Genomic DNA, 144,179 nt, shown 5'->3' on the forward strand with positions numbered 1-144,179 from the left:
AAAGCATCTTCTTGACAGGGAAAAAGTGAAAACAGTGGGATAGAATAATATATTAATGGGCCTGAGAATAATAACTGCTCACCTAGAATTTAATATCCAACAAAGAACTGTTTGAGAATGAAGGAAAAGTAAATATTTTTCAGACAGAAATTGAGAGAGCTCCTCTCCTGAGGACCTGTACTGACTGACAGTCATCAGGCAGAAGGAAAGTAAATTCAGATGAAAGTGTGGGCTGCAGGAAGGAAGAGAAAGCTATAGAAAGGGCAGAATATGTGGGTAAACCTCAATGAATATTGACCACATAAAACAATGATAATGTGTAATTAAAATAATGAGTTGTTGGTACAAGTATACATTAGAGCAATGAATCAGAATGGGAATCACATAAACAGACCTATGCATATATAGACTATTGATTTATTAAAAAGTTAGCTCTGTAGAGCAGTGGGGAGTAAAACATACTGGCATAATTGGTTATCAATATTTTTTAAATGGAAGTTATCCTTTACTTCATACTACAAAAAAGTAAATTTGAAGTAGATGTTTTTAGTTTATTTATTTACTTTGAGAGAGAGAGAGAGAGCGCGTGCACGCGAGCAAGTGGGGGAGGGGCAGAGAGAGAAGGAGAGTGAGAATTCCAAGCAGGCCCCGTGCTGTCAGCACAGAGCTCTATGTGGGGTTTCATCTCATGAAAGGTGAGACCATGACCTTAGCCAACATCAAGAGTCAGATGCTTAACCAGCTGAGCTGCCCAGTTACCTTCAAGTAGATTTTAGAGCACTGGGTGCTGTGTGTAAGCAAAAACCAAGAGCACACTTTACACACTAAAGGTTAGCCAATTTGACAATAAATTATATTTTTAAAATAATAATAAATTAAAAAATAAAAGTTCCATACATGAAAAATAAAAATAAAAAATAAATAAATGTGAAAAGTAAATAGCAATACTCTAGAAGATACTTTAAGAGAATATCTTCATGACTTTAGAGTAAGGGAAAACTTTGCAAAACTCAGAAAATGCACTAACTGTAAAGGAAAAGGTTGATAAAATGGACTACACTAAAACCAACAATCTCCATTTTTCAAAAGACAGTACTAAATAAAAAATTTTTAAAAAGACACTATTAAGAGAGTAAAGAAGTGAGTCACATACTGAACAATAATATGTGCAATACACATACTGAATCTATAAGAAGTTACCTAAGATCAATAAGAAAAAGATGTCCCAATAGAAAAATGGGCAAGAGATTTGCATAGGTACTTCAAAGAAGAGAAAATCCAAAGAGGTAAATGAGCAGCACCCCCCCCTTCCCCACACACACACCTAAACCGTTAAACAGAAAATGACTGGCCATCACAAGTGTTGGTGAGGAGGTGGGGCAGATGAGACCCTCATATCTGATGGGAATGTAAATTGGTATAACCTCTTGAAAATTTTATTGGCCTTGTGGCACCTGGGTGGCTCAGTCGGTTACGTGTCCGACTTTAGCTCAGGTCATGACCTCGCAGTTTGTGAGTTGGAGTCCGGCATCATGCTCCGTGCTGGCAGCTCAGAGCCTGGAGCCGGTTTCAGATTCTGTGTCTCCCTCTCTCTCTGCCCCTCCCCCACTCATGCTCTGTCTCTCTCTGTCTCAAAAATAAATTTTAAGAAAAACTATAAAAAAAGAAAAGAAAATTTTATTGGCCTTAATTACTAAAGATCAATTGGCACATAATCCATTGACTCAAGAATTCTACTCCTATGTAGATATCCAGTGGAAATGAGCATGTGTGCACCAAGAAACATGCTCCAGAATGTTATAGTGGCAGTGTTTCTAATAATAACTCTAAACTGGTAGCAATCCAAATGTCCATCAAAAGTAGAATAGATCGATTAATTCTGGTACACCCATTCAATTCTTATGAATTGCATGTGTACATAACTGCAAACAACACTGCGGATAAATCTTGCATATATAAAAAGATGAAAGACTGCTTACTAAAAGAGTGCACATTATATGAATTCCATTCTTGTAAATTTAAAAAAAAACTTGACACTAAACTATAACATTAAATGACACATTATATATATGGGGATAACTACAAAGATATGCATGAAGGTGATTATCATAAAAATTATGGAAGTGGAAAAAAATTATGATAGTGGAAATTTGGGAAAGGAGGAAGTCAGGGACACTGACTGGGGATACACAAGGAGTACTTTTGGGTCTTGGCAATTTTCTATTTATTCCTAGATCATGATGACAGGATGAACACTTCTTAATAGATCATAGAACCTAGCATTTCTGTCCTGTATTTCTTTTCTGTACACCTGTTTATATTTCACAATAAAAAAGTTAAAAACTAAGCCAACATAAAGTATACAAAATAAATTTTAGCTTGAGAGTCTAATTTTTGTAAGGATCACCTTTTGCTATTCTTCTTTTCAGACCCTAAATAGCAGAGAATGATGCACCAAGTGTAGAATATCTCATCCTGAAAGGAAAAGGGCTGATACCTCGTGGATAAACCAGAAGTTTGCATGCTTGTTGTTTTGCTTTGTTTTCAGCAGTTCAAAAAGAGATTGAGTGGCAGTATGTTGTGACGAGAAATGTTTTCTTACAGGAAACTATTCTTTCTTCTCTTCCTTTTCTATTCATACATAAAGAATACGTACTGAAGGAAAAAACAACTACTACAAAGGACACATTACTGTACAAAAGCAACTGAAATTCAGTATAAGAATATGTTGACCTCTTCCTTTTCCTTTGTTGATTCTTAGTTCATTTTAGCAAACTGCTTTTCAGTTTGTACCTTCTGTCTCTAGTTTACCGTCTCCCTTAACAGTTCTTCAAATTACAAGTACCCCCAAACAACCTTAATTAAATGCCTTTAATTACAAGTTGAGATGTATGTTTTCCAATTTTCTACTACTTCAAAATTTCCTAACAGTGATGACCTTACTGCTATTCTGAAGTTCAAAACCACATGCATAGCTACTAATCCATTATGGATCTGTGCCAAGTGTCACCCCTCTCCTTGGTGCTCAACAGCACTGGTGCGATTGCCATCATTAGACCCCCCTGAGGATGAGACTCTTACATGTTCATGCATGTCCTCTGCCCAAACTGCTTTTGCTCAAACACAAGTCTGTTTTTGCAATTACTCTAAAGATGGACTCAGCTTATTGTATTGGGATGATGGGCAGCTCTTTGTGGACCCCCTTTCCTGGAGTGTAGACATCTTGATGACTTTATGAATAAAACTTCTGTTTGAGTCAAAAGTAATTCCAGTGAAGAAAGTCTGTAGGCTCTGACACCTATTCAATAATGTGTTAACACCTCAACCTTTCACAACACCCAACCAATCCCTAAATCCTGCCCATTGTTTTCCCTGAAGAAACTCAAGACCCAATCATTCCTTGCTCAGAGTACTACAAACATTTTCTTACTGGCCTCCCTGACTCTAATTTTGATCCCTTTTTAGTGATCATGCTAAAAGGCAAGGATATCTTCTTACCACACTGTTTAAAGTTTCTTCCTTCCAAAGTATCCAGTGTTCTCAGAATAAACTTCAAATTCATTTAGCAGGGCCCCCAAGCCCTTCATAATCAGGCCTCTGATGACGTGAAGAGGCTCTATCCCCCAGGATTTTGAATTGGTTGCACAAGATGTTTGGTGTACTCTCCTCTCTCTGTGTCTGTGTACCGTTCCTCTGCCCAGAACCCCAGTTCTCCACCTTCCTTCTTCCTCTGAGAATTTCACACGGTTAATGACTATTTCCTATTTGGCCTTTTCAGTCTCGGGTTAGATATCATTTTTCCTGAGTTTCCTTCTCTAAAGGCCCCAGGCTGGATTATATGCCACCCAGCGTGTGTTTTTATAGGACTCTGTACTGCCCCCCCCAACTTTCTTATCACTTTGAATTAATTGCTCATCTCATTTTCTGCCTAAACCACAAATCATAAGTCTTAGAGGGCAGGGGCTGTGTCTGCAATGTGGCTAACACTGACGGACAATACAGACTGGGTACATTCCTGAAAAATAATAATAATTGAATGCTATACTCTTGTTTACTATTAAATAGTAGACACTGAAACTCTGAGTGGAAGAATGGCAAGAACAGGGTACATATGTAACTATATCATGATGGACTAAAGCAATGAAACCATATTCCATTTACAGATGGGAAACTGTTTCAATGATTGGCTGAAAACATGTTTGAAGTATCTTGCCGAAATTTAAGAATATCATACCAGTAAGATTCGCTTCAAAATTGAAAGCCATACTTTTTAAATCCCAAGCCAGAACAGATGATGACAAATGATTCCAATGATTGCTAAACCTATCTACATAAACAATTTCTTTCTTTATTTATTTTTTAAGGTTTTTATTTATTTCTAGGAGAGAGAGAGAGAGACAGCGTGAGCAGGGGAGGGTCAGAGAGAGAAGGAGTCATAGACTGAAACAGGCTCCAGGCTCTGAGCTGGCAGTCAGCACAGAGCCCGACGCGGGGCCCAAACTCACGAACCGTGAGATCATGACCTAAGCGAAAGTCGGACGCTTAACCGACTAAGCCACCCAGGCGCCCCACTACATAAACAATTTAAAATGTTTGAAAATAAACTGTATTGAACAATTAATGAATTGCCTTCCCTAAAAATAATTACATTTCTTGGGAATAGCCTATATGCATATATAATAACATATATATATGATGAATATCTGAACTCTATGATTTCTGCATCTATAAATATCTAAATTTAGAGTGTTTATGATGAGAAAATGCAAACTGACTTAAGCCATGAAGAAATTTACATCATGAGCTTCAGAAGTGGAGCAAGTGATAGAACTGACTAATCCTGAGATCCTGTCTCCTTTTTTTCCCCTTGCCTTTCGCTGTGCATCCTCCCAGGTTGGCTGAATCCTCCAACTGGAGACAAAATAGCTATACAGAAGTTCCAGACCTTCCATTTGTACACCACAACATAGAAGAGACTTCTTTCCCAGAAAAGCTCAACAATATCTCTTCAGGTCTTAAGGACCCATATTGTGTAACGGGTCACACGTGAAATAATTGCTGTGGCCTCATTGGTTTAGCTCTGGGTTCTGAAACCTAGTCCTGTAGACCAGACATGAGCTTTCCTCTAGCTTCCTGGACTTCCCAGAGGAAAGATGGACACATGGCTGAAAATCAGGGCATTGTAAGGAAGGAGAAATGGGACAATGGCCTGAGAAAACAGCCAACAATTCTCACTAGAATAAAGATAGCATGATTCAGTTTCAATTTTCTAATAATTATTTTTCAATTATATCAAGTAAGAAGATATATAGAGTATACATTTATATTGTATAGGTTTTTAGTGGAATTCAAACTGAACATATGCCTAGCTTCAAAACATAAAGGATCACATTTTATTTTTTTTTAATGTTTTTTATTTATTTCTAGGAGAGAGAGAGAAAGACAGCGCGAGCAGGGGAGGGTCAGAGAGGGAGTCACAGACTGAAACAGGCTCCAGGCTCTGAGCTGGCAGTCAGCACAGAGCCCGACGCGGGGCTCGAACCCACGAACCGCGAGATCATGACCTAAGCCAAAGTTGGACGCTTAACCGACTAAGCCACCCAGGCACCCCAAGGATCACATTTTAGCACATAGTGTATAATAATCTGACTTAAACACATTCAAAGGCTCATCATTAGAAGCAAAAACAAAAATGCAAAGAATTGTTTAAAGCCAAACACTATAGGGCGCCTGAGTGACTCAGTCCATTGAGCGTCTGACTTCAGGCCAGGTCATGATCTCACGGTTTGTGAGTTTGAGCCCCACATCGGGTTCTGTGCTGACACCTCAGAGCCTGGAGCCTGCTTCAGATTCTATGTCTCCTGCTTTCTCTACCCCTCCCCTGCTCAGGCTCTCTCTCTCTCTCTCAAAAATATTAAAAAAAAAAAAGAAGGAAATCTCGAAGCCAAACACTATAGCCATTTAAAAATATTTTCTGACTTCTGACTGGTTAAAAATGGTTTGCTTGGAAGTATTGTTAATAAAATATGTGGACGTAGAAAATATGTGTGCAATTTCATAGTTGTGGACTTTATAGTCAAAGAATTGAAATTGACAACTATATTGTTAAGTGGATTCAGCCCTGTGTTTCTTAGGTAAAGTAAGGAATACATACAATATGCAAAATTCTGTTTATACGTCTTGTTTAGAGAAAGCACTTAAACTGTGTATTTCACTTTTCTGGCTTCCTCAAAGAGATCATAACCCGAATTTGACAATATGAGCAACATGAAGACAAAGTAAACAATATATACAGCTCCTTTCTAAGTTGAAACTGCCTTCAAGCACAAAGCAAAAGATTTGTTTCATTGTGTGCCGGAATTGTCTAGGCTAACAGAGGCTTGCACCCAGACCCCTAAGGCCGTAACGTCACGCCTTTTCCCACGCAGGAAATTTCATACTATTACGGGTAACATACAAATTAGAAACACAGAAGTAATTTTAAAGCCATTGTTATTTTGGCCATCAGTTCATTATTTATATTTAGGGTATCCTCATTTTGTTTAATTAAAGTGTACTTTAAAAAAAAAAAAATTAAAGTGTACTTTAAATTTTTATCAACAAATAGTTTAATATAGTTTGTGCCGCAAGATTGGTTTAAAAAGTCCAGACTGTCTCTTTCAATAAGGTTAGGGTTAGATTTTCCTATCTAGATTGAACCAGAGTAGACATTAACTATATATATTTTTTATGTTCAGCCTAGGATCCTATGTAGAGATTACTATCAAATGGGTAATAATAAACATAGCACACAATAGGCACTTATGAATTTTTTATATAGTAAGTTATATTTAAAAAGAAATGTCATATGTCAGTATACATATATGTATTTCTTTTAGATTCTGAACCTGGAGAAATTTCTGTGTGTGTGTGTGTGTGTGTGTGTGTTTAGGAAATAGAAAGAGGCCATTGTTAGAAGAACTTCAGTAAAAGCAAAACTTACTGTCATTTTCCTATTTTTACATGTATGTAGTTGACCAAAGCCATCCATTATAAAGAGACATGACTCACAAATCATTTAAAAGCTGTGGAACCTCACACCTTCTTTTAGTGGCTCTAAATTGCACTTATTGCCAAGGTCACTGTGGTTACTGGAGCCTTGCTTTTCTAGGATTGAAAATATTTTGTTACTGAAAAACACATCATATTTACATACATATAAATAAATTATATTTATCATGTAATTTAGATAAAGAGAGCTTAGGTCAAAATCAAAATAAAAGACAGGATATTTGTCCTTAAAGCAGTGTCTCTTTGAAAAGCCCCAAAGTATTTATAGAACAACCCTCAAGACACTGTCCTGGTTTTGACTTCATCACTGCCCTCTTGTGAGACTTTAACATTGTTTTTCCAATTCCCAATTTTACACAATTTATGCCTCCTGCATAAAAAAGTAGATTCTATAAAGTTCTTCAAATTGCTAAGAAACAAAGGATAAATGCAATCAACACACAATGTTAAGAAAGGTAGTGTGTCACAATAAAAAGCCACATTTTAAAAATTCCATTACCGCTAAACTATCCCAGACCACAGAAAAAGATGCAAATATCCCCAATTCGCTTTACACAGACAGCATAAATTTATTGTCACACCTTCTAACGCTTTGTGGCCAAATATTTTCCAAAATATTAAATTTGAATATGCAATTGCATTGCATATCTCAAAATGATATTCACCACTCATCATATATTTATATGGAAAAGATATCACATCTTAAACTTCGCCTTGCCTGAATCAGATTCTTCCTTCTCTCCCCTTCCCTGTATCTCCATCCTGCATGCTGAGACCACATCAGCTCTCTAATGGCAGTTCTGGCCTTGAGCATTTAGCCAGAAAGATACCATTTTTCAGGGACTCAACATCATGTCTCTAGTTCAGTCTAATGCATTTGTCCTGGTTCTGAGATTTGAGCTTGGCTGTTTCTTGTGCCTCCTTTGAAAAGGAGATCTGACCCTGTGCCCCTTTTCATAACTAAAGTCCCATAACTACTGACACTAATTCTGAGGCTGACTGCCTCTGATTCACCTTCCAGGTGGGACACCTGGGTGCTGACTTGTCTGAACTGGCGATGTCAGAACTACTTGTCTACACTCTGCTAGACTGGACAACCTCTCAGAATATAGGATTGATTCTGTCTCTCCACCATCTGACTAATGCCCATGGCATTTTTCATTCTGGGTATTGCTCCTTCCACATGTGACTCTTTTTGATGACCTTTAACCAAGCAGTGCCTGACAATGACAGATCTCCCCACCCTTAAGCGCTAATGGTTGTACATGTTCCCAATATCAACATCCTAACAGAAGAACACTAATGTGACACTGCTATATGTAAGCAATTTTTCCATAGACACACACACACACACACACACACACATATGCACACACAGATGAACACATATAGACACACACAAAGCACTAGATGACAATCTATAATTTCCTCAACAGGTAGAATTTCATGGTTTTATTTTTTTCTATTTTTTTTAATGTTTTATTTATTTCTGAGAGAGAGAGAGAGAGCGTGAGCAGGGGAAGGTCAGAGAGAGAGGGAGACACAGAATCTGAAACAGGATCCAGGCTCTGAGCTAGCTGTCAGCACAGAGCCTGATGCGGGGCTTGAACCCACAAACCGTGAGATCATGACCTGAGTCAGACGCTTAACCAACTGAGCCACCCGGGCACCCCAGAACTGCATGGTTTTAATAGTATCTAAACAGATTTTTGCACCCAGTAGTACTTGGTAAATGTTGACATTGAGAAACTAAATGCCCAATTTCAGTCGTGACACCGCTTACTGTTTCCCACTTTTACCTTCTGAAGATACATCTTATCAAGTGATATTCACTACAAAGTCTTTCTATTCCTGTTACACATTTTCTCCTCAGTTCTCAAAACGAAGTCTCTGGATAAAGTTCTGTTCCAAATCTTGACACCCTTCTTGGCTTACTCATTAAAATCAAAATGCCTTAACAGTAATGTGGTTAATAGAAAGCATGTTTTCTCCAGTGTGCATATTCCCAGAGACAGCTGAGTACATACCAATTAATACCAGTAGCATCCGTCTTCAGACGTTGTTCAGGCACGTTGTTTTTCAATATCAATATCAACACAAAGAAAGGTCTTACTACATTATTCAGAGAACAAAACAGAAATGTTTTAGGGTAGTTGGAAGAGATCAGTGTTGGGACATACAAGGCAATGTTTCTGTTTGAAATAGTGTGGTATGATTTGGAGGGAAGGCATGTGAAATTCTCTATGTCACTTGATTAATATAGACAGTGATACAGTTTTTCAAACTGTAGTTTTGTCTGACTTTCACCATCATTTAGCAGTAAATTCGAGACATGTTACATTACAATTTAACTTACAACCTCTCTGAATCAAATGCTACCAACCATTACCCAGTCACCTACATGTATACTTTCACCCATCAGCACTTGCTTATTGACACCAACCTGTCATATCTTAGCAACACTTGCCTCTTGAGCAGCCCCTGATTCCCCATTTCTCACAGTCTTCTTCCTATGTTGCCCCTTTTCAGCTGGTTTCTTTTTGCCCAGCCTTCAATTCTCTTTCTCTTAGGCCTGTAGGCTACCCTCTTCCACTGAAAACTCCATTTCTCATGGTTGGAAGAGGAAGGACAAAGGCAATTTGGCTTTGAAGCATTTAAGTGGATTCCTTGCTTTAAAGATATAACCAAATGAAGATCTACTGCCTTTACCCAAAGCAAAAAAACCATTCCAGATTTATATGAATTAAAGTTACACTGTATACAAAGAGATGTTTGATTTCCTCTCTATCTTAATTTGATTGTTAAGCAATCATGAAGAATAGAAGAACTAAAAAGGTCATTATGGGAATTAAATGAAATCTTACTTGTTAGTGTGCTTATGCTCTAATCAAGGTAATGTGTTAGTTTGATTTAACTAGGCTTTAGCAAAACAACCTCTTGTCTCAGGACAGAATGGTATAAGTTAAAAATCATTTACATAATTCTGGTCCAAACTTATAAATACTTACATTTAATCAGAATGTAGTTTCCACATAGAACAATCATTCACGGGCCTAGTAACTGGCTTCATGGCACATTCAGAAAAAAATTAATCATAATTATAAATAAACACTATTGTTTTAATATAATATGTTTTAGTAAAATAAACCAATTAATGGATCAAATTAGTAACTTTCAGAAATATGTAAATTAAGTATGTGGGGGTAGTACCCTTCTCATTCATGGGTTTCTTACCATAAGATTAACACTGTGGCAGAGTTCATTATCTTCTTCATGTGAATTGGATATCTTTTCCCAAATAGAAAATCCAAGAGTAATGATAGCAAAAATTAGAACTAATAAAATAGCTTGCAGTAATGTAGTCAGCTGAATTATTGATATTAAATAAATAGCTTTTGTAAATACTTCATAGCAACAGTCAATTAAAAAAAACCATTTACAAACCATTCTGTTCAAAGTGCCGGCCACAATATTTAAAAATATAGCAAGCAACCCAACGAAAACTTAGAGGCAAAATTTAACAACAAAAATGAAGGAGAAGGAAGAAGAGATGGGTAATGAGGAGAAGTAGGAAGATGGAGGAAGAGAAAGCAAGGGAAAGATCTTTTCAAAGAATGAATACTTAAATTTATCTTGCACATTAAAAACAAAGAAATTTTATAAAAGAAGAGATAATGAGGAAAGCATCTTACCAGGTATCAAAATATACTGTAAGACCATATTAATTAAAGCTAGGGATACAGAAATAGACAAATAATAGAATTAAATGATGACTGTAGTTAACTCCATGCTTATATGAGAGGCTAGTCTATTTAAAAGGTAGCATTTCAAATTCCAGAAGGAAATGGACCATTTAATAAATGATGTTATTAAAACAACTCTCCATTTAGGAGAAAAAGAAATTATAAAGAATACTTTCCAGATGGATTAAATATCCAAACCTAAATATTTAAAATGATAATGGAAAAGAAGATAGCAGAATTATTTCTATGATCTCCCAAATCAAGACACAAAATAGTGCAAAGAAATGAGAGATTTTTAAATTTTTTTTAAATTATTCTTTTAAACAACAGACTAATGTGGCAGATGTTTTCTTATAACCAATACTACTTTATTTATCCTATTACTCAAATGGTCCCTGTTTTGGTCATTGGGAGTTCTTTCAGTAGGTCCTGTACACCTTGGACATACACCCCCATCCGCTGTGTTTTGTTTTGTTTTTGTGTAGTTCCTTTCTGTTTGTCACTACAAGATGCCCCAGGCTATATATTTCCTTCCTATATATTTCCTTCCCCAGCCCCAGGGTCAGACATTTCTCCAAGGAGCCCTGGTTCCTTCTACTGGAGAATGGTATTAGAAACCAACATCTGGGCACTAAGTCTACTCTTCACTACTGAGATTTTGCTTCTAGGCTTCCTCAGGTGACAAAGCAAATAAATATGAATATATACAACAACCCAAGTATATGCAAATATCTATAACTATTTCTATGTGTAACCATCCATGTCTATATGAAGCTAAATATGAATTTATAATGACTGTCTCCAGTTCTCAGCCATTAACATATGAATCATTCTAGCCTCTTCCCTTACTTGTCTGTGGATTTCAGTACAACAGGGACAAATTCAACTCCTACCACCTGCCACTTATTTACTTAATTTTTCAATTCCAGTATTCATACGTCAGTATCAGAATTATTTACCTGCACCTCCATGAGAAGCAGCTTTATCAACTAGAGTGTAGCACTTGGGGCAGATTCTGCTCATTTGCAGAGTTGTTTAGGTCATCATTTTTACCCCCATCCTCTTCAAGGCTGCTGCTTCATATATATTTGTAATACATGTATATTCTCTTGTTACAGCCTTTATTCCTTTCTGGGATCCCCCAACCTCCTAAATAATTTTTGTAATTTGCATACATTAAAGTTCACTCTTTGTGCTGTAAAGCTCTATGGGTCTTGTCAGATAATAGAAAGGTGTGCATCAATGATTACAGTATCATGCCGAATCGTTTTACTGCCCCTAAATCCCCTTTGCTCTACCTTTTCACCCCTCCCCCCTGAATGCCTAGCAACCATTGATCATTCTACGTCTATAGTTTGGCCTTTCCCAGAATGTCATATAGTGGAATCATGCAATCTAGAGACTTTTCAAGCTAGTTTATTTCATTGAGGGGAAAAAAAAAAAACCTATCTCAATCAAGAAATGAGAATATAAATGATTTAAAGTACAAAAGAAAAAAAAGGAATATAAAAATCTAATACGGATTACAATTTATAAACACCGAATTCAAAATACATCGGCTTTGTGGCACTCGGGGGCTTTGGATAAACACTCGGCATGCATCCTTTGTGTAAAAAATCCTTAATTCCAAACCTTGTAAATCAACGCAGGAGCTGTCAGCAGGACTGCGTGAGTCCATCTAATTACTGCAGATGGTCGGTCTAAGGGGGAGACGTAACCTCGAAAGGAACTGAGATTTATCCACAGCTAGAATTCAAACCATTTCAGGGATATGGTTAAGAGAGTAATTTTATTCTAAATTTGTTTTTGCAATAGCAGACCATGTAAGAGACCATATAATGTTTAAAAACCAAATACCCATAGGTATGATGCAGTCAAAAATATCCTCCACATGGCTTAATAGTGTACTATTTAAAGTGCAAAAATTATACCACACAGAAGCATGAAAAAGAAATGTAATGATCAAGCGGTTAAGGGGTATGTATTCTACTTAAGGACACGCGATTGTTTCTTGAAAAACGGCATTTCGACAAACTGCAAGAGAAAGTGCATGTAAGCCATTGAATAGTTTTTGTTACTATTAAGTTAAAATCATCAGCTAACAAAACGTTATTTCAATCTGATATCATATAGAGATGGATAAAGATAGACACCGTGAGTTACTCAAAAGATGCAAATAGTATTTCAAGTTCAGACTTCTAGGTGCTGCTTACGTTCCAATCTGAGTCAACTGCTTGCTGCATTGTGGTGTTTTTGTTTCATGCCAAAGCCAGGAAGTCCTGAACCAGAAATCTTCCAAGAAAACCTATTCTTATGCGATATTTAATCTGATTTCATGGCAACTAAAACAGAATAATTTTGGATTCCGCTTCTGAATGTTTTGGCTGCTTATCTAAACTGAATAGAACCAAACTACTGGATCCTTTTGTACTTTTTAAAAAAAGAGTGCTATATTGTTTCTTTAAAAACCTGGTTGATGAGTGGGCAAAAAATAAAATAAAATAAGAACCAAATCAAAGTTTACAGATTTGAGTTATGCCTTCTAGAAAATTCAACTTTTCTTCATTACCTAACATGAGAAATAAGTATGTATTGGCTCCCATATGAACAGTCATACTGTTTCCCAAATCCTCAAGATGTCTTGGATAAATGACATCACCTCTGTGCAGGCAGCTCAGAGCCTGGAACCTGCTTCAGATTCTGTGCGTCTTTCTTTCTCTGTCTCTGTCTCTCTCTTTCTCAAAACTAAATAAACATTTTAAAAAATGTTTTTAAGTGGCACCCTTAGGAATTATTTAAATTCAAAAGGAAACTGAGAATGCACAAATCTAGAAAGAGTTTTCAAATTATCTAAGATTTTGTTTATGTGAAACCTTTAGAAATTAACCAATGGAGTGGACAGTGAGTTTTTTACATGGATGCACACTTTCCATACAAATTGGTGAATTTTTAAAAATTATAACTGGGTAAAAGTGAGAATACAAGGAAATGAACATCTATACGTTGTTAGTGAGAGAGTAAATTCTTATGAGAATCTTTTAGTAATGCAAATTAAAAACCTTTAAACCATGCATATCTTTAACTGGATAATTCTACTTCTATCCATGAGTCCAAGGATTTTGAGACAGGATAGTCATCATATCCCCATAACAGTGAATATCAGAAACATTGAAATGTCCAGTGATATGCATTATTTGATTTTAACAAATAAAAATACCTAATACATAAACTATTCTTCTAAATCTTTTAACCTTCTGAACAACCCCATAAGGTAGGTGCTTGTTATCTCTGCTGAAGAAACTCACATGCAAAGATTAAGTAACTTCCATGAGTTCATTCCCTTAGTAAGCATTAGAGCTGGGGTTTCATCCAGTGCTATCTAGTTATAATCCCCACTCCTAGTCACCAGTAACTGTGGTTGTGGCTAATAACTGAGTTCCCACTATATTCATCAAGATGAGCACTTTACATGCCTTAACCTATCTAACCCTTACTACTATTAGGTGGGCACTGTCATGGACATTCTCATTATCTCTATCCTGTAGGTAAACGAATTGAGGGGATTCTGAGTAACAGGAATTTATTTCTTCCAACTTGTTTTCTGCATCCTCTCTTCTAGTTCCAATTAAAGAATAACCCATTCATCCTGCATCACTCAGGCTTTCCTGGAAACCCATCCCCGAAGCCTGATGAGATCTGGGTAAAAGACTTTGGACATCTTTCTTTGATTCATTTCAGAACCATTGTTTTGAGCAGATATTTCTTGTAGACGGAACCTTAAGGAAATGGCTCTCTTCTGGTTTCTTTGAAGATGGAAAAGGGAAGAGTTTAATTGTTATTCATATCAGTATGTTTCAGAACTGTGGTTCTGGTTAGGGAACACACTTTAAAACCGGAGGTATAGAGCACTTGTCTTTTATTTCCTGGGTATAACTTGAATATTGCCTGTTTGCTTCTCTANTGAAGCCTGGTGAGATCTGGGTAAAAAAAGACTTTGGACATCTTTCTTTGATTCATTTCAGAACCATTGTTTTGAGCAGATATTTCTTGTAGACGGAACCTTAAGGAAATGGCTCTCTTCTGGTTTCTTTGAAGATGGAAAAGGGAAGAGTTTAATTGTTATTCATATCAGTATGTTTCAGAACTGTGGTTCTGGTTAGGGAACACACTTTAAAACCGGAGGTATAGAGCACTTGTCTTTTATTTCCTGGGTATAACTTGAATATTGCCTGTTTGCTTCTCTAGATCTATTTTCTGCCCTTCTCCACCTGAGCCTGTTCCAGGAGGCTATCTCAAAGCAGAATGGATCGAATCCATGTATCTCCTTCCCTTTGGCTCCTAATGGGTTTAAACTTATGAAGGAACTAACAGAAGGGAAAAAAGCGAGTCACATGGGGTACTTATTCCACAGGCTCCTTCTCTTCCCTGTCATTGTGGATTGACTGCCTTCCATATGAGACACACAGATGCAATGCTTCTCATGAGGCCTTCTCCAGGTTCCTATAATTGTTCTCTCTATCTCTCAGGTCTAGCTCAGCAATAGCTTTCACTGCCACTGTTCTTAGCCTTGGGTTCCTACATATTCTTTGTAGCTTTACCCAAACCTGCCCACAACTTTATAAATACTGATTGTATCAGTCTCTTCAAATTAGTATTTTTAGTGTACCAGCTGTTTCCTGCCAGTACCTTGACTAATACAGTAGGATATGTGTTCAGCCTCATATTGTTTCCCCTGCATCCAACATATCTAGGATGAAAGAGACCTGCTGAGTTTTTTACATCCTTGAACTTGAAAGACTTCTGTGTCTTTCTTAAAAATGAGGAAGCAGCTCACATACAGCAGAAGAATTTAAAGAAGTCCTGAGCCAAAATAAGTAGAACTCAGCAGTACTACAACAAAGACCATCATCTGATGGGTCCAGGAATCATTTGATTGAGGAATCACAGTAATTAAGGATAAGAGACATATATTTGTCAGTAGATGGTAACAGTTGGTAACCAGATCATGCTCTCCCAACAAGGGAAACTTTATAAACACGACTTTATGGATGTGACAAGTCAGGAATTGATATGGATAGTTGGCCAAAAATGTTCAAATGCCAGCAATTTCACAAAGAGAAAGGAAAAGAAAAACCTTGAGTTGACAAAGACTAGAAAAATAGGGAGACGCAATGAGTTTAAATTATTGTAGTAGCCTCCAAGGTAGACCCCAATGATTCCCACTACAAATATTTGTGTTCTTGTATAGTGCTTCTCCACACTGATCAGGGCAGACTGTGTAACAAGAAGAATATCGTGGAGATGGCAGAAGATGACTTTCAAAGTGAGGTCATCAAAGACATTACAACTTCTACTTTACTCTCTTGGATCACTCATTCTAGTAAAGTCAGGTGCTATGATGTCAGAACACTGAAGTCCTACGGAGAAGTCTATGTGACCACAGTTAGCATCAACTTGCCAGTGATGCAAGTCAGCCATCTTGGAATCAAATCCTTTAATCTCCTTCCATCATTCAGTTGACTTACAGCCCTGGCTGAGATCTTGATTCATAACAGACCCAGGGTAAAGACCACCCAGCAAAGCTGCTGCCAATTTCTTGACATACAGAAATGCTGTCAATAATAAACATTTATTGTTTTAAATTGCCAAATTTGGGGTAACTTATTTCATAGCAGGTGAATACTACTACAGATTTCAGTAACTGGGCATGAGGTGCTGACATAAGAAAAACCTAAAACATAGAGAAAACTTGATAATCGGCAGTGGGCAGAAGCTGGAAGAACTCTAAGAAGAGTATTAGGGAAAATCTAATGGGCTTTGAAGATACTGTTAGCAGAATCCTAATGGCCTTTGAGAACACTGCCAGAGAAGGCTTAAAGAAAAGTAGGGAGAATGTTATTGGAAACTGGAGGAAAGGAGATACTTACGTACTGGCAGACAGTTTAGCAACACTGCCACCTGTGGTAACGTGGAAAGTAGAGAATATACCAATTAATGAGGTACATCACTTGGAACCTCAGATAGAAGCATGTCGTTTTGAGTGCAAATGACAACTGGCCATTCTGGGCCACTAAAAGAATGCAAATGCCTCTGGTCAACTATCCTCTCAAGTAACTAAGGAGATTTCCAGGCAGTGCGCTGCCTTATTTCTTTCCGATGCTTATATTACAATGATAGAAGAGACAGAAAAGCTAAAGGAAGGACTGTTAACAAAAAGGAGCCAAGAACTGTTAAAGTTGAATATTCCAAAGGGCCAACCCTAAGAAGTGGCTTCTGGGCAAAGATCAAAGCCAGGAAACTATCGGAAATACATGAGATTGAGCTGAAGATGTGACCATAAAATCTCCTGAGACTTCATAAAGCGCTGAGGCATTAGCTCAGAACACTGCTCAATCAATACAATTTGGCTTTTGTCTAATGGAACGAACCTCAATAAGCTCAGTTTGGGGGTAATTTGTTACTCTGCAATAGATAACTAATACAATATGTTGTAGAAAATTGGGTTATTTTTGTTGTTGTTACACACAACAAAGTTTGAGGTCTTAGAATCCACATCTACATTTTAATATCCCAAAGGAAAACACAAATTCAATTAAATCAAAGCTGAATTTTCATTCTCTGTCTCATTGTATGGAATCGCTATCTACGCTTCTCAGTCACGGCTTAGTTTCTTTCCCCAGCTCGCAACAATGTGCGCGTGTGCACGCACACATACGCACACACACAACTGATTACGTGATATCTTGGATTCTACTGAGTGAAATGCTTATCCTAGATTTTTGCAACCCTGGCTGGTTTCTTGGCTTCCCATCTATCCCTGACAGTCCTATCCACCATGTTAGCACAAGACTGATCTCCCTAAACTGAAAATCAAGTTATAGCCCTTCTCTTTATAGGGAGCTTTGTTGCTTTTTAAGAAAAAATTCAGCTCAGCACATGACTCTTGACATACATTGATTCCTGACTAAGTGTCTTCCTTACCTTCTGTAACTTTCCTAAGAGATCCTTTTCTCTAGCCATATCAGTTTTCAAACACAATATTTTTTTTACTCTGTGCTTTCATACATATGGTATACATAAGGTGGATTACTCTTCCTTTACTTCTCTGACTAGCTAATTCCCTTTCATATTTTGAAACAGCACAAATGTAATGTCCCCAACTTACGGGTACAATATTAGCCAAATTACATAAAGTGTCTTAGTCTCAATTTTCTCACAGGTACATAGTGGTAGTACTCTCTATATTCTGGGTTTGAAGTGAAGATTAAATGAGATATCGCGTGAAAAGTGCTTACCAGAAACCCCCGCATTGTATCATCATTTTTATGTGTTTTTATAGCTCCATGTGAGGAATTTTCTTTTCAAAACACTATGGCCTTGTTTTAACAGAAAAGATCTCATGCTAACATCTTTAGACACTACTTGAGACTTTGGATGTAAATATCACTTCAAGGGCAAACAGCATTCATTCTCTCAACTGGCTGTTCTGAACCATCAGACAAAATACAAATCTCTCTAGCTAATTAAATACTTTCCAGTGCTATTATTTGCGTATGACTCTGCGCTTACATTCCAAGCTATTTTTCCTTCTATTAACATTTGCCTTAATTCTTTTCAATATGCCTTTTGAAACATTTCCCCATTAAAATAAGTTCTTCATTGCATTCTTCAAAATACACTCACATGACCATCTTGTCTTACACTAAAGCTTGCTCTTGCCTTCAGGCTTTTAAAGTGAGGGCTGTTCATTTTCCTGCACTGTGACTATAAAATGAAACAAAAGCATTGTCTGCATTTTCCTCTTTCCCCTTTTTTATAGCTACTTCTAGACCATTGCTTAACAACAAGACCTTTTCAAAATCCTGACATTTCTATACAATATGCTTAGGCTTTTTGGAGAAAGTCCGATTCTGACCTCAAGTTTCATATCCTCTCTTATATTTTGGTATTTATTTAAAAACACATAGAGTCTTTGCTTAAAAATTTTATTATCCAAATTTCTTATGGGCCTAATCTTGACGTTTATTGCAATCTGCCCATTCCCTTTACAGCAGATTGTTTCTTCAAATACGTGTATAATGCAGATTATAATCTTCAGAAAATATTAAAAATGTGTCTTCCTCTGGAGTTGTGTTATGTTTACACTATTATAGGCTATAATAATTTATCAATTTAAATGCCTAACTGAGCTTTCAAGCATACATCCATGCATATAAATATCTACACACATACACATGCATATATATATGCATATCTATATCCATCTATATATATGTTTATGAAAAACAATTTCTCTAAGCTAGAACCCAAGAGGAAAATGAACACCAGAGCAGTAAACAGAGAGGTCATGTAGGAGCTTGGGGTATTTGCCAAGCTTATGGCCAAAGATTTTGCTTTTATATATCCTTAGAAATAGAATATTAAGGGGCACCTGGGTGGCTTAGTCGGTTAAGCATCCGACTTTCGCTTAGGTTATGATCTCGCGGTTCGTGGGTTCAGGCCTCACGTTGGGCTCTGGGCTGACTGCCAGCTCAGAGCCTGGAGCCTGTTTCGGAGTCTGTCACTCCCTCTCTCTCTGACCCTCCCCTGTTCACACTGTCTCTCTCTCTCTCCTAGAAATAAATAAAAAACATTTTAAAAAAAAGAAATAGAATATTAAGCTTTGAGTTATCTTGAGACAGAAATCCTGAGTATTTTGCCTAAAGTCAGGACTGCAGTTTTAATGAAATGGTAGACCAGGAACACACCGCTTGCCAGTACAGGGAGTTTGCCTGTCTTGTCCTGGGGTCACCAGGTTAAAAGTCTCCTTGATTATTTGCATCCATGAGCCTTCTGGTCTGTGATTTTGAGATTTGAATGTATCCTTTCTGTAGGGTCTAGTAGCCAAAATCTATGCAACTAATTTTTTTTAAGTAGTAATATCCACTTTCTATAGTCATTTAAGACAATTTAATAAATTGATATTTATTGTACCATATGCAGTATTTCCAGGTGGTACAAAAGATTTTTCAGGTCGTCTAACCTATCGTGTTGCCAGAAATAGAAGTCTTTTGGTTAATTCCACCTATTTTTTTTTAACTTCATGGTTTCTACTCATTTCTAATTACAGCTTATTCAGAACTTTAACTTTTCACAACCCTGCTAACAAATGCATTCTCTTTGCCATTCTCTTTAACGCTCTTCATAATTTTCTCTATTTATAACCTCAAGGGAAAGGAAGACTTGTCCTTGCTAATGACCATTATTCCTTGTTTAAACAGACATAGCAGACCATCTCTATAGGCCACTGGATTGGTTGCCCCAGTGTTAGCTGCCCATCACTTGGTCCAATCAGCAGTGAGCATGACAGTGTAGCCATTGGTATACAGATTGGGCTCCATCAGTGAGGTAGTTCTCTTATATAGGGGCTATAATTTTGAAAGTAATTGTGAATAACCTTTATATATAGTATATTGCCACTGTTGGAAAACCCAGAAGTGTGACTTAGGGCAGAAGTCACAAAGTTGCACGAGAAAGCTGTTTATTCTGTTTCTACCTCTTCCAATCATATCCTTCCTCTTGCATTTCCCACACACACACCCTCCATTCCCACTTCAGCTTAGACAAAGAATCTCTCCAGTAGAATTTCCCACAAGTCCAGCAGGTTCCTATCAATGGTATCATTATGTTGTCATCAAATTCCTGGAGCCCCAGACCTATAAAGCATCCCAGAGACCATCTCTACTCAAAGCTAACAAGAGATGGGTTGCCATCACACAATAGCTTTTAAGGCTAAATATCGGCCTTTTTCAAAACCAGTGTTCTTACACCTGTTTGTTTCAATAATTGTGAGATAATTACACTCTGTTATTAACAATAAATGTAAAATATTTATGAATGATTTGTTTTTTATTCACAATGTCATTTGCATTATGATTATCTGCATCCTGCAACTAATCTGCATGGAACTGTAAAAATGAAATTATGAGAATATATCAGTGAAATCTCTTCCATTGGAAGCTACAGGCATAGAATTTATTGGAAGGATATCAAGAAGGAGATTAGGGTCCACAGTTTATCAGAGAATAAAGAGTAAGGCTTCAGCATACAAAGGAAGCAAGTCAGCTCCCAAAGCTAAGAAGCAAGAACCACCACTGTAGTCTCATAGCCAAGCAAGGATAGAGAGGACCTCACCAACAGGAAGGAAGAAACCTAACCATTTTGATCTGTCTGTTCTTCTACTCAAGATTAAAATCCTAAAACAGAGCATCTGATTGGCCTGGATTTGTCTTTGGCCACAAGCCATCAGGCCTCGGATAATGACAGTAAGGATGTTATTTTAAAGAAGGAAAGGAAAGGAAGGGAAATAGGTACAAATGGTCAAAAGATACAAAATTCCAAAAATAAGATAAAGAAGTCACAGAGACGTGGTGCTCAACATGGTGACTACAGTGAATAATACAGTATTGTATATTTAAAAGTTGCTGAAAGACTAGATCTTAAGTGCTCACCATAAGAAAAAATTATGCCTCTGCGTGATGATGCATGTTAACTAACTTTATTGTGGTGATCATTTTGCAATATATACACATCAAATCATTATGCTGTACAAGTAAAAGTAATGCAACGTTATATACCAATTACAACCCAATTAAAAACATGTAGTTAAAAAAAACAGAAATGATGGCTTCAAGGAAAATGAGTGCTGGGCAGTGAAATAAAATAAAGCAAAACAAAACCGACAGTCACTGCAGCCTGCATCCTGGAATGACATAGTCTCTATAACCTCTACATTTCTGTAAATGTGCTCTAAGCATATGGATCTCAGCTCAGAAATACTACCACATATATAGCAGTCTCAGTAAGCAAAGCTTGTCTGTTCTATGTTTTCTTCCTTTTTAAAAATTTTTTAATGTTTATTTATTTTAGGATTTTGGGGGGGGTTGTTTTTGTTTTGTTTGTTTGTTTGTTTTAATATCTGTGAGAGAGAAAGACAGCATGAGCAGAGGAGGGTCAGAAAGAGAGGGAGACACAGAATCTGAAGCAGGCTCCAGGCCCCGAGCTAGCTGTCAGCACAGAGCGCGACCTGGGACTCGAACACACGAACTGTGAGATCATGACCTGAGCCGAAGTCAGACGCTTAACTGACTGAGCCACCCAGGCGCCCCTAATGTTCATTTATTTTTGAGAGAGAGAGAGAGAGAGAGAGAGTGAGAAGAAAGAGAGGGGAGGAGACACAGAATCCGAAGCAGGCTCCAGCTCTGAGCTGTCAGCACAGAGACCAATGCGGGGCTTGAACCCACGGACTGTGAGATCATGATCTGAGCTGAAGTAGGTTGTTTAACCAGTTGAGCCCAGGCACCCCGTATGTTTTCTTTTGTAAAGAGATGAGCTAATGAAACTTACAAAACACTAGAAATCAAAGATTGGTTTAAAACCCTACATACTGAATTTCTTAGAAAATACCAGTGTTTTTTTTTAATGTGTGGGATTCAAGTAACCCCTGATTCAAATTCAAAAGCTTAACCAATGACAATAATGTCTTAGACCAAGAAGTACAAACATCTCATTTATTATAAATCTGTGAGGAAAATATGTTCACTACCCCCAGCTCAACAGCTACCTTTTTTTAACCCTGATTCTAGTGAAGGTTTTGAGTCTCTTCCTTCAGTTTCTTCCTGCTCTGTACAAACTGTGAGTCATGGTAACCCTGAAGAAGCAGGTTTGCCAGCGTGTGGCTGGCTTATGCAGTCATTCTTGAAGTGCCACTGGGCATGATGTACGGACGATTCCAGACTATTACTTGCCTGCACAACTTTTTGTAACAGGTGCAGCAAATGAACTTCTGCCCCTGTCTTCCTTAAATGCACACAAATAAAGCGTTACCATGTCCTGGATGTGAAGTCATGCCTACTTCCATGAATCATATTTTGTGTTCATGACTCTGCAACTGGGAATTAGTCATTTAGACCTAATTAGTTCCTTCAAAATAGGAGATGTTTTACCAACAATTTAATACCCAAGATATAATTTCATATAGTTATAAAACATCTAGAAAAACGCCAGTGAAGATATTCAACTACCAACAACAAATCTATGTATTTTTGCACCCGGCCGTCAGAACCCTAAATGAACCCTGAGTATCATGTGCTAAAACTGGCTACTCTCCTATATTTGTGGAGGGCAGTCACAATCAAGGGCGAACGTTCAGCAATGTGGAACCCAACCAAGTGCTTGACAAGGCCCCATTCAAGGAAACTGCAAACAAATAAATCTTCTGTCATGCACCTTTTAAAAATTGTATTTAAATTTGATAATTTTGTCATTTGACCAAAATGCATTTATTCAAGTACTGTTGATGAAGCCAGTAGGTTACCAGAAATAGAACCAATTCTTTGAATCTGCTGCTTGTTTCTTTCCACAACAAACGCATGTATTCAAACATATAGAAATGTGCACAAGCCTTAGCTTTCTTTCTCGAGGCATTTAATATTCATGGAGACAAAATCAAAGAAACTCTAATGTGCAGACTGTCACTAAGATATTTTTAAACTTATTTACAATCCCCACAAGAGTATAAGAATCTATTTTGCTGAAGATGACCAAAGCACATTTGTATTTCCAAGTAAGTTGACAACACTTTTTGCATTTCTGCTTTGGGGTAAGTACATATAACACCTCCAGAAGTGACTGGAGAATATTTTCTAGACATCAGTGTTTGGTGTTAATTTAATAAACATTTGTTTAACATCCACTAGTACATTTTATAATTTTTAGTCTAGAAATATTACACATCTTTAATTATATTCTTAAACATTTCATTGTTGATGCTAATATTAATGGAATTATTTTATTTCATAGTTTTTCCATTGTTTGTTGCTAGTAGATTAAAATAATTGATTTGGGGGGGGCGCTTGGGTGACTCAGTTGGTTGGGCATCCGACTTTGGCTCAAGCCATGATCTCAAGATTCATGAGTTCAAGCCCTGCTTTGGGCTTTGTGCTGACAGCTGAGTCTGGAGCCTGCTTCAGATTCTGTGTCTCCTTCTCTCTCTGACCCTCCTCTGCTCATGCTCTCTCTCTCTCTCAAAACTAACAAATAAATTTAAAAAATGAAAATAATTGATTTTCGTATATTTACCTGTACCTAATAACTTTGTTAAATTTACTTTTGATTCTATTACATAATTTGCAGATATTCTAACAGAGTCTATTCTCCTGGCCTCTATTGCACAATCATGTGATCTACCTTTTGCTTCTTTTTAAAGACATTTTAACATTTAATCTCTATTTCTTATCTTACTGAACTACCTAGGATCCTGGAAGGAATTTGAAGAGAAAAAAGACCTGCTTGCAACACTATTTTTAAAAGACATTCTGGTACGTTTGTGATATTTATTGAAATGAGAAGTTATGTCTGGAGAAATATAACTAAGGAAGCATATGTGGGAATTCAGAGGAAGACACATATTCAAAATCTTTCAGAAATAAAACTGACTTTATAGAGACTGAGCTCTCTAGCCAGAATGGCTGGATATTACAGGAGATAAAGGACATTTTTAAAAAAGAGAATTAACTAGAAGTATGTTCAAAATAGATAATGCAAATGAATACATTTTGAAAACAGTTGATATCCAATTCTGAACACATTTCCAGATCTTACAAAGCCAATAGCCAATAATTTTAACACCTGTATAGATTAGGTGTCTGCCTCACCCAAGGGAGAGAGGGCAGATAGCCCTGGGTAACCCTGGTTTGAGTTCTGAGCCACAGCTGAGGGATTTTAATGTTGAACCCAAGAAGTTGATTTATAGGGTGACCAGTTGCCTCCTGCAAAGGAAAAAATAAGTGACCCAATAGGAATTAATTTTGAATAGTCTGTTTCAGTAATTAGAGCTATAAAGTATGAAGGGATTCAAGTTGTAGGAAACCAAAGCAAATCTAAATGGAAGCCTAGAGAAAGTTTGTAGAAAGAATAGAATCCATGAACAAACTGCAGTCATGGATTAACCTCAGTTTTAAGGTAACAGAAAGCTGAGAAGGGGAGAAATGATTTAGAGACAAAGAAACACAAGTAACAGGAGTATTTAAATGAAAATTCAACAAATATTTGAGCATTTACTATGTTGAAGGTACTTTTTTGGGTCCTGGAACTATAGCAGTGAACAAAGCATACAAAAATATTTGCCGTCATGGAAGGATTACATTTTAGTGTGAAGATAAATATAATAAATGAGCAAAACATATAGCATATCAGAATGTGGCAAATGCTATGGAGAAAAAGAAAGCAAAGAAAAGAACTAATGTTTACTGAATAAAGGAGAATATGAGTTTAAAGTAGAGTGGTTCAAGGAAAGCATCACAAAAATGATACTATGTGCAAGAACTTACCGTGGGAGCACACTTGGCATGCTCAGGGAACAGCAAAGAAGACAGTGAAGCTGGAATGGATCGAGCCAAAGGGAGTGTAGAAGGAAGAGAAGTCACATATACTGGGAGCCATGAAAATGTATCCTGACAGATGTATGTGAGGGTGCACTATAAATGCATTGATCACTCCCAGATTTACGGTGTCATTGCTTGACTGACTTTAATAAATCACCCATTCCCTTGATCTGCTTCATTCATTAAATTAACTAACCTATAGTACCAGCATCTGTGAGAAAGTAAGATCAAGTTCATTCCTCTTTTGGTACACTACTTGGTTAAGCACTTGCTACTCATTTTCGATATCCAGTTCCTTTAGCCAAGTCACTTTCTCAGCCCCCTTTCTCCATTATCCTTTTTAATCTCAATTCATCTTCCATCGCAACCAGACTCTGTTGCTGGGGTGCTAGCATGCAGCAGAAGTTCACTTCAGTCACGAGGGTATCATTATACACTTTCTTGCTCTGGTGTTCATTAGTAAAAATCCCAATCAGAGCAGTAAGATTTTCCTTTTAAAATAATATTCCCAGAAGCAAATCTCACTTTCACTGGAAACACTCACAAGAGATGGATGGCCTTTGAAATCCCTCATGGCCTGTGAGCTTGCTTTGGGAAGTTATTCAGCTCACCTTCCGTCAGGATTGCAGAGGATTGGCAGAATTATAATGATGTTGTGGGCCTGGGTGAATAGTTAATAAGTAAATTACTTAATTCCATTTCTTGCAATTTATGTCTTTCTTTCCATGTGCTCAAGCCACACGTGGGACATCAACTCTGTTCCCCCAATCAAGCTGCTCCACTCAACTGGACAATGAAATAGACAAAAGCAGTTTTCTGACAAGTATGGTGTCCTGGCGTGATTTTGTGCCTTTGCATTTTCTTTTCTTGCTCCTTTGCACACATGGAAAAAAATGCTAGCTGTTACATTCATGAAATCTCAGAAGTCTCAGTCCAAGGAAGTGGTTTGGAGTAAAATATGCTAATGTATAAGTTAAACCAACTCTTTTTTTCCCCTACTGTAATTGACATCTCCCAAAGAAATGATAGCAGCTATAGCCTGAAAACAGACTTTCCAATGTAAACTAAGCTTAGAAGACTATGAGAGGTGGGAATACTCAAGGCCTCTTTGCCTTCAGTAAACAGCAAACTGTAATTTTAAAGAGGTAAAAATATCTCACAGATATACCATTTTAAAATTGGGAATGGCCCTTTCTCCCCCAGAAACAGATTCACAATTATCTAGGGGTAGCAAAATTCAAAGCGTATGAACACATTGCTCCCGGGTTTGATGACATTGTTAAAGTTGAAAAGTAAATTATTAGACCATGTAAAACTGGCCAGAATCAGTATATGTTTAAAGTCCTGGAGAGAATTAGGAATCTGAAACAATGATAGTTTCACCAGCCTCTATTATTAAAGCCCAGCTCTGCCGCCTTCTTCAGTTATGGACATATTACATAGGCAGTGGGGTAGAGAAACACAGACTGCAGGGAGGAAGAGCAATTAAACTTGTTCTGGGAGTCCTCAATTTGCATAACTGACATCAAATATTGGATGCTACAACGAAATGGATTTTCCACAGATAAGCGCAAGATTTTGAGATGTTCAAAGATTTGCAATAACAGAGTAAACTTTCTAATCTGGCTGTGAGTTTTCCATTTCTGGATTTATCAAGCGGAGGCCAATTGACCACTATTCTTCACAGATGGTTGAAGAAAAGTATTCCCCAAGCATTAGTCATTTAAAAATTTATATCATTAATTCACCGCATTTATATTCTATGTCTTAATTTTTTTTCACATTAAAAGGGTAACTTTTTCACCTGGATAATTTGTTGAAAGAAAAAGCAATGATATCTGTCATAGAAAAGGCTTAATGTCTTGGCGTTTTGTTCCCCCTAAAACACTTTAAATTAAGCAGTTTAAATAAGTGTTTTAAATAACTAAAAACGTTCATTCATGTACCATCTAAAGTCACCTCAAGTTCCACTTCAGTGGTATACATTTCAACTTTAGGAAATACGCTGCAAAAGACATTTTAGCATAGAGAGAGACTCTAAATGTCCTTTTCTGTCTGGGATCTGTGATTCTAAATAAGGGAGAAGCATGACTGTTTTTTCTGCTGCTAAGCACAGAGAAGTCTATGTGGTCACATAGAGCCTTCCATATCAATAGACTTTTATCATTTTAAAAGTGCGTTTACTAGCCATTCTGGAAAATAGTATCAGGGTTCCTCAAAAAGTTGAACTTTTTAGAACTATCCTATGACTCAGCAATTGCCATACTAGGTATTTACCCAAAGGATACAAAAATACTGATTCAAAGGGGTACATGCACCCCAACGTTTGTAGCAGGATTATCAACAATAACAAAACTATAAGAAGAGCCCAAATGCCCATCAATGAATGGATAAAGGAGATGTGGTATATATACACAATGGAATATTACTCAGCCATTAAAAAAAAGAATGAAATCTTGCCAGTTGCAATGATGTGGATGGAACTAGAGTATATTATGCTAGGGGAAATATGTCAGAGAAAGACAAATACTATGTAATTTCACTCATACTTGGAATTGAGGAAACAAAACGAACATAGGGGGAAGAAAGACAGAGAGAGAGGGAGGCAAACCATAAAATATATTCTTAAACTATAGAGAACAAACTGAGGGTTGCTGGAGGGGAGATGGGTCAGGAAATGGGCCAAATGGGTCCTGGTTTTGATGTGCCCTATGAAGGGCACTTGTGATAAGCACTGGGTGTAAGTGATATAAGTGATGAATCACTAAATTCTGCTCTTGAAACCAATATTACACTCTATGTTAACTAACTAGAATTTAAATAAAAACATGAAACTTTTTTTTAAGTGCTTTTACTTTTATTGTATTTTACTCACTGAGCTCTGTATAGAAATAGTAGGGGTGAGAAAATAAAAGCACATAAAGTTGCATTAAGCCCAACATCATGTAGCTAGTTCCTGATAGTCTAGGTCTAAAGTCAAGTCTGTGCCATGTGTCCTTTTCACTACATCTGTAGTGAAGAGAATCACTTAGACCTTTTGCTGTTTATGTACATTTTAGTAAAAATATTTTTCCCAATTTGCTTTTTTATTTCCTTTATTTCCCCTTACTTCTTAAAATGGGAAACACTTGGCTAAAACACCAAACAAAACTCTGGGTTAATTGTTTTTTTTTTTTAACACTTTGTCTTTACACACTTATGTTAAGTCAGTTCTGAGTATAAAATGCTATTACCCTTAAAATAATTATCATTGTATAATACTTAAATGCCAAAAGATGGGCCTTGAATAAATCACATTTTTTGTAATGTAATTTTTCTGGATATTATTTTGAGGGACATTCTGATACTCCAATAGCTCAATTAAGTAACTTGTATTTTTTGAAGACTGCATATGTGTCCAGCACTAGGATACAAGCTGTGGAGATATACGTAGAAGCATAAATTAGTGCAGCAACAGCACTCTTAAAATCTAATTAATAGAACAAAATTTTTAAAAATCTTTTTAAGTTTGTTTATTTATTTACTTATTTATTTATTTTGAGAGAGGGAGAGACAGATCGAGCAGAGGGAGGGGGGCAGAGAGAGAGAGAGGGAGAGAATCCCAAGCACTGTCAGCACAGAGCCCGATGTGGGGCTGAACTCACAAACCGTGAGATCATGGCCTGAGCTGAAACCAAGAGTCAGAGCTTAACCAACTGAGCAACCCAGGTGCCCCTAATTAATAGAGCAAATTTAACATAATTGGAGGAAATAGCAAATAACTCATTTGATGAAAAAACCATTTTCTAATGGATTTTTCTATTTCTTTAAATAAGATACTTACCCTCTCTGAGTATTTCAGTTGTAAAATAAGAGGATTGATTTAGTTCTTTACAATTTCTGAAATTCTAAAATTTAGGTCTTAGAGTAGATAAGATTAGTATATGTGCTGCCGAAGCAAACACATAGATAAGATTAAATAAAAGAAAATTTTGCTTAAGAAACTTGATATCCTTTTCTTCCAAAGAATACAAAACAGATCAATTTAATAGTTTGTTATGTAAATTTTGCAAAACACCACTGAAGTGATATCAGTATTTAAAATTTAATTCAGACATAAAGAGAGGTTATAGTAAGCTAGTTAACAAATATTTCCTGAGCAACTATTCATGCCAGGCACAATTGTAATAGGGGCTGGTGATATATGTAAGAGTTCCTGCCCATATTGGATATTGTATTCCAGAATCAGGGGAGGGTGGGCCAAAGAATGAACATCAGGTATCAGCATGACTTGGATTGTATTGAAAGCATTTAAGCAATAATTGTGTCTATCTTGTAAATTTAGTCTTTCTTCCAATGTACCCCCATCACAAGACATCAACTTGGCTTCTCCAGTCAAACTGTCCTCTTAGTTGAACAGTGGAATAGACCGAAGGCAGGATCTTGACTCCAACTTCTTGGAAGTTTTATCAGTCCTTGAGAGAACTAAAAACGATAGCACATCAATGGCTTCATATCTCTTCTTCAAGTTCCTTTATCAAGGGCAAATTCATTATATTCTGGCCAATCTCTTGCTCCTTCTTCCCAGAGGCACCAAAGACCTCTTTCTAGTAGACTTCTTGTTGAAATCTAAGCTAGTACCATGCCACTCTTTCACATTTATGACCTCACAAGATGATCTCACACATCCACTAGTCTGACAAACTTCAAGAGTGCAAATTTCAACCCAGTCAGCTCTTCTTGGCTCCACATCAAAGAAGCTACTCCTTCTGTTATTGACCTTTTAGGTTTTTAGGCAGGATCCAAACACTGACTAAATGCAAAGGTCTTATTAAGATCTCAGAGCAGTCTCATTAAGGCCCTTTCCTCTTGATCTGAGGTAAAAAAGACTCATAACAGACTAACTCCTGTCTTCAAACATGTTCCTATTTCCAACCCTTACTCTTTCCACTCTCTTGTGAGTGAAGGGTTAATAGGATCAGTTCCTTACCATTCTCTTTGAAAATATGGTGTTTTTCTAGCCTTTACACTTTATTGTCTGTTTACAAGGAGAACAGATGAACTTTAATTAAACAAGGATGCAATCAACAAAATCCACAATGTGGGAAACTACAAGACAAACATCCCAGTTTTTTCAACAAATAATTATAAGAAGGGGAAATAAAAGACAGGAAAACCCATATAGTAAAAGAGACTGAAGAGATATATCAACCAAATATGACCCATGAACTTTGGTCTCTAATTCAAATATACTACCTATAAAAAATGTGAAAGTCAAAGAAGTATAAACATTGGCTGGATTTTGGTGAAACTAAGAAAATATAGTTAAATTTTTTAGAGGGATAGTGGTACAATATGTTAAACAACGAGTCCTTATCTGTTGAGAATATACACTAAGGTATTCGTAGATGAACTAATACAATGTCTGGGATGTGTTTCAAAATAATGTATTAATAGAGGGAGTGAGGATAGAGATGAAACAAAGCTGGCCACATGCTGAAGCCAAGTGATAGATACTAAGGATTCATTACACTATTCTAGCTACTTCTCTAAATGTTAGGAACTTTCTGTGAAACTAAAGAAGGAGAGCATATTTCATGCTCTCATGGGTCTCTTTGAATTGTGGTATTGATTGTCTTGATGCCTCAACTGAAACATTCATTTAACATTTTTCATATAATGCACTACAGATGTTTATTTGGCCACTTCATGGATTGTCTAATATTCAGTTTACTTTGTACCATACTTTATTTCTCCTTCTTGAAAGTTCACCCTGGAGAACTGGTCTACTCTTTCCCCAACCCCTTCAAAACGATATCATGCAGGAGCAATACGGTATGGGAAGTAACTTTCTGGATTTTGAAGTCTATGAGTCACTAACTGAGCACTTCAAAATTTCTTCTACCATGGTAATTCTGAAGTTAAATAGGTTCTATCATGAAGTTTTAGGTAGGAGACAGCTACGCTTCTTATCAGTATCAAGGGAGTGACTTTCCTTTGAGGTCAAATACTTTATTTTAAAAAATCTTTTATTTATTATTTTCAGGTAAGCTTCATGCCCAGCACAGAGCCCAACACAGGGCTTAAACTCACAACCTTGAGACCAAGACCTGAAATGAGATCAAGAGTCAGATGCTTAGCCAACTGAGCCACCCAGATGCCCTGAGGTCAAATACTTTAAATTACATTCATTAATGCCTCAATTTGTATAACCCTTTGACATAATATTATAGTGTAAATGAATTATGGAATATCAGTTGCACCTCTGGAGTACGCTAGGACTAAATGCCATTTAGAGTTTTTTCCTATGATGACATTATGCCATCCTAGATCCTTTCTCTTAAAATTACTTCTCTTTTTAGTATCTGTTGTAAATTTCATGACTGATTACAGAAATTTGTCTGCTCCGTCCAAATCTCCTACACTTATTTCTTGTATTCAATTCTTTTTTAAGTTACCCAAAATTAACAGTGCCAAAAGCCATTATGAGGACAGACATTTATAGGAATTTTAGGTTAAAGCTCAGGGAAAGCAAATAAAAAGAAGGAGCCACATAATATTCCTTGCTTCGTGTTTCACTTTCTCTCTACTCAAATATTCTTTTCTTTAATAACATAGGTAAAGAAGAAGGCAAATTAAACTTTCTCACCACTATTAAACAGTATAAGTTACAGATATATTTCAACTAGGCATCATTAACATGTCATAAATTATCGAAATTCTCTTTTCTTCCTTAGGAACAGCAAGGAAATCTCAAACACACACACACACACAGCCCTAAGATGACACTGACTTCATATAGCTAAGTTGAAGTCCCCAATTTCCTCATTTCTTTTTCCTGCACAATAAAATAATACATTTTTGAACGTGTAAAATAAAAAAAAAAAGAGCTATAACCTTATCAGGATATGTAGATATTCCCAACTTAGTCTCTTATTAACAATTGGGGAAAACAAAAGTTTGGTCCTGATTCATTCTCCAATTAAAGAACAATGACATGGAACAAGTCATGGCCATCAGAATTATAGACAAAATGCTTAAAATCTATTAAAACTCATCACCCAAATTTATAAGGATAAAATTTGAATGTGAAGAAGGAAACCAATAAACAAATTCGCTTGCTAGTGTTTTTCATAGATTTGCACATCTAACAAATCTGAAGAATGCTGGTATGGTAAGTTGACTCTGAAAACAATTATCTAAGTATGTCATACACATGTATTGAAGTAACTGCAAAAATGTAGTTTTGCAAATTATGAAGAAGTATACACCTGTGAGGGTACCTGGACAAAGAAAACTGATTATGCTAGAATATTATCAACCAGAAGGGGAGAAAAATAGATGCACATATGACAAAAGCAGCTGAACAGAAACCCAGAAACTGTCTTCAGAGAGTTTTGGTTTTTTATCAATTGCTTGGACTTTCCAATAATACTGTTACAACATTAAGTGGATGGTTAGCTCTCGATAATAACTATATGTATAGTGCCTGTTATGTTATTAGAAATTGCCCTAAGCACTGCATCTTGTAATCTTGTAATCTTCGTAACAATTCTATGAGACTCTACTATTATTATACCTGGTTTTAATAAGCATCATGGCAATAAAGCGAGGCATGAGAAGTTATATAACATGTCCCAGGGAATGAGTGAACCAAAGCCACTACTCTCTACTACCTCTTGCCTTTGAATAAACAAGACTAACTTACATTAATGAGAAAACAGTTGTAAATGTATCAGAAAACCTACCAAGAAGATGTGGAGAATGGATATGCGTTTTGGAGAGGGAACATGGCCAAAGAATGAAAAAAATTGTAATCATTGGGGTAAATGCAAAATAAGGTAATTTCAGATCTCTCATCTGATTCAGGGAAGAAATTTTTTTAAAAATCTGCACAAAGATGGAATAAAAGACACATGATACATCATAGTCTCAAACTGAGTTAACAAAATAATTAAAATAAACTCAGAAATCATAATGAGAACCCCAGGAGGTAAGAACCTTGAGAATGTCCCACCGACATACTTGGTCAGATGATTGTTTGCCACCGGACCATCCGTGGATGAAGCTGGGGCTCAAAAATGTAGGTAAAAGCCATCTAAATAGTAAATTTATACTTTCTATTCTCCAGACACTGTGCTTTAGTAGTAGTAGTATTATCATTGTTACAGTTAATGACAAAAAATCAATATTTGCTTGTTGTGATCCAAAACAACTATTGAAATAAATAAGGGTAAACTCAACAAGAATGATAAGGGTAGGCTGGACATATTGAAGACTGTTGAAAAATACAGGTCAGAAATTCTATGGAATTGCAGCATTATTAACAATAGCCAAGTTATTGAAATAACCTGAGTCTATCAATGGATGAGTAGATCAAGAAAAAGTGTATATCTGGTGTATCTATACAATAGATATTATTCGGCTATAAAAGAAAAAAATATTGCCATTTGCAACTACATGGGTAGAATTTGAGGGCATTATGCTAAGTGAAATACTCAGAGAAAGATAAATACTGTATGATCTCATTTATATGTGGAATCTTAAAAAAAAAAATTCACAGAAACAGAAAAGAGATTGGTGGTTGCCACACAAAGGGGACTGGGGAGTCGGTGAAATGGGTGAAGATTTTTCAAAGTACAGACTTCCAGTTATAAAATAAAGAAGTCCTGGGGGTATAACATACAGCATGGTAACAGAATTAATGACACTGTATTGCATATTTGGAAGTTGCTAAGAGAGTAGATCTTAAAAGCTCTCATCACAAGAAAAAAATTGTTAACTATATATAGGGATCGATATTAACCAGACTTATTGTGGTGATCATTTTGCAGTATATACAAATATTGAATCATTATGTTGTACACGTGAAGTTAACATAATTTTACATGCCACTTATACCTCAACTAAAAGGAAGGGAGGGAGGGAGGCTCTCTCTCCTAGCCAGTATCCAAAGGTCAGGGAGGGAGGGAGAGAATGAAAGAGAAAGCCTGCAGAGATAACCATACCCTTGCTCCATAGAGAGGATCTAGACTGGCTATTCTTCCTTTGCATGAAATTTGAGTGAACTTTCCTATCGGGATTCTCTTCAAAGTAGTCCTCATAGTGAAAAGTTGTGAAGGGATATTTTACCGCTGATGGTAAAGATTTTTTTTTTCTAATGAAGGGCAGAATGAAATGCTGCTTTAAAAATGGTAGGATTTAGCTTAGGCAAAGGAGAAATGTCTTGGCTGTAAAACCGTACAGCCTCTGTAGCACTCTGGCGAAGTAAATTATTGACTCACCTTCTAGTATTTTTATGACCAAAGAAGAAAAGGACCTTGCTGGCCTGCCTGGAAACAGGGGGATGGACTAAATGACTTCAAGGATTCCTTCCTGCTAGTTGATTTGGGGATAATTATAGGGAAGAACAAACACCATCTCCTGTTAGGTCTCTGGTATAGCCCCAAGTGATTTTAAAACGTTAAAAAAAAATTAGGGTACACGAACTCATTAGGATATCTTAAATACACTTACATCAAAATCTTTGCGGATGTGAAAATATGTTTCTCCTGCCTTCTTGTATCTGGTATCTGATGTCCTTGGCAAATTTAGCCCTGGTGTATCCCTAGCACTGAGGCAGGGGTTTCGAATTACTGATGAGGTCTTCTGCCTCTTTAAAGGTGGTATTAATAGTACCTAGGAGTTCTGAGCAATATCGTCCTTTTTTAGATCTGTCCATTCATCATGATCCCGTGCCAGAATTTGTTAGGTAAACATGATTGACAGACAGCCATCTTTATCCTTTATATGGCTGGAGGTCAGCCCTGGAGGAAAGTAATGCTTTTTTAATTAGCTGTCAGAGGATTGGGTTTCCTTTGTGTGCAGTGCACGCTGCTCTCTCTCCTAACCAGTATCCAAAGTGGATATCTCTTCTGCGTTTCGTGCTTGGTATAACTCAGATGACCGAAGAACGGTCATAAAAGATTCATATTGAAGCTGTTTTCTAAAAATTTGCACAGCTGGCAGAAAAATAGAAAGAGAAAAAGAACATACTTGAAATAACAGAATCCTCAGAAAGGAAAATGAGCAAACTCTTCAAGGCGATCTTGGCAAATAGTGACTGCAAAGAGAAAATGGCTTTGTCACAATACCCCTGCTGCAAAAATAAAATAAAATAAACATAATTTTTAACTGTAATGTGCAAAATATAATTTCCCTCCAAGGAATTGGTCCTTCCATTGAAAGGTAAAATAAACCCCTGAAACACTTTTGGTTTGGCAGAGTTTGCAAGAAAAACAGAGCAAGCATTCGTGACTAATTCAATGGCACTGTACTTCTTCCGTATCTTTGGTGAGGCAAGATGTTCACTTCAGAAGAAGCTGATGATTTTTACGCCTAAAACAATTAATTCAACAATACATGAAACCACTGTGAAATAAGAATGGGTGTGCACAAAACATTAATACATATTCAAAACACATGATTTTTATTTAAGTGTGAAATTGACCGGCTACAAAAGAAACTCTCAAGCTTATCCTACTATAAACTCCTAAGTAGTTTATAAATGCAGGAACTAGATATGGATTTAGTACAATGGCTAAAATTACATTAAGATCCTTAAAATGAATTTTCTAACTTATGAATCAAAAAATAAAATCAATTATTTGAGTGTGAGGCATAAATAGACCCAAAATCTCTTTTGTCTAACTCTTTTTGTGCCTAAGCTAGTCTGCTGATTTTCTTTATTGTTTTCTGATCTTTTCTTTTTATTTTCTTCTTCTTTGGTTTATTATACTCTTCTTTTTTTAGTTGTTTAAAGTGAAAGCTTAGACAGTTGACTTGAGATGGTTCTTTTTTTTGAGAACTTTCTTCCACCATGAGCTCTCTCTCTCTCTCTCTCTCTCTCTCTCTCTCTCCATTACGTGGTGGTATGGTGTTTCAAAACATGCAGTATGGAACCAAACTGCCTGGGTTTGAATATAAGATCATTTAGTATCTGTTTGATCTTGGGAAAATTACTTAAGCTCTCTGAGTCTCAGTTTTCTAATCTGTAAAATGAGACTAAAAATACTTCTTGCCCATTTAATTGTTATAAGGAATAAGTGAGTAAATATACATAAAGAACTTTAAAGTTATTTGCAATGTGTGCAGTTTGAGTGCTATTATTATTGCAAGTGGCATGAATTTATAAAATGTGTAGAGTATCCATCAGGTATAGTCTACATTTAAAAAAATTAACTTCATTTAAATAACACATCAACAGGGATGCCTGGGTGGCTTAGTCGTTTAAGCGTTTGACTTCAGCTCAGGTCATGATCTCACAGTTCATGGGTTCAAGCCCCGCATTAGGCTCTGTGTTGACAGATCAGAGCCTGAAGCCTGCTTCTGATTCGGTGTCTCCCTTTCTCTGCCCCTCCCCTGCTCATGCTCTGTCTCTGTCTCTCTCTCTCAAAAATAAATAAACATTTAAAAAAATAATAAAATAAATAAATAACACATCAACATTAGTAAATAATTCATTGGGTTTTTTGTTTGTGCTTCATTTTTCAATGTTTTGATATATATATATATATGCAAAATATTGGGTTGTAGTTAGGATGGAGAAAGAAAATGAATTCATCCACTTGTAATGCTGGCTACGCCTATCACCAAGTGGAGGTATCTATGCCAACCTGTGCAATTTCAACACAGAGAAACTTGAAGAAGTCTCTGCTGCATGTTGTGTTTATGACAAGAATTAGTTCATTATGAATCATCCTTATTAGCTAATCAAGCTCCAGAAATGTATTCATTACTAATCTATATCCCTTCTCTTCTGAGTGACCTGGTAGATGTAGTATTTAAACAACAAACAACCTGCAGAAGCAAAGAGTTCACTCAAAGCAATGACTGCAAGGCCAAATTAAGTGCACAATTTTAAAAGATCAAGGTTGAGATGGCTTTAAGTGATTCCCCAAGATGTAGTGTTGCTGGTTTTGTGTTTGATGCTGGGCAAGCAAATCCTTTGTCCCTTCATCTTGCAACTTCAGGCAGAAAAGTTGGTTTATGCAATCAGAACCCTGGACCACATTTGAATTCACTTGAATTTTTAGCTGGCTAAGGTTGAGTTTTCCTCCCCAAAAGGGTCATGATGGTTGTCAAAGAAATCCACATATAAAATTTGTTTACCACAGTTTAAACAAGCCATTCAATCTGCAGCTGGTCTGGCTGCTTGTGCCGCTGCAGAGGGCACTGAGCAAAGTACCAGCGGAGCGTCACACCACACGCTCCGCCAAGATTTGTGCTCTTCACCATTTCACATCAACACATGGTGGCTTTGCGTGAGACAGGAATTAAAACGAGGAGGGGATAATCCACTTTACTGAGCACTTATTATGTGCCTGGTGCTATGCTAGGTAAGCCCACTACGTATTATCTCATTTGATCAATTGAATGAAAGCAATATTAGAAAAGCCTTTCGGAATGAAGGATTATTTGAGAACTGGAGGTCACACAAATCAGCTGTTTTGGCCAGTTGGGATAAAAGTCACTGAATACGATTTTGAAATGCCCGTTTGGAGACGGCTTTTAATGCATCCCTTTTCCTCTAATTTATATGACTGTAGGGCTGTTCCTGACACAGCCAATATTCTTCATTGCTGTAGGGGCCCTTAAATCCAAAAATTCATGAACGTGTAAAGTCTAAAGAAAGTGTGGCAGGAATAGGTTTTAGCTGTACATTTTGTTAAATCTTATCTCCTTTTGCCGAGATCTAGTTTTGAAGGGAAAGTACCACTGCTTTGGTGTTTCATCTCATTAAAGTACTCCATGGAAAAGGCTCTGCTAGAAATTTATAAACAAATGCAGCATTATGGGTCTAATTAGCTGGAAGAATACCTGTATAAATGGAATCTGTCGGACACAATGAGCTGCCCTTCCCCCACTCACTTATATAATAATCCTGGCTTTCAGAAGACTAATCACTACACACCATCTACACAGCATCTAATTTCCTCATCAAATTTCTCTGCTGGGTTTAGCCACGCTTGTCAACTTCCCAGCTCCCTCTTCAATAACTGGGTTTATTCTTAGTGTCCCGCCAAGAAACATTCCTAGGAGCAAACCCATGAAAGAATGAAGTCCAGAATTCTTTATCGCTCCCTCTGTCGAGAAGGGTTTTCGGCTCATACTCCTGGGAAAGGTCACAGGTAATTTTCGGCTGGTCACTTTCGGGTGTCAGGATTGCAACAAGCACATTGGGCCCTTTTGTTTAAACAGCCCCCTGACCACCAACGGGACCATGGGCTGTCAGGAGACCCTTTAGAAAGGCGCATAGACAATAATGGAAGAAGCAAGGCTGCCCAATTCAGTCTCCCTTTCAGCACGAATGAAGTTGCTCATATTCGGCATCAGGACAAATCAGCTTTCTGCGAGCAAACTTACCTCCCTTTTTGCTTGTGTACCTTACAGTACCGAGCATTTGCAACAAATTTTAAGATGACTTCTTGTGGCAGAGAAAAGTACCATGAATGAACTGAAAGCCAAATCCTTTTCATATCAATGTTATTAATGGAAACTTCATTGAAATCTTTCCTACTATCTGCAAAATATCTGCCTCCCAAGAGTCTCAAAAAGGAAAGTGGGAGCACAGTAAATTGTGTAAGTTGGTAACTACTGAACCCACCGTTTCTAAAATGACATTGGCCATGGGGTGCTGTACAGGCAGAATTGTGCTCCCCCTTTCCAAAACAGATATGCCAGAGTCCTAACCCCCAGTGCCTCTGAACGTACTTTATTTGAAGATAAATATGTTACAAAAGTAATCAAATGAAAATGAGGTCATCAGGACGGGCTCTGATCCAACGTGACAAGTGTCCTTATAAATCAGGGAAATTGGACACACACAGGGAGAATGAAAGCAAAACTGGGGATGGTATGGCAGAAGCCAAAGTTTGCCAGCAACACACCAGAAGCTCGGAGAGAGGCATCAGCAGATTCTCCTTCATACCACTTAGAAAGGGAAAATAAAAAAAACCAAAACCCTTCTGGAGCACCTTGGTGAATCTGTCAGTTAAGCATCTGACTTCGGCTCATGACCTCACGGTTCCCAAGTTTGACCCCTGCATTGGGCTCTACACGAAGCAGGCAGAGCCTACTTCAGATGCTTTGTCTCCCTCTCTCTCTGACCCTCTCTACCCCCTCTCAAAAATAAAATAAACATTAGTAAAAAAACAAAAACAAAAACAAAAAACCTCCTTCCACCTGGTCTTGAACATCCAACCTCCAGAACTGGGAGACAATGCATCTGTGTTCAAGGCCCTCGGTCTGCAGTACTTTGTTATGGCAGCGCTGGGAAGCTGGTATGAATGCTAATGACGCAGTCCAGGATGTTAAAACGTAATCATGAGACCTGAAAAATCACTCAATGACCACAAATAAGTCAGTAGTAGTTAGTCAGAAGTACAGGGTACTTAGATGCTGCTGTTATGCAAGCTTCTTCGTAAGCAAATTAGACTTGCTCTCTCCTTCTACCTCTGTAACTACCTAAACTATCGAAGTGCTCTATTACCCTCCAAAACTAATAAAGCCCCTGAGTGAGAATGTCTCAGCCTCTGCCCTATTACCATTTGGGGTCAGATAATTCTTGAGCGGGGATCGTCCTGTGTGTCATGGATGTTTACCAGCTCCCTGACCTCGACTCACTGGATGCCAGCCACCGCATCCCCCAGGGCTGTGACAGTGTCTGCAGACATATTCAACTGTCCACTGAGAGGCAATTCACCCCTGGCTGAGAACTACAGCTCTGAACGTATTTTCAGGGAGCGATTGCAAGCTTTTAATGAAAAAAAAAAAAGAATTATAATTGATGTTCCCTAATCCCCAGTTTTCATGGCCTTTGGAGACTTTTTCCAAACCTTAGTAAATGAAAGCCTTGTTTTATTCATGGATAAACCAATCCTGTTCGATCTTATTTACTAGCATTTACTGAGCGCTTCTCGTTGATGTCTTAGGTCAGGCTGGAGATTCCTTGACACATGAATCTTACTAAAGTAGCCTTGCAAATCTGTCCCTCTTCATATCTGGGAGTTCTCACCTACAGAAATGGGTCAGTTTGGCAAGCATCACCTTCCCCTTGTCTTAAGGGTGAAAAGGAAAGTTTAGGCGAATCAAGATCCCTCCATCTAGAGGAAAGGGTGGTCTTCCATGAGTGCGGGGCAGCTTGCCAAAACAAATACGCAGTAAATGCTTGTTGGAACAATGATGGCTCTGGTTCCTCAAAGATAAGAAATAAAAGTAAAAAGTTCCAGGCAAAACACACTAGAAAATTGTTATATTAGCAAATTCCTCTTTTGTGAGTGAAATAAATCTATTCTTTTTATTCTACACCATTTTTATACTATACATTTTTCAATCCCAAAATATGCCTTTGGCCCAAAAATGAAAGTTTTCTTATATTTTGGTTGACTTGGGTACGAGGCACCAGTATTTATGTACTCTGGTATCTAGATCCCAGGGCGAGATTCAGATAAACATGGATACCCGGGGTTGCATCCCAGGTGCAACAGGGAGCAGTTTGGGGTTTTTTTTGTTTTGTTTTTTGGGTTTTTTTGGCCAGTTCTTGTCTCAACACAGCTTCAGGGCTGTGATTTCTTTTTATCTGTAAAATGGGAATAACAGTACCTGATGGAGTTATTAGGGGGTCAAATAAGGTAATGCAGACAAAACACTTAGCTTGGTGATAAAAGCATAGTTATTGTTGATTATTATTTTCAGAGCTGGACAATTCTTAAATTGTTCCATATAAATGTGTTCTTTCCAAATGACCAAACTTTCCTGCTGCAGAGATACTTTCCATGGCTTTCCATGATAACAATATATAAGGATAGTTTTTCCAAAATGGCTATCAGCACACAAATCCATAAAGTAACAGGTAGAAATATTTTCATTTTTGCCAGACAGTCTTTATTTCAGCCACTCACCTCTGGCATTGTATTGTAGCATTAAGAGAGCCATAACCACTATGTTACCAAACGAACATGGCTGTGATGCAATAAAACTTTATTTACAAAAACAAGGGATTGGCTGGGTCTGACCCAAAGGCTACAGTTTGCCAGTATTTATTCTAAAAACAACAAACAGGAGCGCCTGGGTGGCTTAGGCAGTTGAGCATCCAACTCTTGATTTTGGCTCAGGTCATGCTCCCAGGATGATGGGATTTGGCCCCGTGTCCTGTTCTGTGCTGAGCAGTGAGCATGAAGCCTGCTTGAGATTTGTGCTCTCTCTCCCTCTGCTCCTCTCCCCCATTCATGTTCTCTCAGTCTCTCCAACAAGCAAAGAACAAGCACCTTTCCCTTTTCATATGTCACTAGCCAGGCTTTGTGTGTTGGTGCTTCATTAAAAAAAAAAAAAAAAAAAAAAAAACAAATTCAGACATAAACCATGCATTATCCTTTTTGCTTAAAGCTTTACACTCCTGCATATGATTCAGAATAGTAGCAACTAAACTCAGTTTCTAAATTGTGAGATGAAATCAAGGCCAAAGACATTTTTCATTGTAGTCAAAAGAAAGTTCAGTGGTTCTTGGATTTCACTTCTGCTCAGGAGAACAAGCCGGGCATGCGTGGGCGTCCTGCCCCGGCGCGGCTGGAGGAGCCTTGACCGAAGCCTGCTTGAGTGTCTGACTTGGCTCTCTTCCCGCTGACCTTATCGACAGCAGGGAAGATGGATCCCCCCGCGTGACCTCCCATGACATCAGCAGCCCTGCGGCAGGACCTGCCCCTCATACATCACGGTGGCCATAAGGACTCAGTGCCAGGAATGTCATAAGCACTCAAGATTTTGTGCCCAATTTATGTAGACAAATCTTTGCTCCCCTCTGGTCCAGACTTTGAGTGCTATCATAGTTCAAAGAGCAGAGTCCCGCATACAAAAGTCATTTCCGAAAAAAAAACCTCAGTCATTTATTTCCATTTTTAAAATCGCGGAGGGGATTTGTAGAGCAAAGAATGCCTCTTTAAAACCCCACTTCTGCCTACCATCTATGTCTATGTTTAATGCGGTTTATTTTTACAAGATTTATGAATACCGCCTCCATGCTGATCAAATGCTACTAGCCCCAGGGATATGGGATTCCTGCTTTCATGGTCAGCGTGCTCCCTGTCGTGACAAATTCCCTGAAACACAAGTCGGGACCCCTAGCATTCATGGCTGCTGTCTTCTTTTCCTTTTTCTTTCTCTTTACTTCTGGTTCTTCAGTATAAAGCCAAACCTGATGGCTGACGACAAAGAAGGTCGCACAGAGAAACAGCTAGGAACCCTCATGAATAATTAATAAATCCCATAACAAAAATATGATGCATCTTGATTATGATGCTTGCTTTGAAGCCTTAAATCTCCTATCCCTTTTGAGAAATGAAAGAGTAGCCACTGGCCCAAAGGCAGAGAAGAAAATGAGATGTTTGACAAGAAGAATGTAACAGCCACTGCCGCATTTATAATTTGAAGTTCCTTGTAACAGGTCATTTGTGGCATCCACATTGTGGGTACCCTTTTCTCTTTCTTAACAATGCCAGTTCTGTTGATGTTCTGTCTAGATACAATTTGTACTGAACATGAGTGTATTCGTTTTCTATTGCTGTGTAACAGATTACCACAAACTTGGTAGGGTAAAGTGACACTCTTTTATCATTTCATAGCCTGACTGGGTTCCTTGCGCAAGGTCTCAGCAGATTAAGTCAAGGTGTCAGCCAGGGTTGTGAGCCTGTCTGGGGCTCGAGGTTCCCTTCCAAATTCACATGGTTGTGACCACGTTCAGTTCTTTGCTGCTGTAGGACTGAGTCCCTGCTTTCTGTCTGGATGTCAGCTGGAGGTCTGTCTCAGCCCCAGGAGGTCCCCGTTGTTCTTATTGTGTGGCCTTCTCATGGGCCCTAGTGCAGCATGGCAGCTGATGTCAGAGCTAACAGAGAAGCTCTCTGATCTCAGGGAAGGCTTCAATTTCTCTTTGAAAGGCCTTGCTTAATTGGGTCAGACCACTCCGAATAATCTCTCTTTTATTTTTTTAATGTTTATTTATTTTCAGAGAGAGAGAGAGAGAGAGCATGTACACCACTGCGAGCAGACAAGGGACAGAGAGAGAGGGAGAGAATCCTAAGCAGGTTCCGTACTGTCAGCACAAAGCCCAACACAGGACTCGATCCCACAAACCGTGAGATCGTGACCTGAGCCGGACTCAAGAGCTGGACATTTAACTGACTGAGCCACCCAGGCTCCGCATAATAATCTCTCTTTTAATTAACTCAAGGTCAGCTGATTAGGGACCTTAATTACATCTTCAAAATGCCTCCCCCTCTCCCATATATAACACAAGATAATCTCAGGGACAATATTTCATCACATCCATAGGCCTTACCCACACTTGGGTGCATAAGACATCCACCATAGGAGACCGGCATCCTGGGAGCCATTTCAGAATTCCACCCACCACTATGGGAAGGCTACTGTGTTGGGATTGACAACAATCAATCCCAAACTACCATACGTAAGTGGGTATATGTGTGTGTGTGTGTGTGTGTGTGTGTGTGTGTGTGTCTGTGTCTGTGATACACTCCTATCCTTAGGATCTCACTTCCGAGGACGGGCTCCCCAAAAGTGTAAAATCCCACACTTAAGATCCACAACTATCACACAGAGTATTTCTTGTTTGTTTATTATCAAGACTGCACTATAAATGGGACATATGTTTAATACTTTCATTCCATGAAACAGAGTGAAATCTCGAGATAATTCTGATGATAGGGACAGGAACCCAGATGTGCCTTTCAGGCGATGACTTTCTCTTGCCTGGAAAACTACAAAGTGAATTTGAAACCACAGGCAACACAGTGGCAGTCACATGGATAAGATAAAAAAAAAAAAGAGGAAGAACAGAAACATCAGGAGCCTTTAAGCTGTTTTCTAAATTCAGAACCAGCAGAATATTTATGTTGGCAGCATTCCCCGCCCCCCACCCGTAACTCACAGCAGGAGATCTGACAGAATGCACTCTGTACATAACCCATGCGAGCCCCAGATCGCGAGGAGAGTATTTGCATAAACAGAATCCTAGAGACCATGTCATTGCTGTCTTTCTCTTCCTCCTTCCTCCCTCTCTCCCCTACAAGCCAGTCGTATTGAGTTTCCCCGGGCTACCTTCCATGAACATCAAGGAATGCAACAGAGATGAATGTTACATTGACACCAGCAGCGCCACCACAGAAAACTGTTTGTCCACTCTTTTCATTTCTCAGTACAAGCAAGCATCTAAAGACTTTGCACCTGTTGTAGTTAGCCCTGGCAGATGCAGTCTGTATTTATATTAATAGAATGATGTTTTCATAACAAAATGGATGTGCAGCAATTGTGGCGCTCACTCTGGATGCTCTCACAAGTGCAGTGACTGGGGGAGGGGTAGCTCTTACATAAAGTCCCACGGCAAGGGTCAAAGACGCACGAATCCCAGGCTGAATCCTCGGGACAGTTTGAGAACTTTTTCAGGCATGACCAGAGTCAAGTATTGGAAATTGAATCAGATACTCGTTTCAGAGGAAAATATGCTGGATATAAATGGGCTTTTTCATGGGTAGTTTGGAGCTATGAACTCTTTTGTATTCCATCTCCTGTTTCTGTAATTTGTGTCTTATCTCCCCAGGGTAGAGCTGAGAACTGGTGAGATCATACTTGGCTCAATTCCTGAAAGTTTGTTTTGAGTCGCCAGTGTAAATATTGCCCACCCAATCTGTACATTTGCACAAATTAACTGAAACCAGCTACCCAATTCCTTGTTCGTATTTGGATCTGTTGATTAACCCTGACAGCTGTAACCTCATTAGTCCAAGCTCTGGCCATAGCAAAGCAGCTGTCAAATTAGGAGGAAGTAGACTCACTGAAGTTGCCTCTATGGACCGGACATATTAAAATCGATAGGTGCTCTAAAAGGTTTCAGTTTTGATTCTAATTCTAATTTATATTGTGCAGTGGGCTTCTCCTAGATCCCTAAGATAGGCCCAAACTCAGTTGTTTACGAAGAAGGCAGAAGCTCTCTCACAAAGCAAGAACGTGGATTTTTACCTGAAGACTTTGGATCTGTCTCAGTTGAAAATGGGTTTTGAGCATGCATTATAACAGAGACATTTTAATATATTTTAAAATATTAGTTCCTAATGTATTTTTTGGCGTGAGAGATTTTGTTAGTTTTGACAAGAGGCCAACAGTGTCTTGACTGTAGAAATAAGAAAAATCCTGCAGCTGGTACTCACTGGAAAAGTAGAGATAAAAAGAAAGAATTAGAACACACTCCCGCTAGGAATGTAGTTTCCCTAAATAGAACACAGAATCCTCGGAGTGTTCTCCGAGGCCTGTTCTCTTCCATAAGAATGTCTCAGGAAGGGGGACAGAGGGAAAATGCTCCATGTCCATTCATTAAAACCTGGAGGTTCCGGGATGGAGATGATTTTCCATTCACCAGTGTTGAAAAGGAGAACAGGGCCAGGTCGAATGCAATGTGTGACCTTCCCCTGCAGGATTTTCACGATGTGGAGACAGCATGGCGGAGTGGATGAAGCTGTGAAGGAAAAACCTGGAGACCTCTTTTCTAGTGTCTGTTGGGCCACAGCCCACTGTCGGGGCTTTGGATAAGTCCTTGACTCCCTGTGGATCTCAGTAGACTCAGTTCTAAGTAAGGTTTACCCGATGATTGCGATTGCAACGGCCCTGTCCATTTCTAGTGAAGACAGTGTGCACAAACCCATTGCATAAGAAGTTGCTCCACCATGGCCCAAGTGCAAGTATTCTCATTTTGGGGTAATTTTCTTCTATTCTTTTTACAGCGCGCTTCAGCCGATTATGCCAACTGGTACTGTCCTTTGGCGCCCCCTGCTGGTGTCTACAGCTGTTACATGCACCTTCACCGTGAGGCCCTTGAAGATAAGGCTGAGTGGGAACCTGCCCAGATTGCCATTCACCAGGGAAGAAAGCAAATCAAACACTCATTGTTGTTACATTATAGCTTTTAACACACTACTTTTTAGAGACTTAACTGAGCATGTTGATTTTTTTTTTTTTAAAGCTGCATTAATCAGATGCTTTACCGGCATAAACACTCTAAATGCTTAGCCTGCTTCAAGTCGGAGATTTACAAAATAGCAAGGACTTCTCCCTTCATTATTGTGAGGTAATAAGACTGATGATATAGGAAGTATTCAGCTGCTTAGTAGAGGCATTTCCTTAAGACGTGACTAGTTCAAATTACCAGAGATATTTGATAACCTATCCCCTGATGTTTCCTAAATGTACATTGAGATAATAAGAAAGTACTAAAAGCTTAGTGAGCCTTTCTTTGTGTTTAAAAATCATTTACAGAGAACACTGTGAAAGTCGAAAGTCAGTTAATGTGAAAAAGTAAAGAAAATGATTTTTTTGGTTACTGAATGGCAGATAAATATATTTTAAGAATTGTGAGTCATTAGAAATCAAATTCAGGGCACCTGGGTGGCTCAGTCATGATCTCGTGGTTTGTGAGTTCGAGCCCCGCATCAGGCTCTGTGCTGAGCCTCAGAGTCTGGAGCCTGCTTCAGATTCTTTGGGTCTCCCTCTCTCTCTGACCCTCCCCCACTCATGCTCTGTCTCTCAATAATAAATAAATGTTAAGAAAAAAAAGAAATCAAATTCTACCCTCAATCATCCTAATTTCCGTGAGAGCTAGCAATTACGTTATATTTGCCCTGATCATGTCAGTCCCACTCTTTTCGCTTTAGAATTATATTCTGTTCCTTTCACTTTGAAACTTAGTAAGAAATTGTCTTTGATTTAGTATAAAAGTAAGTACAACATTTTAAATAGAAATGCCAAAAATTATGACTATCCGAAGAAATTCAGCAAATACAGCTTAAAGCAAAAGTGGAAAACCTCACAAAACTTTAATTACTCTAAATGATGTTGCCTATGTTGACTCTACAATGTGTTAATGCTAAGTACTTTTAAGCCTAATTCATCTCCATGTTTTTAGCTTGATATGATTATAGCAACAATAACTGTTTCCAGGTAGGGTAAGGGGAAAAAAAGTCACAGGAAAGAGAAAAGTCAATATTCCCTAAAGGAGAAAAACATTTCTCTGCCATGTTTACTTGACTCCTTCTGGCAAAAGGCTGTTAGCAGTTGTGCCACACAGTTCAACCAGAGCTTGTCTCCAGAATAAAAAAATATATATATATATATTGCATCTCAGAGATTTGGTTTGGAAAATCTGCTTTTGTTTCCAATGCCTCGTCTCTTCTTAACCACATTTATAAGCATTTTCCAAGCACTTTATGAGCGTTTTGTCTGCCTCTCCACACTCCTAAATATCACCCTCTGCTCCATATGGCCAGCCACGTTTTCAGCCGTGGCCAAGGAATAAAACCTTGGTTCACCTCAAAGGCTGCCATTAAATTTACCTCATTTATTGACCAGCAGGAGGTGCACCCACCCTACCGAGGTCAATGTTAACTATAATACTGTGGAGCTCATTGGCGCCCTAGACTGCTACCCTGTTTAATGACTGTTGGGCCCCGTGGGCCAGGTAAATTCTACTGTTGACATATTGGTGGCAATGCCCTTGGAACACCTTTGATCCATTAGCATGCTCTCTCCATTCAGGGATGTATTTTACTGTGTGTTGAATAAAAATAACCAGATATGGAGAAGTGTAGGAAACAAAGTGAGCTCCTACTGGAAGAATAAGCCACTTATATTTCTTTGCGGTAGATACCATGGCTTATTAGGACATCCAGTTTCAGGAAAATCAGGCCTGGAGAATGCCACTGGCTGGACAGTACTATACCATAGGTCTTCTGTTGCCCTTGAGGTGGGTAGTAGTAAACTGGACATGAACCTGCCAGCTCACTGAAAGACATGCTTTCAGTGCTCAGTGACCTGCAGGCATGGACTTCTTTGCTTTTCTTCATCATCGCTTTGCCATTCTGTTAAAAACGTGAACTTTCTAGGGGCACCTGGGTGGCTCAGTTGGTTAAGTGTCCAACTTTGGCTCAGGTCATGATCTCACGGTCCGTGGGTTCGAGCCCCGTGTCGGGCTCTGTGCTGACAGCTAGCTCAGAGCCTGGAGCATCTTTCAGATTCTGTGTCTCCTTCTCTCTCTGACCCTCCCCTGCTCATGCTATCTCTCTCTCTCTCTCAGAAATAATTTTTTTAAAAAATGTGAACTTTCTCAGCACAGTGACTGTGTTTAAAACAACATTGAGGGCTTAGATACACTGTTATACAGTAATAGTAGTGCCTGTAGTATCTGCTTATATTTTTAAATGGGCTAATCAAAGATCATATTCAATATGAGTAGAGAGGGGATTTCCTTTTCTTTATGAAATTAAAGTCATAAAAATGTGCCAGATGGAAAAGCTTAGAGATCAGAAGGCTCATTTTATCCACAGACTGTCAAATGCTATCAGGCAAAGGTCCCTTCGGTGTTCGCATTTTACCCTGCAACACTGTCTGTCTCAGGCCTGGCCTTGAGTGACCAGGTTAGATGGTCAGGGCTCTCCGACCGAATGCTGATTCAGGCCTTCTCTCTTCGCTGCCAATAATAGTTCGCCTCGGTGCCAAATCGAGTGGTGGTTTCTTATGATGTGGATACCTGTCCAGCAGGGATTGGACTGTGACCACAAGCCATTTTCCTTAAGCCACAGAATAACTGTCAGAGGGTAACTGCCGATCATTGCTACTTGCCAGGTTCTGCAGCCTCCAAATGAGACGCCTACCCATCCCACAGTGATTCCCCGAATAGCCCACTCCCCACAAAGAAGCAAATGTTATCAGTATGTAAACTCCCTTGGGGTAGTAACTGAGTGTTTGATCTTCAGTTCTTTGAAAAATTAAAAAACAGAACACCATCAAAAGCAATAAAAAACTTCCTGCTCTTCTCTCCCATATAGAATGGGTCTTCTTATTCTGGTACTAATGATTTTCTGTTTCATTGCACTTAGGTATTTTACTGTCAGCCACAGCAAATTTGTTTAGTCATCAGTCCCTACCAATGACTAAATTTAAATTTTTTTAAAAAAATGTATATTCATGCATTGCCTTCCACTGAGAGCTGAGAATATTTCTTTAATGTTTTATTATTTATTTTTAGGAGAGAGAGACAGAGTGGAAAGCAGGGGAAGGGCAGAGAAAGAGGGAGACCCAGAATCCCAAGCAGCTCCAGGCTCTGAGCTGTCAGCACAGAGCCCAACGCAGGGCTCGAACTCACAAGCTGTAAGATCATGACCTGAGCCAAAGTCAGACACTCAACCGACTGAGCCACCCAGGTGCCCCATGAGAGCTGACAATATTTTTGACATGTTTTTCTTACAGCCTCTTTCTTTTGTGGCCTGGAAGAGGATTCCCATATTCCTTTCATTTTATAGAAGAGGAATTGAGACACACACCCTTAAGTGGTGCAATGCTAAGCAGAATGCCATACCAGTAGTACAGGGCAGAGACAAACAAAATCACAAAGATAACTCATCGTTACTAATCATTTTGTGATATACTAAAGCCTCTGTCCTTGAATTGGGTCTAGCAGACTTGGACAGTATGTTTTAAGTGAAGTGTTAACTCAGACAGACAAAAGTTTACTCTATGTAATGGTGACTTCCTGTAGAAAATTTCCTTGGAACCTCAGATTGTAACAATTTTTCCCTTTCATTTCTTATAAACTAATAACATTGTCCTGCATGGTAGTGCCTGGAAAGCATTATTCTTTAAACCATAAAGTAGATGTAAACTCTTAGTAGTAAAAATGTTTCAAATAAACCAAATATTAATATATAAATATTATACATGTCACATATATATATTTATATATATAGAGAGAGAGAGAGAGAGAGAGTACGTGTGTGTGTGTGTGTGTGAAAGAAAACAGTCAAATATGTTTGTAATTAGAGTTATTCTTGATATTTGGGTTCTGAGATTTAAAGCACATTGGAGAAAGTAAACGAAGTTTATCCCAAAGTGAGAAGTAGGGCAGGTCATCATTTAGCAACTATTACACTTCTTTTACCAGAAATTGACAGTCTTGCCTTGAGTAAATGTGTAAACATTTTTTACTAGAATAAGCTTGAATCTCTATGACATTTTAGCTCAGACCAAAGATGGGCAATTTTAAAAATTTTCATACATAAAGCAACTTGTCTTCCTAAGACTGTAGAAAATGTTAGAATTTTAGAACCGAGAATCCCTGGGTTTCCTATGGTCTTACTCATTCATCATACAGGAGAGGACAATGAGGCCCAAAGAGATTAAGTGAACTCCCCAAGGTCATGCAACGTGAGTCAGGGCCTTGCGGGTGTCACTGGACTTCAGTCTCTCCATCTTGCCTCAGCTTCTCACTATTTCAGCTATATTATAAAAACCAAGATATAGAGATTTGTCTGCCCCTCCCTGGCCTCTACTTTCATATCTCTCATGTAGAAAACCCAGTTCAAAAAACTTGTGCTCAAGCCCACTGTCTTCATATGCTCTCAAGTTTGTTCTCTAAACTGCCACACTACAATGTCTACTAAATACTAAAATGTCTTCCACATAGACAGTCATAAAAGTTCTTCGAAGTTCTAAGCCAAATAATATAAATTTTATCTGCACACACTGGAGGAACAAAGCAGGAAAATAGGTCAAGTTGCCATAGACCAAACTGGACAATAAGAAAAAAATGCCCTGGGGCTCCGGGTGGCTCAGTTGGTTAAGCGTCTGACTTCGGCTCAGGTCATGATCTCACTGTTTGTGAGTTCAAGCCTGGAGTTGGGCTCTGTGCTGACAACTCAGAGCCTGGCACCTGCTTCAGATTCTGTGTCTCCCTCTCTCTCTGCCCCTCCCCTGCTCACGTTCTGACTCCCTTTCTCTCAAAAATAAACAGTGAAAAAAATTTTTTTTAAGAAAAAATATCTTATATGTTTGAGGACCAAGAGTGGGCTCCAAATACCTTCTGCTGATCCTCCTTCAGCACCTTGGAAACAAGTGTGATTTAGAGTGAAACACAATGAGTTTCTGATAATCATTTCAATTGCCATATTTCCTTGGACACATTTTCAAAGTATTTGAATGAAGCCCCACATGCAAATTATGTTCCCTGAAAAGAAAGCCTTCACTGGCAAGTTGGCTATTCCCTTTTTGCGGCCATGGCATAGAGACACAATGTATTTTTAACATTCTTGTTTTGTTCTTGTTTAACTGACACTAGTAATTTGAGAAATGTTGAGGGCGTTACTGAATATAAATTTGAGGAAAACAGCTCTTCGGACTATATTGTTGGGAGTAGGATGAATATTCAATGAAAGATGAATCAAAAAGTTTAGATGATGTATGTGGGCATATGCCTTCCTGAAAACGGCCTCTTCCCATGATTCTTTCCTCATGCTGTGGTATCCACAAGAATCACACTGCAATTTACAACCAATTGTGCTCTGAATGATAGAAATCTGCCCCACACTTATTTGAAAGTTCTTTTTATAGATTTATTGAATTTCAGGGCTAGAGATGCTAGATGAACTATCTCATTTTGCAGAAGGGGAAACAGGTTTTGGGAGCAAAGCTGTTTGCCTGAAGTTATAGAATATGATACAGCTTTATTTAAAATCCCAAATTCTGAATGCTTAGCTAAATAATCACCTCCTAATTCTTCAAAATGGTTAACACCATACTCATACTGAAGTTTTCTTCAATGTTTATATTTAGTCATCCATTCTTAAATTCATTCCTATCCCTCCCTCCTTTCCTTTCTTCCTTCTAATTTTTCCTTTCAAAAATATTCATTTACCACATGCCAATCATTGTGATGAGCTCTGGAATACAAAGGATAGAATATGGTCCATGACTCAAAGAACAGCTCATTTGTAAAGAAGACTGACATAGTAACCAGTGGTCCTAAACTCTTTAATGGCTTACATAGTCCTCTACAAAATCCCTAACTCACCTCTCTAGCTACTCTTCATCTTCCTCTATGCTCCAACCTTACTAGACCTTTCGGACTCACTGAATGGGTTTCTCCCACCTGTGCCATCACATATGCCCACATCCTGGAACATTGCTTCTCCCCTACCCTCTTCATCTGTCTGGCACCATGTCATCCTTCACGTTTGAGTCTAAATGCCTATTCTAAGGGAATTCTCCCTTGAACCATAGACCAGATTAAGTTTTCCTGCCAATTTGCAAACATTTGCATATTGCCTCTCTTCCTTTTTTGACTGGTGAGTTCAATAAGGGTGGTGATAAATAAGTAATATATTTATTCTTATATCCGCATTTACCTAGTTCAGGAATCGGCACCTTGTACAAGGTCAAAAAATCTAAGGAATGAAGGAATTTGTTTAGCATACAATGGAAGCCCAAATGTAGTCCATTCTACTTGCAGAGGCAGTCAGTGGGTGTCATCCACGTGTATGTACTTCATTTGAAGGCTTGGGATGAAACTTATAAAATCAAATGGATACATATCATGCCCAATTTCCCATCTTCTATTCTGGTAAACACAAAAACCAGTAAGTAAATCTAGTTCTGACCTCTACTATCTATGCCCCAATTTATTTCCTAATATAGACCCATACATAATCCTTTATCCACCATTCTGAAATCCAAAAGGAAATCTGAAAAGAGACATTTTTTCATAAGTGTGGCTGGCAACCTGATCTTAACTAACGTGAGGTAATATTCTTTATCCCATTTTATATGGATATTCATGTTCTGTTGCTGAAATAGCAATGATATTAGTCTTTATCTCACATTGTCTGACTGTTCTGCTTCAGAAGTGTTTGGCTTTGAAGCTCCCCAAGGATGTCACATATCTCTAAATTTGAAACACACCTGGTGTCAAAACTTTCTGAAAAAGAAATATGAACATGCATTGATGCAGTATCTTGTGTTTTGTGCAAATTATTACATCAGCGTTCTCTCTCTTTTTCCAGTGCTCTTCCTGATTAAAACGTTTCCCTACTGAGAATAATAAAAGTAAGAAGCACAGAATTTTAGAAACCTGAAGCTCCAGTAATAAAGCAGATCAATATCAGTTGTCCCCGAAACTAATGTGGTCCTAGATCCTAAATCAAGGTCCAGAACCAAGACGTCTTCTTCAGGCTTCATTTTTAAAGTTTATACAATTAATAGGATGAAGTCTTGCTGAACCCCTTTATTCTAAGGAGATTAAAAAAAATTAGGAGCCTCTTGAGGCCAAGCTTTTGCCCTGGGCCGCAGGGCGGGTTTATGGCTGTTTAGTGTCTAGAAAGCAGTCACTTGGCTCCTAGTTTACTGTTCTCTCCCCCCAAACCTATACCAATCGAAGCAAGGTGGAAATGTTAAGAAAAGAAAAAGGAACTACAGTGACCCAAAAAGCAAAGAAAGGGCTACAATAGCTTCATTCTTGGGGTTTCATAGGAGCACACTTCTACACCCCAAGCCTGATCCCCAGGCCTCAAGTGTTAGGAAACAACCAGGAGCATCACTACTATGGACCAACTGTGAACCAAGAGATTGGTGAGCAACATGACAATGACACGAACCTGAGAGAAAAGGGGTGCGGATTTACCCTAGACCCTTGGAGTGTACACAGTGGTTGGGTCTAGAAAGAAGTTAGGAGGAAAGCCTTCAAATATTTCAGAGATAACACTGTCATTATCCCAGCATAAGCCTCCAGAAGGTAAAATTAGGACAAAAAGAAATGTGTTGCTAAAAAAAAATCCAGTTCAGGGAGCTCCCAATAAAGTCAGCTTTAACAATGAATACGTGAAAGATGGAAGAAAGACTTTTAGCAGAGACAAACAATAAATGTGCAAAGCCTTGTTTTGAAAATGTGGGAAGAATAGTACTAAAAGTCTCCATGTTTAAGACGGGATGTTAGTTAGTAACAGCAAATTATAAAAGAAATCCATTTATTTGCTTGAGGTAATGTTGAAATGTGGCAAAAGACTGAGAGGTGAGAACGCTTCCACCTTCTGAAAACAAGAGTGATCTTGGAACTAAAAGAGAGGGAGTGGAAAAAGCAAAAAAAGAACTGAAATCCAACAAAACAGAAACACCATCTAGTGTCTATAAGGGAACCCAAGTCTCTGTTGACACATGAGGGCTATTTCCCAGCCACTGGAAATAGCTAAGAAAGGATGAACACGTGAGTTTCATTCAGGAGCAATGACTAGAAAACAGAATGCATTTAAAGGGAACACCCGTTACATTCACTTTTCACTTAGGGAGGTAAGTCATGGACAAAGGAAATGACTTCATGAACAAGATGGATGGATTGGCCTGAATCCTTTTTAGTTAGGTGGATTATTAATCGGCTGAAACTCAGTGCTAACCAGTCACCATGGAGGAAGGTCCAGGAGCATCTTACAGGGCTCTGTTCTCAGCTCTGTCATTTTCTACATTTTTTATTGGAGGATGATGGAATGAAGGTAGCAAATTTTCATTTGCTACAAAGCCAGTCAAGTGATAGAGAATAAAACATTCTCGGCGAGGGAAAAATATGGCTTACAGCAAAACAAAAATGTCTAGTGGTTTTAATTGGCTTAAGTGGATGGTAAGTTCAGCATTCCCCAAAAGGAGTTCATGGCTCCTTCACAGATTTAGCATCCCTGAGTGGGGGAGACAGAATCCTTCACTGCTCTACTCTAACCAGACATTCCTGGGAGTTGTGCTCATTTCTGGGAGCCATGCTGTACAAGAGACTAAATTGAAAAGACAGACAACTCCAATTAGGAATAGAGACAGGGCTCAAAATCATGTTTCTGGGGAACTTTTAAAGAATTCGAGAATTTTTAACCTCAAGAGTGGACTTCAGTCGGATGTAACCACTGCCTTCAAATAAAGTTTGTCACATGAAAAAAGGATTATTGCTCTATGGGACACAAAGGTCAAAACTTCAAGGAGACAAATCTTGGTTCCATATAAACAAGTTGTCCAAAGAACAGAATCATACTGCCTCCTTCTATCTCAGCTCAAGCAGCCGAACAAACTCCCTGACCAGGCGGAAAGTATTCTCAAACTTTGAGTCAGCCTTTAAGCAAAGATAAAGAACGATGGTCGAGAATCCTATCTCAGCAAAGCTATCAACTGAAAAAGAATGTGGATGGAAGAATAGATTGCGTTCTTTTCTTCTTTCTGTTTGAATATACTCTACTGGGTTGAGTATAAACAAAAACAAAAATGAAAGTGTTATTGAAAGTGGGAAAAGTTAAAAAGCAAGACAAAACAAAACTAGTCTAAAAAGAGGGGTCCCTGGGTGGCTCAGTCGGTTAAGCATCTGACTTCAGCTCGGGTCATGATCTCACAGTTCGTGGGTTTGAGCCCCTCGCCGGCTCTGTGCTGACGGCCAGCTCAGAGCCTGGAGCCTGTTTCAGATTCTGTGTCTCCCTCTCTCTCTGACCTTCCCCTGCTCACTCTCTCTCTCTGTCTCTCAGAAATAAATTAAAAAAAAAGTAAAAAAAAAAATACTAGTCTAAAAAGAGTGTTTATGTCCTTAGGTTCTCAGCTATGTACCTTCAACATGGAAATTAAGAATGTGAATTGTGGCCCATACCGTGCCATTAGGGAAGCACAAGATGGTCACTGACCACGTTGTCTGTCCACTCATTTCTACAATACACAAACCAAAGGTTATAAATCTACAAAAGTGTGAGTCCAATAAACCCTTCGCCCGAACTCCCTCTACACGTTACTCTGAGTCAAGTACGCTAAATCATATTTAGATTTTGGCAGGCAAACATTTTGGAAATAAAATCATTTTTAAAGGTCCTGATTTTTCTATTAATCTCAAGGCATGAATGGAATTTTTTTAATGTCACCCGAATGTCCACAGTGGGAATGTTAAGAGCAGCCCACCTATTTCCTTTTAATGTATATGTTAAAAGGGCCCTATGAATAAATGCATAATCTAAAAGTTTCAAAAGCAACAGAGAGGAATGAAAACAAAAAATACTCTGCTCTTTTGTTCACAATTTCTAAATGAGACAATAACACCGTCATTTATTTAACATGCAACATCTATCAATTCAATTCTGAGATCAATTCAATTCTGAGGCTGAGCACGTACGCCCAGGAGATCATCTCCACATCCAGGTCAATTCTTAAAAGAAAAAGGAAAATTCCTCCATCTTGTCTTATCTTGACATGTTTTCAGATGACAGAGGGAAAAGAGGGCAGCCTTCCCTCTACTTCATGAAGGTCGAGAGTATTTAATAATTCTTGGTGGAAAATGTTATGGAAGATCCATTAGAAAAAAGAATAGATTGCCACATTTCTGCTGCCTCGGGATAGGACCACAATAAACTGGCCATATTTTCCAGGAAGAGAGGGAAATATTCAGGCAGAGACTCCTCTCCTGGCAATGTTTTCAGATGTCCAGAGAAGTCTCGGAGGCTTTCTTGTTGGCTGCGGGGCACTGTGTGTAGCCATGGATCATTACCCATCCACACACACCTACAGAGCAGAACTCCCTTGAATCCCAGATACGCTATGTTCGTTCAAAGACGTGCTCTGTGGTCTCCAGAAGTTAAGGGAGATATAATTTACGGTATGAATATGTGCCTTCGGGAATGGCTAAATTTAGAATTTTCCATAAATATTATCGAAGTTACATGATATGTACTACTGCTCCCCAAATAAGAGTAAGTGGATTTTGTGTTTCTTTGTTTGAATGATACTGCATTTCTTTTTGTCTTTTTTTTTTTTTTAACAGGCTGGGCCAATAATGATAAAAATGCAATAATGACCTCTCTGCATACTACATAGTATTAATTATAACAACAGTGATACTCCAGGGACACATTGGTAAGGTAGTGGTTCCCAGATGCCAGTCCAGACTGATTGAAAGATTTTTACTGGTACATCTTACAGTTTTTACCAGTATATTACAAAATAAGAAAATTAAGGATGCAGTGGTTGTTTAAAACACTAAATCCATTCTATTTAAAAGATTGTCATTTACTCTGATATCATGTCATTTTTATTCTCTTGGTCTTCAAAAAGAAATCTAAGAATAGGATGACAGTGACAGGGTGGGTAAGATACAGAGCTGTTTTGTTGCCTGAGGTCACACACAGCCAGAAAGTGACAAATGTGGAATCTACCCCCAGGCTATGCCACTCTGGAGCCCACACTCCTAACCAAGATGCCCCACTAGCTTCTTTACCTCGGTGTCCCCATCTGAAAAATGGGCAATAATTAAAGTACTCTCCTCAGGTTGTGAAAATTAATGAGCTAATATTTGGGCTGTTCTTCAACAGTGCCTGACATATAGCAAGATCCATATGAATAATTGTTGAAAAACAACAAAAAGTTAGTGTTTTATCCGAATCACACAGCTAGTAAATAGAAGAGCCAGGATTCCAACCCATTCAGTTTAACTGTGTCTACACCCTTCACCTGCATGCACCACTGCTTCGGAATCATGCTGATTCACACCATTAAACACAAAATGAGTGTGAGAGGCAACCACTAGGTTAAGGCATAGCCAGTTTCAAAACTATCTGGGACTGAGGCAGTCAACCATGGACATGGGTAGTTGCCTTGTTAGCGACTAAAAAACTAAAAATTTCATCTGGATGGGAGGAAAAGAATGGAACCAGGTGGGCTGTATTCTCCAGGGGCCCCAGCACTCTTGCAGCTGTTCAGTCGGGTTAAGAGGCTTAAAATAAAACCAAGTTCACTTGCCAGCATGACCTAGCCCTGCCTCAGCCTCCATAGGAGAGAAAATGTTCATAGAAGGAATATTCATTAATTGGTCTTTCAAAACTCTAGATGGAGCATTAATCATTGGTTTGCTTCTAAGTGCTGTAAGTTTTAAAAAGAAGTTGCACGTCTCAAAAGCAGACACACACACACAGCAGTTTCAATCATCGTTGAGGCTCCGTTCATAATAAAACAGTCGAAAACGTGTTCCTGTAGATATGGAAGGAAGGAAAATGAGAGATCTTGAGGTTTTTGCCATCATCTCTTACTTCGGCAGCAAACTGAAAGATAAAGTGATGGAGTTTTTACGGGTTCCTGGTCCCACAGTTCTCTGTTTTGTCTATTACTTGCATTCATCAGCTCAATGTAAACATCCCTGCTCTGGCTGCTGCCAGGTTAGGAAAAACTATTTAGCCTTCCAAGAAATCACCAGCACTTTGTACTTACATCTTGATGAGTGAAAATTTGATGGAAGAATGAACCGGCAGGACTGAGTGAATGTTTTGGGACCCATTACATGTTATTTCTACAGTTGATCATGCCGGAGAATGATTCGCCAATTAGCGCGGCCTCTGCAAAGCATCCCACATCAGGAGAGCTGGCTGGTTCGCATCCTGTCCTCTCCAGCAGCCTCAAACTCCAAATCTCTGGCAGGTCTTTCATCACTTGTCACAGTCTTTGTAAATAACTCTAACCATATGAAAGGGTTTTCCTTCTTTCACCGGTAACCTTGTTTACTGTATATATATACAACACAAGTGATGGCATTTTGTATGGGACTTCTTTTCTAATTAGTTTTTCTGGCCAGGGACCCATTGTTTCTGAAACAGATGTTGTGGGGTCCAATAATAGCTCTCAGCTGCCAAAGGCAAAATAAGAAACTGTGCCCAGGACATGCAGAACACATGACCACAATGAGAGGATGTTGAAGACCAAACATGAACGTAGCAAGTTAGGTGCAAAGGCACAGACTGGACGCATCTGACAGGCCTCCTTCACTCCCCTCTCTTCTGAACAGCCAGCAGGGAGGGCAGGTACAGTGTAAGTGGTAAACCTGCCCCTCCCTAACTGAGAACACAGATACGCACACTCAGGAACTATATAGTTCAGCTAACTCACTAACTAGACCTAAAAGACCCCCTCTCACCCTCTGACCCAGTCTGTAAAATTAGGCAGATAGCCGCATGGAAATTAGTTTCATGTTGAAAATGACAACCAGATTTTTTTTTTTTTGGATCAGTAAACATGAAGCATAAATGCAACACAGGTTTACCAGAGGGGTACGCTAGTTAGCATTTTAACAACAGGCTTTCCCAGGGGCTTGAGAGGGGAGGGGGAATGTCCTAATTGTATTTTCCAGTTTCCAAGGGTGTAAATATTCCCACTGTGATCGATTTCAAGCTCTCAACATCACATCCCTGAGCACAGAGATGGGAAGAGATGAGTAGTGGCCCACCATCATACGGTGAGTCCTCAACACACATAAAGAAAGGTCAAGAGAGGGGCGCCTGGGTGGCTCAGTCGGTTAAGCGTCCGACTTCGGCTCAGAGCATGATCTCACGGTTCGTGGGTTCGAACCCCACATCGGGCTCTGTGCTGACAGCTAGCTCAGAGCCTGGAGCCTATCTTCAGATTCTGTGTCTCCCTCTCTCTAACCCTCCCAGCTCCTGCTCTCTCTCTCTCTCTCTTTCTCTCTCAGAAATAAATAAAACATTAAAAAAAAAGGTCAAGAGCATCAGTAATTGAGAATTGTAGGAAATAATCAGCGAGTCATGATGGGAGTGTTTATTGCTTTTGTTCCCAATTCATTTAATTATACAGTTCTATGAGTGAATTGTTAATAATGACAGTGCTTGACAATGCCTCCCAATATTCCTAAAAATTTAACAACAGGCTCTCACACTGCTGTAGAAGCTAACTCCGGAACATCACAGGTCACCATCGCCACATGAATGGCCATTTAATACTGTTCCTCTCGGGCTGTGGTCCTCAGTCCAGCAGTATCAACATCATCTAGGAGTTTGTGGGACCCCATCCCACAGTCTTGGGTCAGAATCTGCATGTAACAGAATCCCCAAGTGGTTCTTGGGCACATTAAAATTTGAGAGAAACTGAGCTAAGGGAACAGCTTGAATGGATGCTACTTTGGGGAAATACATACATCTGTAATTTATTGTAATTAAAAATTAGTGAAGGGGCACCTGAGCGGCTCATTCCATTAGACAAGCAGACTCTTGATTTCAGCTCGAGTCATGATCTCCCGATTCATGAAATAAAGCCTCATATCAGGCTCTAAGTTGACAGTGTGTGGAGCCTGCTTCTGATTCTCTCTCCCCATCTCTTTCTCTGCCCCTCCCCTTCTCACACCTTCTCTCTCTCAAAATAAATAAATAAACTTTAAAAAATTAAGTAGTGAATATGTATAGTAAATGAATACACACACATGTGTATACATATATATTCACTTTTTTAACTGTTAAAATAAAAAAAACAAAAAATTTTTGAAAAAAAGTTTCAGAAGACTCAAAAGAATTAAAAAAAGAAAACCTCAAATAATCAAGACACTTCATGACAGCTGCAAAGAATTGCTCCAAAATCCATAAGGCCCCAAGATTTTTGTTTTGCTAATTCTGGATAAAATGTGTGTTGGCATTCCTGTAGCTTTGGGACTCAGAGCTTCTGCTGTTAAACCTTTGAGCTCAAAGCCTAGCTTTCTGCCAAGTTTGTCAGCAGAGAAGCAGTGTAAAAATTATTAAACTTCTCTGTATCTGAGCTTCTCATCTATATAACAGAGTGATATTACTGGTACCTACCTCGTTGAGCGGTTGTAAAGAGCAGTGAGATTTAAGTGCCGGCACCTCGCACAGAGTAAATGCTTAGTAAACTTTAGTACTTGTTACTATTTCCTAGAGGGGAAGAATTCCAAACTATTCTCTATGTATCAACCCTAAAATATGTTTAAAAATAAGAAAGATATGTTATCCTTGGCATACCTTCTAAAAATTCAGATTTTGATCAGATTTATACTGTTCTTATTCCCTAAAATTATAAACAAATATAACAATTAAAATTACTTCTAAAATAGGTCCAAGTTTCAGAGTGATTCATTCTAACTTAGGGAAGCTACCTGGCTACTTCTGAGAAAGGGTCTTTAAAAGAGGCTCCGAGAAGAAAAGGTCTCTTCTGCTGAGGTGCAAGTGCTACCTTGAACTCTGTGACCATGACCTCAGGGGCATCCAAGATGGCAGAGAGGACAATGGAAAGAACTCAAACCCTGGGCCTGTGAGGAGCTCCTGCATCCAAACCTGGAGGACTGGACCAGGGCCACCTTGGGACTTTTGTCATTTGTGATAACAAATAGTCCTTAATGTTTAAACTGAAAGAGTTTACTCTTCTTTGATTCACTGGGACACTTATCTAAACTCATACAAATCTCTTTAGGTTACACTGAGACTCAAAGTGGTTCAAGAATTTGCCCAAAGTAGCTGGTTGTGACAGGACCAGACTTCACATGTGTTTCCCATTGATTTTTTTTTTCTTTTTCTCTTCCTTTCTTCTCTCCTCTTCTCTCCTTCCTTTTCTTAACTAAACTCGGAGTAAATTTGACCATTTCAAATTTTTCAGACAGCCACACTACCCATTTTTTTATGCAACATGTCCAATGGTATGATTACAGCCAAAATGTCCCCAGGAAGCCAAATAGGCATTCAATTCCAAATTTTGTGCTTTGAGTCGACTTTCTCTAAGTAACCATATGGGAGACAGCAACTATGGTATGAAATTACACCAACACAAGTCCAAAAAATTACTCAATTATGAAAGAAAAATAGCACTATTAAACTGGGTTTTTGGTATCATGTAGGAAAAAAATAGCCATTGATTTACTTTTTAACTTTTGCTATATCCAGCCAATATGGTCGGTATAACCCAGTCTATTTTCCCCCGAAACATGCAGCTCCTGGAAAATTTATTCAATAATGACTTACAAAATTAAGTTAAAGCAAAAAAGATCTGACCAGGAAAAAAGAAATTGCTTAAAGTGATTTTGATGCTGGGAATTGGTTACACAGGTGATAGAGACCCTGAGAAACAAAACCGACAATAGTGAGGAAACCCAGAGGTTAGTAAAAAAAGTAGGTCATTGCCACTGCTAGACTGGATACACAAAGGGAGAAGATGCTATTGTAAAACTCAGTATTATTCAGAAAAAGGCAGAGCAAGTAAGTTTGGTGGGAGCCAGCACCATGAAGGAATCGTGGCTAAAGATGGCGCCAGAGGCAGAGAGTGGGCTAGGAGATACCCTGACTCCTCGCTTCTCCAACCCTCATCTCTCCTACCACAGCTTGCCATTGGTTAGGCCCCACCAGAAGCCATGAAAGATTGTTATGTTTTCTCTCAATTAGATCACAAATATTTCAGAGGAACATGAAGGTCAAGGATATTTTTATTCTACTTCAGTAAGTCTCCAATCAGCATACCTAATTATTAATTAAACTTAAGGAAGATAGGGACTACCCTAACTGTTAAAAGTAAACTTCATGGGGTGCCTGGGTGGCTCTGTCAGCTAAGCGTCTGACTTCGGCTCAGGTCATGATCTCACAGTCTGTGGGTTCGAGCCCTGCGTTGGGCTCTGTGCTGACAGCTCAGAGCCTGGAGCCGGCTTCAGATTCTGTGCCTCCCTCTCTCTCTGCTCCTCCCCTGCTCATGCTCTGTCTCTCTCAAAATAAAAGACATAAAAATTTTTCAAAAATTTTTTAAAAAATAAAAATAAACTTCAGCAACAAGACAATTTGAATTCAGACACCAACTGCCAAGTAGGTAGGTGGGTATTGCCCCAGGTTTGAAAATGAAATATAGGTAGACATGGGGCACAATTGAAAATGTACATCCATCCTCCCACTTTCTCATCAAACCAAAAGACGGAAGAGGAGGAGGAGTGAGAGGGGAAGGAACAGAGAAGGAGGGGGTGAGAGAGAGAGAAAGGGACCAAAGAGAGGAGGAAGGAAGGAAGGAAGGAAGGAAGGAAGGAAGCAAGGAAGGAAGCAAGGAAGGAAGGAAGGAAGGAAAGAGAAAACTGCACTCATATCAGGAACATTTTAACTACTATGCAAATCACAACATGGATATTAATAATGACCATTTAGCATTTAAGTTCTAATAATTCACATGTCTTTCAGCGTTTTGTCTCTGAAAAACACCTATTCATCTTTGTTGTGTAACTGTATTTCTATTAGCTGGGCTGAAGCAAGTGGCTATAAATTGTGTTATATATATTTGAAAGACTTATCTCTTTCCTCTCTTAAATGATATTTGTCTTAAAATGAAGTAACTCATTTTCTGAAGATTTGATGGTTTTATTCTACCCACTTCTCTATCCTTCAGGGTGAGTTTACCAGCTTATAGCCCTAGCCAAGAAAGAAAGATTCCAATCCTATTCTCAATTTCAGACTGTGTGGAGAAAAGTCCTATTTTAATTGAAATTGAAATCCCACAATTAGGTTAGAAGAGCACTTTCTCAGTGGAATTTTTTGGAAGGTTATCTTTTCTAAGTTGTATAACTAGGAAATGAAACGGGTCATCAAGAAAATTCCTTAGGTCTTTTACATTGCCCATCAAGGAAATGTTTAGGTCATATATCAATTCACTTTTTTCCTTTTTCGCCCCCCTTTTTGTATTAAGTGATTTTTATCTACAAAACAGGATGACCCAGGGCACTACAAAATGACTTGTAAGTTGATATTAAAAGGTAGGAAAAAAGAAGAAATTTTAAACAAGATGAGTGTAGGAGACTGAATACCAATTATTTGAATAAGGCACATACTTTCTACCCTACCTAGAAAATCAACAATGTGTGTTAAATGTGTGTGTGTGTGTGTGTGTGTGTGTGTGTGTGTGTATCCTCTGTATTTAGTGAGTGTTTGGAAATGAAATGAGAATATTAAACTTTATAAAGTGTGTGGTTGGTTACGTTAGATGGGTACCACTACTTCACGAGATGGATTGATGAAACACCTTTATTGCTGTCAGAACTCAATACAACAGTTCTCATCAAGCAAAAAACACTACAGAAGTATTGTTTGGCAAGAATTTAAAGTCATGTTTCATATCAGTAGAAAGTATGCCTAAGGGCTTGTGTGCATGTGTGTAGACTATCTATTAACTCCAAAAACGTGTTATGGCTCTACCCCGAGAAGACACTCAAAGCCAGGATATTGAAATACTTGAACATTCATAAGAATATTAATATATGGATGACTCCCAACAACAATGAGAAAAGGAATAATGTCCAGGCTTCCCATAATATCCTGAGTACTTTTCTAGAAAAGCACATACTTGAAGCTATTTACTTGCCTGTCTCCTCTACTAAACTTTAAATTCCTTCAAATTAGGGGTTGTATCTTTCAATCTCTGCCCTTTTTGTTACCATACTCCAAGACAAACTGGGAATTTTAATCATGGTTTCGAAATAATGGAATGACAAAATAAAAGTATTATGTTTACTTGCGTTAAAACCTTTCATAAGTATAATTGGAAATGAGTAATATCAGGGAATCTAATCCTCAGATTAGGGCTGAAACACTGGTCTTTTAAGGTAGTATCAACATTTATTCTATTTGCTTAGGGAATTTTCACAGCACTATTGATATTGGTCATGCAAATTAACCCCCTAGATGATTATACAAACTTTGAGTTTGCTGTGTTCAAGCAAATAATTAAATATATGAATTTGGGTAAAATCGTTACTTAAGTTTCTTATCTCAGTTTATAAATCAGTAAGATTTGCAACTTGTAATAAGATACTTAGAGACACTTAGTAAATCATAGTAATTGCTCAGTGCAGATAATTGTCATTTAGAATTTATAAGAAATTCAAACATTATTTTTTGAAGAATTTCAAAGTTTAAATTGTACAACATGAACAAATTACTATTACTATAAATTTTGATCAAAGAAATTTAGGCTAAATGATTAAACTGTCATTTTAAAAGCCATTTTCTACCTTCTTCAATTTTTAATTTTGTAAGGATTTACACATTACATTTCTTGAAGCAAAAAATATCATATTACACATGCTGTAAAGATTTTCTGAATGGTTCTTAAAAATGCACTACAGAGTGCCAGGGGTTTGGGTATTTTTTTTTACCTGCACATCAAATTTACATATTTGATTCTTTCATGACCAAAATTTTCCTAAACAGAAAAACTGTTTTCCCTACTGAATGTGGTTCTATTGACTCTTCTTTCTGCATTTTCAAGGTTACCCAGTTACATAGACGAAATTCTGATCTGTATTTCCACACCAGCTCTTTAAATTGTTAAGCGAATAGTCATAAGAAATAAGTTGGATAGTCTCTATATGATGGTTTTCATTGCCAAGTTGATAATCCCTACCTACCTACCAAAATGCCCTTGTAAAGGAAATGGCCTTGCTTCCAATGGCTATTCGAGTGTCTGGCTTCAGTGGCCTGGGTAGCATTAGTACTCTAATCAACCCCAGTAATTGTATTTTTTTTTTAATTTTTTTAATGTTTATTTTTGAGGGGAGGAGGCGGCAGAGAGAGGGGGAGACATAGAATCCAAAGTAGGCTCCAGGCTCCGAGCTGTCAGCACAGAGCCCTATGCGGGTTCAAACCCATGAACTGCAAGATCATGATCTGAGCCAAAGTCAGACACTTAACCGACTGAGCCACCCAGATGCCCCACTCCAGTAATTCTATTCAGTGATCACCTGACCCAAGAAAAACCAAGCCACAGGCCTGCCAATAATATTTGATATGGTCTAGATGGAAGGAATGAAAAGATAGCTTAATCTGTCAAATTCCTTTTCTCCTCCATGATTTTAAGTAAGAAATATCCAGAGAGCAGTTATAGCTGGTTAACAAAACTGCAGAAATGACACCAGGGCGGTGAGGGTCATGAGCCAGCAAAGTAATGGCAGAGCAGGACACATTAGTATTAAAAATAAAGAACAGAGCGGTTGCCTAGCAGGAGCATAGATGCTCCAATGAGGCTGTAAATCCCCCGGAAGCCTGAGCAGAAAGTCTCAGAATTGTCTCCTTTCCATTTCTGCTTCATTCAGCTCCAGCCCACGTATATTCTTCCAACAGTTTCCCAAAAGGAAAATAGTTTTGCTGCTTTGCTGGTAAGTAAACATAGGACATTGTGAAGCAAACAAAATATTTAATATACCAAGGATTTTATTTTTAAAGCCACTAGTAGCCATTAGGCGTCTCTTTAGATATATACTAGTATTCACATATATGATTTGTCATGATTTGTCATGGCTGGTTTGGAGCTTGCATTTTTTTAAGTTAAATGTCATGAACGCATTTCCATGCTTATAATATAGCTCTGTATCCTTACTTCTAGTGACTCATAGTATTTCACTGTATCCATATACTATATATGTATATACTATATATGTCTAACTATGAAATGCCTTCATAATAGACATTTACATTGTTTCCGCTTTTACCCTGTAATAAGTAATGCAGCAATAAATCTACTTCAACAATCTAAATATCTTGTACATGTATTTTTATTTGACTCTCTATTTTCTCAACTTAAGATTTTTGAAGTAGAATTGTTAGGACAAATGGTATACTTTTCATTTTCGATTCAGTAATAGTATTAGCAATTTTAATTTCTTAAGATACCCATTTTTTCTAACCCATAGTTAACACAAAGTATTGATCTTTTCCAAACCAGTGAAAAATACCACCTCATGCCTGTTTTAATTTGCTTTTCTCTGATTATTACTGATTTTTTTTACTACTTGTATTTTCCTTGTAAGTACCTATTCATAAACTTGGCCCACTTTGCCATTAAAATATTGATCTTTTATTGACTTAAAGGGTTCTTTACACATCAAGATCATTAATATTTTGTCTAGTGTATATGCTATGAATATTTCCCTAGTATGTTATTTGCCTTTTAAATTGTTTAAGATACCTTTTGCAGTCAAGAGTTTAAAACATTTTATAGTCAAAGTTACCATCCTTGTACTTCATGATTCCTGGTTTTCTTGTCATACTTAGATTGACTTTCCCAAGAATATAAAAATATTCATCCTAACTTTTTAAAGATGCTTATGGATTCATTATTTATATTTATATATTTAATCCATCTGGAATTTATTTGGGTATGATTAAAGAAAGTATTTGGTTTAATTTTTTTCCCTTCAATCTTTAGGGTCCTCCCAGCATCACTTACTGAGTAATGTATTGTTTTTCCACTGACTGATTCAAAATGCTACTTTTATCATGTACTAAACCCCACAATATACTAGAAAGCCTGTGGACATAGTGGTAAAGCAGTTTAATGCTAGAATTAGAAAGATTCAGTGTTCACACTGACTAGCTGTAACTCTGGACAAGTTACTAAATCTGTCTAAGCCTCAGTTTCTTCTTCTAGTGTGTGGCAGCAAAAACGCCTCCTAAAACCACGTAGCTTAGGTGATAAAAAGTATGCAGAGCACTTAGCCAGGCATCTGAAGTTATGAGGACCTCAGTAAAATTAGTTCCTAGCTGGACTTGGGCTGATTACTAGGTTTTCTTTTCAGTCCTATCATTCCTATAAAAATAAGTTATTTTATTTATTTTTACTTCGAGAGGAGGGGGGAATGTATGTGCACAAGCAGGGAAGAGGCAGAGAGAGAGAGAGAGGGAGAGAAAGAGAGTGAATCCCAAGTACTGACAGCGCCAGAGCCCCGTGCAGGGCTTGAACTCATTAACGGAGAGATCATGACCTGAGCCAAAATCAAGAGTCAGACACTTAACTGACTGAGCCACCCAGGTGCCCCCAAAATAAGATACTTTTAATGATTATGCTTCCGGGCACCTGGGTGGCTCAGTCGGTTAAGCCTCTGACTTCGGCTCAAGTCATGATCCCATGGTTCATGGGTTCGAGCCCCTCCACGGGCTCTGTGCTGACAGCCAGCTCAGAGCCTGGAGCCTGTTTCAGATTCTGTGTCTCCCTCTTTCTCTGACCCTCCCCTGCTCATGCTCTCGCTCTCTCTCTGTCTCTCTCTCTCAGAAATAAATTTAAAATTTTTTGAAAAATAAAAAATAATGATTATGTTTCATATCTACTGAGGCAAGTGTCTTACATTAAATTTTTCTTAGAATTATGTAGGCTTTTTATTCTTTAGAAAACAACTACCTTCCTTGAAGTAACTTGAGTGGTGTAATTAAAACAGTAGTCATTATTTAATCTCTCTGAGCTACAGTTTAAGCACATACAAATTAGATGTAATACCTCCTTCTTATAGCTTTCATAAAGGTTGGGTGTTAATGTAAATAAATTGCTTAATACAGTGTCTGAAGATGTTCAGTAGTAGGTGGTATTGTGAGTATGGTAATCTTTATTATTATCTCTCATGATATTCAGGCAAATTACTACCCTGGTAACTTTACATTTTAGAAAGTGACAGGCACTTTTAGATTAGATTGATAATTGATAATCTATCTAAATAATCTATTAGATTGATAATAATTAGTGTGCAGTAAAACATTTCAACAAGAAATGGAAACTGATGTAGACAAGAAGATTCCCGAAGCACATGTAGTACAAGCTTAGTACCTCAGGGGCAACCTTTGATATAATACTTAGAAAACCTTTGCTGGAGGAGGAGAAAAGAGTGGGCATTTCAACTTTCATTACTCCATTGGGCCCAAGACAAAACAAAAAGTTGGTGCTAGAACTGCAAATATCTAGGATGTATTTTATAGACCTTCATGCAAGGATATGTGTTAAGGGTATGGCTGAGAGATGATGCAGAGAGCATTTGTTACTCTTCAGAATGTTGTGTGTACAAGGTTAATGACAGTATGCACACCTTTCAGGATGCTTATGGACTCAAACTTGAAATGGCTTTGAGAAAACTGATTAATGGGCCGTTTCCTGAGAGTAAGAAGACCTCTGAGAATAATGAAAATTGCTAGCCTGCTGCCTGCCTGCCTCCCTCCCATCGATCCTTCCTCCCTTCCTCCTTTTCTCCTTTCTTCCTTCCTTCCTTCCCTCACTTCCTTCCTCCTTCCCTCCCCTCCTCCCTCCCTCCCTCACTCACTCATCCACTCAACAAACAAGGCCTCCTCTTAACAATTCAGTATTTGTCCTTAAAAAAAAAAATGTTTACTGTCCTCCTTTACCTCTGAGAGAAGGGAATGGAATGAATTTCAGAACTCTGGTCAAAATAAATATCAAGTGTATTATTATTTTTAATGAGTCTTCCAGGGGAGGGGAGTTCCTCATCCAAACCACCCACACAAAATACCTAAAGTACAGTATTTTCTCACTGTGAGCATAAATCTACTAGTTAAGAAGTAAAAAAGCAGAAATAAGAAACAAATGCCAAACTCCATTTCTTTCTTTCCTTTTTTCCTTTTTCTTTCTTTCTTCTTCTTCTTCTTTTTTTTTTTTTTTCTCCTGGTAACTTTCTATTCTCGCAAATGCATCGTAACCAATGGATGTCAGACTGTAAGAGTAAAATGCCTACAGCACACTGCCTAATGTGCCATCTGGGTAAGTCTGAATGTGGCAGGCAGTCACCTTAACTTTTCGGTTCTGAGGTTACGTTCAGGAAGAGAGCTGCAGTTGGTATCACATTGCACAAGCTCCCGGAGCTTGGGGGAGAATAATGACACGAATCAATAATGCTGTCTGGGAAATGGCTTAGAATAAAATATTACAGAAGGGCACGAACATCACCCAGGGGGAGACTTCAGTGTTGATTAAATATGGCTGCCTCAGCTCTCTTCCACGCAGTGACAGATGGGGAGGGAGTGCTTACTTTGGCTTTTGGTGCGTTTTTCTGGACTAGGGTTACTCAGGTAGCATGAAAACAGGGCGGTGCTGACCAGTTCATTTAGCTTCGCTGTGTTTGGCTGCCCCCTGCAGGCCAAAACTGCACATGCACACAAGGAACTCCCCCTTTACTCTTCAGCAGAATCCACAGCCTACAGTTGTTTCAAAGTGCCTGATTCTCTTCAAAGCATCTTTGCAAAAAGAAATTCACTTTAAAAACACTCACATAGTGTTCTTCTTTTCACCAATCTCCATATCCCGAAAGAAAACAAACGTTTTGTTTACTGAAGTTAACAAAATATGTTAAACAGTGTAGAATCCTTAACAAAATACTCCAAATGAAAATTAGAACTTGAAGACTAGATAAATGTCCACTTTAATCACATCTGAATGCATGAAAAAAAGAATGAACACAAACTTGCAGTATCAGTGTCAATAAATCGTTCTTTATTCCCTCCGTGCATAGACTGTTTCAAAAACCAATGCCACAATGAGAATATCTAGTGTTCTCCTTCCGTTTTATCAGACTGTACTATGAACTTATCATGGTGCTAATGTAAAAAAATTCAACACCATTTATCCTAGAGTATCATTTATCCCACCAGTCCTTTATTTTGGCCTTTCATAAGGACTAAATTTGTTTTTAAAACAAAACAACTTATTTGTTTTCGTGGGAGTAAAAACTGGGTGGTAGAGGAGTTAGCCTTCAGTAGTCTGGGCACTGAATTTCCTCTGCGTGTGAATGCTTGTGCCTCTATGTGCCCTGTGATTGGAGACATAGGCCCAGAAATGCTTGCTGCCGACTCAGCTCTGTTATAAATTTGACTGAAACCATTAGCTACAACGTAATGAATTCCATGTGTCAGTCTTACTTAGCCTTAAAAAAAAGATAGGATTTTTTGAACATATAATTGTGATATATCCAATATATGTTATATGTTTATAATGTAGGTTTTATTTGTTTGTTGTTAGAGCTAGGCTTTCTTCCACGTATAGATTTTAAACAGGCACATGGGCATTTACATATTAACTGTTACAACTCCTGCTTTATTAATTTACACTCTCAGCCACTTTTTCCAGTATCTTGCTGAAGCAGGAAAACAGATGAACTTTTTGGGTCACTGATACCTAGAAACTTTCTGTTGATAATTAGGCAAACTTAAGACTCTTCCTCAAATGCTGTGTTCCTTGAAACTTTTATAACAAATAAAAAGCATTTTGTTCAATCTAATTCCTAAAAACTCAAGCTTAATATGTGTTATTTTAACATTTTTTTGTCCTGAAAACAGTCCGTTTTAAATAAATGACCTTCACTCAAAATTTTCTTTTAGCTAGCCCCTAAATGTAAACTTAGGAGAACCTACCAGAACTTGAGCCTGGGAGGCTCAGTCGGTTGAGCGTCTGACTCTTGATTTCAGCTCAGGTCATGATGTCACAGTTTTGTGACTTTCAGCCATGTGTCCAGCTCTGTGCTGGCAGCATGAAGCCTGCTTGGGATTCTCTCTCTTCCTTTCTCTGCCCTTCCCCCACTTGCACTGTCTCTGTCTGTCTCTCTCAAAATAAATAAATAAACAAGAAGAAGAAGAGGAAGAGGAAGAGGAAGAAGAAGAAGAAGAAGAAGAAGAAGAAGAAGAAGGAGAAGGAGAAGGAGAAGGAGAAGGAGAAGGAGAAGAAGAAGAAGGAGAAGAAGAAGAAGAAGGAGGAGCATACCTGAACTTGAAAACACTGAAAGATTCTAAATCTATATTAAATTGGCCACTCCCCAAAGTTTCTAATTTAGATAATTAGGTAAAGATAGTAAGTTGCATCTTTAACAAAAGATTTTCTCTAAAAGTACAATCGTGTTCCTTTAAAATATGTACATATACAAATAAAAGCAAGTACTGACCTCTCCTACACAACATACATTGTCCATTTTTAATGATCAGATATTTTGAAAGAAAACAGTACCTAAAAACCAATTTTGCATTATTTAAAATTGAAAAAAAAATTAAACCGTGCTATGGAACAGTTTAATTAATTTATAAATTAATTTATAAATAAATTTAATTAATTAATAAATTCCCACCAATTTATTAAAATGCAATGATTGCTAAGTATAAGTAACAAACTAGTAAGTTAGACTATAAAATGCTAAAAACAATTCCTAATTGCTGAATGTTAATATTGCTGTTGACACAGAGTTGCTCTGTGAAGTAGCATGGACTTCCCTTACACCAGTGACCTTCATTCTGATGATACTGATTGTGTTTGAAATATAATGTGAATCTTTTCCCACACACTAATGAGTTTTGAAGAGTAATTTTTTTCTTTACAAGGATTATCTAAATAATGTATTGAGGAGATACGCATGTTTCATTATTGAAAACCAGGAAGCCTTGTCATGGGAAAATGATAAAGGGGAGGAGTTTGAACAGAGTGTGCCTCTGTCACCAGTGTGACCCAATAGCTCCGTGGGCTGCCTCAGGAGCAGCTGATTTTCTTCTTACCAAAGAGCAGCAAGCGTGCAAGGCTGGATGGCTTTGTGATTACACTAGTACATGTGGCCATGGCCATCTGTATTCATTTCCTGGAACTGGCGTAACAAAATACCACAACGTTGGTGGCTGAAAACAACAGAAATTTTTCCTCTCACAGTTCTGGAGGCTAGAAGTCCAAAATGAAGGTGTCAGTGGGGTCACTCCCCCCACGGTTCCTCAGGAGCACCTGTTCCCTGCCTCCCTCATGGCTTCAGGTGGTGCTCCTTGGCTTGTAAGCACACTGCTCCGATCTCTGCCTCTGTCTTCACATTTTCTTCTCTCTTCTCTTCTCTTCTAAAAACGCTCATCACTGGATTTAGAACACAACCTAATCCATGATGACCTCTTGAATTCTTTGACTTGAGTACTTCTGCCAAGACCTTTTTGTCCAACTAAGTTCCTATTCAAAGATTCTGGGTAAACATACCTTCTTGGTAGGTGGGGGTACCATTCAATTCACTATACCCTCTGAGATTGAATTTATATGATAACATATCACTGCCACTGGAAACCATACCCACAGGTAAAAGGTAGTGCTTTGCCACAAGTTTTCATCCAATTGAGCCACAGCCTCCATTGTAATTGTCATTTGCTGAATCAAAGGAGGGACAGGAACGCCATTTAAATCTTCACGGGAGGCAGGCTGATGTAACTAATTCTGTAGGATAATTCTGTAGCAGAAAGAAATGCTTCCTCTGTGTATATACCTAAAAATGATCTGGAAAAGGCAGGAGCCAGAGAGCCTTTCCAGGAGTGACCCTGTGGCATCATGCAAGGTCTCTGTGGAAACAAAACCGAGTTCCTGTGGTTTTCTGACTTTTTTGTCTAAAAACTTCTAATGCACCTCCGTTAAAGTGATAATAGAAATCATTCTAATTGAGAAATCACATGTAGACAAACAAACAAAAAAACAAGGTGTGACCAGAGAAATGGCATGTTTGATGGCTCACTAGATTTTATCAACTTCAAATGAAGATGAAATTAGGGTACTTACATTATAGCCCACCAAGAAAATGAGCTTACAGGCTTGACCCAGTTTTTATTCATGTGTAAAATAAAATTAATTCATGACGTTTACAGACGTGGTAGAGGAAGCGCTTATACATTTTCATAAGCGCATAAAATTGTTTACATGCTGCCTGTGTGTAATTTACAAACAAAAATTCAAGGATGCTGCTGTCGAAGTGTTTTGTTCTTATCAACTGACTTTGCAGTTCTGAAGGTCCCCCACCCCCTCTTTCTTTTTCCTCCTTTTTTCTTTTTTTAAATAAAGTTTTCTTTCAAGTCCTCTACTGTTACCGCGTTTTGGCCATCAAAGTCCCCTCGTAGCCATTTTCATTTACCTTGTGACTCTGACCCTTTGTGAAGCTGAGCGTTTTCAGAGTAAGCCGATCCTGTGGGTCCCCAAGGATGTTATTCTCATTTATTCACTCAGCCCTTTGAATGGAGCAGCCCTCACTTGGCAGCCATTCAGCAGACCAAGATTCAAAGAGCACACAATCCTTTTTCTTCCAAGGGCTTTTCAAAGCCTGGTCCAAGGCTTGTCGAGAAGCTTTAATGGATGTCAGTCATGTAGCATGTTACATTTCATTCATGGCTGCCAGGGAACGTGATGAGTAGGGAAGGAATCAAAGAAAACAGGCAGACAATAGGGGTAAGGGATAATTTCCCCAGCCTTTTGTGACGTGACATTATAGAGGGCATTTCTGAGCTGCCATTACTCATGACGAGGGAGTTAAAATAGAGGAGTTAATGTACTTGTATTTAAAGTCCCACCAAAGCCTCCCAAACAACTTTTGAGCCAGGATTTCAGGAAATCAGGGATCAATTTGAAACATGGGTGCTCTGGATCTAAGACAGCTGTTTGGTGCCCCCCACCCCAGATGGGTGATGGAGGGATGGAGGCCCGTTCGTGCCATCTGCATGGTCACCTCTGACAGCTGGCTCTCCTTTTCTGAACTCAAAAATGTTTGCGGACAGTCTCTGGGGACTAGCAGTAAGACAGAGAAACTCACTGGCATCCCAGAAGTCAGAAAAGGGGGAACGGAGGGGAAGGCACAGGGCTGTGCACCTCTGTACCTGCCAACTTGTGTGACACAGACGGGGCTAAAATTACTGACTGGTCAATTATCTGATTAAAGAGAGCCTTTCGTTTGAGGCCCCCATTTTTTTTCAATCCAGACTGAAATCTAAACCTTCTAGAAAGTTACCAAAACTTTTTTTTTTTTTAAACTTGGGCATAATCAACAGTTGGCAGGGAGATGATAAAAAGGTACAGGGAGAAACACTTTGTTACTGGCTATAGGCCATAAATTGTTCTGGGATTTTCTTTTCTCTCTCTCTCTCTCTCTCTCTCTCACACACACACACACACACACACACACACTCTTGGGTCTAACAGCAATGTTACGAACTTACTTGAAACTACTGGCATCAGGTTTAAACTTCCTTATCTTCACACACACACACACACACACACACAGAGCTACCAGGCTGATTGTATTTTTAAATTAATAGAATCAATTGATTTTAAAAGGTACCAGTTTCCCCGAATGCAATTTATTTTTTATTAGTTTTACAATTGCATTGAAATCCTTTTAAATTATAGAGTTCATGAATTATGTTTCTGTCAGCCAGCATCAGACCTTGTCTTTATGGCTCTTGGATTCCACAGAGGCTGTTGTGGTTTGAAAATCACAGAACGATGTGCTGCTGCTTCACCAGCCAGTTCTTGACTTGCCCCATCGTTAAAGGCCCCAAACCGCACAGGGCAAACCCGCTCAACCACTGGGGCCAGCGCTGCCTCGCCGGCCCATGCAACAATAGGAAAACCATTCCACCTCCATTATTCAATCCATGCTGCGCTGACCTCTTGAAATTTTGCTAACAATCTCTCTATAGCTTATGCTGTCCTGTTTGTTATCTAAAAAGGGAGGAGGGGGCAGGGGAAGACATTGCAAAGCTGTGGAGTCAGCAAGCAGCAATGCACAGGAAGAAGTTAAAATGCCAAAGCTAAAAAACATTCTTAATCGCTGGGCTGAAGACCGGGTGGGGGTTGGGGGCTGTGGAGGAAGCTCCAAAGAATGGTGCCCCTTTGTTAGAAGAACAAAAAGAAAAGAAGGGGCAGGAAGAAGAGGGAGAGAAGGAGGAAGAGGAAGAAGAGGAGGAGGGGCAGCAGGAGGAGGAGAATGGAGAGAGAGGGAGGGGGAGGAAGAGGGACATGAGTGGGGGAGGGAGGAATCAAAGGAAAGAAGGTCTCAGCTACACAGCACCCATCTCTCAATTCACAAACGACCCAGTCTTCCCATTAAGCACAAAGGAAGGATTTACACCAAAGACTGTAATAGTTGCTAATACGCATGCCCCAAAACCTTCAGAAAACTCTATCAAGGTGGATGCCAGCAATTGTACATTGTGTTCAGTCTGTTCTTTTCGTACAGTGTTTCAGCTCTGCAATCGCAAGAAAATCCACAGGCTTCTGCAACTTCATATTTCGTAATTGAATGCAACACCTTCATGATTTTGCTGTAGAGCCAACATTATCAGGGGTTAGCTCTTTCTCTCCGGTACACCTTCTCCCACACAAGGTACAAGGTAACAGCCCGACTGATGCTTGTCTAGCTAGACCAGGAACTATTGCCCTCGGGGTCACAAATAAACCTAGAGAAAGGATTTCTCCTCCAGTCGCTGATGATAACTTTGATTTTAATGTATTTTACTGTTATTCCTCTACCAACCTTGTTCCCTTTTTGAAAAAATTTAGAGATGGTAAAGAGAAGAAAGATGTAGGGATGCCTGGGTGGCTCAGTCGGTTAAGTGTCAGACTCGGTCTGGGCTCAGGTCGTGATCTCACTATTTGTGAGTTGGAGCCCCCCATCAGGCTCTGCATTGACAACATGGAGCCTGCTTGGGGTTCTGTCTCCCTCTCTCTCTGTCCTTCCCCTCTCTCAAAACTAAATAAATATTATATATATATATATATATGATGGAAAATGTAAGCGTAGAGTAGCTGCATGTGTGTGCGTGTATGGGTATGCACACACATGCACACATCTGTCTGTGTGTGTGTAGGGATAGCCTCAGCTGTGTGTCCTTAAGTATCCCAGATGGGCGTTATCATGGAAATGAAAATAAGCCGTATACTAAAAAAGAAAAACTTACCCAAGATCCTGACTATGCTTCTTATAGGAAGTGAACGAAAGTATTGCCATAGATTCTACCTCAGACTCACAAGGACTTTGCAGCCCTGACTCTTCTCTCCCACCACTCTGGTAGGTGAGCACACAGACCCTGCCCAACATTCCTGGTGGCCAGTGGTTCACTGAGTCACCCTGTTCCCAAATAACTTTAATTATTAGAAAAGCGTTTTCTTCTATGAACCTGAACTTACCACCCTGTGACTGCCCCCATTCATTTTTAGTTGTGTAGCTATGCAGAGAAACCTACCTTCGCTTCTGTAGAACAGCCTTTGAAAATTTTAGCACAACTCGTCATTTTCTCGGGTTAAATGAACACATTCCCCCAGTTACTCCTTGTGTGATATGGTTTCCAGACCCTTCACCGTCCCTCCTTTGAACATGTTCCAGTTTGCTGTCAACTTCTCTCTTAAAATGTGGTGCCCAGGACTCAATACAGCACTTCCTGTGTGACCGGCAGCGAATGAGGTTAGCCTAATAATTCCCTTCATGCGAATGCTATATTTCAATTAACTTAACTGAGTCAGGTATTTAGGACCAGATGCACACTCTTGGGTTACATGAACTTGCACTAAAACCCCCAATTTTTTTAATATATTTATTACCAAATCATATTTTCACCATTCTCCACATGAGAAATGGAGTATTTAACTCTAAATGTAAGATTTTTTTTCACTTATCCTCTGTTGTTGGAACCAACCTTTCTAGCATGTAAAATACTTCTAGTGGATTCTTCTTGTTTTCAAAGCCATTAGCTATTCCTCCTAACTTTGTGGCACTCGCAATTTTGATAAAGCTTCCTTCTTTGTCCAAGACACTGAACAATAGAGAAAAGATAAGCGCCTTTACACAAAGAATTTTTTTAAGTTTATTCATTTTGAGAGAGAAGGTGTGAGTCGGGGAGGGGCAGAGAGACAGGGAGAAAGAGAGAATCTCAAGCAAGCTCTGCACTGTCAGTGCAGGGCTTGATGTGGGGCTCAAACTCATGAACCATGAGATCATGCCCTGAGCTGAAGTCAGAGGTGTCACCGACTGAGCCACCCAGGAGCCCCAGAAAGAATGTAATGAAGCACTTGACACCTAGCATTTAGGAAATATTAGCAGTTAACCTCATTAAAATCCTTCAGAGTTCTTATGGTGGACATCATGCTCATAACTCATGAAGACTTGTAACATTACCATCCCCATGGTCAGCCGCTCGCCAGCAATCTGGAGTCTGGTCTAGCTGCCCTCAGATGTTCCCCCTAAGATGTGTTCCCTTTTGAACCTGGATTTCCATTTCCAGTATTGTAAAAAATAAAGTGAGAAAAAGTAAATAGTTTAGAGTGTAAGTCCAAAATTTTGTATTTTATTTCAGTAAACAATATTCTCACCAGGTCTGTATCAGTACACTGGAGGTCAGATTTGGCTGTTTTAAGAAATTATTCATTTATGCTTTAAACAAATAACTCAGTATTTTTATGATGGCATGATAACAAATTACAGGATGTTTCCTGCTGATTCCAATTGCATCTGAAGCATTTATTTGAGGCATATACTCTTCAGTGCAATATCACAAAGTTTAATACTATACATTTGGAAAAATATTTTTAAAATATCAAAACAGCTGCAAAAAGTCTTGAAATCTGATAACTACTGTAACTTTTTATTATTCTGTGTTTTCAGTATATCTGGGTTTGCTTTTTATTTGGATGCAACATATATACAAAGTCTATAAATAGTCTTTACAATGTGTGCTTCTGGTACTTATTAAATAAGTCCAAATAAATGAGGATTTTACAAAGTAGCATGCTATCTCTTCCTGTCTGTTTCCTGATTGCCTATTTATGTTGTTGAAAAAGGTAATGTTCATTTTTAGGAAAATAGGACTTATAATATAAAAGGAATATAGCTTTTATATTTATAAACTTTAGACCACTAAGAAAGTCTTAAAATATACTGCAAAATTGATTTAATCAGAATTCTGGGATGACGTTTACACATCCAAAAATAAACGTAAAATTTAATTTCTACCAATTTCTTATATTTCTTTCCACTATTTAAGGTACTCTAAAACCTACAAACTATCTGATTTTCTATCCATATCTACATTTTCCATATGAAAGATAATTTTATACTAAAAAACAAAGTTCTAATCATGCAACATTTGAATTCATCAAAGTGGTCTCTTGTCCTATGAAAATAACATTGACACACTTACACTTCATCAGGTAGGATGGACCAATGTTGAAGAGTAATAGAGGGGCGCCCGGGTGGCTTAGTCGGTTAAGCGTCCGACTTTCGCTTAGGTCATGATCTCGCGGTTCGTGGGTTCGAGCCCCGAGTCGGGCTCTGTGCTGACTGCCAGCTCAGAGCCTGGAGCCATTTTCAGAGTCTGTATCTCCCTCTCTCTCTCTGACCCTCCCCTGCTCACGCTGTCTCTCTCTCTCTCCCTCTCCTAGAAATAAATAAGAAATATATTTTAAAAAAAGAGTAAGTAATAGAAATACAGGAATGTGATACTTGTTAAGAACCCCACAGCTGAGATGGTAGAAAGAGTTCTTTATCACATCATGGCTTCAGATTATCTACATCATGTGGAAGTCTCCCATTTTTCAAACTACCTTAGCAAGCCAGGTACCTCTATAGCCTGAAACTAACCAGGCTCCCTGCTGAGACTGGAAGCTCATTAATCCTGAACTACAGTCTTGTTTGCCTACCCGGGGTTCCTACAGTTATGAAGGCATGAATGAGTGGGAGTGAATGGGGGTCAGAACGGACCCTGACCCTTCTCCATGATAACCACCTCTTTCTAGGCCACCTTAGAGATGAAGCATAGGTAGTCCCTTTACTTCACTGGCTTCTGCCTCCACTTATTAATGCGGGGTTTTCGGTTTTTGGGTTTTGGGTTTTTTTTTTATAACCTAGCTAATGCTCTTTTTAAAATTTTTTTATGTTTATTTATTTTTGAGAGAGAGAGAGAGAGAAAGCACGAGTGGGAGGGGCGGAGAGAGAGAGAGAGACACGGAATACGAAGCAAGCTCTAGGTTCTGAGCTGTCAGCACAGAGCCCTACATGGGGCTCAAACCCACAAACCATGAGATTATGACCTGAGCCAAAGTCAGATGCTTAACCAACTGAGCCAACCAGATGCCCCTGGCTAGTGATTTTTTTAATATTAACTAGCACTAGATGCTTTTAATCCACCCACACAATGATGGTTGAGAAAGCCAAGAAGAAAGAAATTCTTCCAAGTTAAGACAAGTGACAAAAATAGAATAGTTTTAAGTAGTTATTATTGTACCAGGGGATCATTTTGATTTGGCAAATCTCTTTGAGAGAACAGAGGAACCAGCCTTTGTTAGCCTTATTTCTGCTATAAATCTGCTTCAGCCTCACCGATTTTTTTTCTGACTCTTGTGTAAATACTTCTATGTATCTAAAAATGCTTTCTGAATATTAACTACTTACATTTTTCTTTACAAAAATAAAAAGATCTGTTTTGTTCATGACTTGGTCTTAGTAATTCCTGTATTCTAAACATGCTATTCTAGAACTCAAAAGTCTCTCCTATAATCTTTATAAATGTTTCACATCTACTTTTCTTACTTTTATTAATTTGAATATCCCTTATTTTAATTTAATAAAAAAACAACCCACCCACCCACACCCAAATAAAGAGATTAAGCAGTTTGCTTTTTTAGAGAGCTTACAGAGCACAGAAGCAAGTACTTTCAATTATTACTGATAATTCTAAAACATAGATACTATTTTTTTAAATGTTTATTTTTGAGAGAGAGAGTGGAGGAGGGGCAGAGATAGAGGGGGACCAAGAATCCAAAGCGGGCTCTGGGCTGACAGCAGAAAGCTCACTTGCAGGGCTTAAAGTCACAAACCCTGAGATCGTGCCCTGAGCTGATGTCTGACACTTAACTGACTGAGCCAGCCAGGTGCCCCAGAGACTATTTTTATACTCACATTACAGAATAGGATTCTGCTCTTCACAGGGTTGAAACAATGCCTCAAGATCTATCTTATAGCTAAAAGTTATAGCTGAGAGAGAAGGTACAATTCTCTTCAGAATAACACTGACTCACATCTATGCTTCCTTCCCTCAAATCAGCTTTTCAAACTCCAACATGGACTCATGTTTAACACCTGCCTTCCTTAGTGCCCATGGTCATTACCCTTTAAATGAGAAATGCCTGCATCTTCCACTGATGTGCTCGTGTGTGTGTCTGTGTGTGTGTGTGTGTGTGTGTGTGTGTGTGACAGAGAGAGAGAACATGGAGTGGGGAAACAGGTGGAGAGAGGAAAGATTTATATATATTACTCAAGGGTATTGGCAGGGATGGTTATGTGCATAAAATGTAATTAGGAGATAGAAAAAGATCTCTTCTTTATTGCCAGAAAAAAAAAATTATCCATGTTACTTTAAAACCTATGTGAATATTACAATGTCAAATTCACCTTTACTTTTTCCTGACATGCATTCCATTAGACCATTTTAAAATTTATGCTAACTACAGCACTATACTTCTAAGTATTATTGTGTACTTGAAATTAAAAGGATTACTGTTTTGCAATTATAGGAAGAATTTAAGCAGACAACTAAGGTATATTCTACAGAGGACCCAAATAAAGTAGTGACCAACAGTACACTGATTTAATCTAGACCTCAGGAATGGCAATAGACCTTGAAATATCACCCTTTTATTTGCTTAGTCAGCTTCTAATCAGTAAGAAAAATCAAATATACACCACATACAGTAAAATCTATGATGATGTTGTCATAACGTTAGCAAAACACGGTTGTTATAGTGTTCAGGTAAAACTACTCTTTTCAAAGAATACATTCTCTGAGCACATTTGGGTCCTATGCAGCTTGTCATCAGTAAAAAGTAAGAAAATGTTATCTTGCCATAATTAAGATGTCATTCTAAATTCTCCTCATTGCTAGATTCAGTTCTTTAGCACTGGAAGGCATGTAATCACACCTCTTTGATCCATATGCAGGAAAACAGGGCCCTGAGTAGCTGGTCCAAGTAAACAGAGATAGCAAATGACTGAGCCAGACCCCAAACCAGGACCTCTGATTCCAGATCCAGCTCACTTCCCCACTGCAGGCCCATGTAAACTCCAAGATACACATTTCAAACAGGATGTGCAATTTGGAAATTTTATTTTGAATTATAACCTTGTGCCCTGATTATTTTCCATCAGTATTTATCTTTTCATGTTTCTCTGTCCTGAGGGTTCTCTCTTTTGGATCACTGTTATCTGATTTTTCTAAACATTCCTGTTTGTCTTTCACTTTATCTCCATGGTTGCTTTCCATTTTTAGGCCTTATCTCTACTTTTATTTTTATTCTAAGGGTTTTTTTTCTTTTTCTATTTTCTGAAAATATAAAATAACATGACTTCATTATCAAGAACTTGGATGCTACTTACACATTCCAGATAGTTACAGTTATCTTTGAAATTAATTTCCCCTTTGTAATTTTTATCAGGTTACTAAGCCCTTTCATCCCTTTGACTATCTGTTTGGCTTTGTAGGCTATGAGAATACTGTAGATGAAAAAAAAATGAGATGAGTGTGGTTAGGATAAACAACATGATTCTGGCGTGTAATCAATATGACTCCGTGGATAAGCAGAATTTCCGATTGTTATATCAGTTTTAAACCAAATCATGCGTTGCCCAATTCAGGAAGCTTGATTCTTCCAACATGTTTGAACTATTTTCTGGCAGAGAATTGGATGCTTTGAGAACAGAACAAAACCAGGAGTTTATGGTGTGGTATAGTCCTAGATCGTCAGAGATTCTGAGGAACAAACACAGGGCACTTTAAAGGCAAAGGATTTGCTCCATTGAATATATTAAGTCTTATAAATTTACTGTTACCCGGCTCAGAGAGGCAATATTGTAGATTTTGAGAATTTTACATATTTCAGAATTAGGGACAGTGAACAGTTTTGAAAGAGACAAACCTGAGTTCAAATTCTACTAGAGCCATCACTTACTAGCCTTGGATTCTTGGAGCTTTACCTTTCTGAGCTTCACCTATAAACACTTCAGAGCTGTTATGACAATTAAAATAACACACGCAAAGTGCCTGGCACATAATGGTACCGAGTGAGTGATATGATGATGGAGATGATGATGGTGATGATGGTGGTGGTGGTGATGTTGAGGATGTTATCCAGCTCTCTTAGGAATGAAAGGAGGGGCACAAGAAAATCTTCATAACAGATATAACTGATACAAAATAACTTAAAACTCTGAAAATTTTAAAGAGTAACAACTGTTTAAGAATCATGTTGGCGATTCAATAAATAAGTCTTCCAGGAACAGCAAGAACAACAAAAACCTTTACCCTTAAGACCCACAGAAACTAATCTGCAAATCTATAAATATTTCTGTTTGGCCTTGATGTAATAAGTAATTTTTGAAAACAATGTCGTAGAAATTTACAGTTATTAGTATCTTAAAATTGGTTTTTCCAATGTCTTTCACTTGCCAGCACATGATCAAGAGATCATAAAACCTTTTTAAAAATTCACCTTTTTGGGGCGCATGGGTGGCTTAGTCGGTTAGGCGTCCGACTTTCGCTTAGGTCATGATCTCACGGTTCTTGGGTTCGAGCCCCGCGTCGGGCTCTGTGCTGACTGCCAGCTCATAGCCTGGAGCCTGTTTCAGTCTGTGACTCCCTCTCTCTCTGACTCTTCCCTGCTCACGCTGTCTCTCTCTCTCTCTCCTAGAAATAAATAAAACATTAAAAATTTTTTTAAAAAATTCACCATTTAAAATTACTCATAAGTGAGAGTGAAGCTGATAGTCCAGAGAGAAAAAATACGCTTCCAAATGTACTTTCTAAAATGTTATTTAGAAGGTTTTCTTCTACCATCCTGTATTTGTTTTGTGACATTAAATAGCCGAAATTCCAGGGGACAATCTGAACCCTGCTAGGGCAAGACAAGCAGAATTCTGTGTGGTATGGTGCATACATAGAAATGCTTATGCTCACAGACAATTTTAGAATAAACAAACATCAGACTAAGGCAAGCAGGCTTGCAAGCTTTTGTGGGAGAGCGAACTGGTGAATCTACGTGGCAAAACTTTTCCAAGTTCTCAGTTATCAAAGCAAATTTCTCAAATGCTGCAACGGTCCCTTATTTTTTTTTTTTTATTTTATTTAAGCACCAAGCCAGAGGTGACCTGACAGTGACTAGTCATGCTTCTGCGTGTTCAGTGCTCCACTCACCTCCCACGGGGGGGACGGCCCTCTGTAAAGGGAGTCCTCCGTGAAAGAAGACCCTCTTGTGCTCCTCCGTTGATTCAACTCTCGGGAGTTCTCTCCCAGTGGCAGACACTGGCAAGAACAGCAGATGAGCTTTCCTGTTTGCTAAACCTCCTGCTGTGATTTTGAAATTTTAACGTAATCATTTGAATCAAACAACATAAAAACAGAAAAAGCGGACATTTACTACAGACTGCAGCGAAAGGGACTCTGTACCATGGCTCCCTCACATGGGTTGTAAGTGTTGAATAACAGCCTCCAATAATGATTTCCTCTATCCCACACTCTTCTTTTTGGTGCACTGCCCAGGTAGGCAGCCAGTACTAAGTATCTGATAACATGTCTTGTCGGGCCATGTAGAATAATATTTTGTTCCAAGCCCTGTAATCTGGCTCCCACAATCTAAGGCTCCACGCCCAGCACATCTTGTCTCTTGGGAAAGCCGCAGAGACTCGGGGCCAATCGTTATGCTATTTCTACTTCTTCCAAACCAAGATGATTTGAAACTTCTGTTTGCTTACTGCTCACTGAACATATTCACACATTCCAAAAATTCTCAAGAACATGCAAAGATGAAGTAGTCTCTGAATTAGAAGCCAAATAAATGTCTCCTCAAAGCTAATTTTCCTGGTGGATCCTATGTGTGTTGTTTTTAAATATTTTTATGTCTATTTATTTTTGAGAGAGAGAGAGACAGAGACAGAGCATGAGTGGGGGAGGGGCAGAGAAAGCGGGAGACACAGAATCCAAAGTAGCTCCTGGCTCTGAACTGTCAGCACAGAGTCCGACGCGGGGCTTGAACTCACAAACTGCAAGATCACGACCTGAGCTGAAGTCAGCCGCTTAACCTACTGAGCCACCCAGGCACTCCTCCAAGGTGTTTTTAAAGGATATATAATGCAAATTAATTTATGTTGCCCTCTGCTATCAAATTCAGGAAGTGTAATTGTATTTCTCAAATGGAAGGATGCAGAACCTTACATTGGTTTGCGCATTTTCTGCTTGATTACACATGTATGGAATGATCTTCTTTATACCTAGTCAGGTACTCTCAGTCCTATTTTAGACATAAAAACTGAGGTTCGGAAAAAATAAGTGGCTCACGTTAAAAATACAGTTTTGCTCAGAAGCTAATAATGCTGTAAATGTGATCTTTGAAGATGTCTCCCCGAAAACTGTCAAATTGTTTCTTTTTCTTAAATTGCCAGTGATTTCTCATAAGTGATATATAGGTAAATGCCAGCTTGTTTAGATTATTGAGGGCAAAGTGGGAGATGGAAAAATACCACGTGTTGCTTTTTCCTTCATAGGCTAGATGCAGAGGAAAAGAAAGTGAAAGTTACCATTGTCTTGATATGCAAATCTGTATTTGACAATTTTATAGTTACTATTGTTGTACAGAATGGAGGGGAAACTCAGCTTCTCACGTACTGTCCAATCAACTCAACACTTTCTCCACTTTGCCTCACTTCTCTCTTTGCTTCTTCAAACACTTTATCCGAAGTAGACCTCAGTTTGTGATTTAAAGTACTCCCAAACAGGGGCGGCTGGGCGCCTCAGTTGGTTAAGCATCCGACTTCAGCTCAGGTCATGATCTCACGGTTCGTGGGTTGGAGCCCCGTGTCAGTATCTGTGCTGACAGCCAGCTTAGAGCCTGGAGCCTGTTTCGGATTCTGTGTCTTCTTCTCTCTCTGACCCTCCCCTGTTCACACTGTCTCTCTCTCTCAGAAATAAATAAAACACTAAAAAAAAAAAGTACTCCCAAACAGACTTCTCTGCAGATCACATTTGCATAAACCAAATCACATTTCTTATCAAATGCACAAACACAGTTTAAAAGGACAGTTTCCAGGGCGCCTGGGTGGCTCAATCAGTTAACCGTCTGACTTCAGCTCAGGTCATGATCTCATGGTCCGCAGGTTCAAGCGCCAAGTAGGCTCTGTGCTGACAGCTCAGAGCCTGGAGCCTGCTTCAGATTCTGTTGTCTCCCTCTTTCTCTTCCCCTTCTCCACTTGTTCTCGCTTTCTCTCTCTTTCTCTCTCTCTCAAACAGAAATAAACATTAAAAAGTAAAAATAAAAGAAGATTCCTCACTGGTGTGATTAGTCTATTCCCTAATTTATAAACCTAATAAATCAAGATGTTGGTACAGCCAATTGGTCTGGTGCAGAACAAAGGTGTTATTTGCTTCTGCTCTTTGCTGCCACAATGTTCCGGTACTTGAGAGTATAAGCGCATCAGCCACTGAGAAGCCTGCGGGAGGGTCTCTGCTCAGTGGAGGGGAAGATGCTAAGGAGAAGAGATGGATGAGTTTGAGCAGCTGGAGTTCTGGGGGTCAGAAGGAGAAGGGGAAGGAGCCCCGCATTAGGACTTTGGGGAGCTCTGCAACTACTCGGAAACAGCCTCCAACACATCAACTTTCTCTCTGTAGAAGTTTCTGATTCTCTGTGTTTCCTAAATCACTGATGGATGAAATGATGAAGATAACTATTAGACAGGAATAACTTTTTAAAAAAACTTTTAAAAAATACCTTTTAAAGCTTCTCTCTGTTATTACAAATTTTAGGTGCCCACGATTGTTTTCTGCCCCAATTCAATTCAACCAACGTAAAGGCCATATTTCCCAAGTGACATATGTAAATTACATTCATTGTACCCTCAAATACTTACATCACAGGCCTCCAGTTTGATGGCCAGGAGTGAAGTCAACAGTAAAAGATTGGCTTTATGTCTCTCCTCCTGATAGGCGCCTTATTACTGTGTGAAGCGATAGGACTCCTTAGCCCACCTGCCTTCACGCCAGTGACATAATACAGCAGAGGTGACCTAGCACCTCTGAGTGGTGGCCCTCAGCTGTGGGGAGTAGAGGGCCTCTGGAGGATTCACAGAGGTTGTGGGTAGCCCTTCTGTCCTGCACACTGTACTCTAACTTTTAGCGAAATAGCCTGTGCAGTCTCCCAGAATATTGTTTAATTCTTCCAGTTTAAATGGTCCGTGGGTTAGCAATTGCCCTTCTTTCTCTGCGCAAGACAGAATTGCAAAAATTACCTCCTGAGAGACAGACTGGGCAAGGCTCCACATTCCATGGACTTTTCCTGGAGCAGAGGGACACAGAAAGAGGGACAGAAAACACAAGTCTCTATTCCCAGACCAGAAGACAAGACTCCTTTGACTTACTGCAAATCTTGAGAATCAGAGAGCTCGTGCAGTTTTTTATCTGCAGGAGGGGCTATCTACGTTATTGATAAAATAAACACAATTTTCCTAATTACCACTTATCTATGGCAAAGTAAGAACTTCCAGTTCCCGGGTCAGAATATGCAAATTTGCATTTTGCATTTTGATGTGCGACTTATTTATCATCCTTCCACTTTTAACTCAGAAGCTCAACTTGCTTAAAACAGTCTCAAGGCCAAAACAAGGTAGCAGTTACAGCTCTAGGACGTAATTGTTTGTAACCAGAACAATCAGCAAAGTCAGAAGCTTTCTGCAGTGAGCACTTTGTTTCTCCTCTTTTGTTTTATTAACCTCTCCACAGCTGGTGCAGTTGAAAGCGCTCTTTCAACACATGCTTAGCAGAAGTTCAAGTGCAGCTGAGAGCGCAGCCAAGAATCTGTCCGCCGGATTCACTGTCAGAATGTCATGTTTCACTTTTAACCTAACTCCTATCTGATACAGCTGACGGAAACAGACAAAGAAAATCTCCAACAGGCAGGGTTCTCCCTGGACCCTCTAAAACTGATTATTCCTGAGGAATCGAGGACAAGTCCAACAGAGTCATAATGGTTTCACGTTCATACACGAATTCAGGATTCACCTGGGTTTGTTTGCCTTGTTCGCCTTTTTTTTTTTAATGTAGTAAATAGTCTACTAATCACAAACCTGCTCAATTAGGAAGTGATGATGCACTCTTGTCTGATGCTACTTAGAATTTACAAAATTCAAATCAGAATAAGAACGCACCAGATTTCTCTTTTCCTGCTTTATTTCAACAGAATACTTTACAGCCCCCATCTTTGTATCTCAGTATCTTTTTTTTTAATCTATGGAGTATTCCTGATGATTGGTTAATATTTGGAGTATTCCTGATGATTTGGTTAATATGCTTGTTTATTTTTGCTGCAACATGATCACATTGGCTGCCACAATGTTTTCTGTAAAATGAGATGAGAACTCAAGTTACTTTTCTTAAAGAATGAACACATTTTCAGTAACATTTCCCAAACTATATGGTTCAGGCAAAAATTTGCCTCTATTATAAGAGAAGCAGTCTATCTTTTTCCCTAATGTATTCATACTTTTTAAAAACACTTCAATTTTAGTGCATTATGGACAAGATCATCTTCCAAATGTAGGTACATAACCCTTTGTGTTGTGACATTCAGTTCATAAGCACATTAATAAAAATTAAATATCTCCTAAAACTTAAGAAATGGTATGATCAAGAATCATTTTTTTAAATGTTTTTTAAATTTTATTTCTGAGAGACAGCGTGAGCAGTGGAGGGGCAGAGAGAGAGGGAGACACAGAATTCGAAGCAGGCTCCAAGCTCTGAGCGGTCAGCACAGAGCCCAACGCGGGGCTCGAACCCACAAACTGCGAGATCATGACGGGAGCCGAAGTCAGACGCCCAACCGACTGAGCCACTCAGGTGCCCCAGTATGATCAAGAATCATTAGAGGCACCTGGGTGGCTCAGTCGGTTAAGCATCTGACTCCGGATTTCGGCTCAGGTCATGATTGTCAGTTCGTGGGATAGGGCCCTGTCATGGGCTTGGGATTCTGTCTTTCTCCCACTCTCTGCTCCTCCCCTGCTCATGCGCTCGCATGTGAGCATGCTTGCACTCTCTTTTTCAAAATAAATAAATAAACTTAAAAAAAAAACCAGAATCATTAGCACTCTAGCCCATGATGCATATCTGCTTCCTTCATTCAGTCAATAGATAAATATTTATTAAGAGCCATTATGTGCCCAGTACTGCTCTAGAAGGTCCTGCAAATTCTGCAATGAGCAAGGGAGTGAAAATTTCAGTGTTCTGATTAATTTAGGTGGAGAGAATGAGACAGAAAATACACATACAAACACAACAGGTAGCAAGGAGTTCCATACAGAGAATTTAAACTGGGCGATCAGCTAGAGAATGACTGGCAAAGCTCTCTTCTACTGGGTAGTCAGGAAGTTCCCTCTAAAGGAGTGTGATTACAGCTCGGTTCTCCCTCATGATTAAGCAAAGGTAGTCATGTGAGGATTTGGGGAGAAACAGCTGGTTGAAGGACCATGAGTTAAGGAATCCAAACAAGATCTATGACGCTAAATATACTCTTACTACAAGAGTATTGAGAAGTCCTTGGAGGATTCCAAAAGGGGAATAACTTGATTTGATTATGTGTTAAGAACATCGTCATAAAATTAGGTGATTAGTGGAAACTAGGAAACCCTGGGAGCGATGATGTTAGCTTGGACCAAGTGATAGCTGACACTGTTACACACAGATAAAGTCATAATATCGTGTTCAGTTGCTAAAATACTGAAATGCTGCCCTACTGATTGATAAGTAGCCCTTGTCCTGTGTCCCCTGGATGCTACCCATTTTCCTGTCCTCACCTTCCTCTACGCCCTCTCAGGACCTCTAAATGTCTTCATGATTCAGTAACTAATGGGTTAAGATGTGGCATAGCAGAGAATTTACAGGACTTAAGTATTCCTGCTGATGGTCCAAGCTCCTGTCATAAATATAAAAAATAAATATTTTTTAAATGTTTATTTATTTTGAGAGAGAGTTCACACGTGAGCACAAGCTGGGGAGGAGCAGAGAGAGAGAGGGAGAGAAAAAATCCCAAGCAGGCTCTGCACTATTAGCACAGAGCCCAACACAGGGCTCGATCTCACAAACCCATGAGGTCATGACCTAAGTTGAAATCAAGAGTCGAACACTTAACTTACTGAGCTACCCAGGTACCCCTATATTGTTAAACATTTTAAGTATCACTGCATGTGTAGGAAAAAACATTAATTTTACAAATATTTATGGAGCACCTATGGCATAGTAGATACTATTCTAGGTCTTGGGAATGCTAACCCTAAAAACAGACAAAAATATCTGTACTGAAAAGAAGTTCACAAATTTGGGTTATAATTTAGAAATCAGGACTTGCCAATGGATTTGATGTGGGGAGAAGGGAAAGAAAGAGACCAAGAAATGTCCTAAGTTTGTTACTCAAGCAACTGGTAAGTTACAGTGCTGCTTATTTGAGAAGTGATAGGTTTGAGAAGAGAAACATTTTCTCATGCTTCATAGCAAAACTAAATTCACAAAAACAGATATGGAAATTCTAATGAGAAACTTTTAAAAAGTATATAGAGTCACATTATTCTAACCAATTCTTCATCTATAAACCTGGAACATTAATATTGACTATACATTCTTAAGAGGGTTGTGCGAATGATCTAATGTGTAGTAAAATACATGAAGTAGTTTGTTTGCTCTAGAGAACTGTGGGTCACTACCACTAAAAAGTATCATTAAGAGCTTCATGCAGACTCCTAGGAACCACCATTCCTGGGTTTTCTAGGCTGTCCCCAGATAGAAATGTAGTACAGAAGCATGAGCACAGAATAGCTGGAATGCTGTTAGGTAAGACCAACAATTAAAAAGTTCCTAAAAGTTGGGGTACCTGGGTGGCTCAGTCCATTAGGCACCTGGCTGACTCTTGGTTTCAGCTAAGGTCATGATCTCATGGTTTGTGAGTTCAAGCTCCAAGTCGGGCTCTGTGCTGTCAGCATGGAGCCTTCCTGGGATTCTCTCTCTGCCCCTCCCCTACTCATTCTCTCTCTCTCTCTCTCTCTCTCTCTCTCTCTCTCTCTCTCTCCCCCTCTCTCTCCAAAATAAATAAATAAACTTTTAAAAAGTCCCTACAAAAGACTATGCCCTGTATATACCATCTTTATCACTTCAGGAATGGATTCTCAATGAATCATTTTCTTAGCATTAATGAAGACTTGTACTGGTTTGATATCACTTTATATTAGATGAATATCATCAATTGCAATTCGGTTTGTTAATCTGATATAATTTTAAGAAGCAAGATGAGAAGGAGAGAAAAATGAGTTGCAGATGTAATTCACATGTCTCACTTACGCTTTTTACATTTCAAGTCTTTGCCTCTGTAGGACATGAATCTTATATGCACTACTTACCTTCCAGAGTTGTGGAAAGAATCAAGTGAAATAGGCCATGCGCGCATGTTCTTCAAATGTTTGTTGTTATACCAACAGGACATATAGTATATAGTGGGAAAACTATTTGCGGGCTACAAATAGTTGCTTATTTGTTTTAAATCTTCTTACTTCACCCCATGGAAACCACAGCATCTTGTATTTATTCCAAAGCACTTACCATCCTTCACTGGATTAAATGAATTATTATTGAAGACAGCAGATGACGAGAATACCATGTGTCTAATTTACTGTATGTAGAGGCTTAAGTTCAAAGCTTTGGCACAATTCCTAAGGTACTTTGCACCCTCCACATCATTCCAAACAACCCTTAAAAATTTCAGTAGTTCACATTCTCTGCCAATATCTCTCAGCTGCTTCTCTATCTTTCTCTTAAAGAACAAGTAATTTAACTTTCTGAAGCTTAATAAAAATTAAACAACATGGCATAGTGGCTAAAAACATAAGAATGGAAGTCAGGCTACCTGTGTTTGAAACCAACTTGCATGACTTATCTTGGACGAGTTATTGAAGCACTTTTTAGCCATTCAAGATGGGGAAATTGATAAAACCCATCTCTAGGGTTGTCATGATGAATGAATAAGTTGTTACATGTAAAATGTTTAGAACAGTGCTTGGCACATAATATGAATTCAATGACTGTTATATATTACTATGTCTTTAGAATATGGCATGGCATCTATAATAGCAAAAAGTAAAAAAAATAAAGAAATAGGGGTAGATATATTCATGCTACTGTATCTTGATACTAGTGAGTAGAAAATACTATAAAGGATCTTTGCCACTAAATCAATCGATATCTAGAGCTTGATTGAAATGTTGACATAGAAAACTATTGACTACACAAACATGTATGTAATGCATTCCATGTGCCAGGGACTGTGATACTGCATAGAGTATGTGTGAAAACATACATAAACCCCATCCTCAAGTAATTCACACTGCAGTGAAAACCAATTTGAAATGAGTTAGGATATTACTTGTTCATGCCCACCTAGTCACAAATTTCTGTATAGAGCAGTGTGAAAGGTGGTAGAACAGAGAAGCACAGAGTACAGTGCTGTGGAATTGTAAGCAGTTTCCGTAGCAGGGGTGATCCATTTACAGGGCTCTGAAAAGAGGAGAGGCTTAAAACTGACCTGTGATAGAAGAAAAATGGGATCAGAAAGCACTTCTAAGAAGATATCATAGTAGGTCTGAGGCTTTAAGGATAAGAATAAGTTTACTAGGTAAACAAAGCTGGAGAAGAAGGGGGAGGTATTTTAAGGTGCATAAACAAGTAGTACATGGAAGCATAGGATGGCACGGCCTGATCTGGTAATTTGTGTAACTAAATATGGCCAGAGTGAAGAGTATGTCTGAGGGCACTGAAGAAGTTGAGAATGGAGAGTTTGCCAAGGGTCAAACCATACAGGGTGGAGTATATCGGGCTTAAAAGTGTGACCTTGGTGTTGAAGGTAATGGGGTGGCTTTGAAAGGTTTGAGCAAGGGAACATTGCTATCAGATGTGTGCTTTCCAAATATCTAATAGACAACATCCCCAGCCTACTCCCAGAATTCCTTCTTCCTTTTCTAGTGCTCTATCTTCCTCCTTGACACTTATCACCACCTGACATATTGTTTGATTTGTTGGTTGTCAGTCTCGCCCTGCCAGAATGTAAGCTCCATAACGACAGATAGATAAGCACCTGTCTTGCATTAAACATTCGTTACATAAATAGCATATGGAGCAAACTTCACACAACTTCTTACCTTCAAACTCACCCATGTATTTGATTGCCCTTTCTTCTGAGGGACAATTTATTGTGGTGAGATAGCCACCATTCTGTAAACATGGGGATTAAAATTTTAATCAAGATTCTTTTGATAACTCCTCTCAACTGGCATTAAGGAAAAATACTTTATCACCAATGATCCATTCTGACTTCTTTCTCAAGAAGAGAGGCTACACATCTAGCAGGATCCAAAATAGATCTCAAAGGCCATGTGCTTTTATAAATAGGTAGACATAGCACAACAGAATAGCTTTATTTGACATTGTATCTCCTCTCAAAAAAAAGTAATATTTATGAAAGCTTATCATTTCTATTAATTTTTTTATTTTAACGCATTTTGGAGGAAATCTCATACAATGATTACTGAATTAGTACACTTCACAACAAGAGTATTTCGACAAGAGTGCCTGGCTGGCACAGTCCATAGAGCATGAGACTCTTGATCTCAGGTTATGAGTTTGAGCCAAACAGTGGGTGTTGAGTTTACTTAAATAAATAAATAAATATGTACATACATACATACATACATAAAAATAAAAAACAAATTGAATCCTTTCCTAACACCTTTGGAAGTGGGTTTTAAAAAAGGAGTATTTTAATGGTCTATAACTTTAACTCCTTAAATTTATATTAAATTTCTTAAAATAGATAAATGTTTGCAGACTTAAATAATTAGTTAAGAATTATATTTAATGGAGTTTTAACCTGGATAATTCAGGGACCTAACTAAGACCCACCACATTTTTCAGATTTAGGGCTGCTCTCATTTGTTTCATGATGTTTCCTTACCAGTTGGGAAACAATTCAGTTGGGTTTCACTGTACCATATGCATCATGGGCCCCAGCTGCATTGGGACCTTTATTTACTTCCTGTCTTTGATCACCAGTCTTGTCCCCCGACTCATTTTGAGTAGGAAAGTTCCATGCTTGATTCTGTCAACCCACATCCTGCTGTTCTAAAAGCACAGGATGCAATTTTCTCTTGCCATCTCCAGAGTATTTTATGTTGCTCATGTCTCTCCCTCTTTGATGACTTCCAAGACCCACTCTTTGGTTGTATCCTTTGAAAGAAGCCAGCCGGGCTCTCCCTGGCTTACCCCATTGACTGACCCTAGTGTCTACTCTGCCTGTACCTACTGGGTTTCATTTTACCAAGTCTAAATTTGGTAAACCACAATGAGCTGCTCTCCACCATCAGTTCAGAGCGGTCCCCTACCAATTATTGCTATCATTTGCTTGATATTTAGGGAAGTACTTGGGCTTTCTGTTCCTTGGGAAATAGTTTAGCTGGAAGGTGATCATCAGAGTTCAAAATTCAATGTATTGCTTGCTGGGCTCAAAAACAATTACTATTTCCACCCAGAAGAAAACTCTCCTTAAATAAATAAATAACTGTTCTTTAACAACAACAAACAAACAAACAAATTGAGGAAAAGTTGTCATTTTAAAAATTCAAACATTTAAACATTATTACTGAAAAACTTTAAAACATATTATGTATCTTACATGTTGAATGAGATAACTAAGTGTTTAAATTCAATCCTGAAAATTAAAAATAATAAAAGGGAATGAAAAAAGAAAAAAGAAAGGATTAGGGGCAAATGCAGAACTCTAAAAAGTGAAAAGTGCTGGGGCGCCTGGGTGGCTTAGTCGGTTAAGCGTCCGACTTTCGCTTAGGTCATGATCTCGCGGTTCGTGGGTTCGGGCCCCGCGTCGGGCTCTGTGCTGACTGCCAGCTCAGAGCCTGGAGCCTGTTTCAGTCTGTGATTCCCTCTCTCTCTGACCCTCCCCTGCTCGTGCTGTCTCCCTCTCTGTCTCTCTCCTAGAAATAAATAAAACATTAAAAAATTTTTTAAAAAAAGTGAAAAGTGCTTTGCATTTTTAAATGCTACTAAAGGACTGTGCTAATATTGTATTTTGAAATGACAGGAAATGTGAAAAGACTATGAAGTTTATTTGTAAGTTAACAAATTAGTTGGCCGCACTCATATATTCTGAAGATGTGAGATTCCTGGGTCAGAGACAAAAGACTTTACTATTCACAACACAACAGGCAACATGAGCTTCAAGTTCGTGTTGGTTCCCCTTGTGCTCCAAGTCAAATGGGAGTGACTCAAGTAGGTATAGATGGGTGCTGCTTCCTAATGGGTATATATCATGGTTGAGAAATTCTGAGCTTTGGGAAACCCCAATCTTATAAGGAGTTGCTAAATATATCCTCCCAGGCTTTTCCAAAGAAAGTTATCATCTTTATCATTCTAGTCAGGAAGCAAATCCACACTCAATTCCAGAAAGATCTCTTTCTTTCCAGTGCTATGCCATGTGCACAGAAAACAGCCTTGAAAACATAGTGTGGAATGAAAGCTGTCACACGACCTGTAGAAACACCATGGAGAATTGACCTGAACAATATCCATCCCTTCATGTAGTCTTTGGAAATGTAAAAATTTGGGCGTACCTGGGAAGCTCAGTTGGTTAAGTGCCCAACTCCTCGTCTCAGATCAGGTCGTGAACTCAGGTTTGTGAGACCAGTCTCCACATTGGGCATGAAGCCTGCTTGAAAAGAAATAAAATAAAATAATAAAAATTTTGTCGAAAGTTTATAAGGACTACCACTCAACTTTATAAGACATCATTGCAGAGTTCAGCAACAAACATAACCACCATTAATTCAGCAAATATTTTGAATCTCAAAACTAGTAAACCATCATTATCACCAATAAAGTGTTTAACATATTAAGCAATGTTTTGCATGTGGCACAGTGTAAATTTGTCCCATAAAAATGTTCAAGTAGGATATATGACCTTACATTAAGTAAAACTTTCAATGCATGGCTATAGAGTAAATATATAATAATGACAATAGTGAAGACTTTTACAATTATGTAAATTTCTAAGGGTTAGTGTTTTCTATCTTTGTAGAAGAAATTGAAGGAAAAAAACTGTTACAGTAAAAATCAAAATGAAATATATAATGACTTTTCCCTTCCTCACCTTTCCTCTTTCTTATAATGCAAGCAGTATTACTTGCTCCTCTACTCTTAGCTAACTATTCTCTTATTTCACTGAAAAACTAGTTGTCAATTAGAAGACAATCATCTCATTTCCAATCACCAAATCTGCCAACCTACTTAACCATGTCCATACTCCTCTTTGTTCCCTTTTGTTGAGCTAACTCTTCCTCTTCTCTTCTAGGACTATTTTTTACCCTAGATCTCATCCTCCTCTAACTACTTCAGAGAATTTTTTTCTTGCAATTATCTGCTCTCTCTGTCCTGTGTCACCGATATTCTCCTTGCTACTGGCTCATTCTTATCAGTATATGAAATGCTCAAAAAACCCTTACGAGGGGTGACTGGCTGGTTCAGTTAGGTCATGTGGCTCTTGATCTCAGGGTTGTAAGTTCGAGACCCACATTAGGCAAAGAGATGACATAAAATAAAAATCAAAAAATTTTTTAAATTTAAAAATTTAAAAAGCCCTCTTGGGACACCTGGCTGGTTCAGTGACTAGAACATGTAACTCTTGATCTCAGGGTTGTAAGTTCAATCCCCCCATTTACTTAAAAATAAAATCTTAAAAAGAAAAAAATACTTAGGGAAAACCTTCCCTGACCTCATGTCTGCCTTTAGTTACCACCCTATTCCCTACTTCCTCAGAAGAGGTCTCTAAATAGTCCTTGTCTCCACTTCCTCACCTCCCCGTCTCCTCAACCAAACACCCTTCCATCCCTGCCACTGTTACTGTCTAGGTCAACATCTGTAGGTAGCATATAGACAAAATTTCAGTTCTAGTATAATATTGACCAAATTCTACTCAAAAACACAACGATCAGCTATCTAATTCATAAATTGCACATAATATCTGTCTTCTCTACTTCACAGAGTTGTTGTAAATCAAATGACATAATGCAAGGGAATATTTCTGGAAGCCACAATGCATCATACACATGTAAGTATTGTGATTTTCTAGGCTACAGTTAGAGGTGTGGAGTTTTGAAGTTCCTATGTAGTCTCAGTATAACATGAGAACTAGATATAGTAGACTGTCCACAGACATTTGTGGAACAAAACAGTAAACAAAGAATCAAACGAATGAGTGGAAATGTTTGGTTTGGTGGAGACTCTGGCTGGAAGCAGGGGCACCTAACTAGAGTGTTGCCAAAGAAGAGAGCAGTGTCTAGAAAATACAGCAGAAAAATCATTCCTTCCTGAGCAAGGTGCAGAAGCCCCTTCCCCAAATAGTCAAACACCTTGAATAACTATTAAGCCTTCATCGTGTTCACTTAAGTTCCTATTTAACCGAGGAGCTCTCTCAGACAGCCACACAGCAAATAAAAATAACAAGTATAAACATAGAAGACATGCCTTTTCTGCTTAGCCAAGACTCAAATATCAAGACTAATTAACCCCATCAACTAAAATGTAAAATATGCCAAACTCAGTAAAAATATATTCGTTGTCATCTAGTGAACCTTGCTTTAGGATACATTTAAAATAAGCTAGTGAAGATGTTAAGACTCTACTTTAGGAAAACAATAGCTTACTTTGCAAAGTTGCATTTAAATTATGTAATTGTCTCTTTTCTATAAAATACTTAAATTTTGGTGCCCCAAATTATAATGTTCTCCCAGACTGTGAAAGCTTTTCTCACATAGTCTAATGAGGAACTTGGAGGCCTGACTGGTCACCATTAGATCAAAAAATAAATGTACTGTTTTCAGGTATTTCTTTCCAGGTTGGCGGACATCAGTCTACCATGTGATAGTTTATAGGGTTGATCAGGAAAGCTTGACTTAAGCACAGTGTTGCCCCCAGAGTAACAGTGCTGCAAACCAAAGAATTTTAAAGCACATGTCTTATTGTCAGGATTAACTTGTTTTACAAATCCAAACAGCCATCCAGCTTCTAACAACCCATTTCTGCTTCGATAACTAATATTTAATCATAAAGATAAAATAAACATATTTGTGCACATAAATATATGGCAATTACAATTTTTGCCAAAGAACTTAATTTTTCCTTTTTTTTTATTTTAAGGTTTATTCATTTTTTAGAGACAGAACACAAGCAGAGGTGGGCAGAGAGAGAGCGAGACACAGAATCTGAAGCAGGCTTCAGTCTCTGAGCTGTTAGCACAGAGCCTGACACAGGGCTCAAACTCAGGAGCTGTGAGATCATGACCTGAGCCAAAGTCGGATGCTTAACTGACCAAGCCATCCGGGCACCCCAGAACTTAACTTTTCAATGTATTGTATAGGAAATTGTTAGAGGTAATAATAATGACAGAGACATTTTAACAAAGCGGTATCACTATAGAACTAAGACACATTCTACTTCTTTCTAGACTAGAGATACGTATCTACAGAACTGAAATTTAAGGTAATATTGTTTTGTCAATATATGCTTCCCCTTCTACGTATCATATATACTGCCCTCCTAAATTATACTATACAAATCTTTGACTGAACATGGACTTGGAACATCAAGAAGACTTGGATTCAAATCTTAAATCAGCCACTTTCTAAATGGCATGTTTCCTCACAGGAATGTTTTGAAATGGGTATCTGACATGGTTGGAATCTTCTTCTATGCAATTACCGGCTCTGATCTTATCCTTTTGGGGCACCACCAAATTAAATGGCTGCTGCTGGTATAATTGTCTTGGCCATTAGGCTGCAAGCTCAGTGTAGACAGAAGCCTGTCTATCTTATGGAACAGTCTATCCTCAACCTCTACACATTATTTGATTCTTTCCAACATTTACTTGTTGAATGAATTCATGGATGAATGAGTGGTATATAAATTGCTTCTCTGCCTTTTCATTCCTTTCAAAATTCACTTGGAATTATCTCTACATGAATTTTTCCATAATGAAGTTTCTAGTGCATTTTATTGTTCCAAGTTACTTAGGGCATATTATTGGATTCTTGATTTGGAACCTTAATCCTGTCCATGTTAATCCTCCAATTTGAGTAGGAAAATCAGATTTCATAAACCTATTTCCTGTTTACTTTGAAAATAAGAGCAGATCACTTAAAATAATATGTAAAAAAAAATGTTGCTCTCAAGGAAACTGAAAAAAACTATTTTGCTTCATGATATTTTCAAAATTTTTCATTTTGAACTTCATGTTGATCTCCAACTTTGATGAAGGTGTGAATAAGTAACACCTTGATCCACTCTGGAGGGGCTCTATGAGTGTGATAATTATGGTAAGCAACTTTGCAATATCTACTAAAAGCTCTACAAGTGTTCACCTTCTTTGCCTAGTTCTTCATTTCCTTGACTTATGCTAAGAAAATAATCAAAGATACACACAAGATTCAGTGTAGGGGTGTTATGTATAAGAAAATAGAGTAAAAATGGAATAACATAGGGGGTTGACTTAGAATGGGAAACCAGGCAGTTATTAAACTTCATGTAAGAGAGGGACGATTGTACTTGAAAATTACCAAGGAGAGAAAAGGAAATCACAAAGAAACATAAGTGAAAATTACTCCTTTTTACATGTTATTTGTGACATATGCACACATGTATATAAAAAGACTAGAATAAAATATACTATAAGTTAGATTTTATGAGGTTATGCTATAGTAACAAATAATCCTAAAATTTAGTGACAAACAGTAAACATTAAATTTTTGCCTTTGTTTCATGTCAGCTGGGAGTCAGCTATTGCTACACATTAGAAAAAATATAATACAATTTCCACTATAACCATTGCCTAATATTAAGGCTAATTTTTCTGTTTTTCTTCCTACTCCTATATGCGTTACCTTTTTTCTGTAATGAACACACATATTACTTTTTTTTAAAAAACAACAATGTAGGGGCGCCTGGGTGGCTTAGTCGGTTAAGCGTCCGACTTTCGCTTAGGTCATGATCTCGTGGTTTGTGGGTTCGAGCCCCGCGTCGGGCTCTGTGCTGACTGCCAGCTCAGAGCCTGGAGCCTGCTTCAGTCTGTGACTCCCTCTCTCTCTGACCCTCCCCTGCTCACGCTGTCTCTCACTCTCTCTCCTAGAAATAAATAAAACATTAAAAAAAAGTTTAAAAACAACAACAACAATGTATTTTTTTTTTAATGTTTTATTTATTTCTGAGAGAGAGAGACAGCATGAGCAAGGGAAGGTCAGAGAGACACGGAGACACAGAATCTGAAACAGTCTCCAGGCTCTGAGCTAGCTGTCAGCACGGAGCCCGATGTGGAGCTCAAACCCACGAACCGTGAGATAATGACCTGAGCTGAAGTAGGACGCTCAACCGACTGAGCCATCTTGTCGCCCCCCACATATTACTTTTAAAAGCAGAAAAAAAAAAATCAAACACAAAAAGAGATCTATTGTGTCACACCATGTAGTTCACATCCCACTTTACTTCCTACTGATTAAACTATATACTGTCATCTGTGGTCAAGTGCATTCTAATGTATCATTGGCTACGAGTGTCATTGATCTGGTTGGTCTGTCATTCTTCCCCACTGAGACATGTGTAGGCTTCCTTTCAATACCTTATAGTCCTATAAAATAGATCTATAAACAATATCAATTACATGACTGAAGAGTGGATATTAGGGTTGTAGATAGCTCAGTGGTCCTCAGCTAAGGATGAATCTATCCCCCAGAGATTATTTGGCAACGTCTGGAGACCTTTTTGGTCAACACAATTTGGTAGGAGAAGAATATGCTTCTGACATCTAGTGGGTAGAGGCTAGGAATGCTAAAGAAAGTTCCCTCTCCCATTCCCCATAAAATTATCTGGCTCAAAAGGTTAATAGTTACCAATGTTGGGAAACCATGTGACTCCATGGTAGTGTAATTCATACTTAAAAGGAGAACTAGGGGGCACCCGGGTGGCTCAGTCGGTTAAGTGTCCGACTTCAGCTCAGGTCATGATCTTACGGTTTGTGGGTTCAAGCCCCGCATCGGCCTCTGTGCTGACGGCTCAGAGCCTGTTTCAGATTCTTTGTCTCCCTCTCTCTCTGCCCCTTCCCCATTCATGCTCTGTCTCTCAAAACTGAATCAATGTTAAAAAATTTTTTAAAAAAGGAGAACTAGGAATGTGCAAGTGATCTGGCACCTAAGTCTTACAAGCTCAGCCTTCAGACATGGGTGGTGTAATCACGTCAATGTAACCTGTGATGAAAATAGTGCTATTAACCAGCTTACTTGACCAATCATGTTATATACTCCTGTATGTTACCATCAGGACTTATGGTCTAAGTTAATATTTAAAATAATTGAGAAATAACATCTACATGATGACAATGAGACTCAGTCTTGAGAGCAAGTGCTCTGGGCTTTTGCACAGGAAATTGTTGCCAACCTGAGGAGGAATGTTTGGAAGAAAGCAGGGAATGTTGTGACAGTTTGTGAGTCATGAGAAATTTCAAATCCTGCAACCATTACCATCATTTGTGTCCACATCTGTCACTTTGCCTTCATCTGTCATGTGTTTGGGAAATGAAGGAGAACAGAAGTGACATCACCAACGTATTTAAGAAGCACCTTATAACATTTGTCTTAAACATGCTTTCGTCAAGGTCATTAACTGACTACAATTTTATTCTAAAATTCAAACCAATGTCACATGAATGTCTCAGTTTAAGTGATCATTTTATAAAAGGATCCACTTACATAAGTTATTTTTAAATAATTAAAATATGACCCGTGCTATCTTTACTTCTCGCCATATGTTTCCCTATTCCTTATCTTAGAAATTCCATCCCACCAAAACTCCAAAGCCTCTTTTGCCACCTGTCCTATGCCAAAGTTCCACATCCTCACACAACAGTCCCTGCTTCAACCCTCGTGTGTGGGTTAGCATTGGCACCCACGTAACATGCCCAACACATCACTGTATCTAAGCTGGTTAACTAATGAAATTATGGACTTCTAAAAAAGAGACCGCTGAGGGGTGCCTGGATGGCTCAGTTAGTTAAGCATCCAACTTCAGCTCAGGTCATGAACTCATGGTTCATGAGTTCAAGCCCCGTGTTGGGTTCTGTGCTGACAGCTCAGAGCCTGGAGTCTGCTTTGGATTCAGTGTCTCCCTCGTTCTCTGCCCCTACACAGCTCATACTCTGTCTCTCTCTCTCTCAAAAATAAAGGTTTAAAAAAAATTTTTTTAAAGAGACTGATGATAGGGTACCTGGGTGGGTGGCTCAGTCGGCCGAACATCCAACTCTTGGTTTTGGCTCAGATCATGATCTTGTGGTTGTGAGATCGAGCCCCATATGGGGCTCTGCACGCAGTGCAGAGCCGGAATGGCATTCTTTCTCTCCTCTCTCTCTGCCTCTCCCCCTGCTTGGTCTCTCTAAACAAACAAACAAATATTTAAAATAAAAAGTTGAAAAAAATAAAAGTAAAAAAGAGACTGATTATAATATCTTCACAACCCAGAGATTTACATAATGTCCAGTTCATGGCAGGTGTCAATAAATGACTACAAGTTATTGAATTGCCTAAGTGACCAGGGTTCATTACAGAGAAGGAAGAATGAATTAGAGCTGCTTCTTATGTTAAGAGGTGAATGACTAGCTTTTCAAAAGAGCAGGTATGCTGACTCATGGGAACAAATATCTGGTGGTGAGATTCCACCAGGGAGACTAGAATAGGAAACGTATTTTCAGGCAAGAGAGGCTTCCAAGCTCCTTAATTCATTACTCAAAGGCAATGGCCTGTGCCAACATGATCAGGTCCTGCCCTGCTCTAAAGAAACAAAGCTACATCTAGGACATTGCCCTTCACTATGTGAGTTCTTCAAAATGTAGAATAGTTTTCTTAAAATCATAGGTGATGAAATTCTAACACATTTGTAATGATATGGCTAAAAAACATTTGACCACATGTTCAAAATACCAGTTTGACCTAAAAATTATTTTTTATATTCTTTAACATATACCTGTAGCTGTAGAATCCAAATACCTAACACTGTGGTGAAAAATTCTTCTAAACTTTACAGTTTATTAAGTTCTATTTTTAAGTACTATGATATATGCATTGTTTTATTATTTTCAGGTTCAACTTTGATTTAACTCTTTAAAAATACATACTCTGGCAATAATCGTCTTTTTTTCCCTTGTCCTTGGACCTTAATGGTTACATTTTATATTTGGAGTTCTTGGTGGTACTCGATTTAGTATTTTATTATAGACTTTCTTCTGCTGATCACTAACACATGCTTATAGATGTCATACCTCCCAATAAAGTCCCCTGAGAAAAGAATTGGGTTGCAGGCAGGCATTCTGAACTCACAAATAGGTTGTATTTCCAAAGTCATACATGTTTACAATATGTATTTGTTGATCACCTACCCATGCCAAATTCTGCTAAATGTTGGGCATAAACACAGCCTACTCAACTGGAAGTTGATTTCTTTTTTATCTTAGAATACACTTTTCCATTAAGGCAGTGCTTTAGGAGGTTACGTTCCCAGGTGACACCCCCAAATCAATTGTGTATACCACATGGTTCTATTGCATCATCCTTTGTTCTTAGTTCTGTATCCTAATTCGGAAGGTACTAAATTGCCGGTATTAATTTTATTCTTTCTAATAAAAATAAAATTTAAACTGTGGCATATAACATTTTCCAGGAATGGCAGCAAATAGTATTTCAATCCTGCAATGAACAAAACAGGAACTGAGGGGCGCCTGGGTGGCTCAGTGGGTTAAGCGTCCAACTTTGGCTCTGGTCATGATCTCAAAGGTCGTGAGTTTGAGCCCCACATCAGTCTCTGTGATAGCAGCTCAGAGCCTGGAGCCTGCTTCAGATTCTGTGTCTCCCTCTATCTCTGCCCCTCCCCCTCTTATTCTCTGTTTCTTTCTCTCTCTCAAAACTAAATAAACGCTTCTTTAAAAAGGCAGGAACTGAGTCTATGCCCAGCTCCTAGGGTGGATCTTGACTACCTGGAGTCAATTGACAGATGATGTGCTCCCGAGGGCTCCCATGGCTTCAAAGTATAATCAGACTAAAGGGACAGATCTCTCACTGTGTTTGAAGGAAACAATTTCTTTCTCCCTCTCCCATTGGGAGAGATCTAGGAAGGGAGAATCCTGACAATCACTGACTGTTCTCTCACAGACAGGAGAAGAAACAGCCGGGATGGTCCTAGACCAACTGTGAAGGAAGCAAAAAACTGGTCCTTGATCCTACCTCCAACTTACTAATCACACCTGAAGCCTTACTTCTGGGATTTCTGGGATGTAGGGTAATAACTTTCTTTTCTGTTAAACCAGTTTATGTCAGGTTTTTATTACTATAGCTAAAACCATTCTAAACAACCCAATATCAAATATTTTGGAATAGAGAACACCATTCTCTTCTGTTTCTTCAATCCTAATCCTAGTAATAAGAGTCTGTCTGAAATTTCCTAGACCTAGTTTTATTGAGATATATCAGGCAGAAATCCCTTGCTTGTAGAGGAACCATATTTGGTTACTATTAGAGTCCTTCATGCCTCACTTTTTCTACAAATCAGAAAAAAAATTCATCTTCAGATACCAAAGGAAGAAAATGGCATGTAGCCCAAAGACAAGCTATTTTTCTTTTTCCACTTCAAATAATGCTCAAATCTCAGCCAGTTTCTTTTCAACAGTTCACCACCACATCTAAAAATCTAAGCGTGTGCTACATTGGTAGCTGCCCTGAATCCCAAATTACTCTGAACACCCGTTCCTAATCATAGAGATCTTGATTGGAACTAAATTTGTTCTCTGTGTAGAAGTCACTCATGTTCCAAGCGCAGTTTCTCCTCTGGTCAAATTAGCTGTGTAAATATTACAAATAAAAATATATGTAGGGGCAAGTGGATTACAAAAAGGCATTTCCTTATAAATGATCCATATGACCCCAAATTAGAATGTGTCTTGAAAATAGGGAAAGCCTGGGAAAGATTAGTAGACCAAAATAACTGGTACCCATAAACTGCCCCAGACTTGTACACCAAATTCTCACCAATGTACAGCTTTAAAAAAAAAAAAAAAACAGTGGAAAGAAATAGGGGAAAAAAGGGAGAGAGGGACATTTTAGGTATAATAGTTTCAATTACTACAATACAAGCTGGATTTTGAAAAACAAGGGGGAGATAGAATAGAAAGAATACACAGATTGAGGCTTTCTTTGGCTTTTTCCAAGTTTCTTCTTTTAATGTGTTTCCCTCCTATTGGAAATGATTTATTCATTCTTTCAGATTCTTCAAAACAAATTTTGTATTTACATTTGTGAATTTCTTAGAAAGGAAATAAACAAAACACGCCAGACATATTTTATTATTACATAAAGCCTAGGGAGACTCCTCAGTGTGGTGATCCTCTTCTGTGAAGATAATCAGCCACATCATAAAAGACTTAAAGGCATAAAAATACACATTTGTAACACCATGACATCCTGCTATTTTCCTTGGGAAAACCCTATTCATGCTATGTATGAGTCAAGACCATGGGATAGACTGTGAAATCTTTGAACCTCACATCTCAATACCGGGGAAAGGTCAGCAATGGAATATAGTTGCTCATTTTCCTTTGTCTGCTTCTATTACAGTGTTCTCTTGGAGTTTGTTCATTTGATCTTAGTCTAAGGAGAAAAAGTAAACAAATCTTGCTAAGCATTCAGCCTGTTTCAAAAGCAACTAATACTCTTGCTAATCCAGTGCTGGCCTCTCTGGTAATGATGATTACACTTCTATAACGTTCAGTGAATCCTAGGAGCCAAAGAAAGAATTAGATCTATTTTGTCAGAGAAAGTTTCCTCTTGGCAAAGTACCAAACATCTGCCATATGCCATTTAAGTATTTTTAGAGTAAAACTATTACCATGAACAGTGTTTGTTATGGATGACAAGTAGTGAGCTGATTGAGGTTCAGGATGAACCCTCCCATTAGAAATTAACATGTAGATACAAGCCATACTTCAACACTTACTCAACAGAGATTTTTAAAGCCACAACTATTCCCGAGTTTAACTGTTAGGCAAATCAGTGCTTCAGTTTTTGGATCATCACATAATAAATTATGCAAGTTCAAATTTGTGTATTAATTATTGAAATATCCACCCTATGAAACTAAATACTACTAAAAAAGTTACTCTTTTCATGAAACTTTTTGTAAAAGAAGGGCTGAGTGTGTGTGTGTGTGTGTGTGTTTGCTTTTCAAAAAAAATAAAGTATCTGTTAGATAAAAAGAGGTTCCTTCATGTCTGTATCACATAATGGTTTCATGTTTTCTTTTATCCAAGTATTTTATGATATCATGTCTAAATTTCCCTGCCTTCATGTCAAATGTTCTCCCCCTCCCCCACTAATCCAAAGGATTTCCCACTAATCCCAAACATTCCCCTTCACTCCAGACCAGTCTTTTAATTTATCCTTCCAGATGCCAGGCTATGTTCTGCTATTATTATTATTATGACGTTTTTCCTGCTTTAGAAAAGCTGAAAACCTTAACATTGCCACCCCCTACCTCTTTTTTAGTGCCCCAATCCTTTGCATTTAAACTATGTCCTCTTTCATGAAAAAATTTTTGGCAGTTGAGGCTTACAGATCCCTCTCACACGTCTTCATTACAAAACCACACATAAAGTAATCCCGGCGACTCAGCTGTTAATTGCTCTGATCCCCTAGTATGACTGTGCTCTTCTCAACCACACTGTCGACCTACTGAGAGCAAGCACTTGATCCTCCCTTAACAGAGCAGCACGAGCGACCAAAGCTTGCACATTGATTTTTCAAAATTGTTGTTTTCTGTAAATCCTAGTTACGAAAGTTTGTCCCACAGTATACTTTTGTGCAAACAACAAGTAGCAGTACAGTATGCAGGGTATAATTTAATTTGCATTTTAAAAAATGGAGTCTTTTTAAATGTTTCTATAAGATGGAAAAGATCTAGAAAGATGCACCCCAAATTGTTCACAGGAATCACCTCTGAAGAATAAATAACGATGCAGGGTTTGGGCAGGATGGGGAAAAGTGGTGGGGCTTGTAAGAGACTTTAATTTTCCTTTGAAAAATATATTGTGATGTTTGTTTTTGTTTTTACAGAGTGAACATTATTTTTTTCATAATTTCAAAAAAATTTTAGGACAGAGTTAATGGATATTTTGTGGTTCACTTCAGTTTTTATGAATATGCCACGTTTCTACAAGTGTAGCTCAACAATTCCGAAGCACAGGGTGAAACCTTGCTACCCAGAGGCCTCCCAGATTGACACAAATTTAGTCATTACTAATACATCTACCATGGAATGTTCACCAAATCATAGCAAACTGTTACCTCTTTGAAGAAAAATTACCATATAAAGATAAATGTATTGATAATTCATAAAATGTGAATAATTTCTCTGTTCATTTGAATCATTACCTTGTGATGTAGAGGAGAATATAAAATTCTTCAGTAAGTGAGATTTCTCTCATCGGATCATTTTTTACATTATAGTGTAAAGCAATTCCTTCTGAGACATTAGGCCAATGGACAATCAGTCCGGGTGAGAAAAGGTTTGAGTCAGTACCATCACCATAGAGTAATTTGAGGTCTGTTCTGTGACGCGGTTCTCTAGCTTTTTGGAATCACCGTGAGGAGAATTTGCCTTTCTTACAATTGCACAGCGATCAAACCACTTCCCATGGGGACTAAGGCTAAGTTTTGTTCTCTACTCTCCAAATAGCAATGAGGTTTTCGCAATTTAAGGTCTATACCTTTTGATTCAAATAAAATGAATCTATCGTAAATCAGCCAATGAACATTTCAATACTTAGAGTAAAATCTCCGGAGGCTCGTAGTCCCTGAGATTTGTTGTCTTTCTTTACTTATTGCTAAATTTCTCTGCCTTGCCACAGTCAGATCGCCTTCTATTTCTTATTAGTTAACCAAAACAAAAGTCCTTGAAATCATGAGTGGTTAAAGAAGGAAAAAATAAGAAGCAAAAACTCCGCAAAACAAATCATTATCATCATCATCACCATCCTCATCTACTCGGAAACATAAATGTCCCTTGTGAATAGAAATGTTTCAATCCAGACCATTTCCTCCACAGCATTTAAATACCCTGGCAAGTTTTATGATCAGCGATAGGATGATTTTACTTCAAATAAACGATAGCCCATTTGTTCGATGAAAGAATAGGCAGCAACATGAATATTGTGTATCCTAGTTATGTTAGTATCACTTATTTACTTGAATTTTGTTGAGCTTGCTTTTGAAGATGCCCAGCGTCTGTAAGTCAGGAACACACCAGTTGCTCAGGCTGACAGCTTTGTCTGGCCCAGGCTTAACAGAAATGCCTCTTGTGGGCCTCATAAAGAAGACACAGATAGGCAACATACTTAAAAAGATCCTTTCAATAAAAGCTACAATCATTTCCTATGACTGCTTCTCCTCGCCTGCCCTGATGCTTACTGAGGGCATGGTGCCAAATGCACTTCAGTAAAAGCGATCCCAGAAGGGGCCAGAGTAATTTGGTTGAAGTATGTAACTGTCTGGCAGGCTGGTGAGTATTAGAAACACTGGAGAAGTCGCTGGAACACATATCCTTTTGGCACCGCTCCCCAAATATTATTTCTTGAGACCAAAATCTCCGATAAGAGTCGAGCAGCTGAAAAGGAGGAGGGAAGAAGGAATGAACCCGGCATGAGAGTGTCTGGCCTACCCTGCCCCTGGCACTGCTCTCCTGCTTGCGGGAGTTGCTGCTGTTAGTCACTGGAGGTGTTGCTGTAGGCGGCGGCTTGGGGTGAGAGAAGGAATGATTTCTTCCTTGACGTGTCATCATTTTGCAAATGAACAGACCCCTCTGGCCTTGTCTGGGGTCACGCTTGGTCTTTTGGCACAGCTGGGTATATTCTCCACGAGAGGACTGGTACACGTCAAGCCTGCTCATGGGACTTGAGCGAGGAAATGGCTGTTTTCTGTTGTTGGGCATGGAAGTCCAAGTCCTGCTCCTCGGGGAGAGTTTCTGCTGTGTAACCCCAAGAAGAGGCCCCTGGGTGGCTCAGTTGGTCAAGCATCCGACTCTTGATTTCATCTCAGGTCATGATCTCATGGTCATGAGATCAAGCCCCCCATCAGGCTTTGAGGCGGGCATGGAGTCTGTTCAAGATTCTCTCTCCCTCTCTCTCCGCTCTTCCCCTGCTAAAGTCCACATACTCTCTCTATTTCATATACATACATACATATATACATATATACATACATAAATAAATATATATATATTTTTTTAATTTTAAAACCCAACAAACTGTAGGGTACCTAAAAACGTTATCTTGCCATGACCTTCCAGAGCACTTCCAAATCCTCTGTATTGACCTTGTGTTGAGAGAGAGGCCTACAAACGTGTTCCACCCACATTTGGATATGATCTTATATACTCAGAAACATAAAAAGGAAAAAAATAAAGAAAAGGAAAAGGAAAGAAATACTATACTGGACCACTGTTTACATGCATTAAAAAAAAAAAAACATTCTTAAATGTTTTGTATGATGTGGAGCAGAGAGGTAGGAGAATATCCTAGAAGGACTACATGCTTTGTAAATAGATAATAAATGGATCCAGAAATGCCTGTAAAAAGGGCCCAAGAACAAGGTGCTACCAAACGGGGTAGCTTAAAAATGGAACCACCTTTGTCACTGTCTCAAACTCTTCCCTCTCATCTACTTGGCACCAAACAGGAAAATGAAGTTTTCCATAAATAGGGACCTATAGTTGTCAAGAACGCCAACCTAGTCTTTCTATTGGCACATAAACAAAGGGCCCAAAGGCCCAAACTGATTGCAGATGTCTTGGATCTTCCTTTTCTTTAGAAACTGCAGAGTTTCTTTAGGGTTTGATTCTCTTTCCAGTTTCTGCTTTCTTAATAGCTATCCTTTCTTTCAAAGATAATAAACGTATAGAAATCTCTTAATTTTTGCTTGGGGAATTAAAATATCTAATTTGAAATCAATAATTCTGGATTGAATTAACAGTATAATCCAGTAATAAAGAAAGAAAAGAAAAGGAAAGAAAGAAAGATTTCTTCCTTGACTTGTCAAGGAACAGTATAGTCCAGAAACTGGAAAGGAAAGGAAAGGAAAGGAAAGGAAAGGAAAGGAAAGGAAAGGAAAGGAAAGGAAAGGAAAGGAAAGGAAAGGAAAGGAAAGGAAAGGAAAGGAAAGGAAAATGGGAAGGAAAGAGAAAGGAAGAGAGAGAGCATAATTTACTGCTCTAGAAAGACCAATGTGGGAATACATTTTTGTATCTTTAAATGGGTACCATTTTCATTTGAGATGAAATATACACATGTATTGTACATACCTATTTAGACATCATAAGTAGACACCAAATTGAGTTTTTAAATATCAGAAAACTCTATTTAGAGAAGGTCAAACAAAAATTAACTATTGAGTTGATTTATGATATCAGTCCCAATATATATTGTATGACAAAAGCATCAAGCAAAATAACAGAACATGTAGTCTTAAGTTATACTTTTTAATGGAGTTTATTTCTTTTAAAGGTTTCAACTAAGATTTAACTAGAAATTCTGTTTTAGCAGCATATATTTCTGGAAGTTAGGAAACTTAACCCATTCTTATCTGTATCTTACCCAAATCTGGTACAAAACACAAATTTTAGGGCCACACTGTGCTGCGATTTATGCCTGGCTATGCTAGTCTCTTGCTGTTAGGGAAAATGAGCTAGATGTTTTGTGCCTCAGTTTCCCCCTCAGTAAGTGAAGATAATAACAGTGACCACCTCATAGATCAGTCAGTAAGTTAGATGTGTTAACTCATGGAAAAATAGCTGAACAATGCCTAGCACATGCTCAAAAATTTTTTTAAGTAGTACTTTATGAAATGCATATTCCTTAGATACTGCATCTGTTTGTAACATACTTTGGGTGAATATTTTGTTTAACCCCACAGTCTTCTTATTTGGACACACATTTTTATTGTGACTAAAGTATTTTAATCAGGTGAAAAAATAATTTATGAGAAAACAGAAGAACAGGAGTCTGAGTTGGATGTTGAAAAATCTGCATTGCCCAGAGACCCTGACCTTAGTTCTTGGGTCTTAAAGGTGAAAAAAATCTGAAAGCTTTGATCCTTACCACAGAAAGAGCCTTATACATTTGTATAAACAGAGAACGTAGACAAACGGACAGACTGGTCAGTAATCATGTTCACAATCACAAAGGCCTCTTACATTGGTCTCAAATACCTAAAATAATGTCTGGTTGAACAGAAGAGAAATGCAAAAATAAGGACTCCAACTGAAAAGAGACAGAAAAGAAGGGGACCCCTCTGATCACTTTCACTGCCTAGCTGGTGGGCTCTCATCCCAATATTATTGCTATCCTCCTGCCCCCCCTCCCCCCTTCAAAAGAGGAAAGAAAAAATTACCACAGGTGGAAAATTGTTTCTGGCACTAATCCTTCTAGCTCAGATCAAGAATATGGATATCAGTAATCTCCTCTGAAATAGCCATCGTTACTCATTTCAGTACCCTGAAGAAAATGCAAGGGAGAAAAAAGGCTTTTTGGCCACTTTCAAAGAAACTCACAGAAGAAATAAAATGAATGAGCATCTATGCATACTGAAATCCCAGTTTCATCCAAGTAGATTAAAAAGCAGAAGCAAGGCCCCTTTTTCTTAGAGTATTTATTCCCTCGGGGGTTTTGCCAGAAGGCAGACTCCTAAGTTATCAAACTCAGAATTTTCCTCAATTCCTTCTTTTTCTAGTTTGCTTCTTGCGGTTAACTCCATTACTAACTTATAGCGATAAACACCTGGAGTCTATCAAACACAAAGAGAGTCTTATTCAGTGGGTACAGCCCTGCCTGGTGAACACCCTGGGCAGAAACAAACTACATAATATAAGACTTGAGCAGGAATATGTTTTTTATGATGTGCCAGCATAAGGGGGATCAAAGGCTAAAACCAAATAAATAGCAACTGGGCACCAGCAGAGGAAACATATTTAGACTTTAAAATAATCAAAAACAAACCCAAAGAACACTAACACCCTGCATATTCAGCAGTCGTATTTACCCTCTTTTTATACATGGCTTAAACCTGTCAAGAGTTTTTGAAGCTAATCACTGAAACTGAGGAAGAATCCTGCCTTTCACCGAGGTTGTGACAATCACCAAAAAGACCGGGTGTAAATAGATAGACCCTCCCCCAACCGCCCACACCAGCTTCTTTATGCCAATCTTCCCCCCCAACCCACCTCCTTTCTCTATTGGCTTATTATTGAATTTACCTTGGCGGCAGTATGGAATTTGCCGGCTGACATTAACGCATTTATTGAGCTTGACTCCCCCTTATCTAAAACATCTCCAGGCAAACTGAAACAATATGTCTGCCATCCACTGATTGGCAGAGCAAATTTTTCCAGGTGGTACAACTAGATTCCCTCAAATGACTCGCCAACCTTATTCGAGTCTGATAGAATGAGCAAAAAGAAGACGGGGCAACCGTTGTTCACTGTCATGTTTACTACCTGCAATGTGTTTACATCATAAGCAACTTTGAAAGATTAGTCGAATTGAAAACAAAACAGTCAAGGATGGGAGGCCCCAGCACCAAAAGGAGGAGGTAGATATGAGAGCAGAGAATTGACAGGCTCAACCCGGAGGGCAAAAAGCTACATCTGTATTTGATTTGTCAGGGATTTACATTAGTGAAACTTTAACTTTGCAGATGATACATAAGATTACACTTACAGAACAAGCTTATGCAAATATAGTTTAAACGCCATGGTATGTGGCCCAGACAGTGAATTTGGCAGATTTCATTGAGTCTGGTGGCTGGATCTAATAAATTCATTTACATGAAGGATTAGAACATCTGGAAAAGTAGCATGGTGGTTTATTGAAACATAAATAACATTAATTGAAAGGTTACAGGTATGCAAAACACTTCATGCAGGCAATGCAAAACGTTATAAAGCTCCTTCCCTGTTCTACTAAAGCAAAAGAGAAAAAATATCTTGCTAACATAAACAGAGAAGGTAATTTCCAGGCTCTAATTTAAATGTCATTTCAGATACTAAGAGTGAGAGAGGCAGCCCATTTCTTCATCCGCCTTTGTAGTGCACCCTCTTTTCCAAGTCTGCCCTGTGCTGCCCTCCAGATACACATCTCATGCACTAATTAGCAGCAGCAAGGTAGTGACATAATTAAATTTATTTTCAGTTACAAATCCCCAAACTGTCATGCCATTTTGCAGACAGAAAAGCACGGTTGAGGTCTCCAGCTATTTCTTCAATGAGTTTATTTTTATTTTAGTGCTGTAATGTATACTTGCTGGTAATGTGGATTGCCGCTTAATGTCTCGTGGAGTTGGTTACCATAAGCGTAATAACAAATTACCCAGAGGAAAATGAGCAAAGATTGATATCATATGATTTAAAAGCTGAGAGGAAAGCTCAGGTGGTTTACAATCATTTGAGTACCTCAAGATTAATTTATAACTTGGTAACCCATTCAAACTCCCCTTCATCATTTATCCTCAAATAAAGAGATGACTTAAGCTGCTCGGTCACCCCCACATGCCTCCTGCCTGTGGCAATCACAAGCCATTCCTTTTTTAAAGGATTGTTTTCATTATAAGTCATTATCAAAATGCTGACTTTGAGAAGTCATGTAAATCAGGAAGCAGGAAATCTGGTATTCTCTCAGGTACGGAGACTGCGTGGAGCCCACTTTAGAAACTCACTGTGGATTTGACATAAAGTAATCGAGTAAAGAGTGCTTGACCAAAACTGAACGAAGAATTCTTGGCAATTATTTTATGAAAAACAAGATTTAATAGGATGATTGATACACAACGGAGAATAACAAGAGAAAAAAAGAAAAGACAAATAGCCTTGATGAGCTTGCTCCCCACAACAACCAGAAAGTAAACAACACGATTTTCTTTTCTTGTGATGCAGCTGATAAAATCAGAAAATAGAAACCTTTACTGACTTTACACATTTCAATCCTCACCATCATAAATATAATTCACAGAATGTATAAAATTATACTATTGCTCTTGATAGGGTTCCTGTCAGAAACTGAACAAACGCGGTGACTGAAATGGCTCAAGTCAATAAATTGCCACAGTAAGCTATTTTTCTAGGCAGATGTTTTATAAAAAACAAAAAAAGGCACGAGAAAAGCAAAGATTTCTCTAAAGCAGTGAAATACAATAGACACATTGCAAAAAGAATTAAATCATGTTTGATAATTACCATGGATCTCTAAAAAACAGAGAATTTGATATTTCCAAATTTTCACACAGAAATGCCACTTGACTGCATGGTGATAGAATGCGAGATATTCATCAGGGAATATATTTCAGATTGTCCTTATCAATGTAGTTCATTCAGTAGGATGCCTCACTGCTTGTCTGCCGGCCGGTAGTACTGTTGGGATACCAGGAAACACATCTTTATGTATACTGATATTGACTAGTCTGAAAATTTAGGGGAAAAAAGTCTGAAAATTTAGGGAAAAAAACGTATTCCCCATAAATGGATCCAACGCTTAAAAGAAAGGTCATAGTCTCCTGCCAAGAAGAAGTGGAATCATAATACTGACGAGGCCTTGGTGGTCATAGCAACTTATGTTGTAATGAGAATGACCAGTAAATAGCTTACTCATCCAATTAAATCCTCAATACTATTCAGAAGGGTTGTTTCCTTAGTTTTAGAAGAACTAAAATTAGATCTCAGACACCAAACATCACTTGATGCTCAGCAGTATTTTTGTATATTTTTGACACTGAGAAGACAGGGTTCCATAGGAAGTGCTCATTGACTTCCATTAAATCACTGGATAAAGTTCAGAGAACAGTTCCTCAGCCACAGGGATTTTAGGAGTAAAATCCATAAGTAATGAGAGATCATACACAGAGCTCACAGAGATCAAATTCAAGCTCACTTTCTATGACAAGTCAACCACAGTACTTGTGAGTTTGGCATTAGTAAGTAAGACTACCTAGTCATCAATGTGCTTGGGACATTATCTAGATTTTAGAAAAGATGCCAAGCACCATCCATACTGAAAATGTGCTGCATATTTATAAGACACTATGATAGAACACGAACAACATATAGATACCAAAATGGTGGAGTGAATGGCAGACTCAGTGCACAGACAGGAATCTGGTTGATGACCATTTAATAATTTGGAAATCCTGGGCAAGTTACTCATTGTACCTTATTTTCCTCAGCTATAAAATGGGGATGATAATAATAATACCTACCCTAAAGGTATTGCAGCAAGTATTGAATGATTTACTACTATACATAATACCCTTAGAATTGTGTGTGGCACATATTTAAGTTTCTGCTTCTGCTCCTTTTGTGATTGCAATGTAAGTGCCCAGCAGACCACAGCCCATACATACTAGCTACCGCTTACCAATGTCTTTATTATCATTTCTAGGAGGGCCTGAAACACAGAAATAGGTTACAATTGCTTCATCAATGTAAAGTCACTCAATCACGAAACAAATAATAACCATAGTCCTATGGGCAGCTCACCAATATGGAAAAAGAAGAGAAGCGTCTCCTACAGAGAAATTTTTAGATAATTAACAGTGACTAATTTATGGCATACAATAGAGTGAGAAAAGAGTTAGACTAAAGATCAGTCACAAGAGCTAAGAGAACAAAAAGAAAGATAAAATTTAAGAAAAAAGGTTTGTCGGGGCACCTGGGTGGCTTAGTCAGTTAAGCGTCCGACTTTGCTTAGGTCATGATCTCGCGGTTCGTGGGTTCGAGCCCCACGTCGGGCTCTGTGCTGACTGCCAGCTCAGAGCCTGGAGCCTGTTTCAGTCTGTGACTCCCTCTCTCTCTGACCGTCCCTTGCTCACGCTGTCTCTCTCTCTCTCTCTCTCCTAGAAATAAATAAAACATTTAAAAAAAATGGAAAACAGTTTGTCAAGAGGAAGAAGTAAGAATCGGTAAAGAAAGTTTAAATCCAGGATTGAACAGAGTATATACTTATTAAACATATGTGTGTGTGTGTGTGTGTGTAGAGATAGAGATAAACATAGAGATAGAGATAGATATGATTGAACAGAGAATATATACTTATTAAGTATACTTGATTTCTGCAAAGCAGTCTCAAAAGAATTGATGGAAGTGAGGTTCTGAGAAATACTGATATACTATCAAATTAAACAAGCTATAGTTTGGTTCTGTATACAGAATCCATTTAAAGCTTGGTTGTAAGTCCAGAAAGTACACAAGTATCATCTTAAATAGAATGAGAAAGAGCCCAAGTTCAAGATATTTTTGAAAGAAATAAAAGATATCTATTTCCATGACTTCCAGAGCTACTTTCCTATATGTTCAAAAACCTCATCTTGACCTTGTCAGGGCTTCAGACCCATCTCAACACCCAGATGTACTCCAGACTCCTCAAATATCACTAGCCTAAAGATGAATTCATCTCTTCCACTGCCCCATCCTCCAAAAAGCTCCCCCTGCTTTGTCAGCAAATGACATCACCATATTACCAGGTGCCCAAACTCAATGCCTCCTTTCATCTGTATCTTTCATCTCCTCAGCCAACAACACAGTAGATCCTGTTGACCCTGCATCATCCATTTCTCTTATATCCACCCAGCCCATTCCCTCCTAGCCACTGCTTTGTCTAAGACCTAGGATCATTTCATTCTCTTGCTTAAAGTTCATCACTGGCTCTCCTTTGCCTGTGAGTGAAAGTTCAAAGTTCCCAAGACTAACATGCCAGGGGGTACTCATGGAGCCAGTGTTTTTCTAGTCTGTGAGGTTCAATGTTTTGGCTCTCTGGGTTTTTTTTTCCTCTCAGTTTAGCTCAGAAAAAAACAACAACAAGAAGAGAAAGAGTGCCTCACCAATCATACTGCTCCCCATTGAATCACTTCATTAAATGTCTCTCTACCACACAACATACCATGAATTTTTCACAACTCTGACATTTGAACATATTATTTCCTCTCTCTCCAACCAGCAAACTCCCACTCATTCATCAAGGTTCAGCTCAAATGTCACCTGCTCAGTGCAACTTTTCTCAACTCAAGGCAAAGTTTATTCCTCTCCTCTGTGTTCCCATAAGCGTTTTTGTACTTCTCTCATGAAATATATATTTCATTTAAGATCTCAATAGCCAGGAACTCCAGGGCTAAGCACAATTCACAGGAGGTACTTAATAAGTGTCTAGTGAATAGCTACATCTAGAGGTGTCTAAAATGACAATTCCATCAGAAGCAGGTAACAAAGAAAATGGATATCAATTAAAATAATTTCTTAAAGACAGATGGATGGAAATCATTTAAGCAGAAAAGAATTCCCAGAAGATATGGTTCACAACAAAACACAGTTAAAAATGAGTTGGAAAGGTCTCAGAATGAAAATAATTTCTATTTCTAATCATTATTTATTTGTGGTTCTAACCCTGAGAACATGTTAGCTAGTTGAATAGAATCAGACTTGGGGAGAATCTAAATTTTTCATTGTCCAGTACAAACAAAACAGTACACCAACTACCCCTTTCCACCCAATCATTCTGTTAGCCCTCAGTCTTATCCACAAAATGTGTCCCTTGTCAGCATTTCCTAGTCTCTTCCTCCCACTTCCAAATCTCAGTTCCAGACTAGGTTTTCATATAAGAAAACCATACTGGACTTGAAAACCATGTTGCTCTATCTCCGTGGTTTGGTTGAACAAGTTTCTCTGTCCCTTGTATTATTAGGGTAGTTTATATCCAGAAGCTTGGTATACTTGAATAGATTTTTTAAATTTCTTGTTTTGCAAAAAACTGATGCTTTGATGACTTTACCAAAACTTACATTTGGGGCATGAAAGGTACACAATGTGTTTGTTCCAGTCTTCTTACTAAGAGAGTAACAACCCAGCTCAAACTTGGTTATAGTGCCATTTCCTGACAGAATAATCCCTTGGGTTTTGTGATAGAAATGCAGGCACATTGGACAGCGATCAGATCTTCTCCTGAATAACACTGACTTCTTTTCTGCCTCCCATAAAACAAATAACATGAACTGGTTCATTTTGCCAACGATAAACAAATTTGAATATAGTAAAACACCTGTCTTCCAGAAGATCATATTATAATGGGACACAGAAATGGACGTAAAATTTACAGGACAACATGGCAACTGCTGTTGCAGAGATAAACAGTGTTACAGAGATACTTTCTTTTCAGAGCGAAGCTTTCCCTAAGTCATGTGCAGAGGGGTGTATAGGGTGGTGGCTGGACAAATGGGCTAAGATTCAAGCTACAGTCTGGTCTCAAATCCCAGAAACTCCAGTTCAAATCACCCAACTTCTGTCTGCCTCAGTTTCTTTATCTATAGAACAGGAAAAATAAGATCCTAGCAACAAACAGTTGCAATAATTAGTGAAATTAATATGTGTCAAACATTTAAATCAGTACCTAGGACACACTAGATAAAAATCCTAGGGATGTTACCATGAAAGCATATGGATCTAATGAAACATTTTAAATCTCTAGTAAGATGAGAGGCAATTAGATCTGTACCAAAGAGTTCTGAGAGTTGAAAAAGGTCATCCTGGCTGCAAAAAGCCTGAGTGTAGATTTTTTCTAGACTATAAGATAATATCTAGACTGAGGGCCAGAGTAAGAAGTTGATTATTCAGAATTATTTTAGGAAGTTGTCACCATTTCAACCAAACTGTCTTCCCACTGGGCCACCGGAAATGCCTCAGGGTCAAGAATTTCAGGAAAGTCAAACTCATGTGGTTGTGGAGGGGTAATACACCTGGATCATTACCCTGGAAGAGATTAATTTTCAGATTAGTTACTTCCCACTATTCAAGTCCTTCCTTGAGTAATCGGATGCTGAAGTCAGTTTGATGTTAGGAGGGTGTCATGAATGTTCTAGAATTTGGAATGTACCAGCAGAACAGATCCATTTGGGGTAATGAAGTAAAAGGCTGTAGCCACTCAATGAGGAGCTTACTACCAGACATGAACGACAGGTGTGAACAGGTGTACTGAAGATGACCTCCAGTGTGTGGCTTAATGACAGGCTCCTGCATCCTGCCTTGTCATTCCCTTCACAAGTGCCACATGTGTAGCTAATGTCCCTTTATACAACTAGCAGTCTTTTCCTTAACAAAAGCCATACTCAGGAAGTCCTCTGAAAAGAGCTGTTGCAAACTACTTATGCTTTAGTTTTTAAGACTTATTTAAAAATTCTAGAGAGAAAAGCTTTACTTCTCACTGAAGAAGTTCCAAGCATTTTGGAAGGAGTTGGGCTTGTTTTCACCAGGAAATCTTTTTCACGGTCCTTGGTGGCACGTGCTGTGTTTCTTAGATTATCTCAGACACAGGACATGTTACTTGTGTATTTAAATACTGAAGAAAAAGCTCCAAACTTAAAAACAGACAAACAACAGCACAAGCAAACTGGAGACAGGCCTGTCGGACATAGGGCTCAACCTCAGTGCAAAGGCTTCTGCTATTAACTCTGATGACTCCCTGTTGGGGTTCTGACAGATCAAATAGCTTCTCTTAAGCAAACTCATGTGAATGAGCATTCTGGTTTAGAGAGATCAAGGAAGAACATTTCATGTAGCTTTGTCTCTATAGTCCCCCTGACTGAGGGGTGGTGGTTAGGAAACGGGGAATTGAAAACAAGAGAGCAAACCAGGCCTGGACAGATGTTTTGTGATCTGTTTTTTGTTTGTTTGTTTGCTTGTTAGATCATAAAATCTATAAAAGGGGAACAGATGTTGGTGTGTCCACCTTGAATGTTTTACACTGGGTTAAACGCTAATTTTAAACACAATTTTAAAATATTCTATTCAAATTCCCATCGCCATTTTCATTGCGTTGCCTAAATATGGAGGAAAAGCTGTTACACCCATTGTGATACCGGAACAATTCCTGAAGCCATTTTAACGACAATCAGCCATTCAAATATTGGTGTCCTCCACATGGAGTCCTGCTTAACACTTCCTTGCCCCTCAACAAGAAAATAAATTTTAGAATCACAACAGGTAACTTTGCTGTATTTTGTTTAAACTCTTTAAAAAAAAAAAGTAGGACTCCAGTTCCCTGACACCCTCTGCAGTTATGTTGAAATGGGTTATTTAGTTTTCCTGTTTGTTTTTAGGTATCTAAAATACTGATGAAGAAACAGTGACATACCTGGAGCAAATAATTTTTAACACCCCCATTGAACAAAATTAACTCCAGCAGTGATCATGGAAATAACAATACAGCCAGAGAAGAAATGTAAGTGGTGAATTTTTTTCTTTTATTGAACTTTGTATATATATTCATGTTAGGTAAAAATAAAAAATAGGGGCACCTGGATGGCTCAGTCGGTTGAGTGTCTGACTTCTTCTGGAGTCATGATCTCATGGTTCATGAGTTCGAGCCTCACATGGGGCTCGCTGCTGTCAGGGCAGAGCCAGCTTCCAATCCTCTGTCCTCCTCTCCCTGCCCCTCCCCCACTTGCACTTTCTCTCTCAAAAAATAAACATTAAATATATACATACATAAAATAAATATTACATTACAAAATAGAAGAAAAAATAATGAATTAATATTTTATAGGTTAAATATATATTTATACATTAACGTATCCTTTTTAAACTTTTTTTTATGTTTATTTATTACTGAGACAGGGAGTAACGCAGCATGAGTGGGGGAGGGGCAAAGAGAGGGGGAGACACAGAATTGGAAGCATGCTCCAGGCTCTGAACTGTCTGCACAGAGCCTGACGTGGGCCTCAAACCCACAAACTGTGAGATCATGGCCTGCGCCAAAGTCGGAAGCTCAACTGACTGAGCCACGCAGGCACCCCTACATTAACGTATCTTTTGGAGAAGAGGAAGAAAAAGCTTATACCAGTATATTGGTCTATCTGCTGTACTGAATAATAAACATTACATTTTCTGTTTTGGAGGCTTAACTTCTGCAAATTTGTAAATGACTTTGTCAAAATTGACCTTTGCAAACTCATAGGCATTATAGTCAGACTTTTTAAATTTTACCTTTGCCAGTAGCTGATTAAAGATCGTTTTTATAATTTTAACTTTGAAAAGTTTTTTTCACATGAAGAAACAGAGACACAATTAGAACAATTCTTAAACATAGGGGTAAGTGTGACAAAGAATTAGCAAAATTCCACTTCACCATAAATCCCAGAAGTTGCAATTCTGCTTTAGTTTCTTCGGAATCAAGTCTAGGGATTTTCAAATGTCTCCACAAGTTGAAAAGTTTTAAACATAAATAAAAGTTCTAAGTGAATCCATAGTACAACAAAATTAAAGCAACTCAAGTTCTGCTTTTTCATCTTAGCAATCAGCATCCTGTCATCCTTTATTTCAAATCCAATACTTATAAAACAGGAATACATAGAATCAGTAGTTATGAACACCAACTGCCCCCCCCCCCAAAGGGAGCTAGAAAGATTTGGAACCCTTAAGAACTTGCTCTAAAAATGAATGTGTGTAGCTGAGTCTCTGTGTGTTGAGGTCCAATAGTAAAACTGAGAGCTTTCTGAAAGAGCTTTTAGATAGACAATGATACTTATTAAAGGATAAATTTAATACTATGCTAATTGGAAGCTTATACACACCCATACACGTGTGCACACATCATTAAAACTGAACATAACCATATCAATTGTTTAAACTGAGACAGTGGGCTTTTTTGAAAAATAGTTTACAACTAACTTTGTTTAGGATCGGTGGCCCATGATGATAAAGCAGATTGACTAAAGTTGGTTGTATAATTGTTTTCAAATTCCCTAAAGACAGCACAACCCCTTACTGACTACTCTCAAGGCAGACTGCTCCTGCAACCCTGACTTTGAAATGCCACTAAGGAAGGAATAAGTAGATAGTAATTTGGATTCTTTTCTTAGAGTTTCTATATGAAAGAGTAACTATTTAAAACCATCAAATGTTCAATAATACTATGAATTCTCTATTTTTTCTTTTTTAAGTTTATGTATTTATTCTGAGAGAGAAAGAGCATGAGCATAAAAGGGGTAGGGACACAAGTTCTACGCCGTCAGAACAGAGCCAGATGCGGGGCTCGATCCCACGAACCATGAGATCATGACCTGGACCGAAATCAAGAGTCAGAAGCTCAGCCGACTGAGCCATCCAGGCACCCTCTCTATTTTTTATATTTGTGTTTGTTGGACTTAATGTTAATAGATTGGTATCAATCAAACAATAACTGGTGAAAATTCTGACACTTCTTGGAAATGCCTGAATGTTATCACATTACCATTAGAAAGGTCTAAAAGATGTCTAAAGGGTTAACAAATGGTAAGCACTCAATAAATATGTTCCAGTGAATGACAGATTGTGCAAACACACTGCCGCCAACAGTGATGGAAAAAGTGAGGCATCTCATGCAGGATAAGGCTTGTCTTTAAGCCCATCTTAACTTCCTGCCTCTTGTTTCCTTTTTTCCAGTGAATACAAACGACCTTTTTCTTGGCCTGCATCACATGCAAAAGATCAGATCAAAAATAGAAGTATTAAATGATGAATCAGTATATATGGTAACTTAGTTTTCAATAACTTTTACATCACAGCATATCCAGACTCAGCCAACAAATACATTTTTTCAAAGTTGGATAGGACACTGTACCCAAATGCTTCAGAGTACGTTCCATTCTCTGAAGAACTTTATGAAAGCGGGCATTCTTATCACTCACAGGCTTTGCAGATAAATACTCTGAGCCTCTGAGATAGTAGCTGGCTTAAGGTCAGTAGCTTGTAGGTGGAAGAGTTAGGCTTGAACTTGTGGTCTTCAGATTTTAGAGGAAAGAAGGAAGCCTTATCTATCTACAAAGACTAAATCTGGATAATCTCAGACTTGCAAATTCTATACTTTTAGAAAATCAGTTTGATTCTTAAAGATGAAAAACAGAGAACTATATAAAAAAGAAGAAGAAGAAAAAGAGGGAGGAGGAGGAAGAAGAAAGAGGAGGAAGAGGAGGGGGAGAAAGAGGAGAAAATATGACAGGAAAGGGAAGGGGGAGGAGAAAATCCCTTAAGAACTCTTTCTGCTGTGAAGAACAGCTATGATTTGAAGACAGAACAGAGATAAGAACAGGTATTTCTAACTTTGGACTATCTGCAATAGCTCCTTCAAAGGATATATAACATGGTGTTGGCTGAGTTTATCTGAATTGTTAAATATATTTTAATTGCCATATGAGAGTAAACACTTTTATGGGAAACACCGAAGGTAGTGGTTGATCTTATTAAATCAAACCGGAGCTACCTAAAGAGTTAAGAGAAATCTAGTTAGTTTACTTGTCCTTCCCAGTCTCTTGGGGATTGAACTAGAAACTAAAACACCTTTTTTCAAGTCTAGATTTAATTTCTAACTTTTACCTTCTCAAAGAAATTAATAGCTACAGTACTTGTCATATTGTTTTATACTGAAAAACATTTAGCTTTTTTGTAAAAATCTGTTATGTCAAGGATGAGGTTTTCTAAAATCAGTACAGTCTTTTCTTTAACTAAATGCTAATTTTAACTACTCCTTCCAATAAAATAAATTATCTTTATAGAAAAAGCTGTATTCATTGAATAACTTCTTTCCATATTAAATTAAAATCTAACTCTTCTTGGGGCGCCTAGGTGGCTCAGTCGGTTAAGTGTCTGACTTCAGCTCAGGTCATGATCTCACAGTTCGTGGGTTCGAGCCCCGCATCGGGCTCTGTGCTGACAGCTAACTCAGAGCCTGGAGCCTGCTTCAGATTCTGTGTCTCCCTCTCTCTCTCTCAGAAATAAATAAAACATTTTTTAAAAATCTAACTCTTCTTTGATATATTTGTGATTACAAAAGAGTATCTAAATCCCTGTAATTTAAGTTTCCAGTTTTGAGCCCTTTCTTTTGTTTAGCAACTAAGGGCTGTAAAACCTTACCATATCATACTATTATCAGTATTATCGGTAAAGAACACTGTGAGCCATTTTGATTCTTTAGATCTCGGTACTTTATTTCAATTCTAGCTATCATTCACTGACTTGGGTTTCTATTGCTCGGCATGAGCTGATGCATTTTTAGCTTTATTTTTGGGGGAGTTTAAAATCTGAGGAGAAAGACTTCATTTAAAAAAGCAATTTGAGAAAATACGGTGGCTTAACCTATAGAGACAATTACACGTAGCGTTTCAACATAGGCTGGAATCATCTGGAAAATACAGAGGAAGTGGAGACTGAAATCTGTATACAAAGTAGCATTGGTGTGGAATGATAGAGTGGTAATGAGAAGACTGAGGGCATTCTACTTGGAGAGAGGCAGATGATGTGTGAACGAAGATGTGGGTACATAGGCATTCTGGGAGTAGTCAGATCAGAGAATATTGCTGAAGTGAAGAAGATAATGTAGAATACCAAAATGAGGCAGATCCTGGATATTTTGAACACTGGACTCAGAAGTTTGAGTCCTGTTATGAAAGGAGTCATAGATACTTAAAGAAATCCAGGCTATAAGGAGTCAGGTTAAAATCGTGGCTGTAGGGAAAAGGAGGGAAACACATTTGATTGTCGTATAGATTAGTGACAGAAAGGATATTTTTAAAAGGGAAAATAAAAATGACTAAATTCTCGAACCTGAATAACCATGAAATGTTGAAAATCGAACTAAAGAAAATCCTAGTCCTAAACATTCTAAAGATATTATACAGAGAGTGGATTTGTTAGTAAAAATTTGGTCATTCAACATGGGCCTTGTCGTGGATTGCTGGAATTAATTTTAATAGTTCCACTTGTTTCATTATTAAATGCCCAAATAAATGCAGGAGATGCCTTTGAATTTATGATAAACTCTAGTAATCTGGACAAGATTGATGAGGCATAAATTATTCTTATTTAAACAATAAACAGGAGCAGAATGCCATGAATATGAAAAGATAATGATGCTTCACTAAATTAAAGCCAGATGAGAGTGAGTGTATCAGAAAGCATCAACTATTGTGATGAATCATTCAGTAAACTTACAGAATGAAACTTTTTTGGGGTGAAACACTGAAGTAAATGGTTGGTCTTATCCTCATACTCATTAAACTGGCAATAAGTGAAAAGTTAAGTAAGTGCCAGTAATTCATAAAACTGAATACAGGATATTATTATATATGATCATTTGGATCTACCATATTGCATCTGAGTGCAATCTAAACCCATGTTTATGAAAATAAACCATTTAATCAGGATATTACCTTTAATGATGCATTTTTATACACAATGATTTTCTGCAAAGTTATCAGTTTAATCTCTTTTTCACTTTCAAGTGACACAGTTAACTGGTTCCCTTTTTTGTTACTTTTTTTCAAATTTACTGAACTTATCTTCAATCTCCTTTTATAATAAAAACCACCAATGAAGAGTTAGCTACTTTATAGGACCTTTAACTATACCAATTTTTACCCAAGCCATTGTGGGTTTTATGTTTTCAGGTAGTGTGTGTGTGTGGTTGTTATTTGTACAAGAACAGTGTCCTTTGATTCCATTTCATAAATGTAAATTTTGGGTAGAGAAAGAATTGTATGCAGATTTGATATTCATCCATTTTATTTTTTGTTAATTACTTACCAGCACTACATTTTTTTCTTGTGTCAAAACAGCAGAGTAAAACCATCCTAAAAGGTAGAGATAATAACTTTCTGCTTTACATGAGTCATCTAGAGAGAAGCCACAGGCAGCGGGAAACATGTTGTGAGCTTTCTTGGACACATCCAGTGGGGTAACCTGTCTTCATTGGAGTAACAATGAGTAATAATTTCACCAGCAGCAAAATTCACCTCATTTGTCTGTTTTTAGTTTTCACATATTTTCTCATTGTTTAAGAGCACNCGTGTGTGTGGTTGTTATTTGTACAAGAACAGTGTCCTTCGATTCCATTTCATAAATGTAAATTTTGGGTAGAGAAAGAATTGTATGCAGATTTGATATTCATCCATTTTATTTTTTGTTAATTACTTACCAGCACTACATTTTTTTCTTGTGTCAAAACAGCAGAGTAAAACCATCCTAAAAGGTAGAGATAATAACTTTCTGCTTTACATGAGTCATCTAGAGAGAAGCCACAGGCAGCGGGAAACATGTTGTGAGCTTTCTTGGACACATCCAGTGGGGTAACCTGTCTTCATTGGAGTAACAATGAGTAATAATTTCACCAGCAGCAAAATTCACCTCATTTGTCTGTTTTTAGTTTTCACATATTTTCTCATTGTTTAAGAGCACCCAAACACTGTTGATCTGCCAACAATATGAGAGCAATAAACTGTCTTACAAAACTTGCTTCATGCTATAATTTCTATCAGAAACTTCATCTTGATCGTCTCTGATCATGTTACATGCTTTCCATAAAGATTCGTTTTCCCTGCTTAAATACATGGTGATTTCGGGGACAACTCTGTGCTAATTATTGTGTGAGCTCTGAGTTGCAGAGGACCAAAAAAAGTGTAAAAGTAGATTCATAGATTTCACCACTTAAGGATCGACTGGGCGTGGCTCATACTACAGTAAAATGTTTTTGAAATCTCTTTACCCTACTTTCCAAACACCTCCTAGCAAGCATAATGCTGTCTATGACTTTCACCTTCTCAATTATTCATTTGTCACTGGCAAAATTTCTTGAATGTATTTCTTGTCTCTGAGACATAACAAGAGAATATAATGTTTCCCTAGGATGAAGAAATTGGTAGCATGATGGATGAAACTTCAGGAACCTTACACTAGCTGGTTGTTTAAGCTTTAATAAAAAACACACTTGGGTCTTCCTTGCTAGATTTGAAACTTACCATGAATTGGCCTGCAAGAAAATCTAAATACCATTTTTGGTACATTTGTATTTTTACAATGTATCACTTACTCAGAAAATTTGATATTTTCTAATGCTCACTATTATAGAGTTTTTTAAAATTCTAGGATAAAACTTAGCTTGAGGGGCACCTGACTAGCTCAGTTGGTGGAGTGTGTGACTCTTGATCTCAGCGTTGTAGGTTCAACCCCACACTGGGTGTAGAGATTACTTAAAAATAAGATCTTTAAAAAAAAATAACTTCTTTCTGAGGCTTTATATGGTACCTCCTTGATTCTAATCCATATTTAAATCATGTTTCAATAATCATTTAAAAAATTTTTTTAGTTTATTTATTTTTTGAGAAAGAGAGAGAGAGAACAGGGGAGGTGCAGAGAGAGGGAGAGAGAGAGAAAGAGAGAGAGAGAGAGAGAGAGAAGATCCCAAGCAGCCTCCTCAGTCAGTGCAGAGCCCAATGCTGGGTTTGAACTCACAAAGCATAAGATCATGACCTCAGCTGAAATCAAGAACCAGATGCTTAACCGACTGAGCCACCCAAGCACCCCTCATGTATCTTTTTTTTTAAATTTTGTTTAACGTTCATTTTTGAGAGACAGAGAGAGACAGAACATGAGTGACAGTGAGAGACAGAACCCTAACCCTAACCTTAACCCTAACAGGACAGGGGCAATGAAAGAGGGAGACACAGAATCACCCAGAGCAGACTCCAAGCTCTGAGCTGTCAGCATAGATCCCAATGTGGGGCCTGAACCCACAAACCACAAGATCACAATCTGAGCCGAGGTCCAATACTTAACTGACTGAGCCACCCAGGCGTACCACCCCGCCTGATCTATCATTCTAATGGTGTTTTGTTTTGTTTTGTTTTGTTTTGTTTTGTTTTGTTTTGTTTTGTATTTCTGAGAGAGAGAGACAGCATGAGCAGGGCTGGGTCAGAGAGAGGGAGACACAGAACCTGAAACAGGCTCCAGGCTCTGAGCCAGCCGTCAGCACAGAGCCCCATGCGGGGCTCAAATCCACAGAACCGTGAGATCATGACCTGAGCCGAAGTCGGATGCTTAACCGACTGAACCACCCAGGCGCCCCTGATCTATCATTTTAAAAAGATGTTGGTTATGCCATCAGATGCTATTTTTCTCCTAATTAATTTACCAATGTTTTATTTTAATCCACTTGAAACAGTCCCTCTGTGACTCAGTTTGGAATAAATAAGTTCTTGAGCTGGTCAACAGTCTGGAGTGGAGAAAAACAAAATAAAATGTATTAAATTAAAAGAAGTGTTTAGTATAAATATAAGAGACTTTTTAATAAAATCAACCTAATGGGGAGAAAAGGTCTTTAAATTTTTACTTTTTTGTAAAGGCTTTTTACTTCTAGTCTCCAGATCAAGCCTTTTGACCTGTGATGTGGTTCTTGGCTAGCTCGGTGATGTGACCTGCAATGCAGCCAATATCTGAGGTATTATTATGGGAGCCCTGAAGTGTTATATAAAATATGATTGTACAAGGCAGGTGGAATGATCATTTAGATGCCAAATCAGGGATGAAAACCAAACTTGGACATTAAGAATGCATTGCTTTCCATTTTCAATCCCAAGAAACATTTGAACAATGATGCTTCTTTGTTTGATAGCCTTTTACATTAATTAAACCTTCTTTGAGTTTTACACGGTCCCAACCATTATTTTAGTTAATGCCTTTCATACAAGGCATCATAAGCAATTTCAATAAATAAAAGATCAAACAAAATATATTCATTTAAAATTATTCACAGAGGGGGGCGCCTGGGTGGCTTAGTCGGTTAAGCCTTTGACTTTCGCTTAGGTCATGATCTCGCGGTTCGTGGGTTCGAGCCCCGCGTCGGGCTCTGTGCTGACTGCCAGCTCAGAGCCTGAAGCCTGTTTCAGAGTCTGTGACTCCCTCTCTCTCTGACCCTCCCCTGCTCACGCTGTCTCTCTCTCTCTCTCTCTCTCCTAAAAATAAATTAAAAAAATATTAAAAAAAAACATTTAAAAATAAATAAATAAAATTATTCACAGAGGGTCCAAAATTATTAAAGATAATTAGGAGATCATTTATCTTATCCAGATGAATATACTCATTCTTTAAAAATATTTTAATGGATAAAGATAAAAGAGATTACATTCATCTCATTAGATGATAATGAACCTATTGTTCACCAGCTCCGTCAGCTCAGATCTGAGACACTTGTGGTTTCTTTCCTGATCAGCTCATACCAAAGAAGGATTATCGTGGCAGCAATTTGTTTCAGATTTACTCTGTCAGATCAGCTATTGATGGCTTGAGACCACCCTTAACTGAGATAGAAAATGGAGTTTTTTGTTGAGAGGGAGGGAAAATGTTTATTATTTTTTAAGCCATCTCATTTTTTGGTTTGATACAAATAAGCGTGGAGCATACAATTCTAATGAACTTGAGTGCATTTTAAAGTAATGTTCACATGCGCCTGTCTTAGGTATTTTTGGTTCTGTAGAGTTTTGATTCCACTGACTAGACTGAAAAGCAAAGGCAAAGTAAAATTTCAAATACACTAGTTCTCCCACCAAAGAGAGAAACTTAGGCTGAGAACCAGGAAGAAATGATAAAGGAGTGAAGTTTGGGATGAATTTTTTTTTCAATTATATGACTGGGTCTGCTGCTCCAGCATTCTGGAAATTTTCCTACTCTCAATTCATTTTATTTCCAAAAGCTTTGTACAAGAACAGTACTTAAGTGTTTACCGTGTAACATGTTTTTCAATTACCTTTTCACCTTCTTCTGTATGCTCAATAATGACTCTCAAAATTTTAACCTAGGGTAGTCCAGGTCATTGCATATTAACATTTATTAATGAGATAAAAGAATTCAACTTTGACTCCACCTGCCTCCTATTGATAGGTAATTGTTTAAATGTCTGATCTGGGTTTTTAAAATTTGCCAGTTCTATATACTTGGTATCTATATTTAGCCCAAAACTCAATGCATGGTGGCTAAGTGGTCAGGTTCTGAAGTCGCCTATTAACTATGCAGATCTTGGGCACAAAAGTTAACCCTTCTAAGCCCCACATTCCTCAGTTGCTAAGGACAACAAATACTAGTGCCCTCCCAACTTGGCTGTGTGAGGATTATATATGATAATATGATAAACAATGTTTTTAAAAAGTTTTAGCCTAGTTCCAGAGATGTGATAAACTCTCAATTAACACAAGTTGCCATTGTTACTGTTGTTTCATGTTGGTTTTATATCCACAGTTTTTGAAATTTCTCTAAAACCCCTTTGTCACTTAGTCAGAAGTCTTACATGGTAAGTAATTTATTGTTCCTAAAGAGGATGCTTATTTTGATTAGAAGTCCTTTGTTTGCAAACAACAGAGAACAATTTAATTAAGCAAGAAAGAAAGAAAGAAAGAAAGAAAGAGACAGGACAGAGACAGAGACAGAGAGAGAGAAAAGAGAAAAATAAAGAAGTTTATTACAAGAAAGTGCAGGAATGTCTCACAGAATCGAAGGGCAGAAACACAGCTACGCCCCTAAAAAGACTCAAAGTGGAAACTGGGAGCCAGGACACTGATCTCTTGCCATTTCTTCTCGCTGTTTCTCTCAATACATCTGCTTTTCTTCTCTCTTCTTTCTACGTTCTTCTCTTTGTGTTGCACTTATATCCACTTCTCAAAAATGACCACAACACACCAGAATTATACACCTCCTGTTGTCAAGGGACTAACCCAGATGGACACCTAATTCTTTTCATCCCAATTGATATTTTCTCAAAGAGACAATCTGGTGATCCCAACTTGGGGTTACATAACCATCACTGAACAAATAAGTTGTGGAAGGCACAGAGACTATGCATCAAATTCAAGTCTGTTTCAAGAGCACCTGATTGAGTACATGCCAAAGAGGGACTGGAAGAATGGCCAGAGAGTATCCACTACAGCATTAACTCTCAAAACAAATGACGTCTCATATACTCTTGTCTCCCCTGGAATGCACAGCCCTGTTCCAGGTTTGTAAAAATGTTCAGGAATGGTTAGTTGATTTTTATTTTCATCAGCTTTCACATCCGGTCTTTCCTGTCTATTCTTAGTGGAGCTGGGGACTTATACTTGAGGACTGCGACTCAATTACTCCCTCAACTTTTACTCCTCCATTTTGACTAATTTGCCTTTTCTCTCAGGGTTGCTCCTACCTGTATTTTCCTAGTGTCTAAGATTTTTTTTTTTTTAATTTTAGTAATGGCTTCACTTGTCTTTTCAGAAAAAATATTAGGGAGTATACCCAGTCACAAGTAGCCAATGCAAAATACAAAGAAATTGCTTTCAGGGCAACTTGGTGGCTAAGTTAAGTGACTGACCCTTGATCTTGGCTCAGGTCATGCTCTCACAGCTCGTGGGTTCAAACCCCCCATCTGGCTCTGAGTTGATGGCATAGGGCTTGCTTGGGATTCTTTCTCACTTTCTCTCTGCCCTTCCCTGCTCGTGCTCTCTCTCTTTCAAAATAAATAAATAAACTTTAAAAAAATAAAATTGCTTTCATTAACTACTCAGTTCCTCACACTGTGTTTATCTTCATAACCATCTACTCTTCTGATGCTTTCCAAGGGATTTTCTCCTATATTTGAACATTTCATTTGTGTAATCAGTTTACCATTACCTTTGAGTAAGTGAAGAGGAATTAGAGTTTGTACCCCAAGGATAAAAAGAATTACACACCTACAAATAAACACACACACACACACACACACACACACACATTAAACTGTTTTCAACAATGATATTGTTGGGGGTTGTTATTCTGAATCTGTTATGTTAGTGATGTGTATAAGCAAATTAAATGATATTCTAACAAACTTGTGAACCAGGATTCTTGACATGAGGGAAAGATAAAAGTAAACTAAAAAGACTAAAATCTTGTAGTTCTGTGGTAATATCAGTAATAACTTAAATTTTATTGTTGTGTGTGTGTGTGCGTGTATGTGTTGTGTGGTAATGTCTAACATTTACTTCAAAATAATATGGAAGGAACACTTGGGAGGCTCAGTAGGTTAAATGTCTGACTCTTGATTTAGACTCAGATCATGATCTCACAGTTCGTGGGTTCAAGTGCTTGACAGTGTGGAGCCTACCTGAGATTCTCTCTCTCTCTCTCTCTCTCTCTCTCTTTCTCTTCCCCTCTGCTGCTCTCTCTCTCAAAATAAATAAATAAACTTTAAAAAAGTAATATGGGAAAAGGAAAATAAATTCGGGTGTGGATGGGGGAGCCTGGGTGGCTCAGTCAGTTAAGTGTCCGACTTTGGCTCAGGTCATGATCTCACGGTTTGTGGGTTCAAGCCCCACGTCGGACTCTGTGCTGACAGCCAGCTCAGAGCCTGGAGCCTATTTCAGATTGTGTGTCTCCCTCTTTCTCTCACCCTCCCCTGCGCACGCTCTTTCTCTCTCTCTCTCTCTCTCTTTCTCTCTCTCTGTGTCTCTGTCTCTCTCAGAAATAAATAAAACATTAAAAAAAATTCGGGTGTTGATAAAAAAATTGGCCATGAGTTGATAATTATTTAATCTGGGTGTTGAGTATAGGAGGGTGTCCATACTATTCTCTAATTTCAGATATATTTAAATTAATTAATTCTATAATAAAACTTTTTTTAAAGTGAAAAATCACTAAAATGCAGTGTGATGCAATGAAAGCAACTCTACATAAGTCTTTGGGAAACCAACCTGTGTTCTAGTCTCCCATTTACAATATACAAACAAGATGCAAGACCTAGAGCAGGTCATTCAACTCCTCAAGCTTTTGTTGATTCATTTGCAGACGTGGGATATAATCTTTCAGACTCAGAATAGGGACTAAGCCAAATTTTCCATGGAGTTCACTTAGAGCTTTCAGGACTGTTATTTCATAAATATCTCCAAATTCATCACAATTTTCATGACTGACATTAGATTTTAACAAAACAAACTGAAGTCTAACAAGCCATTATCCATTAAATTTAAGTATCAGTCCATATTATTCAGACCCAAGGCGGGAAAAACTTACACTCTTAACTAAAAAATATGATTAATAAATACCAAACCATTATATTTAATCATGAAATTAGGTTTCTGTTGATATGTTCAACTATAATCAATTTTGCCTCAAAATCTAAACCAAAATCTGTAATGTACAAAAAAAATGTCAACAATATCTCAGCAATCTTCATTGTAAGCTTAGGGTAATTTAATAATCCAAACCAAATCCAAATATAATAGTAAATACAAATATTATAATATATTCTTTCAGAGTGGCATTTTCAGGATCGACTTTACAAACAGCTTTTGAAAAATCTCTATTCCATAAAATAATTATTAAAGATATTCTCTTAAATCAGATCTGAACCCACCCATAGAATGTGATAACTAGTTAACTTTTCAAATCTCTCAGTTGTCTATTTCTGGATTTGCTTGGATGGGTCTATAGAGTAGGCTTTAAGTTGCAGGATCTTCTCCTGTTTAGAACGTTATATTTGTGAAATAATCAGAAAAAATTTGTCCTTTTCCAGCCAAGTGAATTAAACAAAACAAAACAAACAAACAAAACATTTTAGGATTTGCCCTCATTCACATACACATTCATTCATCAAGCGCACACATGTGTGTGAACACACACATTTTGGTTGTACTCAACTTAATGTGAAATTTTAGATTAGAGTCTCATTTATTGGCAATTCTGGGAAAGGGTTTTAGCTTAATCCCCAGTTAATGAAACCCTTACTAGTGAATTTCCTTTGTCAACACTGCATTTAATGTATAGTACTCCATCCATACCTGCTAGATCATCAAAACCTGCAAAACGATTAGGCTCCATTGGAATGCAAACGTTGGAAGGAGTTGGAAATCTTTGTAAAAATTTATAAAACGATTATGCTCGGAAATTACATGGGCTGGCTCTATTTAAAATACTATTTCCCAGCCTCTGTGTTTTGCTACTAAAAGTAATGAATAGTTATGCTTCAAACGCAACAAAGCATTTCTTAGAAATCAAGGCTGGTTGATATATGGTCCTTGAAGAAAAGCAACCAGGTCAGATACTGGCTCAGAAAAATCTGGCACAGCCACTGTTCCTTCTTTTGCTTTTTCAGACTAGACCCGTACATAGAAGTGACTCCAAAAATAATTACAGCAAATGCCTACCCAGAAGATTTGGGGAAAGTACATACAATACTCAAACACTAAGTTTAAAGAAAGCTATCAGTGAGGGGCATCTGGGTGGCTCAGGCAGTTAAGCATGTGACTTTGGCTCAGGTCATGATCTCACAGTTCATGAGTTCATGTCCAACATCCAGGCTCTGTGCTGACAGCTCAGAGTCTGGAGCCTGCTTCAGATTTTGTGCCTCCCTCTCTCTCTGTCCCTCCTTCACTTGCACTCTGTCTCTTTTTCTGTCTCAAAAATAAATAAATATTTTAAAAAAAAATTTTAAAAGAAAGCTATCAATGATTCATACACTATTTTTCCATTACTCATTTTCAAAAAGATGGGCTATAATAATATTCAGTAAATACCAAATGTACATCATAACTTCTTTTTGAAGGTAAACGAGGTGCTTCCAGATGTAGCATTGTCTTCCAGTATGGTACCCAAAGTTACTAAAGGAGAATTCCCATTGATAATGGTAACAATCACAAGGCAGACATGGACATTACAGAGATCATCAAAAGCAACAACATGTGGCTGTTAGTGTCAAAAATCTCTCGTGAAGTTGAAGTTTAATTTTATTGAATAATATATAACACAGTTTTTAATTCATGAAGTGTAATGAGAATTCCACCATGAACCTTCCATTTTTGGTGTTTCTTCAAGGGACTAAATCAATAATTTCTACAGAGTATCACTTTAAAAATTAAATCTTGATTCCTATTCAGAATAAAGCAAGAACCTAGCTATGCGACCTAAAGTTTATAGCAAAACAGTAAAATACTATCTGTATTTAAAGTTGGCCCACTAAAAAAGACCTCTCTTTCTGTGTTTCTATGAGGGATTTCCTTATTTAAAAGCTGTATGATATTAAAATGCAAAAATATTGGGTAGTTCAGCCAAGTACTTTTCAGAAATTCTTGATTTCCATCAGTTTGATTGTTACCATTTTTATAGGAAGAAAACCTAGGCAACTACATAATTGTGACCTTAATCCCAAACACTCTATAACTGTAGCGATATGATTACCTCGAGTGAACTTTAAAGCTTGGCTACATCCACACAAAATCTAACGTACATACCAAACACAAAATCCAGGTGGAGGCCTAACCCCCAGATGTGTAAAAAAAAGAAAAAGAAAACCTTTCTAGATTCATAAAAGGATGCCATTCATAATAAATATGACTTTTGACCTATTATATAATACCAATAGAAAGAAGAGGTACATGTATATACATTCATATACACATATTTATGGCACCTGATGTTCTAATAAGGATATTAACTTTTAAAGAAAACAATTCATCTAAAGAGAAAGCAGATGGAAGATAGCCCTTTCTCCTGAAATACATGTGTATATAGTCTGTCATCACCTTATTCTGTCTGAAGGTAGAATGGACTGTGACGTGTCAGGAGACTTCCCAATGTGATTAGAATATCCTTTCCCTTCATGCAGCTGTTAAAGTATGGAATAAGAACTCCTTTTCCTCCTTGAATTGGGGAAGAGAGAATGTGGTGCACCCCATCTTTACAAGAATATTTTGGAATATATAACAATGCACTGATTTAGATCTTTGGAAAAGGTGCTATAATATTAAGAGCCCCTGAAGAGCCCTGAGCTTTTGTGGAAGTAAAATCTCTATAAATAGTAATGAGGTCAATTCTCTCATATTTGGGAGGACGTGAGTGGAGATTTATAAAATGAGATGGAGCAAAGGGAGCCTAGGCCTGGAGGTAGTGATTTTCAAGTGTTTACAACACTCCTGTTCCAGTGTCAGAGCAAAGCGAAACTTACAGTCTCTTTAAAATATGAGACTCAAGCTCGTTATTACCATCGTGGGTATTCTCTCCATTCTTTTACTGCTCCCTGAAACCATTCTTTCAGTTTATAGGTAAATTTGCAATATTTTAAAGAGAAAGAGAAAAAGTCACAAATAGACCAATTAAGGCAACGATTTAAACAGATAGCACAAACACCACTTGGATGCGAGTAGGTACTCAGAATAAAGTGAAGAAATTGGGATTTTTGTAAAAGCATGATTGGAAAACTGGAGGATTAAATGAATGAAGGACTTTCACAAAGTTGGCTTTGTGATTTCAAACAACAAAAGAATAATTTCAAACATAATGAGTTATAAGATTCATTATCTATAAAATTAAAATATAACTATTTGAGAAACCATTCCTTATAGCGAGACTAGAGAGAAAAGTTTCCAGTAAGTTCTCATAAGCAAGATCCTATATAAAAAATAGCATATTTAATGTAGACATAACAACACATTTTATAAGCCCATCTTTTTAATAATCAAAGCTGAGAATCTCATGCCAGAAGTGCGATTCCACAAAAGCAACAGGATGGATCTGAGCAGAAGAGTGAGGTGGTAATAAATGTTGAGCAGGACTATGGCTCCCTGTGGCTTCATCTTGGGATAGTATTTAGAATATCTATGATTGGAAGCAATATTCTATTTGTAGTTATCTGAAATTTGAATATTATTAAGTGGCATTAACATAGAGATTAAAATTCCAAAAAGAACCAAGATTTATCAAGCAAGAAAAATATGTAACTTTAATAAAGATAACTTCAGGGCATTTCTATAATCTCAGCAAAAATATCAATGTGATATTCTTACTTTTTAATTTTATTAATGTTTATTCATTTTTGAGAGACACAGAGAGAGAGAGTGCACAAGCGTGAGTGGGGGAGGGGTGGGAGGGGAGCAGAGAGAGAGAGAGAGAGGGAAACACAGAATCCGAAGCAGGGTCCAGGCTCTGGGCTGTCAGCTCAGAGCCCAACACAGGCTTCGAACCCACAAACTATGAAATCATGATCTGAGCCAGAATCTGATGCTTAATTGACTGAGCCACTCAGGCACACCTGTGATATTCTTTATATGATGGAAGGAGAAAATTTAAAAAAAAATCTATATAAGGAACAAAACTTGTACAATGATTCAAATATTAGACAATGGAAAATAAAGATGATAATTTTACATACCATTTATTTAAATCCATTTAAAATCTATAATCATTAAATTTATGTGGAACTGGTATAAGATCAATGGAACAGGACATGATCTTGAAACATATCCTAATTAGTATGTATGAGAATTGAATAAATGTTGAATAAAATCTTAGAAATACAACTTTGAAAGTAAGTGAGAAATTCAAGAAATGTTTAAATATTGCTGGAAGAAAGTAAGTTATTTAGAAAGAAAAATAAGCTGAGTCACCATAACTCAAATTCCAACTTGATATTGAAGTGCACCGCTTTAAAAAAAAAAAATAAAAAAGCTTAAGGGGCACCTGACCTGGGTGGCTCAGTCAGTTAAGCATCTGACTCTCGATCTCAGCTCAGGTCTTGCATGTTGGGTGTGAAGACTACTTAAAAAAAAAAAAAAAGTTTTTTTAAAAAAGAATTTAAAAACAATATACAGGGAAAACTCATTTAATCTTTTCTTAGGAAAAGACTTTTTCACACAATTTTGTAACTCTCAAATAAACTAATGAGATATAAATAGATGCAATGTATGAAATTGAATTAGATCTGAATAAAAAATTAATGGATATAATAACATCTTTATCTGGGGAACAGTAGAGGAAATGCAAATAAGAATTGGAAATTAGATATTACGGAATTGTTCATTATCTTAGCTGTATTAATAGTATTGTAGTTATGTAGGGGAGTATCTGTGTTCTAAGAGTTCACACAATAAGGAATTTAGCAGCCAACTATCTGAATCATACTGTCAAATAGCTCAACAATAATGAATACATCTTTTTCTCTTATACACACACATATATATAGTCACATACATACACATATATGTGTATATCTTAGCATGAGAAAGAGGAGAGAAAATGTAACAAAACATTATCAGCCGGTGAATCTAAGTGAAGAGTATACAGGGCCCACTGGATTGATTATTCTTTTAATTTTTCTATAAGCTTGAAATGTTTTAAAAAGGAAGAAAAATTTTCAGTAAGAACAACAGATTGGAAGCTAAGACATGTACAGCATCTATATGCAAAACAATGCGATGCTTCTAAGTCATATAACAAATGGTTATACACTTAATAAATAAAAGGTTCATAAGAGTTCATAAGGAAAATATTAGCACCCCAAAAGAAAAAATGGACCAAAGATGCCAACAGATGATCCTCAGAAGAAATCCAAGTGACTAATATTATATGAGAAAATAATGTCAGCCTCACTATCTATCAATGAAAATGGGATATTACTTTCCCCACAAAAGTAATAGGTGGTTTTTTTGGCTTATTTTGTTTTTAGCGATTATACTTAATACTATAAGGGCACAAAGAGAGATATCTTTTTATGGTTGATGGACTTGTAAAATGGTACATGCGTTCTGGAAAGAAATTTAGAAGTGGTTTTAAGAACATGAAAAACACGTACAAACTTTGACCAAGTAATTATTTTTGTAGTAATTTATCCTATGGGCATAACAAAATTTGAGGCAAATATTACATGGTAAAACGTGTGCATTGTCACGTATTGCAGTTATAATAAAGTAAAACAGGAAACAGCCTCAATGCCCACTGTTAGGGTAAAGGTAAACAAAACTTTTCACTACATAACACAAACTTAGTAGGACATTCTGACACTATTAAAGATGTTTATGAAGAGTTTAATGACACAAGAAACTTCATATTATAACATACTAACTGGGAAACACAGGGTACCAAGCCACGTATTCAGTATGACCTCTATTAGGAAAAAAAAATTTTTTTAAACATTGTAAAAGTGCTGAAACAAACAAAATATGAATAACTGATTCCTGTAGGTAGTGTGATGATCTATGTGGCTTTCTTCTATTTTTTATACTCTTCCATATTCTCCAAACTTTTCTCTATGAGTCATGTCTGATGCTAGCGCAATACAAATACAGTTCATTTAGGAATACTTGAAAAAGACATTAATAAAAACAAGGAAGAGACTCTCCAGAGTACTCAGGTAACAAAAACCACACTGGAATCCGTTCAGTGCTAATTTGGTAATATAAATACATATTACATTAAAAGAAATAAAAACAAACCATCTGGGATGAACCATGTTACCTCAGGGACCAAACATAACTTCTGGAAAACTTTCTAAGCAAGCTCTCTTTTTCTGTTTTTGTGAGTCCAAATATTGCCGGGAGGTTTTTGTTTGCGTGTTTGTTATGTTTCATTTTCTGTTTAATTTAGATAAAAGGAGCTGAAAGTGGAGTGGGTGTCACTGAACAGGGGAGGGGAAGAATAGCAGTGCTATGACCTCAGACGAAGCATCTGAACCCATAATTCCCTTCTGGATAACTCCGTACTTGTACATTCGACACTTCTCTGAGCTGAACGGATCTTTTCGAATCATAATCAAGTCAATTATCTTAATCATATAATTGGTTTACTTCAAAAACCAATACACTGGAAAAAACACAGAGATGATTGATTTAGAATTTTTATGTTTATTTTTTTAATCTCCAAATAAATTTAAAGACGTGAAATGGAAAAACCAATCATTCTGTTTGATTATTTCTAACCCTCTCTTCAAGAATCCGCCCATCCCCCATCTCAAAGAGAATGTTCCCACAGGACCCACGAAATGGGCAGCAAGACATGTGACCCAAACTCAGGCCGTAGCTGATTGGACCAGAAGGATACCTAACCCAAGCAAGGTCTCTGAGATTCTGTTTTCTGGGAATTCACAGTTAAAAACACACAAGGTTTACTGAGATTATTCTGTCCAGTTACTAGACTGATGGCTAAGATTACCAACTCAAAATTTTGTGTGTTAATGAACCAACCAACAGAGCCATCTATGGGGAAAATCAAGGAAATGAAACAGAAACACAAAGCAACATAAAGAACATAAGTGGTGCAAAGAAAAGGCGGTTGATTAGGGAGCTGTGGTTTCTGAGGGTTTTCTAGTTCTTTGTTCCAGCACTCACCTGGGCCTGGCCATACATCTGTCTTTGGTTCCATAAGGTACAGCTGACGTCATATTAAAACTCTCCCTTTATTTATTCTTTTTATTTCATAAATGGCATTCGTAATATTTTCATTCTCATGTTCTTTCTTTTAACATTTATTTATTTTTGAGAGACAGAGTGAGACAGAATGTGAGCAGGGGAGGGGCAGAGAGAGATGGGGGAGATGCAGAATCCGAAGCACATTCCAGGCTCCGAACTGTCAGCACAGAGCCTGATGCGGGGCTCGAACCCATGAACCGTGAGATCATGACCTGAGCCAAAGTCAGACACTTAACTGACTGAGCCACCCAGGTGCCCCCAAAACTCCCCCTTTATTTAAACAAATTTTAGATGTTATTTTGTTGCTTGTAACCAAAGCACTCCTGGGTGAAATAAGTACTTTTCCTTTCTAACTTACATTGAAAGGTGGATGAGATATTTATTTTTTATCCACCTTTAATGGATCAGGAACTGAGTCAAATAATTTAACTTTATACACCTGGTTACTAAAATCTTGTCACTAGAGTGAAGATCTTTTGATTCCAGTTTGTCTCCTGTTAACTCTTCTCTGTTCAGAGGTAAATACAGCCAGTGCCATCCTGATAGCTGTTGAACACAAAAAAGGTCTGTTTATAAGGAACTGCAACTGGCTAATTACCACATTTGGACTCTGCCATGGTGGCACCATGAGAGGAGACTGTAGGTGAACAGGTTATGTGAAAGCATCAGAACCACTTGCTTGTACTTCTACCATCACATTTGTACAAAAACCCAAGGAAATTGAGTTCTGACATTAACTGTTAACCAAAACATATTACAGCTGCTATTTTAGCTACAGATCTAGTTTCAGTGTTGAATGGCACTTTTCATCAAGAGAAAAGCCAAAGAAAACGTTTTCTAGTTCTAGTGTTAAAAATATTCTGTAAATTCTATCAAACATCTTCAATTCTATCCAATAAGGGAAAAAAAAAAACAGTTGAAGATGGCTAGAACATATTCTATGTTCTTAAATCTCTGTGTTGTATAATTAAAGAAATATAGTTAGTTTACTAATAACTATGATAATAGCTAGTATCTATTAAGTGCCTACATTGTGCCAGGCACTAGTCTAGATGCTTTGCACACATTATTCATTCATTTGTTCATTCAACGAATATTTATTTTACTGAGTATACTATGTGCCACTCATTTTTCATATGTAATATTCATCGAGAATATAGCAGTGAACAAAACAGAGTCCCTGCTCACAAAATATTTTAGACTTAATCATCACAATCACCTCACTACTGTTACCATTTTTTAAGAGGGAAATACCTCAGAGAGGTTAAATAATTTACCCAAGGTCACATAACTGATGAGGGGTAGACTAGGCTTCTTAAAATCTCAGACTCTTTCCATTTGGCCACACTGCCTCTCATTAAATCATTGACTATGGAAAGTGAGACATATTTATAGCCAGGAGAACACTGTTGAGAAGCTGATAATCACTGATAATCCATGCCAGGACCTTCTCACATATATTAGTTCCTTGATGCATTTACTCTGAATGTACATTACTTCCCAAAAGGTAATGCTCCCATTGAAACCAATATTTCCTAAAACACTTAAACAACCTTTGAAATTTATCATTGGATTATCACTAAATTGGAAGCTAAAAATACTCCACAGTTAATATAAGCAGTTTGCCAGATGTTTAATATGAGATGAATGCAAATAATTTTATTAAATTAAATCAGGCTGATTTTGTTTTTAATTTAATTCATTTATATATTGAGTGCCTATTATGTGCCAGACAAGTGTTAGGTGCTGGAGTACAGAAATGAAAAAAAATTCCCTACTCTAATGGCATTCACATAAAATAAAACATTATCTGGTAGCAGGGACAGTTAAAAAACAATAATAAAGCATAGAAGAAACCTGGAGTATAAAGGGCTAGGATTCATAATTTCAAATAGGCAGGTTGGGAAGACCTCACTAAGAAGTGAAATCTGAGCAGATTCTTAAAAGAATTAAGAGAGTGAGCCACAGGGAGATGCAAGCAAAGAATACATCAACTTCAATGTCCCTGAGGTGGCATCTCAAAGCTATCAGGGGTATCACAATGAGAGAAGTAGCAGGCACCATGACATAGGGCTCCTCTAGGTCATCATGAAGAGTTTGCCTTTTACTCTGAGTGACATGGGAAGTCATTGAGGAGTTTTGAACAAAGAAATGATATCATATGTCCCAATTTCTTGAAAGCATCCCTACTGTTATGTGGAGAATGGAGCACAGAAAACGATAGGGTGGAAACAGGGAGACAAGTTGCAAGATGTAATAACCAAGGTGAAAGTCAATGGTGTCTTCCATCAGGAGTAGAAGTGGCCAGATCTCTGGCTGTAGTTTGATTGTAAAGCCAGTAGGATTTCCCAACATACTGGATGTGGAGTTTGAGAGAAAGAAAGAAGCCACAGATGATACCAAGGTTTTTGGCTCAGCAATGGGAAAGATGGAGTTGCCATTTACTACGGGATGGACTGAGGTAAGGAGTTGAGCTTGGGACAAGTTCAGTCTGGGCCATGGAGAAAGTATTCCAAGGAAGTGAGCAAGTGCATCAACTACTGAGAGGCTGAGTGATATGAAGGCTCTGAATTGACTACTGAATTCAACAATATGAAGGGCATCAATCATTGAAGACCTTGACAGAACTGTTTTTGTGGAATAAAAGGATAATGGGTAGGGGAGGAGGCTGATTAGTCCACGAGGCAATGAGGAAGGATTGGAGGCCACAAGTAAAGTCAGTTCTTCTGAGGAATTTTTTTATAAGCAGAGAAAATGAGCAAAATCTGAAGGAAAAGTGGAGTTGAGGAAGATTTTCTTTATAACGGGTTAAAACTGAAGAAATAACGTTTGTGTGTTGATGGAAATGACTCATTAGAAAGCAAAGAATAGGGAGATTGTTCTTGCATAAGGAGAAAGGATGAGATATTTTGAAGAAGTCGGTCTCAGAAGAGTGAACAGTTTATCTACATTAGTATGCATGATATTATGATTGCAATCATTCAATATATTACATGATTTTCATAATTATTCATATACTATTGTTATTGCAATTAAAATTGTTTTCAATTTGCTAAAAGAATTGCCTGTTTTTTCACACAAAGTAAATTTAATTTGTCAAGAATGAGTAATCTTGCTCAATTTTTATCACCATTTTTCTAAATTTATTCAATAATAAATGTTTCCATGTTTACACTAATGTTTAATGAGGTAGTAATGGACACATGAAGGCTAAGAGGCTCATTGTGTATTTAAAAAGACATAGTTGTCCTCTAGAATCTACCCCCATGCTTTTCTGCTTGCTACATGGAGCACAACTGATGAGCCAGCTTTCAAGAAACCCTTGGATTTTGCCTTCTACTTGATCCATCCCCTACCTCACTGACGTGTCCCCCTCTGTCTTCAGTTAATTATTTACCTCTTTCCATTCTGTATAGGCATGATTCCATTCTTGGCTGTCTGTATCTTCTCTTTTTCAACTTACCTCATTAGAGAATCTATGCAGTGTTACACCTCAACTACCACTTCTATGTTTCCTCTCAATTTTACTTCTTGGGTCTCTTAATATTCCGTTGACAACAAAGCATCTACATTCAAAGGTTGTGGAATTACCTCAAATAAACATATCTAAAAGCAAACAAATTATCTCTTGGTTTTGCCTTTTTTGACTATTCCACCAGCTTCCTAGGCTTGCAACCCCTAGGTTAGGGAGAATATCTCCCTTTCTATTACTTCCTCAAATGCACATGGACAACAGAATACTCTGTTGTTGTTTTTTTCTTAAATGCAATTGATTTTCCTCTTTTATCCTGCTCCCCATGGCCTTGGTCACCTCTCTAGGACACCACTTCTCACCTTTACCTGCATTCATGCAATCAACTTCTAAATGGGTTCCTGGTCTCAGTATTTCCTGGATCCAAGCCATTCTGCATAATCAAGGCCTGGATAGTATCAGGAAAATGTAGATTTCATCATGTGATTGCCACAATTAAAATGCTTTAAAATAAAAAGCAAACCTTCAGCAGTATGTTCAAATCCCTCCATCAGGGGGAATTTTACAAATTCAGCCTTACTGGTTCTATTATATTTCTCTTTTTCCATTCTGTCATATCATAGTCTGCTCAAAAGAGGTCAGGCCCCTTACTTTTCTTAATCCACATCAGGTGTTCTTTAGTGCCTCCTTCCCTGAGAGCTATCCACATCCAGCATCTTCTTCATTGTCCAGACTCAAATACACACTCCATGAACCAGTGCTTCAGTGCTCTGAGTCTCCTGAGATTGGCAGCAGCTTCAACTCGGAGAACCAGGCTTGGAGTCAGCAAAAAAGAGATCTTGGGCACCGAGATTTTGTTAATGACAGAAGTTACAACACAGATGATGCTCTGGAAAAGACCCAACGTCCCAATTCTGCATTCAACTTCTCTCTAGATTTCAAACAAAAATTGTTTCAGAATTACTTTAAAAGACTTTGGATACATTAATTATTATCAGCAAGAGTTGCGGAGTTTTATATTTCACACCTTACCAAAAACTAAC

Source organism: Crocuta crocuta, unplaced genomic scaffold (assembly GCF_008692635.1).
Source record: "Crocuta crocuta isolate KB4526 unplaced genomic scaffold, BGI_CrCroc_1.0 scaffold25, whole genome shotgun sequence".
Taxonomy (NCBI): Eukaryota; Metazoa; Chordata; class Mammalia; order Carnivora; family Hyaenidae; genus Crocuta; species Crocuta crocuta.